Raw genomic sequence first — 144,179 nt, 5'->3', positions numbered from 1 at the left:
CAAGTCACTTGAAATACTGTGTGAATATTAGATTCAAAATTTTTTATCGAAATAGGGTTTCAATATTAAATTCAAAATTTTATACATAAATATCAATGCACAACGGATTATATTTTTTATCACAGTATTTAAAATAATTCCACTACCCAATTAAACCAAAATCGTTGTCATTGTCACTTATTTTCAGACCTATGCACCTACCAGAGCACGATGTCAACATCCACGTTATTCTACAGTAAATTAACTTCGTCACTCCTATAAATTATAGATAGCAGAATGAGAATTACAACTTTATCTTACAACTTCTAATGAGTTGTAAAAGTGCCTTCAGTGTAATAATATTTGAAGATGCAGTTAATGGTTGAATTGACCAGGGACCATACCCCTGCTGACGAGAAATTTCGGATATAAACTGCTGTTTTGCTTTGAAATATGCTCACAACCGAGAAGGACAGGAGTAATATCTCCCTAATGACCACAGCTACACATTGCAGAATCCAGAAGCCGAATCCTATATTGATAAATTAGAGTAAGTGCTACTTTATATTTAATCTTCATAATTGGTGAAATGTCTTGACGGGATAAAGCAGAACTCTGATATATAGAACAAATTGTTTTTCCCTTCATGTCTCCTCGCTGCCATAGATTTTACTCTAAAGTCTGTGAGAGCAAGTGGATTATCAGGAGGGAGGTCACCTTTCGTCACTTCTTTCGCCAACTGATTCACACATTCATTTCCTGGTATACTGAAGTGGCCAATTGTATGTCATTGTGAGAATCTTGAACTGAGATAAGTTGCCTAAAATGACTAGTGCCATAGACCATGAAGTACATATAGGAGTATCTGTTAGGCATTGCAGGGCGCTCCGTGAATCCATAAAAATCCGTATGTGCGCATCTTGGACTTGATGAACAGAAACCAAGGCTTCTTCAACTGTCATTATCAATCAATCAGTCAATCTTTTTAATGTATCCAGCTTTTTGCTGACAACATATAGTCCACTGTAGTCTATTCAGTTGTTTTTCACGAGAAATGAGGGGTATTTTGATCAGTGTCATTATGTAGACTAAAAACTTGTGATTCTCCGATAATCTTATTTTAAAAAAGCCACTCCACCATTTTAGACCCATCTGTATAAATTACCATGACTGAGCCACAACTTGCTAATATAGTCGCCAAGTAAGTAGCATGACTTTTTATTTTCAAAAGTCTGAAGTCTATAATGGTGAGCCACATTGTCCAGTGTAAAAGGTTTTTGGATGGGTAGAAGAAAGAACTGCCAACTGGTGGGAAGACGCAAGCAAAAGCAGTTGTACAGTTCCTTTACAAGGCATTCAAACACCTGAATGGTATACTAGTCGGTAGTAGATGAAACGCATCACACACCAGCTTCAGTCTTCTTTTACGCAGTCATTGATAATGTCCTATTTATTTGACGTGAGTTCATATTCAAATCGACTTTGGTCCGTATTGAACATCGTGTCGGCATCAAATTTGTTAGCAGTAATGGGTCTGTAACTTCTCGTACAAACTTGAATGCTCTGGTCCTCATGATGGTGTCAAGAGTAGCATCCCGCCTAGTAACGAACCTTGTGGTCTTGGGTGATGTTATTTTATGGTAGTATTTGAATCAGTTCAGGAAATATTTGCTGATTTTAAAATTGGGAATGCCGGTCGAGATAGCTGCTTCTTTTGCCAACTTCTTTAAATGCCAGTTGTGAGTTACGTGTCCCATGTCACACATATTGGGTAATTTGGTGCACATATGCTGGCAAATTCGAGCAGTTCTGTGTTACATCATACCACCCCTCTGAAGAGTGATTACTCTTGCTGCACTGTTTCCAATGATATCTTGAATTTTGGGGCAAAGGTTTTCAAAGGTTTTCTTGGCAATTTTGACACTGTCGTGGTTTAATGTTCAAGCTTCTCGCATTGAAACAAAAGTGCTACTGTTCAGAACACCTGCAGCACTTGGACATGTAGTTATAAGAAAATAAACACACATAGTCGAGTTGACTCACTTTTCAGTTATGATTCTTTCTCCAATGATAAAAAAAGAGACATAATGTTGCGTTTTATATAAGGCAGGCACGACAATTGATATATTTAGAATTTACAAGTTTTTTTAATATCCCAGCAATGAAGAAAATGATTTCGAAATGTGTCAGATTTTAACTTCAGAAGCATGTGGTGTGAATCAATCTCCAGTGTTCTGAATAAGTTCGAAAGCAAAACAGTTCAGTCCAGAGGCTCCAGTTTTTCTCTCACCCAGAAAACCTATAAATGTACCTACCAAAGAGGACTGCAAATTTATAGACAATTTCGAGAATGATATAGCGAATAGAACTTTTTTTTAATTTTATGACTTGGCAAATTTCCATTTGCCAAAAAGCTTACTTAAGGGACAAAATTTCTCGCACAGGTCCTCCACATCACCTTGAGAATATTGAAAAGTTCAGGCTCTGAATACTTGTACAGTAAAACTAATGACGAATGGAAAATACTAATGGAGAGGTGTGTAGAATTTCTTCAAACAATGCATAAAATTCGAATTTATAATGACAAAGAGACCAATATTTTACTTAGTCGAGACCTGGATAAATCAAAACCACACATTAAAATATATTTGGCAAGACTCCTCAAGAAATAGTCAAAGGTTCGACAAAAACCGGATTTTTACCAGAAAATAAGTGGATATTTGATCTAAATTGGCATCAGATTATCATGATGAAATGACAGCTGTTACATGTTTCAAAGACTGGTTTTTGAACTGATGCATTAATTATTTTGAATTCCAAATACCTCAGCTAGAAAAAACTAAACTCAACAGTAGTTATAACAAAAATGTATTTATTTCTCACAAACGGAAACTAAATTTGAATTATTACATGTACTGTCGTTCAAAAGTCAGCAAAGAATATATAAGCTATACCAACTTACTAAAGAAAGAGTTCATCAAGTAATATACCTGCATACCATTGTCAATACAGCGCCATTAAGACTTGTGTGGGCTCAAGTAAAGCATCATGTTGCCAGGAGAAACTACATTTAAAATTGTTGAAGGAATTGTTCACGAAGAATTTGACATGTAAAGCAAAAACAATGGGCTGCTTGCATAAAACACGCAGAAAAACTACAGGAAGACGATTTCATAACAGAGATAGTACAGGGAAATATTTTAGAACCAATCTACACTAATAATAAATCTGTAACCAAAATGTTTCTGGTGATTTTTGCTTTTTCAAAAATAATTGGTGTCCACGTGTATAATTAACCATCCTGAGACAAAAAAGAGTTTTTTTTTTTTTTTTTTTTTTTAAATTTTTGTTTGCATATCTGTCTGGATGTTTGTTACCTTTTCACGTGATAATGGCTGAACCAATTTATATGAAAACTGGACCTTGGTAGAGGTAAGACCTGTTTTCTAATTGCTACGGGACAATGGGTTGTGACCTGGGTATGTACAGAGCGAAGATTGGAATCTGGGCTGCGTGAGGACGAGGAAAGTTAAGCCAAGGGCTGGCAAGTGGACAGGACAAGCAACAGAAGGTGAATATCTACTTTGCCATTGTAATCGCCACAATGCTGGTAATAGGAGGCGTGGAGCTGAACCCAGGACCCATAAACGACACCGAGAAGACCAGCATTAAATGTGGAAGTTGCAAGAAGAATGTAAGGTTAGGTGTTTTGTGTAACGGCTGCGAGGTATGGTTTCACCTGGGATGTCAGAAAATCAAGAGGGACCAGATCATCGAAGAAACGTGGGTGTGCAGAGACTGCGGGACTAACAGCGCGAAGAACGAACTGGACACACTTCGGGATGAGAACAAGATATTGCGTGAGAAACTGGAGCGGGCAGAACGAGTGAAGGACCTAGAAGAAGAAAATGTACAACTACGACAAAGGAAGGAAAATAGAAGTGCGGAGTGCGTCGTCATAGGGGACTCGATGGTTATATATGTGACAGAACAAAATCCGGAAATGGAAGTGGAATGCTACCTGACAAAACGAGTGGACAAAATGAAGGACGTAATTAAGCAGCAGGAGAGAGGAGATCCTAAGAAAATCATATTACATGTGGAGACGAATGACTTGAGAAGGAGAAGCGTGGACTACATCATGGCGGACTTGTATGATCTGGTGTCATCTACGAAGCAACGGTACCTGACGGTGGACATCATCATCAGCGGGATTGTCAGGCGTCGCGACATCAACTGGAGGAAAGTGGAACAGGCGAACAAGCCATTCAAGTGGGTTGCAGAGCAGCTGGGAACACGGTACGTGGACGGCAACTCATAGCTGGATGACAGAGACTTCGGAAGGGACGGGGTGCACCTGAACTGGAGAGGGACGGAGGCGATGGGAGCTCTCTTCGCTACGGTGGCGGCAACAACGAGAGAGGACAGGAGTCAACAATGAAGATGGGTCAACGCGGAGTCGAACAGCAAACAGGTGAGGACCAATCTGTTAAGGTTGCTACAGGTTAACTGTAGAAGTGTAGTAAATAAAATAACTGAATTTTGGAATTTAGTTGATATCTACAATCCGGAGATAATTATAGGTACGGAGTCATGGCTTCACAGTAACATATATGATGCGGAAATATGCAGTAATGATTATAGGATTTACAGAAGAGATAGAGATGCCAGTGGGGGAGGAGTATTTGTTTGTATTAAAACAGGTATAGACAGCAGCTTGTTATGGTCACATGCAGAAGCAGAAATTATAGCAGTACAAATCAATAATAAATACAATGGTGAAAAGTGGGATATAATAGCATGCTATAGGCCTCCGAACGAAACAAACTTATTTACTTTGAGTAAGCTACAAGAAAAGATTTCCTCAATATCGTTAGAAAGGAAGGTCGTGTTAGCAGAAGATTTAAATCTACCCGCAGTGAACTGGAATGGTCAGGTAGAGACAAACACCCTTTCACAAACCTTTGTTAATTACCTAGTATGGGAACAAGGATTTACACAAGTCACAAATAAACCTTCAAGGAACAATAACCTTTTAGATGTCTTCTTGATACGACCCTGGGATAGTTTTCATTTTTCACAAGTATTACCTGGAATCATTGATCATAACAGTGTTCAACTTGAACTAAACTGGCTTCAAACAAATGTCCGAATAGATATCACTAGAAAAATATGGCAGTATAACAAAGCAGACATGAACGGTTTGCAAGGTTACCTTATAGATCAGTAGGCCTATAACAAATTCTTAGAGGAGAGCAAAAACATGGCTCAAGTATGGGAAAATTTTAAATGTATATTAACCGAGACCACCTCCAAATATGTTGTGCCATACAAAATAATAAAATGTAATTCAGACCTGGAATATTATACAAAATGTCAGACAACTTAAGAAAAAGGCTAGGTGAGTGTACAACAAAAGAAATGTGAGCCCTGAAAATTACCGGAAATTCAAGGACCTTACGAAACAATTAGAAAGGGAAAAGAAAAAGGCAGAAGAGAACTACCTGCAAAATTTATTGAAAGAAGGCGAAAATAACTGGGGTAGGTTTTATAATTACATGCGCAGAAGAAGGAGAAATCGGGAATCAATACCAGTTTTGAGAGACACTAATGACCAAATAATTACAGGGGACAAACAAAAAGAAGATTTACTGAACTCAAAATTTATTTCTATTTTCAATAAAAAGGAGAGAGAGATTACAATCGATGAGATGTTTGGAACAGAATAAAAAGACTACAAAACCGAAAATCGCGCAGTCCAGACAATATTCCCACAGAAATGATAAAGTTAGGAGGTGAAGCCATGATCCCGTACTTAATGCGAATTTTTAATATATCAATAAATAATTGTAATATCCCAGACTACTGGAAATCGGCTATCATAATCCCCATATATAAAGCAGGAGACAAATGCGATGCGAACAATTACAGACCTGTCAGTCTCACATCAGTTATATGCAAAGTAATGGAACATCTAATAACACAATATATTCGCAACATTTTAGAAAATAATGAGTTGCTGAACAAAAATCAACACAGATTCAGACCAGGATACTCTTGCGAAAGTAAAATCACATCCTTAATACAAGATTTATCTGATGAAATTGATAGGGGGGGGGGAAAGAATAGATGGAGTTGTGATCGATTTTGCTAAAGCTTTCGGCATAGTGCCTCACGAAAAATGTTTAGAGAAACTAAGCCGGCTTCCAATAGATAATCTAATAGTATGATGGATAAATAAATTCTTAGAGAACAGGACCCAAAAGGTCAGACTAGGAAAAGAAATATCGGAACTAGGAAATGTAACATCAGGTGTGCCTCAAGGGGCAGTTCTTGCACCTCTATTGTTTCTTATATATAACAGAAACACTACGTCTCAGGTAAGGTTATTCGCGGACGACTGTATAATATATAGACGAATTAATGATGAATCTTATATCACCGCCTTACAAAACGATCTTAACATTATTGAAACCTGGACAACAGAAAATAAAATGAAAATCAATGTCAGTAAAAGTAAGTCAATATCCTTCTGTAGAACTCATAAAGAAATTTGTCTTAGTTATCAGATGAATGGTACATCGGTGCCACAAGTGAATACTTGTAAATACCTAGGTATATATTTAAGTAACAAACTGGGTTGGGAGGAACAAGTTACTAATTCCACAAGGAAAGCCTGGAAAGCACTACATTTCTCTATGCATATTCTGAAGAAATCTAACCGAAGGTCAAAAGAATTAGCGTACAAAACCCTTGTTCGCCCAATTATGGAACATGGAGCAGTAGGTTGGGATCTGTACAGACAAAACCAAATCGATTCAATAGAAAAGGTCCAACGCAAGGCAGCAAAATATGTCAAAATGGAAAAGGGACATGGTGAAGAGATAGTAAAAGACTTAGGGTGGGAATTTCTCAAATCAAGGCGATAAAAAACCAGACTGACCTCATTGTTTAAGGCACAAATGGGACACAAAGCATGGACTGACATCAATGCTAGATTAGCAACACCAAATTTTCCTTTGTTAACCGCACAATAGTAGACTGGAACAGCTTACCTGCAGCAATCTTTCAGGGTGATCCTCTCAAAATCAGTATATTTAAGGAAAGTTGAGAAGATTAGACTGAAAATGTATTTGTAAGTGCAGTGTAATTATCTAAGTTGTGTCATGTAATTAACTAAGTTGATATGTAAATAAATTAAGGTGATATGTAATTAATTAAGATGATATGTAATTAATTACGGTGATATGCAATTACTTAAATTGGTAATAGTTGGGTGAAATAGAAGTACTTATAAGTTAGGTTTACTTTTGCTTATTGTAGGCATTATTATAGAATAGTTTTTATTTATAGCCCTAGATTTATTGCATCTATTTATTTATAATATTTATGTTTATTTTATTTTTTGTATTGCTGTAATTATTGTATTATTGTAATGGTACTGTTCTATATTATAAATCATTGCCACCGGGTGTATACCCAGTTGTAGTGTTAATAAAGAAATACATACATACAAAGGATTGTCAGTGATGTGCGCTACATGGGAAGCGGGAAGCCTATCTGCAGCAACTCAACATCAATACCAAGCTAGAAAACCTAAATGACCAGCACGTTAATGCTGTACGAGACTACGAAACTATAAGAACCCATTGCTTGTCGGAATTGCAAGTGAGCATAGATGAGGCTACAGGATCTGTGAAGCAATTAAGGTAACATCTTCGGTACCGTGAATTTAAAACCTGGTGTGCATATCCCCAGAAAGGAAAAGGAGTTGTATTGTTTGAAGAAGTACCTGCAGCCAACTCGTGGATCATCAAGTATGACGGATTATCAAGTTCTGAATGGAGAGAAATGCTAAAAATGACTGCGATGGTGGCACCAGTACGTTCTCTCCCTGGTCGCTCTACAGGCACAACCCACTGCAGTGAGTATGAAACTTTACCACATGTGCTTGGGAGTTGCCCACAGGGAGAAGTACTCAGAATAAAACGTCACAACACCATACGTTCTATGATCGCAGAGATGCACTTCGATCCAAAATCTAGATGTTCACGAGGAAGTTCATTGTATTGCTGATGGTGGAAGCAATCGTAGGATCGATATCATAGCTATAAATAGGAATAAACAGACAGCCGAAATAATTGATCCTACTATCAGATTTGAAATCTCAGCCACTCAACCATCTGAAGTGAATGAAGAGAAAAAGAAAATCTACGAGCCCACGATTCAGTACCTATCGGCAAAATACAACATAGAAAAAATCAAAGTTACCGGTCTCTTCTTCGGAGCGAGAGGTACCATCCCGAAAGCCTTTGTAAAGTGGAGGGAAAAATACAAGCTGACGAGAGATCTTCAAGATGCCATCGTCACCACCATAATAAAATTTTCTGTAGTGATATTTCGTCAGTATCTTTATGGTGTACATTCAATTTAAATTACACTTGGTCCTATTTTTTTTCTTATGTCTTGTTCACTTTTGTCTGAAACCTGTTTATATAATTTTTCATTTTAAATTTTATTGTGAGCTATTCTGTGTCGCAGGACAAACCCAAAATATTGGGTCAGACTACTAAATTAAATTAAATAAATGAAGTTCGTTCTAACTTAGATTTTAGACCATATGACATTTAAAAGGGAGATTATAAGGGGGCCTGAAATAAGTACATCGAAATATCTCGCATATTATTGATTTTTATGAAAAATATTACATAACAAAAGTTTCTTTAAAAATGATTTCTGATACGTTTAATTCCATGAAAAATTTTGATAGGACTGATATTTAATGAGATACACGAGTTTTAAAATACACTGTGTTTCATCACCACCTGAGACTGATAGGTTATAATGAAATGAAGACAAATGACTTCGGAAGGCAAAGTGGGAGGTTTACGAAGAAGTGCACTGCTTGGCTGAGAATGGATCAATGAGAAGAGCAGACATTATAGCCATCGATCGCCGGAATCAAAGAAGCCTCATTCTTGACCCCACTGTCCGTTTCGAGAAGGATGATCAACATGCCAACAATGTTAACAATGAATAGAAGTCTATTTACAACCCATGTATTCCTCACTTCAGTGAGAGGTACAAAATTAATATTAATACATGGGAAGTGAAAGGACTTCTTTTTGGTGCTAGGGGAACTTCATTTAAGTTAACCAAAACCATTCTTCTTTCTCTTAAATTTTCTAATGAAGACATTAACAAAATTTATCTAATGGTATTGAGAGATTCATTATCCATTTTACACAATCACTTGTATAATAGTATGTCATTTTTTTTTTTCACTTCATCTCATTACTCTTCAATGTATTTTCATCTCATGTTTCTCCAAACTCAAATTGTACTTTATTTTTAAATTTATCATTGTTCCATATTCTGTCCGCAATCATATTGTATTTTTCATTTAACCTCTGCTTTGTATTCTGGATCCTAGTGGTCAGCAGTAGATTTCGGCCAGATGTCCCAAATTGTAGAATTTGTTGTAGGGGACTTGCACAACAACAAACGGAAGCTATTCATTTAACACTACTTTATAGGAATATAATTGTATGATGGGAATATATAAATGTTTATCAATATTAACATACAAAAAATGTTTGTGTGTTTGTATGAAGTAATCTCAGAAGCTACTTAACTGATTTGTATAATTATTATTGCACCATTGGAAAGTATGATGTCTAGATGGACATAATGCTATATGCTATTATGGTAACTCCTGAGTGAATTGAGGACAGGTAAGATTAAAATATCGTCGACCTGGTTGGCAAGTTGGTATAGCGCTGGCCTTCTATGCCCAAGGTCGCGGGTTCGATCCTGGGCCAGGTCGATGGCATTTAAGTGTGCTTAAATGCGACAGGCTCATGTCAGTAGATTTACTGGCATGTAAAAGAACTCCTGCGGGACAAAATTCCGGCACATCCGGCGATGCTGATATAACCTCTGCAGTTGCGAGCGTCGTTAAATAAAACATAACTTTTAACTTTTAAGATTAAAATAGATTCTTATGCACAGAAAACTTGATATCCTGTCGCAATATTATATTACTTGATTATTTGAACTTTATTTGGTCCACATAAAATACTCTAATTTTATATACTTTAGTTTCTTTTTGTTCACAGAACATAACAGTATTTTTTAAGAGTTTTGTCGTAAAGAAGAGTATTTTCCTGGGACCTAAATTATAACACATGTCATATAGAGTAACAATTAGTATTTTACCATTGAGCTAGCTGGGGCCGAGTTATTTTATAAAGTGTTACGAAATAGTGTTTCTGGGCTTATAATTTACCCATATTCGTTTCCTGTGTTTCTTAAAATAATATTTATGTACCAAATTCATTTTCATCTCAGAGAATTAACGAACGAGATTTAATATGCAGTAATAGTACTTAGTTTAGCATTCCATTATTTTATAATCCAAATATTAACTATGATCATTTGAATTGTGTTAAAATAGATAAAATGAATAAACTATGCAATAAATGCAATGCAAATAAATGGGGCAATGAGCCAAAAGGATTATGTTGCACTGTTGTCAAAGTTGTTCCTCCTGAGATTCAAGAGCCTCCATAACCAACTAAAACCTTACTTATCGTAGTACAACCATTATCAACACACTTTTTAAATATAAGACAGTACAACACCTTATTTCAAGTAACATCGTTCGGTGCAAAAGAAATACATAAAGTTAATTCTACGCCATCGTTAAAAGTTGAAGCATAGGCTTATAATTTAATTGGAAATCTTCTTCCAGCTGAGAGTAAGAGCCTTCAGTTCTTACAAGTATATTTCATTTCAGATGCTGACCAATTGTCTATTAGGTCTAATACAGTATCAGTCTTAAAGTAGAATAGACTGAACAACTCCAGGAAGTATTGCTTGATAATAACAGTTAAATTCATAGTTTTAAATACAACTTTGAAAATGATTCAGGAGCAAACGACTTACAATATATAAAAGGCTATTATTCACTAAGTAATTACAAAACTGTATTTAGATTGAAGTCAGTAATATTTATTTATAACAAGTACTGACACAGTTTTTGACTGGGCATGGAAAATTCGGGGAATACTTAAATAGATTCCATATTAAAGACCATGCAACTTGCATTTGTGGGGAGGAACTCAAGATGTCAAACATGTATTATATGATTGTCCAGTCTTTTGCCGTGAAAGATACGAGCTTGAGTTGTTACCGAACACTTTAAATTATACGTTTACCAAACCGTTAACCAATATACTTACCAACTCTAAATCATATAATTATTTCATGTCCTTCTTGAATAGAATATTCGTGAAAGTGTAAAATGTTAAATTATTCCGGGGAAAAAAAATCATATTAGTTCTAATCAATTATTGTGAAACTGTAAGTCTTCAATTTCGCATACTATAATTTTGTACTATTCGTTTTAATTTTTTTTTTAAATTAGGTATTTTATTTCTAATTTTGAGCCATTTCTTGTAATACCTCCTTATTGCCAATTGTTGTTACTAAATAATGTATTTAATTCGTAAATTTTAAATCCCAGAAGAAAGATGTAACATTAGTATTTCTCCACATAAGTAAAGCTTTTGACAATGTGGGTTACAAACACCTCCAGAACACTTTGCTAGGACTTGGATTGCCTTCCAAATTATGAAACCTAATACTAGAGCTGCAGAGAGATAATAAAACTCAAATAGAAACGAGAAAGTACAAAACCAAACAAATCACTATCAAGAGAGGAGTTATGCAGGGTTCACCTCTCTCTCCCTCCCTTTATAACATATCAACTGACCATATTCTTGAACTTTCTACTCATGAATTGCAAGAAGAGCATGGATTTTCAGTTTCTCCAGGACTACCAAAGATAACATCATTAGGTTTTGCAGATGACACCGTGATTTTTGCTAGAAATGAAGACTCAGCACAAGTACTGGTTGAACTTGCCATAACTAGATTTAACGAAATTGGTCTCAACATAAACATAGATAAATGCAAATGCATTTCTGTAACCAAAGGATTTCTTAATTACAAATCACTTGACTTAATTTTTGGCCAAATAATTCCGTCAATTGTCCCAGAAGAAAATATAAAATATCTCGGTGTAAGCTACCACACTTCTACTGTATTTGATACAGTCAAGTGCATGGAAAAGTTAAAGAACAAACTAGATATCCTTGCATCAACTCCTCTATTACAACATCATCAGAAATATTCTGTGTTATGCAGCTACATCTGCCCTACTTTGATTTATCAGTTTCAGACAACACCACTGCATAAAATACCAGCCAAATTTCTTTCTGATGCCGATGTTCTCATTAAAACCACATTGAAGGAAATACTCCAGCTTCCCACCGACACACCAGACAACATGCTTTATGCTGACAGAAAATACAAGGGATTGGGACTATTTAAATCTAGCTGGGAAGCTTTTTTGCAGCATATCAATGCATGTCAGAGCTTACAATGATCCTAAAATATCCATGTAAACGCCTGTCGCAACTTGTCTAATGAAATTGGGGTTTGTTTAAATAAACTTGGACTTCAAAACATCTCTTCTGATTCACTTCAAGTGAAAAAATTGAGACAAGAGCTCAGGGAGTGAGCATTTCAATCTTGGTACTCTTTAAATCAGAAAGGGAAAGGCGGCATCCTCTATAAGGAGTTCACTCCCGCCAATAAATGGATCCGACAACCTGATCGCCTCACTAGCAGTGAATGGAGACAAGCTCTTAAAATGACAGCTAATGTTTGTCCGCTGTGTGCTATACCAGGAAGGTCCCGAGACGGAAACCACTGTCGTCGTTGCGTCAGTGAGATTGAAACTCTTGGCCACGTTTTGGGTGCCTGTTCTTTCAGCGAGACACTGCAGAACTCTAGACATCACAGAATCAGGTCCATGATTGCCGAAGCCTTGAGGAAGAAAGGTCTCACTGTGCACGAAGAAGTCCATGGCATCTCTCAAGAGGGATCCTGTCGGCGAATTGACATGCTTGCCATTCCACCAGGCTCTACATCCGCCTACATTATCGACCCGACAGTCAGGTTCGAGGCACAGGAACAACAGCCTGCTGAAGTCCACGCAGAAAAATGCAGAATTTATGAGCCCACAGTTCCATTCTATTTGGAGAAATATCACCTCACCTCCATTGAAGTAGTTGGGCTAATGGTCGGCGCTAGGGGCACAATACCTCGCCTCTTTGCCAGTTTCTGCAAGAAGTTCCAGCTGAACAACGACTTCATTCGTGATGTTTCCCTTGTCGCAATAAGAGGATCACTTGCCATTTTAAAATACCATCTGTACTTTGTTTCTTAAAAAGGGAGAATTTTGCTCGAATATCTAATCTGTTTGTTTACTATGTTTAGGCCTGTTATGCATGCTATTATCTTTCCTGTACTTACTTTTCCCTTTTGTTCGTTCCCCTCCTTTCTCTTTTACGGTCTTTTTTTTGTTTTCACTCAATATGTTTATTATGCTTTGTCCAATGAGGCAGTCCCGTCATTGGGAAAGCTGTTTATAAAATTATAAATATTTCTTCCTAAAACCATTACAGGTTGCCATTGACAAAGAGTACCATGATACAATAAATATAGAGAAATGCCTTGAGGCTTTATGAAACATATTTTTGTTGTTACAGTGAAAAAATAACAAATTGAAATAGATTGAAACACAAAATAATATACGAAGTAATGTCAAGAAGATGTGAATTAAAGTCATGGTCCATGTACTGTATATAATGCCTGAAAATAGCTATTGATCCTTTGCGTGCTTGTTTTTAAAATAATGTGTTTAGTTTGTAACTACAGTCAGTGTATTGTTATTAGTATCTCTTTGTTAAATATTGCTTAAAAAATGTGTTTAACTTTTAATTTTTAAGCCAATTTTTCTACTATGCCTTTAAGTCACTGTTTACATTTGTTTTTAAATCTTTTGTATTGCCCTCCATGAATTTCGTTATTCGTTAGTCGTAAGTCATTACTTGTCTTATTATTTTAATTATTGTACTTGTTCCTGAATCACGTATGTAACTTGTAACCGTAAATCATTGCTTGTAATATCCCTTTATTACTCTTAACTGTTCCATTGTTTGTGAATTAAGTATTAATTTGAAAGTGAAAGTCAAACTTTGTTATATTAATCTACTACTGTATTGATTATCTTTTTAGGACGTGTATTTACTCTGAAACGGTTAGATATTCTTGTATATCTTTTGCATTGATTATTCCTCAAACATCTTAATAATCTTTAACAGGATCCATTTTTCATTAAGGTGCATTCTTCTACATAATTCATATGAATTGTAACTGTGACCACTATTTTATATTATCACTTTACTATTGTTTATTGGTTATAAAATATATATTTTGATGCCAACTATAACCCTAATATACCTCAGGGTGAAATAGGGTTTATTAAATTGGATAATAAAAAATAACAAGTGCAGCGAAGCGCACGGGTATGGCTAATATTATAATAAATTTAAAAGATGGTGACACAGAGAACAGTTACAATGACAAGCAACGAGATTGATATCCCTCTCCCTTGTATCTGCACAAGACAGTGATATTACAATCTGCTATTGCTGCTCGCTATATGCAGGAGATTTGCAGCTGTTAATAGAAAAGCCACAAATGTATTTCAAAATGTATACATATCTTCAGGCGTTAGCAATTCAAAATTATAATTGTCAGGGCATTATTTTCTGAATGTGCACCTCAATCCTTAGAACAGGTTAAATTCAATGAAAGCATCATGCCAGAAGGGTGTATTAACAAACTAAGTTTACATTAGAGCCATATAAAGCAATGAATCAGCAGACCAACTTGCTAAGAAAGGCTGTTCCCAATTACAACCCAACCTTTTATTTCTGTAAAATCAAATATACATTCAGTATATAGACAAAAGTTTATGGATACAAAGAAGAATCTTGCATGGGAACAACTTCTACTCAATCCTTATCTCATACCAGATAATCCAAGGAATTCTGAATTCTGCTGTACCTGATTTTCGTCTCCTTACTGGACATAAGGCCGGGAATACACGGACGCGCTGCGGCAGTAACGCGGCATTACATGTAATGTGCGGAGGAAATTGTGCACTCTCGAACAAGTGGTGCGCATGATATGAACCATCTGAGCAGCGCGCAAGCCTCGAACACCTTTCTAGTTCCATTCTATCTAGCATGATGCACGACCATGGAAAACGAGGAAGTTTTGTTAACTGTTATTTGCGCTTTGGTAGTAATAGGATACATTTTCAACAGAAAGAAATGTAGACCTACGGAGCTGTACAAGAAGCGGCTAGGGAGTAATTTGTTAAATGCAATAAACTTTCAATAAGCGGCCAGTATAAAAACCTTAGGACTACTCGGCTGATTTCCACAAATTCTGGAGAATTACTGATAAAAATTGGGCCAAATTAAAAAATCTGCTACCAATGTGCAAGAACCAGTCTGAAGTTAACATAGGACTGTAGGCCTATTTATTGTACTAAACTCAATTCATCCTTTGAAGAATGTTATTGTGTAATTAACAAAGCATGTAAAACAGTATTTTTGGTTCATTGTCTGTATATGTCAATATTCCAGGTTCGCACTGACTTACGATTTTTTGTGACAGGGGATTTGTTTACAAGCCTTCAATACCTTTTGCGAATTTCAAAACAGATTATCGGAGAAATAATTCCAGAAGTTTGCCCAGCAATTGTCAGTGCATTAAAGAAAAATATCAAGATGAGTTAAATCATAGTACCAACATAATGTGCTTTTTACTGGGGATATTTTAATTACAATACAAATAATGAGACATTGAGAGAATTACAGTTAAAAAATTCGAAATATCACACAAAGAAAAATCAATAATATTTCGAAGTCGCATTGTAATAAAGAAACACATACAGTGAAACTACAAACATTTTCTTTTTCGAGTAATCAAAATTTGATTGCCAAATAAAAAGAAATTATGGTTTATTTAACAATGCTTGCAAACTGCAGAGGTCATATCAGCATCGCCGGTGTGCCGGAATTCTGTCCCGCAGGAGTTCTTTCACATGCCAGTAAATCTACTGACATGAATCTGTCGCATTTAAACACTTAAATGTCATCGCCCTGGGCCAGGATCGAACCCGCAACCTTAAGCATAGAAGGTCAGCACTATACCAACTATGCTACTCAGGCCGACTTTGCCAAATGATGTTTTTAATTTAAGTGTAGTCAAAACGAGTATTTTAAATCAGCCAAAGAAAATGATTTTAAAATAAAACATACGAATGCAAAATATGTACAACAAATACTACAAAAATTGTTATTCAATTCATTAAAAATAATAAGAAAAAACAGAAGACATTAAAATGTGCTGGTTTGACTATCGGAGTAGCCTATGTGATTAACATTCTGGGGACGGAGTTTTGACTGGATAATGTTGGGGAGAGCCAAGAGAGTTTGATTCAAATCCGAAAGTGACAGGGTGTAGTGTAGTAAGAATGGGATTGGAGATTTTGTCATTAAAGTCGGCTTGAGAAGACTTGAGTCAGAGGACGTTGCGGTGGTTCGGGAGCTGAAGCATAGTAAGTTGAGGGAGTAATTGATTGAGTAGATTGTCTAGGGTAACCCATTTGGGAATAAGACATAAAATGAAGGTGCAGATGAATGAAAACGTTTTTGTCCAAAGTAAGTTGGTATTTCAAAGAAGTTTCGTTTTGATTTCACCTGAATGTCATAAATAGCTTGCTGAATTCCTTTCCTAGTAGTCGCATGATATGCTATTATTTTCGATAAAAGAAAGTACAAAATGATTTGACTTCACACTGTTCAACAGTGATCTTTAACCTCCCGGTGTGGTTCAGGTAGTAACGTGTTTGCCTGCTGATCCGAAATTGCGCTCAAGCATGGGTTCGATTCCCGCTTGGGCTGATTACCTAATTGTGTTTTTCTGAGGTTTTCCTCAATCGTAAGACGAATGTCAAGTAATCTATGGCGAATCCTCGGCCTCATCTCGTCAATTGCCAATTCGCTAGCACAAATTTCATCGACGCTAAATAGAACCTAACCTAGTAGTTGACTGAACGTCGTAAAATAACTAATTAAAAAAATTAACGTCCCAGCAGCGGCTTGCATAATTTCAACAGCGTCTGTCAGTACTATCATCCTGCTTTTTCGCTCGTTTTGGAGCCCTGTCTCATCTTGCATATTCCCGGGCACATTCCGTTGTTTTTATTATAATAGTCAATATCACCAGGTTTCCACAAGACAGGGCATAAATTATGAGGTCCAGTCTGCTTCAGACCACTCCATGCTTGGGGTGTGCACGCTTCACGAGACAAACGGCAACGAATCCCTTTGTGTTCGTGAGAAAAACTGACAAGAAATGGATCGCTGCATGGCATTTGAGGTGTGCGCGTTCTGGCCGCAGCGCGTGCTTGAAATCGCGTACAAACGAGCAAACGAGGCCTCGAATTCTGTTCGACCCTTGTTGCATTACTGCCGCAGTGCGCCCGTGTGTTCCCGGCCTAAGATGGGCATTATTCCATGACTAATTGTGTTCTTTGTGGGAGAGATGAAGCCATCTAGTTAACTGCAAGTCTCTGCACTTCTAATATTGGACTGCAAGATAAGTGATACTTCATTGCTAAGATAGCTGTGGATTGGATAATAACATTACAGTCATATAAGTATGGAATGATTTTCCCTATCCTTGTGTATATAACAAGGTTCTTTCTTCGATTCTTCCTCATGTCCATTGTAATTCTCAAATGATTGTTTTCAAACAAAAAGGTTCCATTAAAATATTTCAGTAAAGCAAATTTGTTGATATGTCCTTGTGGTATGATGCCCTCAATATTATTATTTGTATCATTGACCATAATATTGTCCTTTTCCCAGTCTTAGCAGTTTATTCTTTGAAATTGGCTCTGCAGTATATATTGACTACACCCCAACTCTGGCTACTAGCAACAGGCATCTATAATGAACACTGATCAAAATACCCCTCATTTCTCATGAAAAACAAGAAATGAAAAGACTATAGTGGACTTTATGTTGTCACCAACAGCTGGATACATTATGAAGATTGATCGATTCTTTGAAATTGCTGCAGAAACTTACTCAGTCACACAAATTGCTGCAATTGTCGAGTGTAGTAATTGCAGTTTTTTCAGTTACATAATTTGTGCGCTCAAATGCACCGAGATCACTCAATGGAAGGACAAGAAAACATGATACTGTGGTCAGACAATCGCAAATGAAAATCTCAAGTATTTTTGAGTCTGGCAGTGCAATCTATTTAGCACCTTTTTTCTCATAGTTTTGTCATACAAACCTCTTTTATCCTACAGACAAAATATCATTACTGTCTTGTTCGTAAGTTCGTTCATTTTAACTACATATAATGCTGTGACAGATTGTCTTAACACCATTACATATGAAAAATAAGACTGAGTAAAGTCTCTTGGTGATCCATTTCTGAGTTCACACCATTCATCTGTGAAGTTCCAATTTTGTAAATGAGAGAATTTTCCAAGAAGTTACTTATATTCTGCTAAATATACAGTTATTAATCAGCCTCTTGAACTGATACTATTCTGGATTCTTAATTAATTTTTTTCAGCACTTTCCACAAGTTAAACTAAGCTATCAGTCTAAGATTAGTCAAAATAGATTTTTCGCCTTTAATTGCTGTGTTTGTGTCAGCAAGCCATTATAAGAGGTTTTCCTGTTGGAATTTGATATTTTCCCCACCTACAATATTTCCTATGTTGATTTCTTTAATTAAATGAAACAGCATCACCCCATAAAATCAATCTTTGCATATTGCTATGCACAATGCATACATAAAAAATCACAATATATTCAGGCCCTGCTTTCCTTTTTGCTACAATGAAAAGGGCAATACTTTCACCTCGTTTATTGATTTTCTTACCTTTACATGACTTTTTTAATAAAGACACTTAACACTTCAATGTAACATGGCTTGCTTAAATGGAAACATAGAACATTTGTTGCATGCTTCCTCATTGCACTTTTTAATGTCACTGCTGACGATACTATAAGCTTTGGAATGCAGTTTTACTTCATATATCTTGCTGCACCTCCCATATAAAAGTCTTTGTGTAAACTCATCCTATAGCCGGCATACCTTTGCTTGTTACCAGTAACTGTAAACATGCTCATCTCTTATTTAATATTTTTTATGTTCATCTCTCTTCTTGGCATAATTTCTTCTCCTCCTCACTTCACCTCACAAGGCTTCAGAGCTGACACATGACAGTACAACGATGGAAAGTATTGAGAAACTGAAATTTTTTCTGTTGAGTTACCCGTACCACGTGAGCAAAGGAAAATTAAGTTTTGTTGGAAATAGAGAATGTACGTGGAAGTACAATATGTGGTGTAGTATTCTTTATTGTAACATGTTCTGATGACGTGATAACAAGTGACAAACTCTGCAGAGTCCATTTGTATTGCAAAGTCTATGTTGTGCACAGTTTCAGCACATTCAGAACATTCCACTCCTATCAATAAATGCATTCATAAATCAGTTACTTTTTAAATATTTCCATATTCTTAAGATTTTGCTTATTTACATCAAAATATAATGAAGGCCTGGTGGACGTAAACAAATTGAAATTTTAATTTGAACAACTTTAATGATTCACACCTCTCCAAAGACGATAATGGTGTTCTTTATTTAAAAGCCCTGAACTACGAAGGTTATTCAAAGATATGACCATAATGACAGAACGTGAGTGGCAAGGGAATGAAATGTGTGGAAATATCCGACATATTGCAATTTTTCGCACTCTGTTAGGCCTATATATTCCAAATACTCTCTACACACAGAGGCTAGGTTTAAGAAAACAAGAAACAGCAGATTTAATTTATAATTTTCATGGATATTCCACGAGTGTCCAGACAACTGAACCTCACCAACTGTGCAATCTGCACATTCTATGAGATGTGTTGTATACAGGACTCTTTCCTCTAATTATGATTTGAGATCCCTCTGCCATTCCCATTCTTGTCACCAGGTATCATCTCATCGCTTCTTTAATAGTTTCTGTAGTTCTAAGAATGTGTGTATAATGAATTACTTACATACTCTGCTGATATTATTTCTGAACTGTTCCCAAACAACCCTACCACAAAAAGAAAATCTTATCAGTGACAGATGACTGGCGCATTTGCATGTTTATCTCCTCTTCAGTCATGTATTTTACCTATACAACTGAGTACAATCCAATGTTTATTAGTAACAGTCCTTAGCAATCCAATCTGTGAGATAAATATATATCTGAATGGTACTGTTTTAATGTTCGTGTGTGTTCTGCAGACACTAAATTAAGCAAGTCACCAGTATTCTCAAAATTATTGTCTAAAACTACACACAGAGCCGAGAAATTGTTGATAATTTGAATAGTTGCATGAAAAGAGAGACAGATGGAAATGACATATTTATTTCCCTGGCATATTTAAAGACTGAAAATGAGCATAAAAAAAGAGTTCGAAGCAAAAGGAATATCCAAACGATGAATTCATAGATTAGAGAAGTACATGAGATGTAGGATATGTCACTGAGAACTCCCAGAAAGAACCAAACGGAATGTATGTCATGTGATTGAATTAGTTTTAAACAATTGAAGAGCGTGATCCTGAAATGCATTCGGTCCATTTTTATGAAAGGACTGGGCTAGTTTTTTTTTATCCATCGGTATATGGACTGAATGAGTTTTCGAGTGGCATGAACAATAACACAAACTTTTAGAAAGAACTGGCGTTGTTTTGGAAGAAAACAAACTTAAAATATAATGATAAAGGTCTCAAACGTAATCATATAATAGTGTAAATCATAAAAATAGCCAAATGGACTGAGCGAGTTTTGGGATCACACTCTTCAATGTTTGTCCTACAGATTACATGGTCTAGTCTTACTTCTAAGCTTGCATTAACATTTTTCACTAGGCAAAGAAATTATGTCAGTAGAACAGCAAAGAAAGAAAGAAAGAAAGAGTACAAGAAGTTTTCACGTAATAAAGAATTAAAGTTGTTAGATTAATGTTCAAGTTTAGTAAAATTCGAGATATTTTAAAGCTTCATAATAAGTCCACTGCGCTAACATAAAATATTAAATGTACAGTTATTTAAATAAAATTTACATAAATCCAGCATTCAGATATTCGTCATATTATGTTGTGTAATTTTACTGGTACTGACTTTCTTTTTTAATTAAAACAGAGTGGAACATCATGAACTATTTCTTTATGGGAACAACTGCAGTAATGTGTCTTGTATGAAATTTATAAGACAATGTGAAAAGTGTTTACACTGAGCAGGGATGGCAAAACCAATGTCAGACTCTCCACAGCTCCAACTAACAACAGGAATTATATAAAACAAAACACGAGGCATTCTCTTTACTTCAATGATACGGGGTTAGAACAACTGTAAAGTTTGTCCAACCCTGTACTATGTACAAAACTAGTTTTAACAATTCGAGACGTACAGCATACATATTTATGAAATAACTATTACTATTACATAGTTCGAATGCATATGTGCAGCTTGTATTAATCTCTAGTTTGTAATGTTTTAAGTATTAAAATCCTAGCAGAACACCTCTTGTCTCCCTCAGTGACATCACAAATTGTATGTGCAACTCAATTTCTGATTTGTGAAAGACTTTTCTCAAGGAGTGGAAGGGGGAAACAAATGGCCAAAGCTCAGAAACATAAACTGAACATGCTAGCTTCAAAAAGAAATTTACACATACATGGTAAAGTTCTAATTAATATAAATATTTTATAGGTGAATTTTTTTTTTCTCTTTTTAAATTTTGATGTTAAACATGAAGACAAAACAACAACAATACATTCGAAACAAACGTGAAAAATCGCTCTCCTTTTCCTTCTGCTAAATTGTATATATGAGTGAAAGGAGTGGATTTGTGGAGCTCCTGGATATGAAAGATACAGCAGGGATGTTCGTTTTTGTCTGGTGAACAAAGCTGTACAGCAGTGTAATGGATAGCTGGAGAGCCTAAGCTTGCTACACACACTTAGATTTCCTACAAGTGTGGTGTTTACCACCACATCAACTAATGCATAAGTTATAAGTAACCAAGGCAAGCCAAAAGTGACTAGTACTATCATGTTGGAAAATGGGAATTAATATGCCATGCTAATTTACACATCAAAGAAATAACATGTTACCGGTATATAATTTAATTAGTGACTGCAGGCAAATATTTTAACATTGTCGACATACAGAATGTCCCAGAAATGGCGTCCACATTATTCGAATAGGCAACCCAAATCATGCCATCAAAGATGGGTGAACATGTTGGATTAACGATTTTTAATATCTTCATTAATATAATGAGCAGGCCTACATGCTTCAATTACTTCGTACAGATAGACGTACATTAACATCAGAACATATCGCCATCACCATCATCATGGCTGGTCAGGCCATTTTGCTCCCCATAGTAATTTGGAATAACTTACGTGGCCCTAGTTTTGATATATCCATTGAAGTCTTGATCTGCCCATGTTTCTTCGTCCTGTCAGTTTATAGTTTAACATTTTTTTGGAAATCTGATCTTGTATCCTTCTCAGATGTGACCAGTTATTTTTAGTTTCATTTAGATTAAATATTTGTAGATCGTTTTTGATGTCTTGACTTCTAATCTGCTCTTATAGGGACATTCCAGCCACTGATCTCAGAAAATGCATAATCATCAGAACATATGATGAAAATATTACAGTAAAAGAAAAAAAAAAAAACCTTAATTGAATATAACTTTCATCACTCCAAAATGTATCCAACATGGCACATGAGCCATGCGAGTATACTACAGTATAACCTGAAGAAATGTAAAGTCTTTCTGGGACACACTGTTTAACCAATCCATACGAAGTAGGGGCGCACTAGCCAATAAGCAGCTATCTATGCTGAAAAACTAGGATCACATAAAGATCACAGATAAGTTCAAGCAACATTTGTACTGGACAGAGACAGTACTGGAGGTTATCTTGGATTATTCTCATTTCTTAGGCCGAATTTTCTCCAATCCTCCATCACACATGCAACAGTTGAGAGGAAATTAGGGCAAGCACAGTAAGTTTAGAGGCTACAGTGCATACCTTGAAAGAAGGATCAAAAGCAGAAGGAAAAGAGAGAGAAAAAAAGAAAAGATATGCTCCCACAGTTGGAAGTCATCTGTAGCATACAGTAATTAGCATATTTAAATATTTTGCAAAGCTACACAGGAAAAGTTTAAGCTGCCTACCCTTTAAAGAGGAAAATATTATTACATGTGACAGAAGGAGGTCCAAATATAGATGTAAAAGTAGCAGTGAGGGCAGATAAGATGTGTCCTACTATACATCTTATAAATAATCCTGCTGCCTATCAGTTTCCTCAGCACCAGACATAATTATGCTGAACATCAAAGATGTTTGACACTATCATGACCACTCAACCCAGAGCAGAGGGAGCTCTTTTTATCTTCTTCTTTTTTAAAGCTAAGTGATGACAGTTTGGTAACTCTTTATACAACATTACTCATGATGAAATGGTATGGCGACAATGTTGGAATGAAAATGACAGCAAAATCGAAGCACACAGGTAAAACTTGCCCAAAGCCGCTTTTTCCACCACTTTTTAGAGAGAAACTGCCTGGGATTGAACCCCAGTGCACTCCCGTCATTGACTCTGCCATAATGTGACTCAGGCAAATCGCAGCAAGTCATGTGCATATTAATTTCCCACTTTTTATAAAGTACAATTTTGTAAAATATATATATATATATATATATATATTTTTTTTATTAATGTAGTATTGTTTTTAAATAATTCCTCCTTACAGAAGAAAAGTTATGTGTATAAAACAGAGTGGATCCAATTGATTACACAAAAACATGTGTATAATGGAACTTATTATCTGGATATAATAAAATTAGTTACCGGTATTAAGTACAATTTTCATATCTGTTTGCACAACAGACTAAGAGTGTGTAAATTTAACAAACTACGCAAAATTAACCTTTTGGTGACATTTCTTCAAGGGTATTTGGTAAGACATCTCTTTACATTTAATTTTAGTGACAATTTCGTATATCCTATCTTATCCTTACTTTGTTTGGGATTTGCAACTACTCAGTTCTCTGCTCTGGGTTTCCTGTTGCTCAGGCAATGTGATGTTTCCTAGACTAATACTTAATCCATTTTACATAGTACCAGCAGGTATATGCTTATGAACCAACAACAAGGTACGTCCACACCAAGATTACTGCCTTTTCTTTGTCAAACTTATTACATGACCTGTATTAATTCCAAACATACTATGTAACACTGAAGTTAATACAAGATGACTACAATATTGTCACATATGGAACAAGAATATTTCAGATGAGAAAGAGAGACAGAAATTCGTCCCTGTTATTAAAGTAACAGAATTAATTTATACAGAAATAACAGTTTTAATTTATATATCCAACTACCTTGGACAAAATAAATGTTTTGAGTGAAAAGGCTCGAAGCAAAATGCAACAGTCCAGAGAGATGTTTCTGTAAGCTGACTAACGATTCTTAAGACTTCAGTGGTCTCTGTAAGACGAGGAATGGAACATAAATAGAATATGAGGGCTGGAAAAGTAAGTCAGAAGACTGAAATGGATTCACAGCTCGATAGCCAGTGGTCCAGGAGAACAAATGAAGATGGTCCTCTTACACTATTTTATGCATAGAGTTATTGTATATTTTACGAAAATCTAACCCATTATTGGAAATTTTGAAGAACGAGTGACTGATTCGTATTGGTTTATTAATTTAATTCCCTTGTCCCAGTGTAATGATTCTTTTAAGACTATCTTACTTAGAACATAATTGCAAACAAGTGCACATTAAATTTAAGTTTGGTTTCCTTTTTAATTCAAAATACAATTTCTATAATTTTACTCACTCAGCAACTTGTTAAAATACTAAAACGCCAAAAAGCGAATAGATGTAATTATAATGATTATTACATGCTGTGATATAAGGCTATAAAAACAGTATTTCTAAAACAAAAAATTAAGAAAAAACGAACGAATAAAAAATATGTGGAATGAAATGTTAGTGTATCACTGCGAAGACTGGAGACAGTGAACTGTTGTAATGAATGCAAAGCAGAAATCAGCGAAATTAAATTTTTAAGACTAGTAGTTTGATACAGAATGATAGATCACATTCTTAACACAGTTATTTGTACATAATTAAACATGTAGTAACTTGAAACAGATTGGTTCTAACAAGGGTTTAAGCTGGAAAATTAAAATTTCATCCTCATTATAGCTGCTGTTATCAGTGACATTGTGGGGATAAAATATAGTGTTAAAAATTGTAACCTTATCTAAACCCTCAATCTCTTATTTATGTTGTCAATTAAAGTATTTAGGAACTTTGAAATTGTTACTTTTACATCATTTCTTTGTATCAGTGAATCAGTAAGCATTACCAAATTCTATTCTAAGTCACAGCCATTAAATTCTTCAGGGTTTTTTTGACAAAAACTTGTGTAATTTGGGCCAAATTTAGATTTGAGCCCAAGCTACATATAATAAATGAAAAATCAATTAATAAACCAACAATTTCCGTTTAGTATTTTTGCACAAATGCATTAACTTCTTGCTGCATTATTTTAGCACTAATGCGACTGCAGCTTAACCTCTGGTTCTAACCATTTTATGAATTGAAGAAAAATAATGACTTAGTGCTGAAACAAATATTAAACAATATAGTCATAAGGAACTAAGAAATGTCGAACAACCCAAAACAGGATGGGCACTTATGATGGTGACAAGTGGCATAGAACTACTGTTCAGTAGAACAGTAAGCTATAGGCATATTCTGAAGTAGAATTTTTGTTCCATATATACGACTGACATATGAATTCGTGACATGGTGGTGAAGAAATTTCGTCATAATACATGGATGTGGACATACCTAAAATCTTGTAGTGAAGACAACCTTTGTAGACCTTCTATATATTAGATGTAGTTTGTCATGGACGTGTCAAGAAGTTGATATAGGTTCACTACATTTAACACAAACACATGTAATTCGTTGCAATTATAAGAATCCTTCTATGCCCCTGAATTACATTTACATGCCTGCCAACTTTAAGTAAGAGGTTATTGTTGCTTTTGTAAACATCTGAAAAAGATCAAAATTAATAAAAACAGTCTAATTTCAAACTAAAAAGAGCAAAGTACAGTATTTCATAGGAAAATATTACATACTATACAGTTTTATGGCATACTTGTAGTTAAGAGTAACTATACACCGATTTAGTGTAGTAATATTAGTTTGTTCACATAACTGAAAAACAAGCCATTATAAAATAATTCGTTTAAAAATCTTTACGGACATGCAAGACTTTTGCAAATTTTTAGGTGGTCTTTCTATACTCGAATTATTTGTTTAATTTTATTTTAAGGTATTTAACAGTAGAAATACTGTTTTGGTTTATTATAAGTTTAATGTTACGATTATGGCAAAGTGCATTCATAATTATGAACATGACATGAGAAGAGAATTGTGGAAAATCAAAGCATAAAATCCTTTTTGAACCCCTCCCCCTGCACTCCTCTGAGTAGGTTGAGAAATCAATGTAACAATATTTATTAACTGTATGTAAAAATTATCACTATATTTCATCATCTTTAAATAAATAAATTTCATGAGAAACATGTCATAATATAAAATATACTAAAATACAATTTTATTATTAAAATATCTATGAGCCACTCACATGTGAATAACGACAAGTTAAGAGCTCTGCCATTGGATAAAAAAAAATATATATATATATTAAAACTAACGTCACAAAAAATTTCTGTATTAGTTATATAAGTTAAAGCCTCGATTTAAAGTTGACAGGCTTGGTAGGCTCCAATATTCCTTTAAACATCTTCAGCATTAAACAATCCTAATGCCACTCAATTTACAACTTCAGGTACAATTAAAGAGGCTGTTTCCTGTAATTTAATTTATGTAACTTTTATGATTACATGAACTCCTTTTAAAACTGTGTTTAAAATTATATTCACATTTGATGATGTTTTCTATTTAACACAAGACCAGGCTAGGCAAAAGTAATTTAGTGCCATCACATATTGAGCAAGAGGATTATAGGGAGAAAGAACAATGCCTACATTCATTGATTTGGAAATACTGTACTTAAATATTCTCTTAAGTGAATGATAAATTTTCAGTATAAGAGTATAACTTCTCTTTCCATTGCAATGAAAATATGTTATGAAAATGGCTATCTGGTTCTTAAGCATTTAGGACTTTGAACTCTAATGTCAAGGTAATGCAGCCTAATAAAAGGAAAATTCAAAACTGGCAATGAGTTAACATTTTCAAGCGTTACTCATATTCTGATGTGTGAAGATATATAATACACGAGTCTTTCCAATGCTATTATGGAATAAGATTGGATTGAGTGACATTTTCACATCGACAGAGTGTTAACAATTTCGAAATTAAAACGCACACCTTTTGAACTCTCTATTTCGTTCTATTTGTATGTATACATAAATAAAAGTTTTTCCTGCACAAAAAACATCTGACCTCTTCAATTTTCGTAACACTCCAGATGCTACTTGATTTAAAAATATCCAATTTCTTACATTCGTAAAATAGATTCTCTCATTTCCAAGGCACTACAAGGCATCAGCACTGCACTCCATTCTTGACTCCTGCCCGGTGCACCTGCCTCTTCATACAATAAATGAATTGTGATACACATATATTAATCTTATATATAATAATTGTTATTTGTATAAAAATGATCAACTTAATATCGCTACATCAGGAGATGAAAAGAATAACATTACTATTATGTGCATGAAACCATCTGAATCTAACACAACAATATGTCAGAGATGTCCGACTGTCACGTCATCCAACACAACTAACAACTCGACATTTGCTAAACTATACACTGTACAATAAAAAAAAGTCTTGACTCAACAGCACCCACTAGGTGGGAGAGCGAATACACATACTCTGTATTCAATTTACAATTAAATTAATAAATGCTTTGTTATATTTAAATTATTCGCCTTCTTCTAAACAATGAGATTACTATCCCTTACTGAGCACCAACACAATTTCTGTATATCATTCCGGCATCCTTTTATAAGTGGTGCCAACTTAAAAGCTTGTACACTCAGAACTGGCCTCTTGTACCATTACAAATGTCTGATACGCAAGGAGTTGGGAACACTCAAACAGCAAACAAAAGAAACACGGAAACAATGGAATATGTAAACTGTATGTACATGAAGGCTTTTGATGCAAATATACCTCATTCATACCACGCATGTCAACCATCATATATTCTGATATGCAAATTGCAATTCAATGCACACAGATCCTTTCAACTTGGACTCATCACTTGCCTTCAACAAAATGGTTACAGTCAATTGTTTAAAGTTGGCGAAATGAAGTGATGTCTATGATTCTGAAGTGATGTAATATCCAAGGAACTAATAAATTATATTGAAACTAAGGTTGCTTGATTTGATGTACATAAATAACTGATTAATGACAATGAATATAAAAAAGAAGTACTAGTACTATTTAAAAGTATTCAATAATTCTCCTTAGTTATTCACTACAGTATTCCAAAATCTTACCATTAATAACTGAGTCTTATATTAAATCAGGACAGATCGCAACTCAGGAAATGATTGTTATAAGTGCAGAAAATTATTGTCAGATCTTTTCAGTTTGCTTTTGCTTGTTTATATATCAAATTTAAAAGGATATTGCAGAAGTCTCCAAAATTTACAATCATAATTACACTCATATAAATTAGATGTAATCAAAGATAGCACAGCATTGGTGAGCGCAATATTGGTGATTGAATAAATCACGAACTATTAATGTAAAATACTAAGTATGAGCAATTAACATATTATCTATTCATCAAAATTAAGAAAGATTCTGGTGAGTTAATGGAGAAGAAGCATACATTTGTCTTTTTCCAACAGTATTCTGCAACAGCACATACAGCTGACTATTCTGTGGACGAATATCATACAAGTTTAAAGGTAAGAATTAACAGTAGGAATGTATGACCCCCTACAATTCCCTGTAAGAAACTTTGATAGAGTGTATAAAAATACCCTGAAAGAACTTAAAAATAACATTCATGAAAACATCACCACCATTTTTAGAGGAACTGTAGCAAGAAATGTGTCATATCTTAAACAGGCCAAAAAAAAAAAGTTTGGAACCAAAAATCAGACAGTTTCAGAATCTCCTTTCTTAATTTGAAAGTTGTATTACCAATACTGTGCTGCTTTCATAACCAGTGTATGGTAGTGGACCTCCTAATAGCCAAAGTTGCCAGTTTCCGGCTGGGAGATAATATGCTCACCCAGTACACACATAAATATACCCGTAACTCTAAAATTTTAATGTTCTTAAAGCAGTCCATATATAAAGCAAGACGTAATCAAAACAAATGACTGTTAAGACTGACCAGGTGGACGTAATAACACGAATTATCATGGAAACTGATTCCAGGAAGAAGCACCTACGAGTGCAATACGGATTTGGAAGACAGAAATCTAGACTAGAATGAATGGTCCAGGATAGTTTATGCAACTGTGAAAGCTTCACTCTGAGCTAATGCAATGTGTGTGTGAATGCTACAGGAAAACCAGTACAGATTAGCAAAATCTCGAGTAGATACTTAACAAAGATTTTAAAGGTTTTACAGAAACAAACTAAGGAAAGATCAATATGCTTTTTACTTTGCTGAGAGACAGGAGTGGAGACGAATTTCTCAAGTAAGTAAAAAATCTTAACGAAGATTGCGAAGGCAAAAACACTGCTACGAATTTACAAAAATTACAAGCATTTGTGAATGTATACATAAACATACGCATATGACAGTTCTGCAGTAAAAAATAAACACATTTCCATATCTGGAAAATTATTATTACATTACTGACTGTTTAGAAAATAACTTTCAATTTTCTATTTCACTATACAATTTTGATTATGAAATCAAGCAACTTTAGATCTCTCTTTTTTTTTTTTTAAATTCATCGATGAAGCAAATGAGTTTCCAGCTCCAGCTGCAGAAGCTCAGAATGTTCCCCACTCCACTGTAATAAATGCTACATGAATGTTGGCACGATTTCACTCGTCACATCACCACTGCACAGTCCATGCCTTGTCCAGCAGTGAGCGCAGTGTGGAGCAGGCAAGGTTCAAGGAAGACCCTACTCTGTGGAGCCACTGTCAGTTGGGCAGACTGTATGTCTTCCTCAGCATGCTGTTGTCCAGACGTCCTACCCTTGCTGCCAGCAGCAGGTAGTTGTCATCTCCAATTGGAGCTTGCCTAATGAAGACAATAATTAACATTTCAAGAAATATCACCTACTCTAAATTACAACATATTAAATTATTATTATTACATCCATCCACAACATCACTACCACCACTATTGCTACTGCCACCTGGGGCAATATTAAGGGGCCCCCTGTTATAAAAAGAGTTGCAGCCCATGGCCTGGGTTCCTGTCCTGAACATTATTTTTTTAAGCCTTAGCCAAGGTAAAACCTATTTCATATAAATGTTAAGGACACTACTTGTAGATCCTGAACTTGCACATTGATATGTTGCTGTTTTGTTGTCATTAAGTCAAATGATGTCATTATTCAGTAACCATTGGAAGAGTCCACTGCAAGAATGATGGATGTCACTTTCTTGTCGAAAATGAACCAAGACTGTCAATGCATAGCTTAAGACATATAGGGTGTACATAGAGAGTTATGTGGCATTAACACTGATAGTCATTGTCCAGTAATGATCGGAAAATCACAGTTAAGCTTTGAGCGCTAAGCATTTCAAACTTTCAATTGCTTCTCCTGCAAAATGTATTCCAAATGACATCCATCATTCTTGCAGTGGACTCTTCATTTGCAGATTATGTTTCCATATTGATTTGAAGGTCCATTATTCCATAATGGAATAACGGAATACGGAATAATGGAATACGGAAATAACATTTCAATGGATACCTAGTCATTATGGTATACCTGGAAACGAGAAACTCGATAATACTGCAAAACAGGCAACATATTTGCAACCAAGACCTCTTCAAGTGATATCTCTATCCAATGCTTTTGCTTCAGTAAAGTCTCATTTTACAAACCTATGGATCAACAATTGGCTCTCTTCTGACAAAGGAAAAATTTTACATTCTGTACAAAAGAAACCAAATGACCTGGAAATGTACAAAAACTTGCGCAGACATGTTCAAACATTTTTAACAAGAGCCAGAACAGATCACATTGTCACTCAATTGTACCTACACCGATTTCACATTTCTGATAATCCTACTTGTCTCTGGTGTAATAGTCATGATGAAGATCTGGAACACATTCTTCTATACTTTCCATCCATAAACCACAAAAGAAGTAAATTAAAATCATCAGTACCAGTTGCAGAAGACACAGTCCTGCAGTATATACTGACTACACCCCAACTCTGGCTACTAGCAACAGGCACCTATAATGAACACCGATCAAAATACCCCTCATTTCCCGTGAAAAACAACAACTGAATAGACTACAGTGGACTATAGTGGACTTCATGTTGTCAGCAAACCGCTGGATACATTAAGAAGATTGATTAAGTACACTACTTCAAAAAAGTTTTCCACCACCCATATATCTTGTGTGTTTTATGTTTGTTTTCTTGATCAGTAGACATTCTGATTGTCACAGTAGATCTGTACATATCGTCACCTGCCCATTTACAATCTAAGTATGACTCGTGGCCTCAGTATATCCCAGTAGGGCGTGCTGCTTCTGTAATCCTGAACAGCATTAAGTTGTGTGTGTGTGTGTGTGTGCTCTATTCAGCTAGTCAACATGCCTGGAAGTATCATCAACACGTTTACGCATGCATGCACAGTTACTTTGTGACAGGAAGAGTTGTCAGTGAGGGACGTTGCTCGTCGGGCCAGCATACACCATAACGACGTCATTAGAACATAGCAACGTTACCATGTTACACAAAATGTTGCAGACATGTCTCGTAGTGGTCACCCACAGTTAACAACACCAGCTGATGAACACTGTCTACGAATTATGGCTCATAGAAATCGAGAGGAGAACAACTCAGAACTACTGAAGCAACTGGAGAGCTGTGTCGACCCAGTCTGTAAGAAACTGCCTCTACATAGACAATTTAGCCTTCAGAGCCCAACACGAACACCACTATTAAGACCCCAACAGCATGGCGCCTGGAACAGATGGGCAAGGAAGCACCTGGAAAGGCATAAGGTCCTCTTTGCCGATAAGTGTATGATTTGTCTGATGCCTGACAATCGTCAGAGGAGTGTGGAAGGAGCCAGGTACCAATGCACGATCAGGCACACTGTCCATCAGGACGAGAAAGGTAGTGGATCAGTCCCAGCTGTATTATGGTAGGCATCATGTAAGGATGTCGGATGCTGCTCATTGTCATCGAGGGCTGCATAGTACCGGAACAGGACTCTTCAGTCCATTGTTCAACCCTGAACCAACATAAAGGCAGTGAGTTAACCCTACAACACGACAATTCGAGAGTGCACAGCACACGTCTCGTGAACACCTTCCTCCAGGAAGCTGACATTTACAGAATGGAATGACTTACGATATCTTCAGACATAAACCCGTTGAGCATGGTTGGGACTTTTTGAAACATGCAGTATGATGCTGCGGAAATCCATTTCGCACTCTACACAACCTCTACACTGTAGAAGAGTGTAACAGACTAGACCAGCAACGCCTCAGCCACCTTGTGGACAGCATGCCGATGAAGGTCCAAGCATGCTCTAATACGAAACACAGACTAGAGTCCCCCAGGAAAAGACTTTGATTTGATCTGAATTGAAAGATTTACAGAGAGATACACTTTCCAGTTGACTGCCTTTGTTTTTGTTATTTTTTATATACTAAAATGTTTGTTTTGGTTTCATAAGGTCTGTACTTTCATTTACTGCTCTCAGTAAACTGTGGGTCACATGCTTACACCGAAATCCAGGTGGTGCAAAACTTTTTTTGAGTGCAAATTAAGTTAGGAAATATGTTTTTAAATACTTGAGTAATAATAATTTTTACAGAACTGTATTTGTTACTGGGTCTAGGTTCGATATCAATATCATGTAGCCTAAATTGCGATAAATCACCCAATATGGTAACCTTGGCTACAGAGGCTCATCTACTCATTCTATGTCCACCCAGTGACCACTAAAATCTACCTTCAAGCTGAGGTTTCACTTTCTAGTGGCAGCTCTCTTTATGTTCTTGTTGCTGTGAAGTGTTTGTTGTTTCTCAGAATCGGTTGAGATAAGAGGTCAGGTCTAAGCATTACAAATAATCATGTGGCTAAAAAGTTTACTTCCACCTGTCTTATCATATGACAATGCTGAAAGTATTTATCTTGTGTGTAAACAGGATTTTTATTACTCTCTGATTACTAAGCTGCATGTGTCACTCAATCCAACGGACTGCCACCACAAAATGATAGATCTATACTTGCAGCAACATATGTGTTCTTTGCCATTAAATTTTGGAAAGGTTTGATTAATTTAGTCATAGTATACAGAAACCAACCCTAGAGTTGTTAACAGATTGTAAATTTCTTAAGTCAACTAAATTCAGAGCCAATGAAAAATATGACGAGAAAACTAAAAGATTTAGTAAAAAATATCTCAGTAGTTTGATGTCTTATGTGAAAGAGAAAACAAGCAGATGGCAATGCCTATAATGATGACACTGTCAGAGAGATAGAAAAATTTTGCAGTAGAAACATTTTATGTGATAAATGATAATTTATTTAATGAACTTAGTAATTCTTTACAGTCTTACAAAAATTTCATTCACCGTTTCAATTACTAGTTAACTGCAAAGGTTCCAATGCTGTGGCCGAAACTTCATTTAATAACTGTTTATGCTTTCATAATGAAGATCTTAATGGATTCTTGGAACTACAAATTAAACATTTCTATGATTTGTTAATGTGAGTCCTACATCCATGCTTACTGCAGGTTTTCCTTCTGCTGATCCTGGTTATTGGCCTGAATGCGTTAGTAACAGCTTTAGACAGTAATACATTTAGTCTGGACCTCAGTATTTCCAAAACAGTTCCAATTCGGAAAGTAACTGCATCCAAACAAGTGCAAAAGTCACAAAACTGGTATTTGTCAGATAGTTGTTCATTAGAAAACTTCGAAATGGAGATTGTGTTGAAAGAATTTGGCTTATATATTTACAATCTACTGGGAAAGTGTATTGTCACCATTGCAAATTATTTTCAATTAAGAAAATGAACTCCATATTTGCTGTGATATGGTTTTGTAACTGAAAGAATGTAGACAAAGCTGCTGGAACTATTAAAATAGCACAGAACATAGAAATGCTATTAATTCTGGGTTGCTTAGGAAAAATATTTCCTCGCGAGTTGACAGTGAGTTAGTTCAACACAATATTGATGCGAACTATTGAATAATTTCTAGTTAATTGCAAAGATCCAATGCTGTGGCCGAAATTTTGTAATGAAGATCTTAATGAATTTTGGAACTAGAAATTAAACATTTCTATGATTTATCAAGAATGTACCTGCATTTTTTTGTCGAGATATTGCAAAATATAATTTTCCATTTTCACTGATTAATACTACACTGTTCTATGAATCAATCGCAGGTCATTCCCATCACTATCTTCTTCTCACTGCCAGAGCTCTCCACATGCAACTGTACTCTTTCAACTCGTGTTGCTGACTGACTTCATTATGTTATATATCTGATATGTCTTTTCCGTCTGCAGTGATAAGAGAATCAGAACAAAGTTATTTCTTGGATGGATGGGCAAAGTCAACATAATAAAATTAATTTGATATACTTCGCTAGTATTAAACAATATACGGAAAATATAAAAAAAATCGTTGTATTAATCCACCAAACAAAACTTTTGAACTTTTTCGTCACAAAGTACAAATAGGTCAAGTTTTGTATATTAGAGAAGTGTATTTTTTTTAGTGCCATTATGTCAATAGATATTACATTAGTATTTTTCTTTACTATCCATCATATCATTTTGTCTGTCTACAGCTCACATTCCAATATACCGCAGTTAAACTATATTGTGGGGGTGAATTATGTCCCTCGACAACTGTGTTGTAATGGGCTTCTACTGTACTGCAGCTTTTACACGACAACACAAAGCAATTGCATGTACCAGGAGATAGCACACAATCACAGATTAAGACAATGGTTAAAACAAGACAAGGAAGATGAATCTCCACTTCTCTGCCAGGAATCGAATGCAGATCCCCCAAAATTAGTCAGAAATATTATCACAACTTGAGCCACAGCAATACATTGTTATGATGACAATGCAAGTGATGTGGGATCAATATAGGTTAACACAATGTCTGTCTGACACACTTACTTGCTGCCATACTTTGTTTCTCGAGCCAAAGATCTCAGGTAGCTGCGGTGTTCCTGCTCCAAGATGTACGCTGTCTCCCTCAACTGGGTCAGTGTCTTGAAGCATGACTGCACATCCTCAATGATAAAGTTGGGCATGAAGCAGATATCGCCAGTGTACACTGCTTGACACTCACAAGCATCTGCAAGTAGGAAACAATATAATGTGTTAATTTACACAAGAAAGTTTCGTTAAGTGATAAGTACTGACCCAATTGTTACCTTTAGCAATAGAGTATTACTTTTTCATGTGGCAGTGGATCATGTTACAGTAGAAATTATCATCGGCATAATCATTTACTGAGAATGGCACATAGTCTATGCAGTTAATTTTTCTTGAGGTGGAACCATAAATGATGGCATTATGTAATCCAATATATTATACTATTATGAGTGATCAGGGGTAGGCAGTATTTGAAATACATGTATTTAAAATACAGTTGTATTTTGTAATTTGAAAGGATTATCTAACGTATTTCGTATTTGTTATTTAAAACTTACTTACTTACTTACTTCTTACTATTATTTATGCGTTCAGAGTTATGCCTATTGTGCAGTTAATAAATCTACTTTCTACAAATGGTAAATATATCACCTTTCAATGGATACCAGGCCACTGTTGAGTGCAAGGTAACAAGATAGCAGATGAAATAGCAAAAACTGCATCAAACCTTTTACCAATACCAAAACCTACATATTTCCATGACAGAATAATAAATAATATTCATAACATGATAAATAAGCAATGGATAGAATATTGGATAAGTGGGCAAACAGGAAGAGCACTATGGAAAATTTTGAAACAACCCAACAATATTAAAATCTACTGTGATATTCCCAGACAGATACAAACTTTTGCTGCAGGGGCTACAACTGGACACCTTGTTACAGAAGCTTACCTGCACTGCTTTAAATTATCAGAGTCACCACTATGTAAAGAATGTTTAACAGGAGATTTTTTTTATTTTTTACTTTATTGGGTTATTTTACGATACTGTATCAACATCTAGGTTATTTAGTGTCTGAATGAAATGAAGGTGATAATTCTGGTGAAATGAGTCAGGGGTCCAGCACCGAAAGTTGCCCAGCATTTGCTCGTATTGGGTTGAACCAGGTAACTTTCCCCAACCGGGATTCGAACCCGGGCCACTTGGTTTTGCGGCCAGACGCGCTGATCATTACTTCACCTGGACCTTTAACAGAAGAAGAAGCAATAGAACATATCCTATTTCAATGTAATAACACCAACCATAAACTGCAGGAAATAATGAAAAACCACTCATTATATAAAATTCTCACCAATCCACAGCTCTGGAAAATTGCATATTTGATTTACAGTGGACATTGTGTAATCAGCTTATAGCTTGACACAAGTATTAAGAAGTAAGTACGTTATTTAAAAACATAACACTAATGTATAACTAAAATACTCTAAATACTTTTTATGTTTTCAACTCAACCACAAGTTCAACAGACACTGAAAAGCAAAGAGAAAAGCAACTGTCTACTGTTGAGTATGAGCTCATAAACTTTTTCAGACAATGAAAAGCAAAGGAAAAAGCAACTGTCAACTAAGGAGTACGAGCTCATAAATTTTTCCAATAAGTATCCAATACTGAAACAAACCCTCATCGAATATAACACAAATGTGTGTTCCTCTGTGTCTGTAGAAAGACTGTTCTCTTTTGCAGGATTTATACATTCATTAGGAAGGGGATCTTTATCAGATGAACTTTTTGAGAATATTTTTTGAAGGGAAAAGTACGTATCTCACCTTTAAGATAATTTAATTGGTGACTAGAAAAAGGAAGAATGTCCACGTACCCTGTTTGAATAAAATGTTAAGAAACTTGTTAGTGAATAATATTCTGTTGCAATTTTTTCAATAATCCAGCAGGTATACATTTTATGTTAATATTTTAGATTTTCAATACCTGTATAAAAAGCAAATTGTCTCACACGAACTTCAAACATTTTATTTCACGTGTTCGAAAATACTGCACAAATTGTAGATTGTAATAATGTATCTAATTCCTAGTTTTCATTGGCCACTCAGGTTGCGAACAAAAGAGATGGTCTCCAGATATGGATGGTAGCTGCGAATATATTGAATAAGCAGTCGTGTTCAGCCGATAAGGGGTGGTCCACCAGTTTGGGGTTGGGCAAAGGGCTAATAATCCATCACATTAAAAAACAGTTTGTTACGAAACCACACAATAAGCCTCAGAATGGGACTGATTTTCTGGCACGACCACAGCAAAGGAATAAAGTTATGAGATTTAGTACGTGGAACGTAACTAGTCTTTATAGAACAGGAGGGGAACATTAGTAGCAAAAGAACTTGCTAGATATAGAATAGACTTTGTGGGAGTACAAGAGGTTAGGTTAGATGGGAACAGTATATCACAAATAGGAGATTACTTGTTGTATTATGGGGAAGGAAACAAAGATCAGCAATTAGGAACATGTCCAGACCTGTGGAGTAATGGTCAGAGCGTCTGGCCGCGAAACCAGGTGGCCCAGGTTCGAATCCCGGTCGGGGCAAGTTACCTGGTTGAGGTTTCTTCCAGGGTTTTCCCTCAACCCAATACGAGCAAATGCTAGGTAACTTTCGGTGCTGGACCCCGGATTCATTTCACCGGCATTATCACCTTCATTTCATTCAGACGCTAAATAACCTAGATGTTGATACAGCGTTTTAAAATAACCCAAAAAAAATTAGGAACATGATTCTTTGTTCATAAAAGAATAAAATCAGCAGTAAAACAGGTCAAATTTATCAGTGAAAGGTTATCATATTTAGTACTTAAGGCTAGATGGTGCGATATCACAGTTATAAATGCTCACGCCCCTACAGGAGAGAAAGATGACCATATAAAGGTTAGTCAACTTTGCCACATCAAAAAATTTAATTGTCAAAAGTACATTCCCCCATAAGGATATATATAAATATACTTGAAATTCTCCAGATGGATTGACACACAACCAAATAGGTCACATCTCGATAGATAAACAAAGACATACTAGTATAGTAGACATTCGAATCTTTTGGAGGGCAGACTGTAATTCTGACCATTATTTGGTAATTGCAGAATTAAGAGAAAGACTATCAGTTGCCAAGTGAGTAGTGCAACATGTTAATATTAGTAATATTAAAGGACGAGGAAACTAAGCCACATTATCAAGTCGAAATTTCAAATAGATTTGCCGCTTTAGCAACTTCTAATGAAGTTGAGGAAGAGTTAGATGTTAATAGCGTGTGAGGAAAATATCAGAAATAATATCAAAATTACAGCTGAGCAGAGCATAGGTTATTATGAAACTAAGAAAAAGAAACTATGGTTTGATGAAAATTGTTCCATGGTAGTAGAAAGAAGGAAACAGGCAAAATTGAAATTCTTATTGGATCCAGTTGAGGTGAATAGAGATAATTATTTCAATAAAAGATGGGAAGCAAGTCGTACACTTAGGAATAAAAAGAGAGATTACTTGAAGGAAAAACTGAATGACATAGAAACAAATAGTAAGAATAAAAACATTCGAGATTTATGTAAGGGTATAAAGGAATTTAAGAACGGATATCAGGCAAGAGTAAACATGATCAAGGATGAGAATGGTGACTTGCTTGCAGCCTCTTATTCAATCCTGAACAGGTGGAAAAACTATTTTGGACAACTACTATGTATATTGGCCAAATAGAAATGACTGGTACGAAATTCAAATACAAACTACTGAGCCATTTATACCCGAACCTACACTTTCTGAAGTCGAAATTGTGATAGAAAATCTAAAAAAGTATAAGTCTCCAGGTATCAATCAAATTCCAGCAGAATTAATACAAGAAGGTGGAAGCACATTATCTAGCAAAATTTATAAGCTTGTACTTGCTATTTGGGAAAGAAAATTGTACCAGAAAATGAAAGGAGTTCATAATATTATTGTACCTATCTTTAAGAAGGAGGACAAGACTAACTGTAGTAACTTTCGAGGAATATCACTTTTGTTCACGTCTTACAAAATTTTGTTCAATATTCTTTTGAGAAGATTAACTCCATATGTAGATGAAATTATTGGGGATCATCAGTGTGGTTTTAGGCGTAATAGATCAACTATTGCTCAGATTTTTGTATTCGACAGATATTGGAGAAAAAATGGGAATATAAGGGTACAGTACATCAGTTATTCATAGATTTCAAAAAGGCATATGACTCGGTTAAGAGAGAAGTTTCATATGATATTCTTATTGAATTTGGTATTCCCAAGAAACTAGTTAGATTAATTAAAATGTGTCTCAGTGAAACATACAGCAGAGTCCGTATAGGTCAGCTTCTGTCTGATGCTTTTCCAATTCACTGTGGGCTAAAGCAAGGGGAATGCACTATCACCTTTACTTTTAAACTTTGCTCTAGAATTATGCCATTAGGAGAGACCAGGATAACAGAGACGTTTTGGAATTGAATGGCTTACATCAGATTCTTATCTATCCAGAAGACGTGAATATGTTAGGAGAAAATCCACAAACAATTAGGGAAAACACGAAAATTTTACTTGAAGCAAGTAATGCGATAGGTTTGGAAATAAATCCCGAACAGTAACAAATATAAATGACACTCGGTAGGAAATTAAATACAGAATAAATATGGGAAATGCCTGTTATTATTCGGCCGAGAAGCTTTTGTTATCTAGTCTGCTGTCAAAAAATCTGAAAGTTAGAATTTATAAAACAGTTATATTACCAGTTGTTGTTTATGGTTGTGAAACTTAGACTCTCACTTTGAGAGAGGAACAGAGATTAAGGGTGTTTGAGAATAAGGCTCTTAGGAAAATATATGGGGCTAAGAGGGATGAAGTTATAGGATAATGGAGGAAGTTACACAACGCAGAACTGCACGCATTGTATTCTTCACCTGATATAATTAGGGACATTAAATCCAGATGTTTGAGATGGGCAGGGCATGTAGCATGTATCGGTGAATCCAGAAATGCATATAGAGTGATAGCTGGGAGTCTGGAGGGAAAAAGACCTTTGGGGAGGCTGAGATGTAGATAGGGGATAATATTAAAATGGATTTGAGGGAGGTGGGATATGATGATAGAGACTGGATTAATCTTGCTCAGGATAGGGAACGATGGTGGGCTTATATGAGGGCGGCAATGAACCTGCGGATACCTTAAAAGCCATAAATAAGGTAGTTTTCACTATTTCAAAGACGAAACATCTAAATCTGAATGTACAGCACTGCTTGATGGCCACCAAATAATATCATCATCATTTATTATTATTATTATTATTATTATTATTATTATTATTATTATTATAAAGCCTTATGAGTTATGAAAGATCTTGTCTGCTGAATTTACAATATAATACCACTGCACTCTGTCCTGACAAACAATTTTTCGGTTATCATAGATTTCTAAAATGTGACTAGTTGCAGGAAATGGGACCTAAAGTCGGATTTTTTTTTTTTTTGTGGGTTCAAAAAGAGGATGAAATATTGAGGATTAAAAAAAAATTCATAATTCTGGGTGCTTTAGTTTTTAATATACTAGCCTACTTATTGAATGTTGATATTACATTATGTACTTTTCGAGAAAAATGCAATTAAAGTTTTCACTTGTTTTCTTAGCAACTCTAAGAAAGATTTAAGTATTTAAGAAGCACCGTGTAAAACTACGTCCGAGATTAGTATGTAATAAAAAAAAACCTACAGGTAGTGCAGGATGTCAAAACATAGAAATGCAGTTTTTACACCACAAATTCGTTATTTTGTTCTCCTGTAAAATTTCCTTCCACGACTTTAGGTCCCTTTTCGCGCAATGGGTCACAAATGTTGAAGTCCTCTTTCAGATTCTCCAAATATCTAAGCCCAGGTCTTCCCAGTGGTCTTTTCCCTAAAGACGTTTCTGCAAACACCCTTTTTATTCTTCTTTCTTTCTGTGATGATGTTATTCACATTTAAATTATTAGTAAGCCACATGTTCTTATGATTTATAATATATAGTTAAATACAGTATTAATTATCATGAGCGAGAAATCCTCTCATCACAGAACAGGATTCTTTAATGTGCTGTGATTAAAATTATAATAGGATACTACTGGATTCTTAAATCGTAAGATGATGGTGACTAGCAGAGTTAATTTCGACCCATGGGTGAAATATGCAGTAAATCATGTTTGAAATCTTCTGAGGAAAAATTGTTTGCTGTGCCTTAAGGAAGTCACACTTTGAAATTTTATTGTCCTTTATGTATCAGTCCTTTATTGGGTTCGAACATGCATCTTGGGATCCAATGGCAACTTTATTTGTTTATTGTTTCAACACAGTATGAGCTATGCTTGTGACACTAACACCCACAAGGGAATGCACACAAACCACAGGATGCTGTGGTCTTGCATTCATTCCCGAGAGGGGAAATACAAAGACTGGCACACAGTGTTCAAGGTTGGTGATGTCAGGAGTTGGTGTAATCAGACACTGACATCCTTCAGATTTAATGGAAAACATGAAATTATCAACCTCATCCAGTCACTTCCTTTTCTGCTTAGAAATTATGCCACTGTCTCACATATAATAATTTTAAGAATTAGAATCTTCTGCCGAAACTGAAATACAGTGAACTTGGGTTGGATTCCTGAAAGAGAAGTAGCGATTTGTTTTTCTTTCATATGCAATGGGTATGTTTTTCTTATTTTAGGTAATGACCTTGTCTAATGTCTATGACAGGACCAGAATTTCACTGTTAATGGACGTCTAATGCTGGTCCATTATCCTCATGGGAATGAGGGCACAATAGTGATAATGATCATATAAGGAAAAACGATTTAAAAAATAGCCCCTTCTTCTCCAGGAAGTGATACTAAAATCTACTTGCTGGTTTGTTTCTAACATCTACTGATGCAATTAGGAAGATCGTATTGGACATTGATGGTCTGGCAGTGTGAATGGTATCATTTCTGAATTGAGGAATGTATGTGGTAGAATTGGTACTTTTAACGTTGACAAGGAGAATGTTAAAATGTTAACAAGTTGAGGTTAATTATGAGATAGGCGAAAGATAAGTTTCGTATTATTTTATATATTATAATGCTTGCAACAGATATATACTGCAATACTTGACTTAGTCATCTTATTTAATGGATGATGATGATGATTATAAATAGCTACCTGGTGGAATAGAAACAGGACAAATGGGAGTAGTGCGAGAAAATCTGCCTCAAGTCACTGTTGGGAACTTAATCTAGGTCATCAGCAGTCTACAAAAAGCTAGCTCAGCAGTTCACAAAGAGTGTGCTGAGAAAAACAACAAAAATATTTTTATTAAAATGGGAACATATAAACATATACAAAACAGGCACAAGTATTCCATATTTTAATGATGTTACAGTATTTATTAAACTTAGATAACTATAAAATTGTAATATAAACTGCAATAGTTAAAAATTTTTTGTCATTAATTGAACTATTTAGAAATATGGACTCTTTTACTTAACAATTATTCAATATAGAAACGAATTGCAGACCAACAGACACCTTATTTCTTGGTCCACAGAAACAAGTCACTCTCGTATCTTATTTTTAATGTTGGCCAATACGGAAAATCCCTGTCCATGCAAGGAGGTTGTTCAAAACTCAGTAGTGTGGAAGGGATATATAGTAGTAGTAGTAGTAGTAATAATAAATAATGATAATAATAATAGTAATAATAATAAAAGAACTTATAAATAATAATGATAATAATTTATTTACTTATTTACTAATATTTCCCTATCACCAAGGCATTGTGTGTCCTCAGGTTGCAGATAGAGGAGATGGCCTCCAGATATGGAGGGTAGCTGTGATTATATTGAATAAGCAGTCGTGGACAGCCGATAAGGGGTGGTCCTCCAGCTTGGGGGTTGGGCGAAGGGCTAACAACCCATCACCGCAAAAAACAGTTTGTTACGAAACCTTACAATAAGACTCAGAATGGGACTGATTCTATGACATGACCACAACAAAGGAATAAGGATATGAGATCTGGTACATGGAACGTAACTAATCTTTATAGAACAGGAGGGGTAACATTGGTAGCAAAAGAACTAGCTAGATATAGAATAGACTTCGTGGGAGTACAGAAGGTTAGGTTAGATGGGAACAGCATATCGCAAATAGGACATTACTTGTTGTATTATGGAGAAGGAATCAACGATCACCAATTAGGAACAGGATTCTTTGTTCACAAAAGAATAAAATTAGCAGTAAAGAAGGTCGAATTTATCAGTGACAGGTTATCGTATTTAGTACTTAAGGGTAGTACTTAGTTACAAATTCTCACGCTCCTACAGAAGAGAAAGACGACCATATAAAGAATAGCTTCTATGAAGAATTGCAACACACTTTTGATCAGTTATCTAGATAACACATGAAAATTTTATTGGGAGATTTCAATACTAAAGTAGGACGGGAGGATATTTTTAAACCGATTATTGGAAAAGAGAACCTACACGTAGCCAGTAATGACAATGGAGTTAGGTTAGTCAACTTTGCCACATCAAAAAAATTTAATTGTCAAAAGTAAAATATTTTCCCATAAGGATATACAGTACATAAATATATATGGACTTCTCCAGACAGATTGACGCACAACCAATAGATCACATCTTGATAGATAAACGGAGACATAATACTATAGCAGGCATTCGAACTTTCATGGGGACAGACTGTAATTCTGACCATTATTTGGTAATTGGAGAATTAAGAGAAAGACTGTTAGTAGCCAAGCGAGTAGAGCAACAAGTTAATATTAGTAGATTCAATATCCTGAAACTAAAGGATGAGGAAACTAAGCAACATTATCAGGTCGAAATTTCAAATAGGTTTGCTGCTTTAGCAACTGCTGACAAAGCTGAGGAAGAGTTAGATGTTAATAGCGTGTGGGATAATATCTGAGATAATATCAAAATTTCAGCTCAGCAGAGCATAGGTTATTATGAAACTAAGAAAAAGAAACCGTGGTTAGATGAAGATTGTTGCACAGAGTAGAAAGAAGGAAACAGGCAAAACTGAAATTCTTACATGATCCAACTGAGGCAAATAGAGATAATTATTTCAATGAAAGACGAGGAGCAAGTTGTATACTTAGAAGTAAAAAGAGAGATTACTGGAAGGAAAAACTGAATGAGGTAGAAACAAATATTAAGAATAAAAACATTCGGGATTTATATAAGGGTATAAAGGAATTTAAGAATGGATATCAGGCAAGAGTAAACATTAACAAGGATGAGACTGGAGACTTGCTTGCAGATTCTCATTCAATCCTGAACACATGGAAAAACTATTTTGGACAACTACTATGTATAATGGCCAAATAGAAATGATTGGGACGAAATTCAAATACAAACTACTGAGCCATTTATACCCGAACCCACACTTTCTGAAGTCGAAATTGCGATAGAAAATCTAAAAAAGTACAAGTCTTCAGGTATCGATCAAATTTCAGCAGAATTAACGCAAGAGGGTGGAAGCACATTATCTAGCGAAATTTATAAGCTTGTACTTGCTATTTGGGGAAAGGAAATTGAACCAGAACAATCGAAGGAATCCATAATTGTACCTAACTTTAAGAAGGAGGACAAGACTAACTGTAGTAACTTTCGAGGAATATCACTTTTGTTGACATTGTACAAAATTTTGTCCAATATTCCTTTGAGAAGATTAACTTCGTGTGTAGTTGAAATTATTGGGGATCATCAGTTTGGTTTTAGGCGTAATAAATCGACTATTGATCAGATTTTTTGTATTCGACAGATATTGGAGAAAAATGTGGGTATAAGGCTACAGTACTTCAGTTATTCATAGATTTCAAAAAGGCATATGACTCGGTTAAGAGAGAAGTTTTATATAACATTCTTATTGAATTTGGTATTCCCAAGAAACTAGTTAGATTAATTAAAATGAAACTTACAGCAGAGTCCATATAGACCAGCTTCTGTCTGATGCTTTTCCAATTCACTGTGGGCTAAAGCAAGGAGATGCACTATCATCTTTACTTTTTAAGTTTGCTCAGAATATGCCATTAGGAAAGTTCAGGATAACAGAGAGGGTTTGGAATTGAACGGGTTACATCAGCTTTATGCAGATGACATGAATATGTTAGGAAAAAATCCACAAATAATTAGAGAAACACAGAAATTTTACTTGAAGCAAGTAAAGAGAGAGGTTTGAAAGTATACTCCAAAAGACGAAGTATATGATTATGTCTCATGACCAGAATATTGTACGAAATAGAAATAGAAAAATTGGAGATTTATCCTTCGAAAATGTGGAAAACTTCAAATATCTTGAATCAACAGTAACAAATATAAATGACACTCACGAGAAAATTAAACACAGAATAAATATGGGAAATGCGTGTTATTATTCGACTGAGAAGCTTTTGTCATCTAGTCTGCTGTCAACAAATCTGAAAGTTAGAATTTATAAAACAGTTATATTACTGGTTGTTCTTTATGGTTGTGAAACTTGGACTCTCACTTTGAGACAGGAACATAGGTTAAGGGTGTCAAGAAGAGATTAAATATAGCCATTTGGGAAAAAAAACAGAAGTATAAAATTCGATAATAAATTATATCCACCAAAAACAACTTGAATTGTATGGACATGTTAAGAGAATGTCAGAATAAAGGTTAATAACCTGGGAACGACAGCCCAAAGAAAGACAAGACAGCTAACTGCTGGTCCCATGTCCATACACTATGAGGGTATGTGGTTAGCACGATGATTCTCCAGCTATTAAGGGAAGACAAGCCTTATGTGGATACATGACATTCAACAAAAAATAAGAAGGGGGATAGAAAAAGGGCAATGGAATTATAGAAATGGCAACAACGGATTAGGAATTGAAAGAATGAATTATTGAGCACTGGAAGATGTTTGATACACTGTAAAACAGAATAGCAGCAGCAATAATAATAATAATAATAATAATAATAATAATAATAATAATAATAATAATAAATATGCCAAACTAAGTCATTTTAAGGTTCTGGATTTAAAGAAACTGCTGGTTGACTGGAAAAGCAAGCATAATATCTCTCTTACAGTACAAGCCACATAAAAAAATTAGTCGCAGAAAGAGAGAAAAAAAATCTCTTCTTGGTCATGGGCAACATAGCATTATATTCTCACATGGAGATGAAACAATGTTAAGACTGTTACTCTCCTCTAATTTAACATCAGTTTGACAGATTCTCGATCAAAGAATTATGACAGCAAACATGGAAATTGACCAAAGAACAGAATTTCAGGCAAGAAGGCATCTACATGGATAGATAATGGATACAGTCATATGGATGATGCATTCAGACAACAGAAGAAAACTTTACATTTTAATGAAATAACAATTTTAGGCCATTTACTGCAATTTGCAGGAAATTCACATATTTTGACAGCTGATTATGTTCAGGTTAGTTCTGAATTAGTGATTAAGAATGGAATCACAGACATAAATATAATGGTAAAGGATCCACACAAAGTAAACTTTGACACAAGAAATATAAGAAAGAAAAATATGAACTAAACAACTGTACTAACAATTTTATTCCTAAACTTCTTAATGAAGATAGCCTACGTGTAGTAACAAGTACAAAGTTGAGACAAGCATTAGGTATTCTTTCAAGTTCAGGATCATGGAGACATCGAAAATACCAATATCTTAAAAGTCGTAAACATTAATTTACTAGGTTTTGAATTTTACTTTTGACTAATACAGTATCATGTCATTGCATAAATTAACTTCAAAGAATCATACTGTCTACAAAACAAACATATCCGTACTACAGACAAGAAACAATTTTCTGTGCATATCCAGCTAAGAGGGATTTTACTGTCCCGATACCAAGGTTTTGTAGTATGCTTACCTTTCAGTTTGTCCAGTCTTTCCATATGTGCGATGAAGAGAGAGTGAATCCTTTGGAGCTCACGGTCTGGATCCAAGTTCATTTGCAATCCCGCCTCTAGGCCCCTCGATACATCACTGCAGCCTGCTGCTAGTTCACTTTGAGCTCGGCAACTGAACAGTCAGCATGACACTTTATTAGTGGCAGTATGGAATCAACACATTCAGGACCAGCAATAAAATATTGTAACAATGGCTGCAAAAGGGTATCTGTCGGATACAGGGGGGAGAGCCATTAATCCTTCCCATTGAGGACTTTAAGGAACCAACCTGGACAAATACCCAATATCCCATCCCTATCTTCCCGTGGTGCAGCTGTTAGTAAGCATAATTTTACAAGCTGAACTAAAGGAAGAGGCTACTCATCAATTAGCACTGGTCAGCTTGATGAATTAATGACTGAATTTGGTATAATTTTCCTCTCTTCAATACCTAATTCCCTCTTTACCCTTTCCTATCCAGTCCTCTGACTGAACTCTTACTTTCTTCGACCCCGACGGCATTAGAGCATTCGAGGCCTAGGGGTTCATTTCACTTTCCTTCCTCCTCTTTCTACTGTTCTGTTCCTAGCGCTGACCTGCTATGGCACTAAAATCGTCCTCTAGTGGCTTTAGGAGGAAAAGCTGGTGATCAACAAGATCTCCCAGCTAGGTCCAATGGACCCATCGACCAACAGCAGGTGTGATCCTCCAGACATTCTGGGGGTTGTGTGTGAATGAAGTAGCCACCAAAATGTTAAAATATGGTGTTCACTTAAATCGACTACAACTTGTCATTTTCATTCCAATATGAAATGAGTACCATTAAGGTAAAATTATCCGGAGATAAAATAGTCCCCCAATCGGATCTCCAGGCGGGGACTACTTTAATGGTACAGAATCAACTAAACATCTTACAATGGAATGCTGGCGGTATAACATCGTCTGTAGATGCATTTAGATTGGCAACAGGCCATGATTGTCTGGCCAAACACCTGCATAGAATTGGAATATATCAGTCCCCTAACTGCCCATTGTGCAATTCAAACCAAGAAATGGATTTGGAACACCTCAAAATCTGTGCTTCAGTGGCTGACCATGATAATATCTTTGAAAAATATTGGAGTGCAAGAGGTCAAATGATTTTATTGTCAAACGCCTGGCATTAGAAAACAATAACATAGCAAACTTCTCGAATGACTAGAAGATGCAACTTTTGGAGGTCATTTAATCTTTTCATCATCAAACGAGGCTTTTCCCACGTTTTTGCGACAGTTCACAAAAACGTTACAAATTATTTATAACACTACCACACAAATTATGCATGTGGTTAGTAACACTATGTAACACAGCACATAGGAAATCAACAACACAACAGCCTTTTGAGTGGGTGCAGCAGCAACTGATAGAAAACACTACATTTTGATTGGTTCAGAAGATTACTGCAGTTCAGATTTTTCATGGGGAGGGTTGTCAACGTGAATAACAACTGTCAAGTGCATAATTACAATGACTTAGGTACAGATCTCGGATTATATCTCTGCTTCTGTACAACATAACGTTTGTGGTAGGGAGGAGGAGGGAAGGAGATAAGTTCGCAATACTTTTAAATGCTGTCGCCAATGGTAATATAAGCCATTTGAAATTTACCAGTCACCCACCGGCAGAGATATAATCCGAGATCTGTATAAATCGTGGTGGTACTACTACTATTAAGTTATTCCACCATGCAATGTGCTTTACTTGAATCTCACTGGTTCTGCAAATGTATTTGCTAGTTAAGTAATAATATAGACTTGTTATTGTAACTTCTATCTGATTGTAAATAAAAACATGGCCAACTTCAACTAGCTGTTTTACTATGTTGTTGTTGTTGTTTTCTAATGCCAGGCGTTTGACAATAAAGTCATTTGACCTCTTGCACTTCAATATTTTTCAAAGATATTATCATGGGTGTTCCGAATCCATTGCTTGGTTTGAGTTGCACAATGGGCAGTTAGGGGACTGATATGTTCCAATTCTATGCAGGTGTTTGGCCAAACAGTCATGGCCTGTTGCCAATCTAAATACAGCTACAGACGATTTTCGTGGTAAATCGGGAACTAACTGTGGATTATGATGCAGAGCGTTCCATTTTTTCCCTTGAGATTGTGTTATCAAATTTTGTTTGTTGAAGTCTAAGTATGTAGCTTTAATGAATCTTTTCACAGAGTAATACGTAGATTTAGTAACAGATCTGTAAGTAGCAGTGCTGCCCTTCTTTGCTAAAGCATCCGCATTCTTGTTTCCCAGGATTCCACAATGGGATGGTATCCATTGGAATACAATTCTTTTATTGAGTGATATTAATTAAGAGAGCATTTTAGTTATTTCTGCTGTTTGAGATGAAGGTGTGTGTTCAGAGACTATTGACAGAATAGCTGCTTTGGAGTCTGACAATATAACTGCATTCTTAAATTTATCGATGTGGCATAGAAGATTCCTGAGACTTTCACTTATTGCAATGATTTCTCTATCAAAACTTATTGTTCCATATCCAAAAGATCTATAAAGTGAGAAGAGATAACATGTAACACCTGCACCGGCACCTTGTTCTCTGGAGATCAAGGATCTGTCGGTCTATAAATGAAGCCAGTTTTGTGGAGAGTACCTAATATTAATTGTCTCTAAAGACAATTGTTTCATTATTTCTGTGTTTACTTCTGTTTTCAGTATTTCTTGTGTTAAATTTAGATTATACTCTATATTTAATAGAGTTAAAGGGTTTGGTTTAATTTGTAAGTTTTCTTTTAAATTCGGGATATTGATTTTCTGTTTTAATTCTTGAACCATGGATATGAAACTTTTTTGAGTTTTCAATCTATAGTGAGGACTGTATGAATGCCAATTGTTTCCTGGTAATCTGATAAGTTTTTCATATTGAATCAGTGCTTTTTCTTCTATTGTTAATATTAGTGCTGTTAGTATTAGTGAGGAATCTCATAAAATCTATTGGAGTTGTTTTGATTCCACCAGTAATGAGCCTGAGAGCTTGGTTTTGAACATATTCTATTTCATTTATGAAAGGTGAAGTAATTAAAATTTCTCCGTAGTATGTCAGCACTGACTGTATAAACATTTTGTATGTAGTGTTCAAAGTATTCTGTTTTACTATTGGTGGGCAGAAGTTGTTGCATTGTGGGAAAAGTCTTATTTGTGACAGAATAGTCAAGCACTATGTGGCACAACATCTAGGTCAAAGTGTTCTATGCTATTTTCTGGGTATGTCCTGTTTACCTCACAATATGTTAAGCACTACGTACTAATACACTCACTACTGATCATTGGTCATCTGTAAGGAAGGGATCAACACTAGCTTCATGACTTCATAAAGCTATGAACATCTGGAATTATACTACAGACAGAGTCTTTTGAATCAGTTAAGGGAGAGGATCGAGGTCAACATTTAGGTCTTATTTTCACCTTACAAGTGTGTTGTGTATCGAATGACTTCTAGTAAACAAAACAAATCAGCCAGTGTTGTAAGCTTTAGTTTATTACTTATTCCAATAAATTAGAGATGTCAAATCACTGCCACAAATGAATATTAGTATTATTATTACATATTACATATGAAAGTCAAGGGAACTATAATTACTAAAAGAGGACAGAAAATATCAACACTATTTAGATTTAGGCTTAGACCTATATTATACTTAAAATTATGCCAATATCTATTTTACTACAGTATACTTATATTAAAACTTAATAATATAAAATGATTTTACAGTTAACTACATATGAAAGCCAAAGGAACTATAATTATTATCAAAATAAATAAAAGGACTGCATAAAATGTGAATTTAGTATTATTTTGTATACAAAGAGAGTTATGATCATTGGCAAACTGTGCGTTTTTTTTAAGCAAAACGTAAAGTGCTGCAGCAAGACCATTCTTTCTTTACATTTGCTTCACTGTTCTGCAGCAACCGTGCAGCAAATCAAAACACTTCTTTACGAGTTTGCTGCATGATCCATCATGGCAGAATGCGTGTTTTGGTCTTTTGCAACGTTTATTATTGTTAAAATCATCTAGTAATAATAATTCCATGTAATTATCATGGAAGTCGAAACTATTTAACATGTTCGGTTCTTTTAAGGTTAAATTTCTTACTACAGTAATAGAAGCCAATATTAATTGTCCATCATTTTGCAGTTAGCTGACCTAATTGCGTTTTTTTCGACCCTCATTTTTCTGCAGCAAAGGCATGAAGTGCTTTACTGAAGCGCTTAAAAAAAAAACGCACGGAAAGGGTATATTCTGTCGATGCTGCTGCTACCTACAGGAAAATTACTTGAAAAAGGCGTCAAATCAGATAATTTCAAAATATCAGACATACAAGTTACGAAAAGGAGGACATTTCTTGATTTTTTAAAATCCGCCCAGACCTGGACAAAGGCCTAAAAAGGAGGACATGTCCGGACAAAAGAGGATGTCTGGTCACCCTAAGTCAGACGTCTCAGTAGGGCCTCCTCGGAGCACTTCCTCCTCTCTCTCTTTTTTTATGTAAGAGTGGAACAAGATGCGGGAGCAGTTCGTGTGTCTCCGGATGACGTCATTGACCGCGACGTTTGAATAGACATCTGTAACCGCTACGATTTTGTCTCCATCTCCGAAGAAAGAATGTCCTTATTACCGCAAATGTATGAACAAATAAAAGCTTTCACAGGGAAAGCGAAATTGTGGGAGTTGCAAGTTTCAGTGGATAACTGTTACCACTTAATTAATCTAAAATTATTACCTAATTTTAATCAAGACCAGTGTAACAAATATAATGAAGTATTGAAGGACTTGAGAAAAGAATTTGAGAGGATATATCATAAGAATACGTACTTTAACAATCAACAAGTTTAATTCTAATTTTATTATTATTATTATTATTATTATTATTATTATTATTATTATTATTATTATTATTTAATTGAATTTTATTTTATTCAACATAGTATGAACTTAAAAAAAAGAGAGATACCAAAAACCATTTACTAGAAATTAAGTATTTTGTTGTTTAGTCAACTGTCCGAAGACAGGTCTGAACCTCACATGTGATATCAACAAGGCACCACTTATGAGGCAACTAGGCCAGGAGATAATGGGATAGGGTAGCCAGTTCCTTGTACTTAAATAATTACGTAACGTATGGTTCTTCATGCTTCAGATGTCTTCTTTTTTACTCATAATATATAATTAGAAAATACATTTATTATTATTATTATTATTATTATTACTGCAAACGACTTACGAAATTTTATTCCTTCCGAAAACAACCGTCTATTGTGACAGTACAACTCAAAAGTGAAGCTTTGTGGAATTTCTCCTGCGACAGTTACAACTTAGCTCGCTCGTGCTTGTAATATGAATCAACGATCGGCTATCTTCGGGTACTGCGCTTATCTCTTCAGCTGACTACGCTATCTATATCTGCTCTGTGTAACAACTTTTATGCGTTGGCCTTGAGACGCCTGCCCTAAGTGATAGTAGCAAGAAGAAAAATGAAGAGCATAAGATTAACTGATGATATGGCATTGTTAGCAGAAGAGGAGACGATACTAAAGGATATGCTACTGGAGCTAAATGACAGCTGTGAGCAGTATGGGATGAAACTAAATGCAAACAAGGCGAAGACCATGGTTATCAGAAGAAAACTGAAGAAGGTATACTTGCGAATTGTACATGATGCAGTGGAACAAGTAGACAGCTTCAAATACTTAGGTATACTATAAGTGGTAACATGAGCTGATGTCAGGAAGTCAAAGAGGATAGCAATGACAAAGGAAGCTTTTAATAGAAAAAGGAGCATCTAATGCGGACCTCTAGAAAAAGAACAAAGGAAAATACTAGTGAAGTGCTTTGTGTGGCATTGTATGGTGCTGAAACATGGACATTACAACGAAGTGAAGAGAAACAACTGAAAGCATTTGAAATGTGAATATGGAAAGAATGGAGCATATGAAAAGGACAGATACAATAAGCAATGAAGCTGTGCTAGGAAGAGTGAGTGAAGAAAGAATAATGCTGAAATTAATCAGGAAGAGAAAAAGAAATTGGCTGGACCATTGGCTAAGAAGGAACTGTGTACTGAAGGGTGACTGAAAGGAATGGTGAATGAAAGAGAAGTTCGGGGCAGAAGATATTAGATGATAGACAACATTAAGATACATGGAGGAGATTGGAGAATGCTGGGTTTGAAGTGAAAGACCTGTCCTTGTGTACTATGAATGAGTAAAGTTTGCAACACTGGCTGATTTGTTTCTAAGGTGAAGATAAGACCTGAATGCTGACCTCTATTCTCTACCTCCAATGACCCAAAGATTCTTTCTCCAGTTTACTTTACGTGTTTGACCAGTAGTTACTTTTCCATAATCTTAAATTAACAACAACAACAATAATAATAATAATAATAATAATAATAATAATAATAATAATAATAACAACAATAACAATAACAACAATAAAAGACTTAACAAAATCACAATCAGTCAGGGGAGCAAAATTCAGATCCAAACAAACTTTATAGCTTTAACATTTAAAAATAAAGAATACGCTTACAGGTTACAAAGAGGTGGTGCAATTAGCTACAAAGAAAAGAATAATAATGTGTAAGATTAGATTCGTAATTTCCAAACAACTGGTGGGCCTAAACTTTTACAGAATTACAAGAATAGGAGCTGAGATAGGCTATAATTTAGTGAATAATCATGAACACTAGAGCTTGTTTATAGATGAAACTGGTCTGAGCCAATAGGCTATGTGGAACTCGAGTTCGAGAGGAACAGCAAGTGTTTATTTCAATTTCTGAAAATAAATCACGTTGCTCTTGGATGAGAGATTCAGTCATTGCTATCTTAAGTACCAATGCCTTTAATCGAACTATTCACATCAATGTCAGTAGTAAGCACATACAGTTTAGCTACGAGTAAATAATGCAGTTGAGGTTTCTGGTCTGGTTGCAGGTTTAGACAACCACCAGTTTTACCATCACTTTTATTATATCCTTTTAATTAAATTATTCTACATATTCTACTGAAAAACCAGAAATTGTGTACGAGTATGAAATATGCAGACATATAAAAATATACCCATAACACATTCTCAATACACAACTCAATTTCAAAACACACACCCTATTTGACTCCACACTACTACCAAACACAAATGCGACCCCAGCAAAACAACTGAAGAAACTGGGAGAAACAAGGACCTCATTAGTTTTGAGAATGACTGACACAAAGTCGAAATTAGTCAACTAGGTAATTTACCACTTTTTTTTTTTTTTTTTTTCATTTTAACACTAGAAAGTTGTTATTATAACTAGATTCTTAAGTGATACAGAGTGTTAAAAGTGTGTAATTACGATGTATAAGAAATTTTGATAGAGAACTAGAAGCTATCTATGTATCACTCCAACACTTACTATATTGAATTAAATGCAGTAATACTATCTGATTCCTAAGCAGCATATACATGAATAAAATCCACAAGAATCACAGAATGCACCAAAATATTGTAATTGCTTGCAAGATTAAATAAAATAATAGTCTTATAATGGATACCTACTCATTGCAGAATACAAGGAAATGAGGCAGCAGATGCACTAGCCAGAAAAGGTAGCACATCCATCCACAGGCCCACAAAAAAAAAAAACTACTCGGACACAAGTTCGCTCATATGGGTATTCCTAATTTTTTAATGTTTTATATACTTAATTTAATATAAATAAATATGTATTATTTTATTTTAAGATATGTATTGCTTTTATGATAAAAATAATTGTATTTCATTTCGTCAAAAGATTCATAATGCTATTGTACAAACAGAAACAAAAAAACACAAAGTAGAGGCCTTCAAAGAGAAGAGATGGAAAAAGATATGCCACAACCCCAACAAAATATGAGATGCACCCAGGAAATCAGTAGTAGCAGCCTTCAGATTAATTAGAGGGTATAACTGCATGACAAAATATCTACACAGAATAGGAATCCTCTAGTCACTTATACGTCCATTGTGCAGACTAAATGAAGAGATGGATTGGGAGTACCTCGCCAGATGTCCAAACCTCCAGAAAGAAACCATTTACGAAAAATATTGCTGTGCAAGAGGTCGAATGGCTTCATCGCCAAGTGTCAGGCATTAGAAAACAACATTATTCTCACATAGCTATCACTCGAAGCAATGTCGAAAAGAGTATATCATAATATAAGAATTAATATGACAAAGACAGAAAGTTCCCTTTTCGTAATTAAATTGTTGTTTATGGTAATATTAGTGTGGCAAAGGTGTTCATAAGACGTGTACAATACACACTTGATAATAAGCTGTTAAGAAATAAAATAGAAGCTTGTAGAGTTCAATAAGTGTGTAATTTATTTTCATATGATTGACTGCACTTATAAGCTAGTATGAACACAGTACTATCTGCAGCAGTGTTGAAAGAAGATGACTATGGTACATGCTAACTTGAAACTTCACGATAATGGGCTAACAGATCTACTCTCTAGTGATCAGCATTATTCACTGGTGACTATCCTGTCATAATGCAAGTGCTCTGACAGTGTAAAGAATTCGTGTTCGAGAGAGGGAAGTGCAATTTTTTTATTCATTTTCATTTATAACGGAACAGAGGAAGATGATGGCTAGAGAAAGTGCATCTTGATGTGGACGAAAAATGGCCGATTTTGCCTGGAGACATTCATACAGAGACATGGTTTCTTTAACTTTTTGTACATTTATGACATGGCACCAATTGCTTCGCCTAAATATCCACTGTCTACACTAGCTGGACCCAATCTAAGATCTACCTACTGTACTTATGTATCTACCTTATGACTGAAGTTAACAGTATCACTCAGTAGAGGCTTATAACATAGAGTCCGAATGATTAAGCAATTATAATATGTATGGTACTTAGAATAGGTATTCTAAAGACATAATATATTTTATCAGTTACATTGCAATTTCGTTCTTTAGACATGCATCCTGATAATGTTGTATCTTCACAATTGCCTCATGATAATTTCTTTCTATTATCTAACATTATTTGAAATACAGTATATTAACATTCTATGTATATTAGTTTAATTCTGCTACAGTTTGTACACCTGTGGAGTAATGGCTAGAGGGACTGGCCGCGATACCCGGTCAGGGCAAGTTACCTGGTTGAGGTTGTTTCCGGGGTTTTCCCTCAACCCAATATGAGCAAATGCTGGGTAACTTTCGGTGCTGGACCCCAGACTCATTTCACTGGCATTATCATCGCCATTTCATTCAGACGCTAAATAACCTGAGATGTTGATACAGCGTCATAAAATAACCTACTAAAAAAAGTTTGTATCTCACTGTTTAATTATTATTTCATAGTAGTTCACTGTTTAATTCATAAGTAACTCTTGTATACACGTAACTTTTATCTAGCTCAATTTATGGTGATCTTTGTAGCTTGTAAGTTCATTCAAATGTATGTATACTTTTTGTTGGTTGAGAGGAAGAGAAGGCCTTAAGGCCTTAACTCTGCCAACTAAAATAAATAAATAAATAAATAATAATAATAATAATAATAATAATAATAATAATAATAATAACAACAATAATAATAATTATTATTATTACTATAATATTAATGCAACACACCCTATTAATGATTGCACATTTCCAAAGGTACCCACATAGCTCAGGTAGCCGAGTTGTGCTCATGCATGGGTTCAATTCCCTCTTGAGCTGATTACATGGTTAGGTTTTATCAAAGGCTTTCCCCAATCGTTTGGCAAATGTCCAGTAATCTATAGCAAACCTCTGGCCTCATCTAGCCAAATATTTTGCTATCACCACCAATCTCATTAATACTTTAATGATCTAGTAGTTGATACAGTGTCATTAAATAAAAAAAACAACATTAAGCAAGCTAGTATAGACAGAGTTCTGTCTACCAAAACTGTAGTATCACCTTTCATTATTTTATTTCCTGTAAGCCAATATTTACAGATTGCTCTTTTCATTAATTGCACTCTTCGCTTTACCACGAACTGCTTCAAGCAGGCACACAGTTTCTTCAACAATAAATCCACTAATGTTTCCTCCCCTTCTTTTTCCAAGTTTTGTTTCAGACTACTATGCATAATAGACTGCTATGAAAGACAAGCTATTACAGACACTTGCATTACTGAGTCACGAATTAAAGTAGCGTCATCTTCAGTCATTTTCAGAGTGTGCAGCAACCACGTTATGTAATTTGTCAGCATAGTTCTCAGAAGCAGGAATAAAAGTAAATAATAAAAACTTTCAATTTATTTTAAAATGCAAAAATAGACACTCACTGATAGAATAGGCACCAAGAATTTAAAAAGGCAAAATAAAAATTGGCCGTATCACTTCTAAAAACATCGAAACACATTTAAACCTATTATAGATTTATTAATTTGTCCTACAGAATAATATCTGTAATTAATTGTCAATATTACAGATATTACTCTGTAGGACAAATTAATAAATCTGTTGTTGTTGTTTTCTAATGCCAGGCGTTTGACAATAAAGTCATTTGACCTCTTGCACTCCAATATTTTTCAAAGATATTATCATGACCAGCCACTGAAGCACAGATTTTGAGTTTGAGGTGTTCCGAATCCATTTCTAGGTTTGAGTTGCACAATGGGCAGTTAGGGGACTGATATATTCCAATTCTATGCAGGTGTTTGGCCAAACAATCATGGCCTGTTGCCAATCTAAATGCAGCTACAGACGATTTTCGTGGTAAATCAGGAATTAACTGTGGATTTTGATGCAGAGAGTTCCATTTTTTCCCTTGGGATTGTGTTATCAAATTTTGTTTGTTGAAGTCTAAGTATGTAGATTTAATAAATCTTTTCACAGAGTAATACGTAGATTTAGTAACAGGTCTGTAAGTAGCAGTGCTGCCCTTCTTTGCTAAAGCATTCGCATTCTCGTTTCCCAGGATTCCACAATGGGATGGTATCCATTGGAATACAATTCTTTTATTGAGTGATATTAATTGAGAGAGCATTTTAGTTATTTCTGCTGTTTGAGATGAAGGTGTGTGTTTAGAGACTATTGATAGAATCTATAATAAATATTAACATTTAAACCTACCAAATTTCACAAATTATTTCAACACAGTAATAAAAAGCATTAAAACATCTGAGCTCTACATTATAAGCCATCAAACTGATATGCTTAGAGAGTTAACATCAAGCAATGTAGTAGATGCTCCATTTTACATAAATGTACACTTGATAATAAAGATAACTACTGACTTTCCTACTCACCACAGCCAGTGTCCATTGATATAGGCTGATGGATGGTAACGCTTCAGTCTGTTGGCATTTCTCTGACAGATCTTTGTTAGTATGTCTATCCACTCTTTCTCTTCTACACAGTTATGTGCCTGTAATATATAAAGTATGCATACCTGTATTACAATTAAGACAAAAATATACCGAAGATACAGATTTCTGTAATGCACATTGAAACATTTGTCAACAAAAGATACAGAAAAGTTGAATTATTTGAAAATATACTGTACATATAACAGAATCCTAGATATGTTACCTGGATGTAAAGAGCTCTTTCAGGTTGAACTATTTGGAACATGTTCTTCATCTTGAAAGAGTCCTCCTGGAGCCTTTCGACAGCAAGAATCTGGTCTAGTGGAATGCAGCACAGGGGCTCCTTACCTGTTGATACCAAGCACATGGACACTGCGCAGTGTTAGAGAACCCCGGTTCAAATCATAGCATTCCAATCACAAATATCACAATGAACACATACCTTTAGTCTTGGAGTATGTGAGATCTTGTGTTGTGAGCCTAAAGTAACGCTGCTTAAAGTTCTTCCGACCAAACCTCTTCCTGCCCTGTGCCCTCTTTATCATTACCCTGCAGCAAATAGAAAAACATAACCTTAACATTTCTAGTAAACTGAACTAATTTGCTGAATAATTCTCACATAATTTCAAAATAATGAGCTTCAGTAACTGTGAAACATGTACAGTTCCTATTTTCATTATGAACGTTGAATATGTCTTAAACAGTGGCAAAGGTCTTAAGAGGCTTAAAAAATTTTAGTTACATCTAGTAACAGCAGGCTTATAAGTCCGTAATAACAATGTATTGTAACACTTGGTTTCACTCTGATTCTTCCATATATTAAGTTCACTGTTGACAGTCATTCCAGGATGGAGAATTCAGTGGGAGACTTGTAGCAGAAGCCTCTAAAGGCATGGCTACAAACCTTAACTTACAAGCTTGAGGGGGACGGGGAGGGGTTATTGTTTCACTACAGCTTGGTACGAAACACGACTAGCCTCACCTTCAAAATAATATGTTGTACTATATTGGTGTTCTGTGAATGTGCTGCATTGTTTAGTATTAGTTTACTCAAAAGTACATGCATGTATGTGTGTTACATATTAATTTTGTGTAAAATGGCTAATACTGAGGTCATTATTTGTAGAATTAAAAGAGAAACCGTTTTCCAGTTGGACGTATAAAACAAAATGTGCTTACAAAGATAGGAGCTCGACACCTTATTTAGATATTAAAATAGTGGATGGAGAAAGAAAAAAAAAATGTTATGTTTTATTTAACGACGCTCGCAACTGCAGTGGTTATATCAGCGTCGCCGGATGTGCCGGAATTTTGTCCCGCAGGAGTTCTTTTACATGCCAGTAAATCTACTGACATGAACCTGTCGCATTTAAGCACACTTAAATGCCATCGACCTGGCCCGGGATCGAACCCGCAACCTTGGGCATAGAAGGCCAGCGCTATACCAACTTGCCAACCAGGTCGACTGGAGAAAGATAAAATAGAAATTTGCAATTATCATGGTATAAGAAATATCCTTGGCTAACAGGGTGCTCTGAAACAAATAAATTATATTGTTATATCTGTATTGTTTGGGGGTGAAAATGAGTAGTCATCATCTTCTTGTGGGGCTGTGTCACAAAAAATTTTGATAGAAAACCGAGAAACATCTGCTCCATAAAAAAATATAAAGTAAACCAATTTTTTCAGCCTACTCAATATTTACACCTTAGCTTCATCACTGGTATTAAAATGTATTAATGTAAACAAATAAAAACAAAACGTAGGAGGCACTGCAAGTCTGCACTGGCAAACAAGAAGAAAATAACATAAATTAAATACATATCACAGAAGACAAACGTAGACATATCAAGTAATGTCATATTTGAATTTAATATACCTTATAATATACCAGTGATAAGAATTAACAAACTAAATCTAGCACATATAACAAACCATACATTGGGCTTTTGAAAACAAAACACTCAAAAGATATTCACTTCAGATAAAATTATCTATATGATTCTTTTGTGCAAGCATTTATACAGTATGTCAGTAGAATCATAATTTATGGTAAATTTTAATTAATTAATTCACTTATAATGTATTGTTTAATAACACATTAAGAATTTATTTACATTCATAAAACTAATTACACTCACTTGTCTGAATAGAGAACTAAAATTGCCTGAACTATGAAAAATGCAAAGTGTGAAGCTGAAGAAAAACATGACATAAAATAAACAACAATTTTCTAAAAATTGTTTTTTTTTTTTTAAATTGATAATAATTGCACCATGTTTTCTTTTTTTTTTTTTTAATAGCTACTTTATGTCCTGCAAACAGAATTGAAAATAGCTGACATACCTTCTCCTGCATCCACATGCGAATGATGGAAGGAAAAACAAAACATTAGAAAATTGTAAATATAACACACATTCCCTTGAGTTTCAATAAATGATACAACAGTTATCAACCTTTACAATCCCGATTTTCAGACAAAAGGGGACACCCTCTCTTGAGTATGAAAACTCTGCCTGAAGAATCAGTCCATGACACCTACCTGACTTCATAATGAAAGCAGTGACGAGATTTAAGAAAAATACTCAAGTTTTAAGCAAGAGAGAATGTCCTGTCTTGAGTCAATGTTCCCACTCTAGCACAAAAAAAAAATGCTGTTTGGGTAGTCAGTCTGTAATTCGTATAACATTTCACACTGAATGTAATAACAAGATTTCAGAATACATATTATAGTTGAGATATCACCATAACTAATGGCATTTACACGAACAATGATTCCCAGCACTAAATGCTTTTTGCAATAAATATAATAATGAAAACTATTTATATCTAAATTTGACTGACATCGAAATCCTGATAGATCTAATAACACACAGTTATGCTCTTCTTCTATTAATTAATAGTACAAAGTAAATGTGTTTCTGGTTTCATAAATTGTGTAAAACCAACAACTTGTAAGATAGTTACATCAAGGAAGCTTTAATAGTCTATAGCTTTAACGATAGGTTTATAAATATCTGAGTCTCTTTCAAGTTTACGTGAAATCAGCACTTTAATATCTGTATATATGAAATTCAATTTTGATAGAACTTTGTAAATGTCCTTATTATGAAACAGATCATGTAATAACATGTCACATTTTTTACATGTAATTTTTCAAACTACATGTCTAAAAAACACAAGTTCATACTTGCAAACATCCAATATCAGCATAGAACAAAATCTATAATTCCTTTACTGCAATAATAATGATATTCAAAAGATTAAGCTAAGGTATAATATATTATCTATGTAAAAATATTTACATACGTGCTTTTCACTTGTACATAAAACATGTTCATATAAATACTTGTTATATTAACTGAAATATGAGCGGAAAAACTAGGATATTTCACGTTCCTCCAATGCTTGCAGATATGATCAACTAAGATTTCTATGAAATTCTCCTAGTCTGGCAGAGTCGAATTCAATTTCTATATTGGAGCATATGTTAGACGGAAACCATTACTCATAATAATAAGGTGATAGGTGAGAATGATGATTAGAAAAGCTCAATTCTGATGGGGGCAAGAAATAACCAGTAAATTTTATTTTGAGTCTTCTCAGTCAGGGACAGAGTTCTTTTGTGTATTGTAAATGCAAACACAAACCTCTCGCATTATTTTCTTCAATTTAAATCACTGCAAGAACTCTTATTACTAAATTCAATACTGTACTCTCAAATGGATTTGAACTTGCAAGCATTGTAATATTCAAACACTAAAAGGGGTCTATCTCTCTTCTATGTTTTTAAGTTGCAGTACATTGAAGAATGTATGGATGCTGTCTCATAAATATTGTCGGTTTTGGTGCGAAATTTTAGTTGGATCGGGTTGTGACAAGAAATTAATTTAATGTTCAAAGTAAACGCTATTAGATTCTATGGTCTTGAGATATCTTTCACCAAGATTTGCTATCCTGCGACAGTACCAGTTTCTGGTTTTTGATGCGAAGAATTCAGAGATACCCATTTCAACAGCTTCCAGGTTTCGGAAATTTCCTCCACGCAGAAAGTGGACCATGATTCGAAACAGATGGTAATCTGAAGGACCAAGATCAGGGCTATATGCCAGGTATGGTAGCAGTTCAATTTCCCCCAATTCCTGGATTTTTTTCATGGTTGTTCGAGTAGTATGGTGTCTTGCATTGTCCTGTTGCAAAAGCATTCTATTTTGATTAACTAATATCAGGTATCTTTGTCTCGAAACTTCTTCATGAACTCATTCTGGCTGTTGAGAATGAAGATCCACATCGACAGCATGTCCGTTTGCAACAAACAAATCACACCTTTAAAATTTCACCAGACACATAACATTACTATGGGGCCGAACCATTGTTTTGAGGTGTCAGGGTTGTGCTAATATACCCATTTTTTATCATATGACAATTCTGAAAAATCTAACATTGATGGGATTAGCAATAAGCTGACAACAGATATACAATCTGTGTTGAGCCTGTGCAAGTGTCAATTCATAAGGTACAGATCTACAACTTCTATATGATTTTCTGAGAGTCTTAATGTAATGATGTTTTGTAATCTTTGAAGCACCAAACTCCTCTGGCAACCTATAAGTACTTTTTTTTATGGATTTTCTTTCAAAAGTCTGCATGTATTCTCAATAATCTGTACCTTAGGTCTTCCAGGACATTGTAAATCTTTACTGTCTCCTTCTCCGTTACTGAAATGCAGGAAGCATTGTTGTGTTACATGCTCGCTACTTCACATATCAATGGATTGAACAGCAACCTCTTATGTCAAAAAATTCAATTTCACAGGAGAAAAAAAAATCTTAATATCTTGAAAACGAACAAATTTCCGATGTAAGAGGACATTTAAATCTCTTCTTGTGAAGTATGTGTCCATGCTTTAAGGTTTAATATGTGTTTTCAGAGGATTCTGGAAAATTTCTTTCATTTATATTTTTGACATACGAGGTTGCTGTTCAATTCCATCAATATTCTTTGAGTCATGGCAACCAGGGCTTGATTTACAGTTTCAGACACCACCTTAATGAAGCACTGTCTGTGCGGGTGGGGGAGTTTGCAAGCTCTAATGATTATTTGGCTATGCTGGGTAGGGCACCCATACCAGACAGGCCAAAGATGAAGAATCAGATGAAAAGTGTCCTGCAATGACCTACCTTCCTATCTCCATTTTTCTCTATCCTTAATAATTCTAAAGTCCAATCCCAAGGTATGGTGCGACCTATGCTGAGGGGGTGAATGGCACAGGGCAAATGTGTCTTAAATAGGGTATCTGGATATCAGGCGACCTCCAGAGTATCAGTCTTACCCGGACAAGCAGGGCTCTACCCAGGCGGACTCTATACATCCCTAGCTACTCGTGGGACTAACCATGAATAATAAAGGAAAACCTGTTTCTGAAGACCACATCCATGAGCCCTCAGCAACCACAATAACAACCTCCTCTGACGAAGCAGCTCTTTGTATTGACAATTGACGACTGTCACATGCTCACAATACGCTTTAATAACCACAGTGTCATGTAAATTGCATTTTCCAACTAAAGAAAATCATTAAAATCTTACAAAACACCAAAGTTAGAAACCCAACATTACTTACGAGACGACCTAATATATCAGATGAATAATATACAGTGTAAGTAATGAAGAGTGTACAATATTCTAGATTATGATGGGAGTATTCCAATAAAAAATACGAATTATTTGATTCTTGTAAGCTCTCGAGATATCTATATATATAAAATTTGAACTGGTAATGAAAATTACGGGAAAATGGCTGAACGGATTTTAATGAATGACCCGTCATTTTGAAGCTTGGCATCCAAGAATTTTCAGAAAAATAGTAACTTTCAGTGAAGCGTCAGTTTTCCTACATAATTTTCCTATTTTCCAAAATCCATCTTTCGTCAGTTTTGAGAACTAATTGCAATTCAGTATAAAACAAAACACATTCTACAATAAACAATAGGCTATTACATGAAGGCCATGATCTGCAGGATTGCCGACATATTTAGAACTCAAATTCAATTCATTATTAAAAACTTCAAGATTTATTAAAAATAATTTTCAGGTCTGATTCTGTGGTGTATAATTTTCTCAATACAGCTGTGTATTGAATATTAAAATCTACAAAACTTAAGGTAGTTTGATGACATTATTACCATTAGAAATGAAATATTATTATAGTTAATGCCATGATGTACTATTTTTCATTAATTATACAAATTAATGCTATATTGATATTATGAAAGTGAACCGTTTTGGGGTTATGTAAGTAGATGTAGAGAATATCTTAAATTAGATCTTCATTTCTATAATTTACTGAGTGGAGGCTATATAGTATATAACTACAAAACTTATGTAAGATAATAATATTGTTATTAAAAATACATTTTTATAGTTATTAATCAAGTGGGGTTGGGTTCTTTTCATATACTTAATGGCGATGTGGTGTAGATATTTATAAGCGTCATTCTCTTCAGTATTGGCTCGAGAGAGCTCAAAAATTACAGATATTACTTACTGATAAAATAAGAAGCCTACAAAATTATGTAATCTCCTGATCATTTCAGCAAGATCTCTTAGCAGGATAAAATGATTTTACCCTCTACATTTCAAGCTCTACATGCAGCAGCTATTCCAAGATGCTATGTCTATTGTTCGAAAGCATAGCAAACCTGACTTTTGTTTTAACTTTAACCTACAACCCACACTGACCTGAAATAGCTATTGCTTTACTCCCATATGAAAACCCATTGATCGTCCTGACATTGTTACTTGAGTTTTCGCATTGAAACTAAAAAACTGAAGGTGGATAGGTTCAAGAAAAGTATTTGACATAAAAAACCATTCAGAGGGAGTATTTTCATTATTATGGAAGCAAATAATTTACAAAATGTCTGATATTCATTGAAAATAAATCTGAAAATTTTTTATTTGAATGTCTAATGAACTTAGTTTGCAGCATTTGCTGCACAAGCCACTAGTATGTATATGTATATGTATATGTGTATATATATATATATATATATATATATATATATCTCGAATTGTGAACAAATATTCAAATATTTTGATGGTAGACACTGTGAGAGGTAAAGAATGAGAGCAGAAAGAAACAGCATACAGAAGGAAGTTCTCAAGAATGATTGTTCATCAATCGTATATATTCGGCTGACTTCACCTACAAAGATGGGGTGGTTGCATGCAATAAAGACTTGCTCGAGATCATCTCTCTCTGTCACACCTCCTTCCTCTTTCTTTCTCTCGTCTAATTACGAAATACAGAAATACAACATCTTTATCGGAAGTTGCAGATGGCTACAGTATGTGATTAGAATAATAAAAAAGTATAAACTCCTGTGCTTGCACAATTCACCGCTATCATTATCGCCGTCATGCTGAATGTTGGATAAGAAAATCAAGACCTACTTGAGAACAATCGAGGTGAATAATCAAATCGTTATTCGAATTATAAAAGTATTCGAGAATTTTTAATCGAATACATGTTTTGATTCTTAATATTATTTGAGAACAGATCATTCGATTTGTAAAATTATTCGATTCTGCCCATCACTAATTCTAGAAACTCATTCCTGATATTATTGTGAAGAAAAAAGTTCATTACATGCATGTGTCCGATTTTGAATAGTTTTGGAAATAATCATGGTTCTTGCTTTCGAAAAACACAATCTCGTGAACTTCGCTCGAGGTTTAGAATCACACTGTACTGCAAATAACTCCCACTGCTTGGAAGAATGGACAGAGAATTTCATAAAAATTCACAACGAATTGCCAATTGGATCCATTGTTGGCAATATTGTTTGATTTATTAGTAGTATAGGCCTATGTACTATGTTGACGAGCAAAGTTCACTCTCAGGTGAATATTTGCACTACTATAGAAGATGGGAACTTTGAAAATTAATTTTAATACAAATGTTTCTAATGAGTAATAATGTAAACGTACATTTATAATACATTCATTACCATTTTCCTAGATATTTAAATGCTTATACCTTCAAAACTTCCACATTCGGAAGTGTGTAACTTAAAAATATTGCATATAGTATGTTTGTTTATATGAACTTTTTTCATCACAAATATCAGAAATCAGTTCCTAGAGTATTACAATCAATCTGTATGTATGGTCTTCAGATATTATCTTCTATGCAAAAAGATATACAGTCTTAGGAAAAAGTTTTGTCACACAGATACTTTACAAGTCCCAGAAAGGAGGCAGTGCGCATGATCAGAGGACGAGCGACCTGGTTCACAAAAGAACAACTAGTTGAGGTAATAAAATTAGTTTTGTTTCGTTGTATGTCTGATCATGCGTACTGCCTCCTTTCTGGGACTCAAAGTATCTGTGCAACAAAACTTTTTTCTATGACTGTACACTTATTGTCCTATTAGGAATGATGTATTAATGTGTCAAAGCAATGTCTTACCCCTCTTTGAGCACAACAGGAGAATCTAAAGTACGATCTCCTGGATTGGACGAGGCAGAGATGATGTCAAGAAACTGGCGCATAGCCTGCAGGTACTTCTCAGTCCAGAAATCTTTGTACAGAGCTGACATGTATTCCTCTTTACACGTCTGCTGTGCAGATTTGCAGCTTACCAGATTACCGAGACTCTGGATTGTCTTTGAGATAAGCGTGAGTGTGCGATTTGTTTGCGAGTCCTGCAAATTTCAGAAACAAAAGCAAAATGTTAACAATTGGTTCTCTATATATAGTAGTACTGAAGATCTTTTAACTTATGGTAATGCAGTCATTCAAAATGCAATGATCTTGGATATTTCTGACTAACAACTTAAATCTTTAGGTTCCTTGATCTCGGTCACTTATCATGGCCAGCTGAACAAATTATGGCAGTGATTAAAAAAAATATGGTTATGTGCAAACAGAGTTTAAGGGGTAACTTCATTAATATTCCAAAAACTGGAGGCATTTCTGAAGATCACCGACAAAGAATTATTAACCGAAATGAAACATGATATCACTAAGCACATGTGTAATTTATTATCTTCAAAGATTACTTCCCTGCAATAAAGCCTGAAAACTCTTACATACAGAATGTTTTTGAGTGTGGTGATATACAACAACTCTATCTGAGAAAGAGCACATTCCAATTGTTGACATTACTTGTGATGGTTCTTAACAGTAAGGAGTTAGACGAAAAAGCTTTGAAACAGCTGCTTTCCTTTCGTTCCACATGCTGTACCTTTGTGAACAAATATTTTCAATATTTTGCTATATGAAGGACAAGCATAAAAACAGACCGCATTCTGATCCAGATTTGAGACTAAGAGTATAAATTACTGAACTGGGTTTGGAAAGGATTTTTCAGGACAAAATTTAACTAGGATTTTTTCCATCACATTTAGGCTGAGTAGTTGCTCCAAGTCACATTTTGCTCCCTCGAAATGCAAGTTAGTAAAATAATTAAATTACTATTTTTTTCCCCTTAAATCATTTTCATTTTATAGTTTGCTATTTTCTGTTTTACTAATTATCCAATTACTAAGGCTGATCCCACACACTGCAATCTAGTAAATACACAGTAGAACCTTGCTAGTCCGAACTAACTGGGACTAGGGTCTGTTCGGATTATCGGATTCGGAAATTTCGGATTAAGCAAGGGACAAGAATGCACATTCCAATTGTTGACACACAACTTGACTCTCCACTGTTCAAGGAAAACCCTGTGGAGTAAAAATATATATCGTATTTTTCTTTTTACCTTAACAAACATTTTTTCTTAAAAACACTGTGTCTTATGCTATCACTGCATGCCAATGAGACAGCTATCATCTTGTTCTCAGCCCAAAGCAAGACTACAAATAAGGATGAATCCTCTTTAAGGAATGCAGTGGATAAGGACGTCTGTTTTCCACACCCTCAGTTCACACTTGTACATTGATCCCATCAAGTGAAAGTTATTCTTTATTTACCTATCTTTTGTTGCATCTACTCCCTACCCCAAGAACTGAAGAATTGATAAAGCTGAATAAGAGGTGACAACTGATTCCGAATGTATTCACTTCTGTGATGCTGTAGGTGTTAAGCATTTTTTAGTGCATATTGTGTTAAATTATTTTCAAGTGTGTGCTTTTACAATGTCAACAAAACATAAATCTAGGGTTATAACCATCAAACAAAAACTTGGAGCTTTGAGAATAGTAGAAAATGACGCAATATTACGAAATGTCTCAGTAAATTATGGATTTGGTACCTCAACTGTCTCGGACTGGATAAGATAAATAACATACGGCAGGATTATGAAAGAAGCTCAGTTGGAAAAATTTAACAAAGCTGTATTTATCTAGTTTAACATTTTATGCCATTGAAATTCATATAATTAATCTGAACTATTTAAAATTATAACAATACAATTACAAACCAAAATAAAAAAAACACTGCTTACAGCATAAATTAGATGTGCAAAATGTTGATTATGTGCACTATATAATTCATATACAGTATGCAAATTTAAAATAATAGTTATTACTGCTTCTTCTGCCATTTCCTTTGGGCATTACTAATAATGTATTGAAATGTGAGTAAAAATACAATGTTTTTTCCATTAAAATTTAGAAACACTTCATTAATTTTCTGTTTCTACACAAACATTTCGATACATTTATACTTACAATTTGTTCGGTGGTCAGATCAAACAATTTTGGTCCTAAAATTGCCGGTGCAAAGAACCTCAGGAAGATGAAGCCAGATATCACAGAATATCTTACTTCATTGTTGTCTGTAAAAAAATAAAGTTGCATAAGAATAAAAGGTTTTCATGTAAAAATTGCTTTGTGAAGATGTTCAGGACATCTGCAGCTCTATTTAGTAACTTGAACAGAAATGCATTATGCTTTACTTTGGGTAACCTGTCTATGGCAAACCATTTCGCACAATTCACGTTAAGTTCAGGTCCTAATAGGAGTAATTTTGCTGCCTGCCTATGTAAGCAAGGAAACTAAGACCTGGAAAATATTCTGTACAATTCCAGTAAACTTTTTCTCTGTCTTGCAATTCACTGTCACACTTCAAATCAATCCACCTAAGGCTGTGGTCACATGGCATCCGAGATTTGGCAGATTATTTATTTTGCCGTGAGCAGCAGAATGCATTCATCCAATCACTGAGATCACACTGCATCAGTTTCCATCCAAATACAGAAGAGTGAAGTGCTTTCTTTGTATCGAAATAGATTTTTGAACATCTACACATACTGGAAACCAGTCCTTTGATACAAATGTTACTGTTTGAAGATGAAAGAGATATCTGGATCAATTCAATTTATGAACAAAAAGAAAGAATTTTTGTGCACATTTTTCTAGTTTGCTAGAACAGCCTGAAAAGTTTTATCAATATTTTAGGATGATGCTTGAAATATTGATCATATTAGATTTCAAATAGAGAAGCACTCAGATTTCTGAAAGAACATACTTCCTGAGAAATGATTAGCAATGACACTGCAGTAAGTTAAATGATACAACATTTCATTAACAACATGTGTATTCATCATTATCATTATCACCATTATTAATTTTACTATAAATTAACACTTCAAATTTAATGTTTTAAATTAATGTAATCACTAAGCTCAGCAGATAGCGACAGAGGTGCATGTGTTGCCAATGAGAAGCATTTGAATATTCTTCACCTTATAACTCGTAATGCTTTTGAAATTGCACCTGCCATGATGGCGAAGGAATTGAAGAGTGGAAAAAGATGCCTTGGAAATATGATCTGTACTAAACGCCTCCCTTATTTCTTCTTCCACTACAACTTGTTGCAATTTTAGTTCCACAGACAGTTTTAATTTTAGAATGTAGGCATTTCATCGAGAGACTCAAGATACTGCTGGTTGTCGAACCACAGAACATTCTAGTAAGCTTTGATGTGGTATCACAGTTCATTAGGGTACTAAGTAACATCTTTTCTGAAGACATCATGGCTCTCTTCCGACAAGTTTTGACTACCATATATTTTCAGTGGTCACAGGCTTTTTATGAACAGACAGATGGAGTGGCTATGGGGAATCCCCTCAGTCCTGTAGTTGCTAATTTCTACACGGAATCCTTTGAAGAGGCGACCTTGGAGTCTGTGGTACTTAAGCCTGCCTGTTGGTTCAGATACGTGGACGATATATTCGTCATCTGGAATCACAGAAACAAGCCCTCGAGGACTTCCTAATCCCCCTGAACAGCCACAACACACAGATCCAGTTCACCATGGAGACAGAGAAGGATGATCAGTTACCCTCCCTTGATGTGATGGTCTACAGGAAGGAGAATGGTTTCCTCAGCCCAAAGTCTACAGGAAACCCACCCACACTGATCGATATCTATACGACGACTCAAACCACCACCCCAGACAGAAGAGGGCAATGATGAAAACTCTGTTCAACCAAGCCAAATGGGTCTCCGATCCATAACATCTGGAACAAGAAATCGGCCACCTTATGTCTACACTGGAGGTCAATGGCTACTCCACACGGGAAATTAGAGACAATGCGAAATAGTACCGGCACAGTCTATTGTTCCTAGTACCCTTAACAATTCAAGCTTTGTGACTGTATATACTAGACTGTGGTAATATTACCTCTGTTGTCAAGTGAAGAACTAGCTGTCAATGGTGTCAATATTGCACCATTTATAGCTAATGTTGCTAAGTCAGTGATATTTATTTGTAATAAGAGCAGTGAAGCGCACAGGTATGTTTATTTATTTATACAAATAGTTCTGTGTTATGCAACAAATATTTATTACTGAAAAAGAAACAATTTAAGGGTATTTAACACTAAAAGATAATGTATTTCCACTGTAATTATTGCCTTCATGAAATCATTATTTTTTTTGTTTTACTTAACTATAAAATTATTGATATACATTACCTGGAAATCGCGTACTGGCTAACTCCTTGAGATCATGGAACATTTGGCACATGAGTGAGGGGCAGTGGAGAGCAGACGTTGTGATGGCCTTGAAGATCTTTTCAACGTATTCCTTGAGATTTGCAAGGTTTGTTTCTATTACTGTCAGATCTCTGACTCTTGTAGGATCTATCTCACATGGTTTTCGTTCTTGAAACACTAACTCCAAAGACGGTCGCAATGTATTGTGAAGATAATGCAGACCTGCCAACCTCATCACCTCATCCATCATCTTGGATACAAGTGTGTTACCTCGGAATATTGTATTGGCATCCCTGTGTGACAAAAAAAACTAATATTTGTTTCGGAATATAAAGTATATATATGGTTTCACATGTTAATTAACTAGGTTACCTTTGTTGACTAGTTTCAGCCAGTGGCCATCATCAGAACTGGGTGGTCTTCGCGTCTTCTGATTGCGTTTCCTGTGGGGGTGTGTTTGTGTAGTGTAATGCGGAGTCAAAAAGTGTGTGTGTTCTGAAATTGAGTTGTGTGTTGAGGATTTCATGCGCACCTGCCTGGGTCTGCTAGTTTTATACTCAGACAGAATGACTACTCCATAGTAGTAGACTGCTCACAGGGTTACTTAAAGATAAATGGAGCTTCATAATCACAGTTAATACAATCCATAATGAGACGAAAACCCCGAAAATAAAAATTCACAAATGATACACTGGCAACTCCTTGGAGTTATAAAATTACATAACAGTAATGAAGGGATAAAATACATGATGACTGATCCAAAAAGTGCTCAAGACATGAATTTCAACTAACATTTAAAACTTATATTAATAATCTTGTGAAAATGGAACAGCTCATAATGATTATTCTATGCTCTAAATTTCATTATGTAAAATCATAATTATCTCCTTTGAAATCCTTTAAATACTATAGTCTTTACATATCTACTGGGGGGTTAAAATCGTAATACAGCGAACGCTAAGCTCTGCCCACGACCCCTTTCCACTTTTCCCCTACAAGCTCACCACACACTCTAGTGGGAAAGAGTGGAAATAGGGGTTTAGGGGGGGGTGACATCTAGTGGAGGAAAGTGGAACAAAAAGAGTGAATGCGGCATCTACGAAGCAAAAGAGGAACTTCGTCCTGTCTCCCTCTGTCTCTCTCTCCAGCCTCTCCTTCTCTCTTCCTTGCTTCATGTCTCTCTCTCTCTTTTTTTTTTTTTCTTATGGCTTTGCGGAGGGCAGTATTCGATCCGTTGATCTTCTTAACAAAATGCACGCATACTTTGTGGTCAAGCTTTAGACCTGTCGGCTATCGAGACGAATTGGTGGTAGAAGGGAAAATGAATCTATTTATGTTCAAGGGCACTGCCATAACGTATTGCAGAACTGCAATGTGTGTCGTTGGATATGTCTTAGTACGTATTTTTTGCCTATTGTGTTACTTCGAGGACAGTGCAAAGTTAACAGGTGAGTGTTGTTTTATTCAAAGTATGTGTTAGTTCGAGGAAAAAAGGTAATGTCGAATGCATATTACATGTGGTTGTTGTCTAATGCACATAAATTTGGTTGTATTGTGTTGTCATTACATGTGGTTGTTGTCTAATGCACATTAATTTGGTTGTATTGTGTTGTGTTGTAAAATATGAAATACGTGCGAGGCGGTAGGCAGTGATCCACCAAAGCGGGGCAGATAGTAGAGAGAGAGCAGGCAAGCGAGGTGCCAAGCAGCGAAGGTGTGGATAACTTCCCCTACTGGCGTTCGCTGTATTACGATTTATCCCTATTGGGTTCTTTTTTTTACAATATTTGTTTCCTACTTTGTCTGTTAAAGGCCTTTCCAATATCAAATGGTCTTCTAGAGACTTTTTTTCATGGCGGGTACTTAACTCTCCATCATTCACCCCAGTGTCCCCATCTAGAAGTGACACTCTGAAGTGGTAGTTCTTTTCGGAGTTACTTTCACCATTGCTTATGGGAGATGCACTACCCAGAATCACATAATGATCATGATTACTCGAGCAACAGTGGAACATAAGAAGGGAAATGGAATGCCTTTGCAAATTACCTATCACTAAGCACCATCTTTGTCCACCATAAATTCCATTTGAACCCAATGCCAAGTGTGGTAACCACTAAACCATGAACTCTAATTCATTTATATAATTCTACGAACTAACGAAGAAAAAACAAAACATTTCCAATTGGAAATAAATGTGAAATCTGACGTACGTGACTTTGGAGATTTCCAGGCGAGCCAGTGCACGGATCATTGGCACAATCTGTCCATGGTGCATGAAGACTCTGACGAGAGGCTGTGCAGCATCCAGCTTGCTCGGCACTATCTCGCCCAAGATGTATGCTGCACTTGACGTAACTGGCTGATAAACAAATGACACAGGTTAATGGATTAGCAACCATTTTAGAATACATAGATATATAGAGAAAATCAAACTCAAGTAAACAAACATCACAGAAATAATCATACATATACTGTACCTATGTGCACTTATGATACTTTGACACATTCATTACAGCCAATGCATTTATTGTGCTTAAGTATTGATATGATGATGACTTACCTCAGTTTGTGTACTCTGCAGAATGAGGTGTCGGAGTCGATCGTATACGTGACTAGAGAAAACATGGTCAGCCGTGTAGTGGATTTTGAGTCGCAGGGAACCCAGGCTGTCCTGATGTGTGCCAGGAGGGGTACCAGAATTTCCAGGGGACTTGGTGACAGGACGGTTTTTGGACAACCTTGGCTGCAGGAAATACCTGCAATGTAAGTAATATTTTTAAAATCTTCTTATAATCCAAATGAGACACTTAAACCAGGTACCACTGAAAATATAGAAACAAACCAGATGTTGATGTGGTTGGTAAATACAAATACAGTATTATAAAACAAAGATGATAGTTTTACGTGGTACAATACAGTATACATAAAAAGCCAAAGATAATACATTTATATTAACAGTGATATTTTTATTTTGTCTTATGTTATACTTCTATAACTACAAAGCAATTTTAGTTCATTTTACAGTGGACTAAGTACGCCAATGAAACTGGATTTGCAGTAAACAATAAAATACTAAAGACAGTTATTAAATTGAAGTCCATTAATAATAAAAGTAAAGTAAAAAAGTGAAGTTGTGCCCATTACAGGCCACGAAGACCTACAGGGTAGCAGGATGTTAAAGCTTCTGCCTATACAGACAATCTACATTAATGGCAATACCTCAAAATCTGTGCTTCAGTGGCTGACCATGATAATATCTTTGAAAAATACTGAAGACAGTTATTAAATTTAAGCCCATTAATAATAAAAGTAAAGTAAAAAAGTGAAGTCATGCCTACTACAGGCCATGAAGACCTACAGGGTAGCAGGATGTTAAAGCTTCTGCCTATACAGGCAATCTACGTTAATGACAATACCTCAAAATCTGTGCTTCAGTGGCTGACCATGATAATATCTTTGAAAAATATTGGAGTACAAGAGGTCAAATGACTTTATTGTCAAATGCCTGGCATTAGAAAACAACAACAACAACAGCAGCAACAACAACAGCAACAACAACAACAACAACATTAATGGCAATAAGGATGTCAGTCCTATGTGCCCAAAACCTTTACCCCCATGGAAATAACCCTACTGAGTAAAAACTAGGGTTATAGTGAGACCTAAGGATTTAGATCAATAGAAAAACTCCATGACCCCATCAGGAGTCGAACATGCGATCTTCCAGCTTACAGTGTTATACCATAACTGCAATGCTACCACGTACCCCCATTAATGATAGAATATATTATTAAAGACTCAAAGAAAAATTAAATTAAATTAAATTAACAATTCAGCCTTATTATCAATGTAAGCATCTAATGAAGAGAAATCTGATACAATCTACAGCTTGTTTGATGAAATACTGTATATGAAAATCTTCTACAATTTGAATATATATATATATTGGGTGACACTAATGCCAAAATTGAAAACAAGAAATTTTGGATTTCTGCCTGTGGTGTTAATAGCTTGCATGACTTTTTAAATGATTGTGGAACAAAACTTTTGAGCTTCACAACATCATACAACTTAAAAATAATGACCACAGCATTTCCTCACAAAAACATACACAAAGATACCTGGACTTTTCCCACTGAATTGATTTATAATCAGGGAGATCATAATATATTAATTGATAAAAGATACTACAGGGATATTGTTGAAGTCAAAGTTTCAAAAGGGCAGAACACGTATCTAATCATAACTTAGTCTGCAAAATTAAGACAAGTTCTATATTCAGGTTGCAAAGAGTGAACAATCAGAATACTAATATAAATCATATTCAAAGTGAGGTTATTAAGAATGAATATAAAATTAAACTGGACAAATTTAGTGCCTTAGATAATGAATCAACACATGAAAAGATTTCAGACAACTGTCCTCAATTTACAAGCGAAAAAGAAGTTAGTTTAAGGAGTCTAAAACAAAATTACTTCACATTAACACCCCTCAAAAAAAGAAATAGCATACAATCTCGCAAGTAACCAAGTCAGGAAAACTTTGAGAAAAGCTAAAAGGAATTTTCTCCAAAATAAGTTAAAGAAAGCACAAAGTAATTGACTGAACAACAACATTAAAGATGTCTACAAAACAATAACGATATTTAATAAGAAATATAAGCCTTCAAGCAATGCCATAAAAGATAAGAATGAAAAAACATAAATGTCTTTAAAAATAGCAAACACATTTTGATAATTTACTAAGTTGTCACAAAAACCACCATCTCTCAAACAGAAATTTATAATTTACAACCCTTAAAAGAAAATCCTGGTTTAATTGATGTTAAAATAGTCATTCAGGATTTAAAATTTGGAAAAGTTCTAGGAAAAGATGAAATCATTTCTGAACAAATTAAATTTAGTGAAAATAACATAACCTGCATACTCTAACTTTACCACCACCACCATAACCATTTCACATATTAGACCTAAGGGTCTGTTACGGTCTCTATCCAGTGCTTTTTAGGTCTTCCCAAGTTCCTTCGTCCTCTTGGAGTATAGTGTAAGATCAGTTTTGGCAAGCGATTGGAGGGCATCCTGGTAACATGTTCTTTCCAGTTCAGTCTGTATTGTTCTATGTACTGGGCAATGGAATCTACTTTTAATTCTTTAAGAATGTCTAATTTTAGAAATCTGGAAACAAATCTCTCATGATTTGGGAGGAACAGTCAAGTGATCTACAGAATGCCAAGCCATCAGAACACCTTATTAAGAGCAAATAATGACGCTTTCAAACTTTTTAAACCTCCCCTCAGCTCATTTCTCTTTTGCACAGTTCAGGAGGAATACATTTCTTGCAGACATAATAGTCGTTGGAAAAAGACAGAAGTACACTTCCTTTCCAACAGAGTTCTGTGACAGCACAAACAGTTGACTATTCTATGGACGAACTTCATACAGTATTCAAGGATAAGAATTGCCATTAAGAATGTGTAGGCCCTTGATTCCTCGACCTAAACCCTTGCGACTTTTATCTATGGGGAACTCTAAAGCAAGCATTCGGCATCTCCTTTCTTAATTTTGATGGGTGAATGATGTTTTAGCTTATATTAATTAGTACCGTAATATTTTACATTAATAGTTTGTGGTGTGTTGAATTAGCAATACATATTGTGTATCACAGATAGAATGACATGAATATGAAAGTAGGCAGGATGGATGAAGATGATGGTGATAATGAGGATGAAATGAACCCAGGGCCCGGCATCGAAAGTTACCCAGCATTTGTTGAGGGTAAAACCCCAGAAAACAGACAAATTGTCCCAACCAGGATTCGATCCGGCACCCATTCGTTTCACAGTCAGACACGTTGGCCACTACTCCAAAGCAGTGAACTCTTATCAACAGATATTGTCAATAAAACAATGACAGTGACAGTAATGATTATAATGATGACAAAAATAAATTGACACTGTAAAACCTGATAATAAATAAATAAAAAATAAACTGTGAAAAATATTAAATGTTCTAAGGAAAATACATACCATTTATTGCTGGCTGCAAACTTCTGTTCTTGAGGTCCTCTCAGAGGGATCTTCACTTCACCCAGGAAAACATTGTCTGCCATCCCTGGAGAGTCATGCCACAGTGTCACCCTCAGCTCACTGAACTCCACATCTCGTTCATGATGCAGATTGTAAGTAGTGTCCCGGTCGTGGTTCTGTCCACGACTATTTGGAAGCTGCTCAAACCACCACAAACACATGAGTACAGAAACAAATGCAGTTATGATAAAGTTTTAAAGTCAGTAGAAGCAACTACGATTCTTCTCTACTATTGGACACAAAGTTATTTCTTGTAACAACAGAGAAGAATTTCAATCCAAAAAGCAATGACGGAAGTATCTGGAAATTGGTATTTCATTTGATGTAACCTTTTAAACTACAGGGGTTTTTCACAGTTGATTAACTTACATCATAAATTACGTCTCTACGGTAATTGTATTTAACTTCTCTTTTCAACTGTACAGATTATTATATATTTATTCTGTTAATCTCTACTAATAATAAAGCTAACATAAATTTTTCTGGTAATTTTCACTTTTACAAAAATGTGTAATGAACTATCCTGAGACAAAAAATAGTATTTTTGACATTTTTCTTTGTATGTCTGTCGTCCACTACTGTAGAGTAACAGCTAGCTTGCCTGATGATGAAATGAGCAGACCCGGGTTCAAATCCTGTTGGGACAAATTACCTGGTTGGGGTTTTTACCGAAGTTTTCCCTCAACTTAAAGCAGAATTGCTCGGTAACTTTCGGCATTGAATCTTGGAATCATTTCACCTTCATTAGCTTTAATTCATGGATCATCTTAATAGTTTCAGGTCGACCAGATTGTGGGAGATGTGATTCTGAGATTCGCCTACAGGTGACATCTGTCTGGGGGATCTGTACAGATCCTTGGAAGCCATAGGGGCCACTACAATGAGCTATGGCAGACCAGGAGTGCACCTCCCTCAGATAATTGGGGCCTTGGTGAGTCACAGAATCTGCAGTGTCACAATCTTTGGATCAAAGGATGTAGCAGAATGCAAGCACGTGAATTGCGAACAGATGCCATCGATATGTGGAGGAGGGAGCGTTTACTGACTTATAAAGTGAAAACAACTTAAGGTGGTCTTGCAGAACAAGCTGGAGATAATCATTCAACACCCTTTTATACGAATATCATTGTATTCTATGATATGCATATAAATATTTATACAGTATATCGATGGGCCAGTTCAAAAGCGAAACTCAACATTTAAAGTTTTGAGAAACCTGCATTTTAAAGCTACATGTTGCTGTGAATTATCCAAGGATCACTGAAATTGCTTCAAATTCTATTAATGATGTTTTATATCTACAATAAGTTTCAAATAAAACTATATTAATTGGATTAAAATGTAACTTTTCGTTCTGCAATGGAATTTTAAAATGTTACATTTGTTCAGACCAAATTTATGCATATTTAAAGGAAAAAACTAAAAGTCTTTATATAATTTATTACCATAGTATACCCCTCTTTTAAATTGACTGAGCATATTGGGAATTAAATAAATGACTTTCCCAAAACACGCTATGAAATTTTTCTTATAAAATAATTCTTATCTCGAAAAGGAAGCAAAAACGAGCAAAATCGTATGAAACTTTTTTGTTTGAAATATCTCAAAGAATAATCCCCTGAAATTAATGACATCACTTATGATTCACCATATATATCTGTGTGTGTGTGTGTGTGTTAATACAAAAGTGCAGAGAAAATAGTAAAGAATAGTAGGAAGTGAGAAGAAATGCAGAAAAAGAGAAGAAAAGGGTAGATTAAAGAGAAGAGCTTTTATTCCCCACCCCTTTGCTTCCACAATCCCATAAGACACTTGAGTTGATGCATAACTGGCATATGTGAAAACCTGATGACTTCGGTATTGTGCACTTGTTTCAGAAGATCAATAAGTGAAACTAACTCTGAGTTTGTTCCCATGATTTCGAAAGGGAAAATCCGCCATTACACCACACTAGTACTGACATCACAAAACAAAACATTACCAGCCTTTGCCTAGTGTATATGCAGGGCATAATAAAAACCTAAATTAACCAAACCTAACCTGTCACAGATTCGTATATGCAAGGCATAACAAAAGACTAACTAACCTAACCTGTCACAGATTCGTATATGCATGGCATAACAAAAGACTAACTAACCTAACCTATCACAGATTCGTATATGCAAAGCACAGCGTTGAGTGTACACTAGTGTGAAATTTTCGTAATGTTACCAAAATTATGTTGGTATTACTAAGGAGATGGCTCTAAACTCTTGAAGGTGTTTGCAAAAAACAAACTCAGCTCTAGTTTAGTCGATCAATACTGTGTGATCGATGTGGAAATACTGTGAATTTATCATATTTATATACACATGTGTATATTTATATACACATTTACACGAACCTTCGTAATGTATTTAATATAATAAACCACTGTAAGCTAATTAAAAAAAAAACTACCTCCGGCCACTTAACTATTCCCTCAACTAATCCAATATAATGTTGTCACAGTCATCACCTCCTGTTATTGGTGAAGGGAAATACTCGTCTTCATTTACATGAACCTTCTTTATACTTTTGGTCCAGGAATAATACTCCTTTTTATTTACATGGACCTTCATTATATTTTTCTCGTGTATAACTTATATTAAACCTACGTAATCCAGTTCAAAACCTCGCCTTCTGTCACTTAACTATCCCTTCATCTAACCCAATCTAAACTTATCACAGTCCTCACATCCTGTCCCTTTCGTCTTTATATACACGAACCTTCATTATACTTTTGGTCCAAGGAAAATACTCGTTTTTATTTACAGAAACTTTCATTGTACTTTTCGTACAGGGAAAATAATCGTTTTTATTTACGCAAACCTTCAATAAAAATATCAAATGAATAATATATTAAACATATTGTAACCTAATTAAAACCTCGTTTCCTGTCACTTAACTATCCCCTCATCTAATCCAGTTTCATCTTGTCACAGTCCTTGCCTCATGTTCTTTTGTTCCAGGGAAATATTCGTTTTTATTACACGAACGTTCATAGTACTTTTGGTCCAGGGAAAATACTAGTTTTTATTTACATGAGCCTTCAGATGCATAATATATTTAACCTACTGTAAGTTAAAAACCTCGCGCCTCCTGTCACTTGGCTATCCAATCATATAACCCAATCTAATAACCTTGCCAGTCCTCGCCTCATGTCTTGTTGCTCGAGGGGAAAATATTCGTCTTTATTTATACGAGCCTGCATTACATTTTTCGTTGTCTTTATTACTTGTAATACATATATCTTGCATTTTGTTTTCTTCCATCTTAATGAAGCAAGCCAATATCCAAGCGTAGAATTCACGTAATGTTGCCATTGGTAGGTTGAAAGACTATAAAAGGAAATGTCTGTGGTGAATATTGCCAGCACTGAGTGCTGGCTTATCATTGGATGCTCTAGCAGATGACTATTTCTCACGGCAAAGCATTCATGGCCATATACTGACAGAAAATAAGAATAACGAAGATCATAATTAGGCTTTTGGGTAATCCACAGTGTCCTGAAACTTGATATTTCCAACGTTTCAGAAAATATAATAGATTCAAGTCAATGATATTTATTTGTAAGAAGTGCAAGAAAATGCATGGGTATGGCAAGTATTCAATATAAATTCAAACTATATTATATTTTTCTTAAAATATTGATGTAATGGCAAAGTTCTCGATATATTATTTGGGCCCCTTTCCCCCTCAAGATCTCTCTCTCACACGAACACGCTAATTAGAGAGATTAATTGTAATTCTTTATTTAACATCTATCTGAATTATAGAGGCTACTGAGAAACATTAAGGATTTAATTATAACTGGAATTCTTTATTTAACGTCCTTTTAAACTACAGAGGCCATTCAGAGACGATAAAATGATATCTATACTTGTAATTTTTTTAACATTTTTAAATCTGATGGTATACTGGTATGCTCGGAACTTAAATCACCAAGAACCTGGCAATAGTACTATTCCCAACAGAATGTGCAAATTTGAAATTTTTTGTCGAGAAAATCAATTGTAATAACAATGTGAATTCTTAACTTTTGACACTCCATTTAATCTCATATTCATAGTAGAAACTAAATGTTCCTATGTCAAAATATTACCTTATGCTGTCACCTCACGAAAATTTGTCATAGCAGAGGACTGGGGTATGCTGGATATTTAAATACCTCCGGACTTAAATTTTGAGTAATGTTTTTTTTTCTCATAGTAAAACAAATAAGCCGTCACTTAATTTTTTTTTTTTTACATAGTGTTTCCTTTCCAAAGTTTAATAGTTGAGTATTCAAAATTATGTTATTGTATTCAGCAATAGTACTAATCAAATGTTTTAGCATTACACAGTAGATAGTTTGTGTTATGTTTTATGTATACAAGGAAATGTAAGCTATGTTTGTCTGAAGACAATACTCATATTTATTATGTTAGGGTTTATCTGATTAAAAGAGCATATGAATTAGGTCACTGAACATAGTGTAGTGTAACATGCTTTCCATACTCTTATCTAGCATTTCTCGAAATCTCATTCCATTATCAAGCAAGTGTCCTTGTGTACTCTGACAGATAAGACGAACAATAAAATAACTTTATGAATGGAGGATCAGTAAGGAAAATATAGAGATTATATATGACGAACATAAAACAGTGAAGTTGTATGGCCATATGTATGATTATTCTTCTTAAAAATATTAATATAACACTGTAATCATTTCGATAGGGTGGGCCATAATGAACATAAACATCACATGCATGCACAACACAGACACAAAAACAATATACTCTTAAAAAAAAAAAAAAAAGTAGACAAAAAAGGGAAATACAGGGACAAAATCTGAAAGAGCATGAGGAAGAAAAGAATACTTATGGTACAGGTTAAGGATGAAAGATGAGACAAGCACACATGGACTTTGGTCATTGAATGGGCACACTTTCACATGGGTGAGAAGTAGCCAGTAAATTTTACCTGGAACCCTCTATCAGAGACAAGGTTCTGTACATGCTGTAAATCCAGCTTTACTTTTTTAGGGAAGCCATGCTAAGAATTTGATCGCTCTTGACTTGTTTGAACCTATAACCTTGGATCCATTAACAAGCATAATATTCACTTGACCATCTAGAAAGACGAAGAGGCTTAGGAGGGGGAGGGTAAGAAAGAGAAGGCGAGGAAGAAAAATACAATAGATCAACAAAAGAAATTAACATACCTCAAACACTAATACTTCATCAAAATGTGGAGACACGGTTTTTTTTTTCACTTTTGTTCGTTTAGATTCCTGCTTGCTGTTAGAGTAGCACATTGTTACAGTTGCAAAAGGATCACAGCTTCCATTCTTTATAGTAAGATCACTGCATTCAATCAACCTGAAACCACAATAAAAACAATACCAGTAATAAATATGACACACATTTAAGTTCTGCACAGTTATTACTAAGCTACTAAATTCCTCATTTCCAAATACCTACGAACAATGGCTTATCAGATACAACCCTGGAACAATTTTGTTGATTATGCCATCATGCATTTTCTCATAATATTTTCTTTTTTATTCTGTTAAATTTATTTATACATGCTTTAACATCTGTGGTCACATCACATGTTTAGAATCTTTGGGTATATCAGTAGGCGACTTTTACTATTGTTGAGTTCCTGTTTCTATTGTCGTGTGTTGTAGATGGCTTGTGTTCATGTAACTGAATTAGATTTTGATTAATGTTTATGATATTAGTGAGTAAGGTGATAATGAATAATGATATGTAAATTTGCAATCTGGCATTTGTCTTTGTGACTGAGGGAAATCATGAAAAATCCAGTCACATTGGATGGCTACGGGGTTTGAATTCAGGACCTCTCGAATGTAAGTGTCAAATGTTACTGACTGAGTCAACTCCCTCGGTTTTTCTCTTTATTATTCAGAATATATTGTAGAGAAAATATTATGTTATGTAAAATTGATATCAAGATTTTGACAGAAATGTACATTTAGCAACATCTCGAAAATGTGGTTTGTAGCAAGAGTCTGTCTTCCTCCCTATGTGTAAGGTTATTCAAATGTAAGTTCCCATTTTGAAATGGTAATAACTTTGTCAAATTTTTAGATTTCATAAAAATAAATACACCAATTTGTTCGTAAAGAAATGAGATTTTATTAAAACACGAAAAAATTAAATATGACCACCACATTGTTGTTCAATAAGAAACAGTCTTTCTTCTATGCTATAAACGACATTAATAAGCACATTCCAGGGCATTTTCAATGGCATCCGATATTGACTGTTTCAGTTCCTCACGTGTAGTAGGTCTACTAAGAAATTCCTTTTCTATTAGATAACCCCATAAACAGTAGTCAGCTGGATTTATGTCTGGTGATCTAGAAGGCCAATTGTTTGGAAAATGCCTACTAATTACACGATCACAAAATGTGTTGCACAATAGTGTTTTTACCATCACTGTTTTTGTTTGTCAATTTTCAATTTCTTCGTAGAAATACAGTCCTATTATGAAATGTGACGTAAAACCACACCAAACAGTAACCTTGATATCATGTAATCCTTGCTGAATAATTGTGTTTGGATTATCTTCTGACCATATCCTGCAAATATGAGTGTTAACACCTCAGTTCAATTCGAAATATGCCTCATCTGTCCATTTCTCAATCCATGTAACATTCGATATCTTCTCAATGCATATGCATATTGTCTACTGCATTCGTAATAGCACTGAAGGAGGCCAATTCGAAAATTATTAAAATTACTCTCCTACAATATCCATGTGCACATGCAATCTGGGGAAAATATTGAAAGACGTAGGTTTAAAATTGCATTTAATTAAGAAGCATGCACATTTTGTGTCTATATGGTATGCAGGGTTTAACATCATTTTCACTACGTATATAGGCCTATATAATAAAATATCAATCCAGTACTTAAGCCTACTCAAAATTGTGGTTCAACACTCCATAGGCACTCATGCTTGCCATTATCTTCAATAAAACTAATCCACCACCTGCTTCAACGCATCTGATGGCTGCTTTTCTTGCCTGCTCATAAGACCATTTTAACAGTGCTTTCGCTGAAATGGTAAGTGGAAGCACAAAATATACTATGATCTCGTCAGTTTTTTAAGAACAAAAATAATAACTTAACCTTACAAATTCTACAAAATATCCTATTATAGGTATCCAACAAGGAGAACTCGGTGTGCAGAAACCAGCGGGTGTGACTGTCTCATGCAGATGACGTATGCTCCCGTTCCCAGCATGCTCTCATGCCTACTGCAGGGGAGTAAGAGGGGTATAGCATGCGTGCCACGAGGAGTCCGAGTTGAGTTTTGGTTGTAGGATACCTATAGTAGTTAATTTGCCATTTTAGCTTGGAAATTGTTTTTAATTCTGTCACATAGCAGCTTTTGTAATTGAGCAACTCATTGAATAGAAAAAAATTGTCGCTAGATGGCAGCTCCTAATGGTCAGTGAAGTCACTTGTGGATATAGGCATAATATATAGGTCATGTTACATGTTTGACCATTGAATGAGCAGGCAGTATAAACAGCCATCGGATGTGTGGATGCGTTCAAGCAGGCAGTAAACTAATCATCCCTGCCTCCATTTTCAGGTTAAAAGGACCAACATCACCAAACAAAACAATTTTCAGTTTACTCATGGCCACCTAGAGCAATCAATTGTTTGCTACCTGCTACTGCTTAATGAAATAATGCACAAGATATCCACCAGCGATTGGTAGCTTTCAATTGCTGCATTAGCTCTCACTTTTAGTGAAAAAGGCATGCACATTTGAGTGCATTTTGTGCACTATTGCATAACCACGTAAATACACCTTATTACAAGCAATGTAATCCGAATTACACATCTCATACACAGTAGAACTTCAATTACACATTTTCATAAGAGTTCGAAAAAACTGCATAAGCGAGAAAAACATATAATTAAAATTACATTTAATAACATCTGAAATGAGAACGAGTTGTCAATTTAGTAAAATTTTTGCAAGAGAAATTTAGAACTTCATAGCTGAGCCATCTCTGAGTCTATAATACAGTAGCCTACTCAAATATATAAGATAAATTCTTGAAGAATGTAGGATTATTTGCAGGAAATCTTAATTGCTGAGCCAAAGTTGGTTTCATATAATATTACATTTCGAATTCCAATCCAGAAAATTTTACGAAATTGACTTACCTTGTCTTTACTATGTGTTCTTCATTTAGTGACTATTATATTAAAAAAAAAAAAAAAGTCAGTTGCACCTAAAGAATAAACTATGCCCTCAAATTCTTCACTTGCATCATGATGTGATAAAATGTTTCACTGTTCCTTAGGCAGAAACAGTGTCATTAAATGACACAAGATTGTTGGAGACAAGCATGGGCAGCTACGAATTTCCACGAATTTCAAAGTGGACCGCATCTTAACAATGAACACATACTGTATTTCAGCGTTATTACATTTTCATAGCAAACCTAATTTGGAGAAAAATTAATTTAGAATGTATAAATAACATTTCGTATCTCCTAGGGTTTTAAAATATATTTGTAAAAAAAATAACAGAAATACAAATAAATTAATGTGGAATATATGGGAATTTTGCTGGGACCTCAGAGAGAGAAAAAAAAAGTGTGAAACGCACAAAAGAAATTTTACTATAATATTCTACACAATACAGACACTTGTGTTATTTTCAAACATGTGATGTTACATAAAAAGCTACATTTTCATCATTATTTAAGAGACAAACGTTGATATCATGTCTTCACATCTTCTGTAAGAATATTAAAATTTCTACTTCAGAATCGGACTTAATCATTCCCATCTTCTACATACCCATACTCATATTCATCTCAAGCAACTGTTCAAATGAAGAATGCTATTAGCAAGACAGTACATTTTTCTCTGGAGCAGTAATGAGATGGTGGTGGTGATGATTATGATTATGACGATGATGGAGAATTTGTGAAATGATGGCAGGGGAAAGGATTTTACTTCCTTGCAGCTGCTGCCACTAACCTTACAGTAACCCTGTTGTTCTGTTGCTCGATGTCATTGTGACCCTTCAGAACTGGTTCCAGCTTCACTTCGATATTTGCTTTACCCTGTAAAGTAAATATAAGTGCAGTGATACAGTAACCTATATATCTCCATTAAGAAATTATTAAAATGTGAATACTTTTACTTCTGAAAAGGTAATACATTCAACTGGGCCTGTTATGTCATCCTCCGAAGGTGAGACAATTATTAAGGATTTTAGAACTGTTGAAGACACATCTCTTCAAGTAAAGAGGAAAGTAATGGGAAAGAGAAGAAAGAAGGATGTAATGAATGTACGAAGGAATTAAAACATAAGAAAGGCAGAAACTGAGAAGTAAGAAATAAAAAGAAAACAGAAATAAACAAAAATATAAAGAAAATAACGAAAGAAAGAAACAAGAAAAGAAGGAGTGAAGGAAAAAACTTCGTCATAGTCCAATCACCATTAACTGTCAAATTGTACAAGATTTAATTTTTAGATTGAGATTGAGATTCATTAACCTTTAAATACCGGGATGTTTAAATCCCTGAGCTGGTGACCTATCAGGGCTTTTAATACGGTTTTTAAATGCTGTATGCAATGTTCTCGAAAATAATTATTTTCTTGAAAATTATAAGACATAAAATTCTAGTCATTGTGGTATACCTGGAAACGAGAAAGTCGATAATATTGCAAAACGGCAACATATTTGCAACCAAGACCTCTTCAAGTGATATCCTATCCAGTGCTTTTGCTTCAGTAAAGTCTCATTTTACAAACCTATGGATCAACAATTGGCTCTCTTCTGACAAAGGAAAAATTTTACATTCTGTACAAAAGAAACCAAATGACCTGGAAATGTACAAAAACTTGCCCAGACATGTTCAAACATTTTAACAAGAGCCAGAACAGGTCACATTGTCACACAATTGTACCTACACTGATTTCATTTCTGATAATCGTACTTGTCTGTGGTGTAATAATCATGATGAAGATCTGGAACACATTCTTTTATACTGTCCATCCATAAACCACAAAAGAAGTAAATTAAAATCATCAGTACCAGTTGCAGAAGACACAGCTCTGCAGTATATATAGACTACACCCTACCTCTGGCTACTAGCAACAGGCATCTATAATGAACACCAATCAAAATACCCCTCATTTCTCGTGAAAAACAACAACTGAATAGACTACAGTAGACTATAGTGGACTTTATGTTGTCAGCAAACAGCTGGATACATGAAGAAGATTGAGAAGACGTAAAATTAAGAGATAAATTCTGAAAGCATTATGAATGTTTGCATATTACTACAGTCTGAATTATTTACTTCCATTTATTTTTCTGTCAATTCTCTTGTTTAAAAAATGTTAAGTTACCATTTATTTTATAGTGTATGGGAACATATTTCATCATGTAACCTTGCATTATGCATCGTGTATCCCTGCTTTACTGTGTTCTAAGTTAATTCCTTTTCTGAATGACCCTTTTCCGGTATAGTTTGAGTGAAGACGAAAGGGGCAGTGGCCATTATACTGTAATTTATAGCCTACAGCTGCCTGTTGAACTTGAAACCTGACATGTGTCGTAGTCCCTAAATAAAGAGTCCTTAGCTGCTAACTTGCGGAAGATCGTCGCTATTTTTCCGAAGTCAGACTATTTTACTGTTGAACTGCAGTGCGTGTCTTCGAGAAAGATTTAGTTTTCTGTTGGTCAACCCACTGCAAATACGTACATTCCTTGGTAGCTGTGTGAGTAAATTGAAGCTTTCACTCACAGCAGTCATGGTTTCGAAGAGAGCTTGTGAGCAACAAGTCATGGAAGAATAGTTATCAGTACCACCTCAAAAGAAAAAAAGATGCGTTTTCTGAGCAACAACACGATTGAAGTGGAGGTTGTAGTTGACACTGACTGTGAAGAAGAACAAGACGATACTAAAATTCCAACAGACATGGAAGAACATGACAGTGATACCGGCGGAGATGGAGATGATGATAATGCAGACTGGAGACCATTTCAAGTCTGTGGCAGATACAAGGCTGCCATCAAATTTACTGGAGAGAAGAGGCGTCTGTAAGCATATGCAGCCCCTAATATCAACAGAGAGTCCTCTCCATTTAGAATTTTCATGCTATACTTCACGACAGTTATTCAACTGCTGGGGGTAGAGACAAACTGTTACTACCATCAGCACATGGAGGCAAAGAAGAAATGATGCTCCTTCCTGACTTACTGAGTACGAAATTGATCGATTTTTGGCTATCATCATCCAAATGAGCCATGACATACAGGACTCACTGGGAGACTACTGGTCAACACTTGATCAGTTCCATACCTCATTCTTTACCAACACAATAAAATATGACCAGTTTTTGCATATACTTCGTTTTCTACATTTCATTGACAACACAAAAAGGCCTGACAGGAATGACGAAAACTACGAGACTTGGAAACTGAGAACTATGTTAGACTTATTAAATGACCTCTACTCTAAATTATATAACCCTAGTGAACATTTGGCAATAGATGATTGTACTATTCAAGGGGAAGGTGGTGTTCAAGCAATATATACCTAAAAAGCACAAACGTTTCGAAATCAAAATTTACAAGCTATGTGAAACCACGGGATACACAGATGATATGAGGATTTATCTAGGAAAAAACAGTAAGACTGCGACAGACAGAACGACAGATGTGACAGTTAGAAGTATTACCAGGAAAGCGAAAGACAGCTCGTCATTGTCGTGTGTGTGTGCTGTCCAAGAAAGAAAAGCATAAAAAGTCTACAAGTGTGTGAAGTGTGACATTGGATTGTGTCCCTGTCCTTGTTTCAGAGACTAACACACAAAATTAAATTTATAGATAGGAACATCCGTTGTTTTTTTATATAACATCAGTGTGAATATTTAGTGACAAAACTGTTTCGGAGTTGGAGCTATTAACAGGCACCTGTACAGACAATGACGATGTGAAGAAGATGTCTTACAGTAAAGGAGGACGTCACTCGAATAAGGGCGTACAGAGCAAAATGTAGTTCTGATATAACTAATTTCAATGTTTGTCAGCTGTCAGGTTCATCACAGTCGTGTCGAAAAACTTTTTCTTCACTATTAAATTATACTTTTTCAACCTGACAGCTGACAAATATTGAAATTAGTTTATATCAGAACTAGATTTTGCCCTATACGCACTTATTTGGGTGACGTCCTCAATTGTAGCTGAGTTAACGTAACATATATTATTGTTTATAGTATAAGTTTCCAAGCCATATTTTAGTTTGTTGCAAGAATGTGTGTAGGACAATAACCTCCATAATTATTTCTGCAAGGTGTATTTTGAATCTCAGTCCTATGTTAAATGGTTTGAGATAAACTCACAGCAGTGAGTACTACGTCATGTGTCTGGTGAACCGGACTCACAGCAGTGTAGCACTATAGGTACATCAGGTGTCTGGTAAAGTGGATGCACATGCGATGAAGGTTAATAATAATTATGTAAAATCATGAAAATGAATAACAAAATAAGGCACGGAAACTCTGAGTTATTTTGCAGAACTTTATAATATTGCAACATCTTATATGATAAATGATTGTTCGTTAAATAATCACTTTTAATAGTTTGAGGGGGGAAAAGGAAATGTTAGAAACAAAATAAATGACAGGGGACTTATGAAAAGATGAGTACACTCTATCCATTAATAATTAGATAATGGAGTAAGACAGGTGAGACACATTAAAAAGAGAATGAAGTGAGATTGACTGCATGGAAAACCACGAGGCACGAAGTTCATCTTACACTTGTTTCCATGGTATCACAAGTGATGCCAGAGTAAACTTAATACGTCACAACGTTACAATTTTTCTCTCTTGTAGGTCAGATAGAGACTTTTCACATCAAAATCATAAAAACAGCTGGAAAAAACTTTCAGTTTGCTCTAAAATCACGGAATTCACTTGTATTAGATTTTAAAGTATAGCAAAAGTAGTGGCGTGCCATACATGGAAGCCAAGGGAAGCATCTGCTTCACCTGTTCATAAAGCGAAACAGAAGAAATTTATTGCAGAAGTTATACTTTAATCGTGAGAACTATGAATTCTCTACTCTTAAAATGTCCCAAAATTTTTTCTTTGAGTACCTGTCCTAGTTGAGGCGGATTCATTATTCATATTCTATAGAGAAGAAATTACTGGAAACCATTCACAGTAATGAGGACTACTATGCCCACTAAGCACACTTATATGGCATGGACCTGGGCCAGAATCGAACCTGCAACCTCGGACACAGAAGGCCAGTACTCTAACAATTGCGCCACCAAGGCCAATTCTTTGGTCTTCAAATATATTTAGGTGAGTTGGCTGCTATCAGTTTTATACAATACTTATAAAAATGTGTATTATTGCTTCCCTCACATAAAACTGCACCGCTTGCCACTGAACAAAATAAAAAGTTATAATTTTCATGAAGCTCACAAAATTTGTTTAAATGCTCTCGGTTGCATGATGACTTATATATAGATGGAGTTAAAGTAAAATCGCTTACAGAGTATACAAATATGCACTCATAGAAAAAAGAAGTGAAGGTCGACAATAATCAGAAGAAGAGATCAGTTTTAGCTTATTTGAGAGTTCTATTCCTTGCTTCTTGAAGTCCTTGAAGACAGACAAGACAAGTCTTGTATGGGCTCAAATATGGAAAAGGAGAATTGAGAACGTACAGGAGTGCAGGAGAAAAGAAAGGAAGGTGGCAATGTTTCATAACATTTTTGATATTAGATCTATAGCTTAAGTAACAATTCGGGTATACCTAGGTAAATATTTAACGACAACTAAGTTATAATATCTCACAAGTATTATTTGTTCCACTGTGAAAATTGCCCACAGTCAAGTCATTAACGAGTTAATAGATATAAGTTTATGAAATAATACATAATTCAGTATGAAGAAAACATCAAAATATATTCCCAAATTACCTGCACCTCACTGTCTGCATCAACTGGGAGGATTGGAAACCAATGATCCTTATTATGGTACGTGTGAAGATCTTCTCGTTTTATAGCCACTTTCCCAAGAACTTTGTCTTGCTTTAGGTGTCGATCTCTATCGTACACATATACAGATAGGTAACGAAATCGCCTTGGAACTTCAAACTGGAATTCCTCTCCAAAAAATGGACTGCAAACATTAAAATAAACATTGGAATTTGAACAGTACCTAAGATTGAACTTAAAAAGTACCTAGTTCTCTTAAACAATTAATAAAAAAATGGATGTTTTTAAATGAAATATTCTCCCTTTACATACATCTAGAAGTAAATAAAATAATCATTGCATTATGCAAAGATTTATACATTATCCAGGATCACATTATTACAAATCCTTTTCTATTACAAATTTTCATGAGTACTGCAGGATTTGCTCAAGGTTCTTCATATTGTGCCTCACATTGTCTAAAATCGTGAGAATTTATTTTGTACATCTTTATTACAGTCTTAAGATATCAAATTTCCCAAATATTTGAAATGAAAAGTTTGTTTGTAAAATTGTAGGGGACACACACACAGACACAGACACATTTAATATCTCTTAAATGAATAGATAAAACCGAATGCTTTTCTTCTAAATTTTATTGGAGGGAGGAGTCTTCCAGGGCCACTTTAGGGGGCACAGGAGTGGATCTTCAGATTTTTAAATGAAATCATGGAATCTTTTAAAAATATTCTGTTCCCCTCAATAAACAAAGCAACTTTTATTGAAACATTTTTTTTAAATAAATTGTTGAGCACTTACAATGCGTTTTCAATGAAGTACACAGTAGTAGAAAAGATTACAAAATGAATAAGGAAATTAATAAATACCAAGGTATTTACTTTACATTATGTCATTAAGTGCTCAAAGTAGCCTCCATTAACATCTAAGCACTTGGTGATTCTTGTGGAAAGGTTTTCTCTAACTTTTAACAATATACAGGGGCTAATAGTGTGACAAGCTTCACCTATTCGACATATGATATCCTCTTTTGTTGTAGGTGGTGTAAACACTGTAAACATGACTTTTTATTTTATGTAAGTACTCCCCCAAAAAAATAGTCCAGTGGTGTTATATCAGGTGAGCAAGGTGGCCATGCAACAGATCCAGCATGTCCAATCCACCTATCACCAAATTTCTCATTTAACAGTTCACATGTACATATTGCAAAATGTGATGGTGCGCCATCCTGCTCATACATTTCTCTTCTCGAATTCAAGGGAATGTTTTCCAAGAGGGGAGGTAATTCATGCTTGAGAAAATGGTAATATGAGTCAGCAGTAAATGTGCCTTCAAAGAAGTAAGAACCGATGACAAAGTTACCAAGGATTCCACACTAAACATTCAGTGACCAATGATGTTGAAAAGGCACAATTCTCATCCTCTGGGAGTTTTCAGATGCCCAATAATGCATATTATGCCTATGCGCAATGTTTGAGAATGTCACTTCACCTGAAAATAATATGTGTGCCAAGAACGAACCATTCTCTGCAATAGCATTAAGTAGCCACTCACTAAAGACAACTCGAAGCTGAAATTTCTTTGTGTGAGGTCTTGATGCATACACATATGATAAAGATGGTAACGGTGATGCACTGAAGTGCAGCTAATTCCACTGTCTTTGGCCAATTCGCGTTGACTTATCTGTGGATTTACTTCTACAGCGGCAAGAATATTGATAACATTTTCATCATTCACTTTTGATTTCACCTTCAAGCGATTCTTGTTCTTTATACTTCCATTGTTATGCAACCGTGTTGAAAGTCGTTTGAATTTCATATGAGACATTTGCATCCCATATCTTTCCACTGACCACTACCGCTGCAATTCTATAGTTTCTCCTGCATTCATCTAGCACTAACATCATATTTACTTCAACATCATAAACTGCCATATTTTAGTATCTAGAAGGGTCACACTAAACAATCAACATGGCCAGCCACATATTTTGAGACTTGAGGTGGCTTTGAAATCATAATACTGAAATAAATGGAACTGAAATTGTTTAGAAAATTTACTATGTGTTTAGATGTTAATTAAAGTTATTTTGAGCAATTTACAAAATTATTTAAAGTTAGAGCATGGTTTATTATTATTTATCTGTACTGGATGTGTCTAGTTTCAAATACCACCTTATACCATTTCAGAATATTTCAGTATATAGAAAAAAAATGTTTTAAACAAAAGTTGCTTAATTTGTTTAGGACAATCAAAATATTTAAAAGTTATATCATTGTTCATTTAAAATTCTGAAGTTACTCCACCGGAACCCCATTTTGGGCCATACTGAGACTATCCATGAAACCATCATGAAGGTCCCCTCCTCCGAAAACTGTAGGAATAGTTAGCATTTAGTTATATTGATCCATTTAAGAGATATTAGCTTGTAACACTTTGTGGACCACATTGTATATAGACAGTATATATATTAGTGTCGTGCATTACAGGTGCTATGTTCGATTCAAGTTTGTCGAGTATGACGAAGTTCGATATTTGCTGATGTTCGCTCTAAAGAAGGAGGCCTATCATGATTGTTCCACCCTGTTATGAAAATATTCACTGTCCTTCACTCTCATCTATTCATATTTTAACCAGTTATGGATTTTAACACAGATTTGGGAGTAATTTTCGCATGAAATAAGACGAATTCTGTAATGTCTTGCTTGCCTTTCTCATGTTTGAACATTGCAGGGGGGGGGGGGTCTCTCTCTCTCTCCTCTCCCTCTCTCTCTCTCTCTATATATATATATATATATATGACAGCCACTACTATTTTATTATATAGCCTTAATAAAACATTTATGCTTATACTGCGAGAAATGAACTCAAATAATTTGAAATGCATAAAGAAATGTTGCAAATAAGTGAATTAAAGTCATCGCTCATAATGATGTCAGAAAATAGCTATAAATCCTTAGTTGTATTTGTCCTTACTTACAAATGGATTTTAGAGAACTCAGAGGTTCATTGCCGCCCTCACATAAGCCCGCCATTGGTCCCTATCCTGAGAAAGATTAATCCAGTCTCTACCATCATATCCCACCTCTCTCAAATCTATTTTAATATTATCCTTCCATCTATGTCTCAGCCTCCCCAAAGATCTTTTTTCCTCAGTTCTCCCAACTAACACTCTATATGCATTTCTGAATTCACCCATATCTGCTACATGCCCTACCCATCTCAAACGTTTGGATTTAACTAGAATATTTTTCTAGTATTATTAAAATTAGGGGGATATGGTTTATTACGTGTATTTGTAATTTTAATTGATTTTTCTGTATTTAATTATATTTGAATTTCTATTATTTCCTAATTATATTAAGTGAGGTATACAATTGCATGCAGTTCTGCGTTGTGAGAGTCCAAATTTCATAACCATACAGAAAAACCTAATATAACTGTTTTCTAAATTTTAACTTTCAGTTTTTTTAAAAGCAGACTAGATGACAAAAGCTTCTCAATCGAATAATAGCAGGCATTTCCAATATTTATTCTGCGTTTCATTTCCTCTCGAATGTCGTTTATATTTGTTACTGTTGTCCGGAGGTATTTGAATGTTTCCACCTCTTCAAAGGATAAATTTCAAATTTTTATGTTTCTATTTCGTCTAACAGTTTCTAAGCATGATTTTTCCATCAGTTTTCTATTGTTTCTTCCCAACACATGAAACATTTCTGCATTTTTAATATGTTTTTCTTCCTGCATACTTTATAGCTTTTACTTCAAAGTTTTTTACTGCAGAAATACCAGTACAACTCCTAGATTCTTGACCTGGTCAGAACTACAAAGCCACTTATAATAAGACTGTCAAGTACTTTGACATTTTATAGTCACATTTCTGTCAACCTTGGATAAATTTAATTGAGGACTGTCTATTTATTTTAGACCTAAGTTCAGCTTCTGCTCAATATTAATGACAAGAAAAAATTGTCTTTAATAAATAATAGAATGAAAAGTCACATTTTTCACGCCAATCATCACCTTATCTCTTTCCATGCTTGATACAGATCGTTAAAAACTGCAGTACAAGAAACAACAATCACTCATATTCTGCATTGTACAAACAGGGGTAGACATGTCGAGCTCATGCGAGCAGGCTGTATCATGTTCTGTATGTGAGAGAAGAAGGTGGTCCTGCATGCTCATGTTTTTGAAGAGCAGTCAGAGTGGGTACACTGGCGCAGATATGAGAGACTGAAGTAGACGGGAGAGACAAATCGTGTTTTGTCTACTCCATATAAAGTATCCACCATGGCTGCAGGAAACTTATTTCTGAGGCATCGAATATAGATTACGCAGAACTTTATTAACTTTATCAGAAGTTAAAGGAAATCTGTTTGGAAACTTAAAAAGATGATATAAGACAAATATGATACTTGCAGTATGAATTATTTCGTGACTTTTGAGTAGACGAAGTCTACCCTGTTTCCCCTGATGCTACGCCACTGGCTATATGTCTTTTTGAAATCTATGAATAACTGATGTACTGTGCTCTTATACTCCCATTTTTTCTCCAATATCTGTCGAATACAAAAAATCTGATCAATAGTCGATCTGTTATTCCTAAAACCGCGTTGATGATCACCAATAATTTCATCTACATATGGAGTTAATCTTCTCAAAAGAATATTGGTCAAAATTTTGTACGATGTCAATAAAAGTGATATTCCTCGAAAGTTACTACAGTTAGTCTTTTCCCCCATTCTTAAAGACAGGTACAATTATGGACTTCTTCCATTGTTCTGGTACAATTTCCTTTTCCCAAATAGCATGTACAAGCTTATAAATTTCACTAGATAATGCGTTTCCATCTTCTTGTATTAATTCTGCTGGAATTTGATCAGTATCTGGAGACTTGTATTTGCCCTTATAAAAATTAATTGTATGTTCATATATAGTCCTTTTTTCCTCATGTACTTCTTCTAGTTGATGTTCATGTGATTCAACTATGATGTAACCTTCAATTGCTGCAAGTATGCTTTGTATGTAAACAGAAAGAAGAGAAGGGAGTCTACACACAGTGACTATTACAACTGTATGCTAGCAATGGACTCTCTATTTACAGAGAAGTTAAATTAATAAAGCTATCAATTTTGTCTCAAACACTTTTTCGGTTTCTTCTTATCTTTTGGTTAATTAAAGTGTTATTTCCTAATTCTAATATAATATAGCGTAATGCATTATGGATATGAGGGTGGACCCAAAAGTAACCGGAACTGTTGCGCATGCATGTTTTATAGTTACAAGTTGTGCTGTTAGATGGTGTTAGTTTGGGGTCTCCCGCGACCGTTAGTGAGCTGGCATCAGTCTGAGTTAAGTGATTTGTTTGTGGTGCTGTGTTGTTTGCGTCCCTGTTTCAACAGTTTGGCGATTAGTGAGATGGCCGACCACAAGGAACAAAGACTGTGTGTGAAATTTTGTTTTCTGTTAGGTAAAATTGCAGACGAGACCGCTAATGATGATGCTTTGGGGAAATCACAGGTCTGCGAGTGGTTTTCCCATTTCGAATCTGGCAACATGTCAACTGAAGACATGCCATGCCCTGGGCATCCTTCGACAGGAAGAAATGACGAAAACATTGCCAAAATCAAACGTGCAATTGATGAAGACCGTCGAAAGACCATTGACGAAGTTTCTGTGCAAACGAACCTGTCATGGAGCACGGTCCAGCGAATTTTGACCGAAGATTTGCACATGAGACCGGTGTCTGCAAAATTTGTTCCTCGCTTGCTCACAGATGACCAAAGAGAAAAGCGCGTGAGAGTTTGCTGCGACTTAAGAGTGAAGTGCAGAACGATACAAATTTTCTTAAAAGAATTGTGACTGGGGATGAGTCTTGGTGCTATGGGTACGATCCAGAATCAAAGCAAGCATCGAGCCAGTGGAAAACTCCAAATTCACCAGACCCAAGAAAGCACGTCAAGTGAGATCCAATGTGAAAACAATGTTGATTTGTTTTTTTTTTTATATGAATGGCATTGTCCACAAAGAGTTCGTTCTGCCAGAACAAACAGTGAACCAACATTTCTATTTGGATGTGTGATGAAGATTACGAGAGAGTGTGTGATGAAAACGGCCCGAAATGTGAAGAAATGGGAACTGGTTGCTTCACCACGACAATGCTCTAGCCCACACAGCTCTGATGGTCCGACAGTTTTTGAAAAACAACAACATGGTGCTTGTGCCTCATCCACCCTACTCACCTATCTGGTTCTATCGGACTTTTTTTTATTTCCACAGATGAAGAAATGTCTGAAAGGAAAGCAATTCAGTGATGTGGATGATGTCAAAGAAAACACGCTAACGACTTTAAACAGTATCCTGCCTCAAGAGTTCCAGCACTGTTTTCTGCAGTGGCAAAAGCGTTGGGACAAGTATATTAATGCACATGGACAATACTTTGAAGGGGACTAAAGTACTGTGAATGTGGAGTTAAAAAAAAAAAAAAAAGATTATTTTTGGGTCCCCCCTCGTATACACGACAATATAGTAACAAAGGTAGTGAGCCGTGCCTACTACCACGGCCGTTCATCTAGTACGTCACTTCATCCGTCAGAGCGCTCTCAGACGTCACAGTATAGATAGCGCTATCAATCCCTTCATTTGTTCTTTCCAAATAACCCTATTGGCCGGTTCATTACGAGGATAGAGGGGGAGAGAGTTTACCTGTTTTAACGGAGATACACAGAACGACACTTGGGTTCCGGTACACGGCAGATACACTTAGCAAGACTTAGGCTCTCGTACGCGACATAAACATTTAATAAGACTTAGCATTTTAGTACGTGGCAGATATAGACAACGTGATTCGGGCTTGGTACGTGCTGGAGATAGATCAATGGAGTAGTTAAATTGCGTCGTGTGTGTTTGGGATTTAGTGGATCGTAGTTTGAAACATCGCTTGCTAGTGATACGTCTTGGGGGCAAGTTTTGTATTTGCATCGAGTAATATATTTGTGAGATATATATGTGTTTGAGGTAAATTGTATTTGGGGATTATGTAAGGAGATTTGATTTGAAACGTGAGTTCATGTTCCGAGATGGTTAGAGTGATAAGGCAGCGATTACGGTCTCACATATGGTCTTAGTGTAATCCCTGCTCCATTTGATTATTGGATTCCTTCACCGCTATTTTGTTATCATATGCGTCGAGTTCATTGCTATTTAAATGATCGTTGAGGTTGGAATTATCGTCCGTTTACTTATTACGTGTATCTGTCTCCATCCCTCTCTCTCTCCGTTGGGTATTCATTTTGTAAAGTGCAGAGATTTGTGTTAGTGCAATGGCACAGGTTATGTGAGCAATATGTGCTATGGGTAATGTATAGTGATCAGTTATGTGATGCCTTATGCTGGGTACAGTTTGTCTGTTATTGAGTTTACATGTACCTTTAGTTTGCTTAATTAGATTGAGTGATATCTATGGTCGAATGGACCATGTATTAAGTTAATGTGCTGGCTGGGTGTTCCGTTTAGATTCATACTCAGATAGTTAAAATGTATATATTTAGAGAGTGGTTCATGAACATATGGCTTATAGGTCAGTTACAGATTATCGAGAGACGGCCATATTAGATGTTCATCACTTATAAGTATGTTGGCCCCAGCCTTGTGATACTTTTATGGTTTACATATTCTGGGGATACCATTTTAGATTAGTTCGTTCTACTTTCATTCACCTATTTCATATTTATTGTTATTTCATTATCCATTTATGTATATTGTTAATTATTATTGTTAATTATATTTGTTTTACAAATTCACACTATTCATTTCTAAAAGTCTTCCACTGCGCACATCCAATCCTTCCAATGTGTCCTCCACCTGGCGAAAGCAGCCAATATAAGAAAGATAAAGAGGAGTGGATGATCGTACCCCTCGCCACCTCCACAGTAGAAATTATGATTTGCATACTTTTTTGTATTAACTACTTTTCTTTAAACCTTCCAAACTCTTTCACCTTTAGCATTCCCACTCACTTCCTGTCTGTTGCAAGCATAAATTTTAAAACCCACCAAAAGTTTATATTGTAAAGAAAAAGTATCAAAAACACTAAAAGTTCCCTTCTTATCTTTTGATAAGGAAACTAGGGCCTATAGTATTTTTGTTAACAATGCATTGCATATAATATGTTTATATTCTGATGAAACAAGTTCGAAAAGAAAGTATTAATCACAGTACACCACAGAATTGAGAACCAATCAATTGCCAGCAGATGAGTCCTTACTTGAGTGTGCGTTCAATTGTGGTAGTTCGGAATATTTCCTCTTGGTCCAGAGAGAGAGTACAATATACATCCCGCTGATTGACAGAACCATGACTCCTGCTCTGCAAGTTCTTTGCTTCACCTGTGAAACATAAAAAATAAAATGATGCATTCTAGCAACATACCATGCCTGCAATTTTAAATGAATGTACAGTAGTATGCAAACACGACATATTTTTACATTTTCTGTCATTGTTGGCCTCACAGCTGCTCATACTGCTTTAATTGACATCTGTAGTACGTGTAATTCCATTGTTCAAGGTCTGTCGTTATTATTTTTTTATAGTATGTGACATTTTGCCTGTCGTTTTGTACTTATAAGCATTTCAGTTGTGTTGAAGACTTAATACTGCAATCCTGTGTACATTCTGTCGTCTTCACAAATGGATACAACTCCACGAAAACGGTCTAAAATTATAACATTAGCAGAGATTCTTCTATGACACAGAGGCAAATTGCTGCAGAATGTCACATCGGTTTGGCTACTGTTAATTCGATCATAAAAGGATACAGGGAGGCTGGATCCATCACACCCCAGAAAAAAGGAAACTGTGGCCGGAAAAGGAAGACTTCACCTGCAGATGATCGTTTAATTGTCAGGAAAAGTAAATTAAATCCTAGACTAACTGCTGTCGACTTAACCCGCGAGTTAATGGCTACCACTGGGGCGAATATTCACGTCACAACAGTGTGGCGTAGGCTTTTGGAAGCTGGACGAAGGGCTCGTAAGCCTATTAAGAAGCAACTGCTAACCCCTGTTATGTGCAAAAAATGCTTAATGTGGGCAAAATTACATCAACACTGGACAGTGAATGACTGGAAGAATGTACTTTTTTCCGATGAGTCTCATTTCGAGGTCCACGGCCACCGTGTTTCTTATGTACGGAAAGGATCCGAAAAAGTAACAGCAGCTCATCTCCAACAAGCACCCAAATACCCCCCTAAAGTAATGTTTTGGGGTTGTTTTACACATGAAGGGCCTGGAGCATTAATACCTATCAAGGGAATGATGAATTCTGACAAATATATTCACTTATTGGAAACCAGAATCGTACCCCAGCTGCAAAAATCATTTTCGGATGGCAGAGGTGTGTTCCAACAAGACCTGGCACCATGCCATACATCTCGAAAAACTACAGAATTCTTCAACAAGAAGAATATTCAGGTACTCCCCTGGCCAGGCAACTCACCCGACATCAACCCCATTGAGAACTTGTGGTCAATTTGCAAAAGAAGAATGCAAAAAATGGATTGTTCTAAAAACTACAGAATTCTTCAACAAGAAGAATATTCAGGTACTCCCCTGGCCAGGCAACTCACCCGACATCAACCCCATTGAGAACTTGTGGTCAATTTGCAAAAGAAGAATGCAAAAAATGGATTGTTCTACAAAGGAGATGATTTCTGCCCTCATTGGTGTATGGTTTCGCGATGAAGAAATGAAGAATATTTGTGGGAAATTAGTGGAATCCATGCCAAATCGTCTCAGAGCTGTTATTAGGAACAAGGGAGGCCACATAGATTACTGAGGTATGTCTTAGATCCTTTTTTTATCCTGTTTGAGTGTTTTTGCATAAGTAAGTACGTTGTTCAGATTAATTTGCACGCTATTGTATGTATAGATTTTATTATTGCTAATGTGTTGGTTGTCATGGAGAGAGTGACTTAAACAATTTTAATTTACTGCTGTGACTTAAAAAACTTTTAATTCACTGCCGTAAAAAAAGTCATGGTATACCAAAGCCATCGTTTAGGTTGATAAGAACAGTGAAATAAAGAGCAGATAAGATAGCAGTTATGGATAATAGTAATTTACGTATTTTAATAAAACTTTAACTTTGTCGATAAACTTGAGTGACTTCGCATTTCTCAAAACAAGTTCTAAACTTTTTTGACATGTTGTTTATAATGTACTGCTTGGAAGGCTGTGACTTCACTTTCTTACACTATTACATAATCTGTTTAGTAGTCATTTACTAACTTCATACTTACTTACTTACTTACTTACAAATGGCTTTTAGAGAACCCAGAGGTTCATTGCCACCCTTACATAAGCCCATCAATCTCTATCCTGAGCAAGATTAATCCAGTTCCTAGCTCATATTCCAACTCTCTCATACCCATTTTAATATTATCCTCACACCTACGTCTCAGCTTCCCCAAAAGTTTTTTCCCTTATGTTTCCCAAGTAACACTCTATACTAGAGTCGGGCAGACTGCCTCATTTTATCGCCCGTTCTCGGTTGCGTAATCACCGTAGTCTCGCTCGGTGCGCGAGTACCTAACCTAGCCAAATGACTCATTGATAGAGAACACGAGATTCTCTTGCTCCCGAGATTACCGATACTAGGTCATTCCCGACAGTCTCGGAGGTCTAGGCGGGACTGATAAGCAAGCAATATCGCTCGGGCCGTGCTCCTATAGGAAGCATTGGCTTATACACTTCCCGGTTCTTTAAATATATATCATGTCGTAGCTCCTATAATACTTAATCAATCACGCTGTAATTTTTTGGATTGATAGCTCAATGTCTAAGGAAAACATAGGAAAAAAATTTAACTGAAAATATTTTTTGGAAAGTGAGAAAAAAAATATTAACTTCGATGGAGTTTGATGTGTTCAGAATAGACATTTGCAACTTCACCTTTGTAGGCTGAAAACTTTTTTGTTTTTCACGTTAGATGGGGGGTCAAAGCGAGAGAAATGTTGAGAAAGGGTGGAAATTATTTTTAAAAGTGATGGCAGCTCAAAATCTTTACTGGTTCTCGAATAACGGCGAGTTAACCAAAGAGCTGTTTGCGAAAGACTCATGACTCAAACGTTTGTTCCGCAAAATTTGTACGGAACCCTTCAACGCATGAAAACCCGTTATTGTACGGATGGTATTAAATGATATTTCAATATAGGTAGTTGAAAATGAGGCTATATAGTACGAGATGGTTTACACTTTACAGTAATTAGGCCATCTTTTATAGCAACTAAATAAAAAAATAGTTTGTAACACAATGATGTGAAACATGAAAATATTAAAAGCTGGTTCACAATAAACCGGGAACGGAAACGGCAACGAGAACTAGAACGGAAATATTGTTAAAATAAATGTATTTAAATGTAAGCATTGACAATTAACTATTCTGAATGCTCACATTTAAATACTGTAGGCTACATTTATTTTAACGTTATTTCCGTTCTCGTTTCTGTTCCCGGTTTATTGTGAACCAGCCTATACTATAGAAAACTACACTTTCTACTGGTGTGCACGTTATAAAATATTGTTACAGAACAATCCTTATTGTATTGCAGCCATGTTGCAATATAAAATGACATAGGCCTATATGGTTTACAATAATTATCCTATATGTTATAGGAACGAGAATAACAAATTAAGAATTAATAAGATTTCTAATTCGTTGTACCTAATGGTAACTTACAAGACAATAATAAATAATAACCATCATAATAATCCTGATAATCATAATCTTGATCATCCTAATGATTACGATAATGATAATGATGATAACAGTGATACTAATAATAATAATAATAATATAATAATAATTAATAACAATTAATAATAAGAATAATAATAATCCATTGCTGTAGAGTAACGGTTAGCACACCTGACTGTGAAACGATCGGGTTCCGGTTCGAATCTTGGTTGGGACAAGTTAACACCAAAGGTCCCGGGTTCGATACCCGGCTCCGGAACAATTTTTCCCTCGAAATTATTCAAATCAACTTTACAGGGAGTTATACCTGAAAATCTTGATTTGCATAATACACGTCACTGTTCGTTAACAGAAAACCACAATTTAAGTCACACGGAGTTAGTGTGCACTCGAAGTTGGTTGCTTGACGGTTGTCAGCCCACTTTGAGGTCTGTGGATATAGAGGGAAAAATTGGATCGGTGTCGGTTAGAGTTCCCGAGTAGCTCAGTGGTAGGGCGTTGGTACGTTAAACCAAAGGTCCCGGGTTCGATACCCGGCTCCGGAACAATTTTTCCCTCGAAATTATTCAAGTTAACACTGGTTCACAATAAACCGGGAAACGGAAACGACAACGATAACGGAAATATTCTTAAAATAAATGCATTTAAATGTGAGCATTCACAATTAGCTTTCACGTTCCCGTTCCCGGGCTCCGGCAATCTTCTCGTTAACTGTGAATGATCACATTTAAATACATTTATTTTAACATTATTTCTCGTTGTCGTTTCCGTTCCCGGTTTGTGAACCAGCCTTTACCTGGCTGAGTCTTCTCGCCTCAACCCATTGAGAATTTGAGAGCAAATGCTGGGTAACTTTCGGCGCTGGACCCTGGACTCATTTCACTGGCATTACCATCATCTCATTCAGATGCTAGATAGCGATAACAGTTGATAAAGCGTCGTAAAGTAACTAATTTAATAATAATAATAATAATAATAATAATAATAATCGTTCCCTCTTTTATTCTCTGTTATGATATAGCAAATATAAGTGACACTCGGGAGGAAACGCAGAATAAATATGGGGAGAAATGCCTGTTATTATTCGGTCGAGAAGCTTTTGTCATCCACCCTGCTCTCAAAAAACTTGAAAGTTAGAATTTATAAAACAGTTATATTACCGATTGTTCTGTATGGTTGTGAAATTTGGACTCTCACTTTGAGAGAGGAACAGAGCTTAAGGCTATTCGAGAATAAGATCCTTAGGAAGATATTTGGGGCTAAGAGGGATAGAGAATGGATGAAGTTGCACAACGTAGAACTACACGCATTGTACTCCTCACTTGACATTATTAGGAATATTAAATTCAGAGGTATGAGATGGGCAGAACATCTAGCAGGTATGGGCGAATCCAGAAATGCATATAGAGTGTTAGTTGGATAGTCGGAGGGAAAATACGTTTGGAGAGGCAGAGACGTAGATGGAAAGATAATATAAACATGGATATGATGGTAGAGATTGGATTAATCTTGCTCAGGGTAGAGACCGATGGCAGGCTTATGTGAGAGCGGCAATGAACCTTCGAGTTCCTTAAAACGCGTTTGTAAGTAATTATGATCAATTTTTGAAAGGATCTACTCTATTTAGTTATTCTGTCCTGCCACTTGCAAAAGTGTTTCCATTTCACATTCAGCATTTTATCAGTTGGGAAACAAAAATATCTTTTGTCAGAGTCTTTGGTCCTTTATAATAATATAAATAAGTATTAATTAATTTATTTCGTCCTTACACAGCGCAATAACAACGAAACATCCAGATGTGAACGCGCAATATAATAATACAGACGTGTGATATCCATTACTATAGCGTATACAAAACACTATCGAATGGTTAAATATGGAATGTCAACAAAATGCTGATAGCGAGAAAGTATATCATAGCTCCAACCATTTAACTTGTTATTGTTTTAGACTAGCTTAGGATTAGGTAACGACTGAAAGTGCTGCATTATTTTGCTTCTCCAGAAAGGCAATAAGTAGTTCATTAAAATAGTGTGACTTCTGTAAGAATGTCGACAATCATAATGTTCTGTATTATTGCATACCACACTGCTGTGCCTTCTTAAATTACTTTATGAACATTAATATTTCAGAAAGAGTCACGAATTGCAGTGATGAGCGGCAATTAAGCCGGCAGTCAGTGTACGCATTTCATAACGATAAGTCGGCCGTGCGATAACAGGCCGGGACCCGGTATTCCTCGTTCCCGAGAGTGCCAATCTCGAGAATACGATTCTCGGAACTGGCATTATCGGCCAGCTAGTCTCGCCTACGAGAACGAGCGGGAGTAAGAGGCTGTTTGCCCGACTCTACTCTATACCCATTTCTGAACTGACTCATACATGCTACATGCCCTGTTCATCTCAAACGTCTGGATTTAACGTTCCTAATTATATTAGGTGAAGAATTCAATATGTGCAGTTCTGTGTTGTGTAACCTCCTCCATTCTCCTGTAACTTCATCCCTCTTGAGTTAGTGAAATGCTTGGGTGAAGACAAGAAGGAAATTCTATCATTATGCAACGAAATATATGAGAAAGGCGAATGACCTGAATATTTTACAGAGATGGTGTTGCTGCCAATATCAAAGAAAAATAATGCCAAAAAATGTAAGAAGTTCAGGACTATCAGTCTGATATCACACTCGGCGAAGATTCTCCTGCGAATACTGAATCTACGTTTATATTTTTAAATGGAAGGACAGTTGGAGATCAGTTTGGCTTCAGAAAAGGAAAAGGTACACGAGATGTAATTGGACTACTACGAACAATCGGCGAAAGATACCTAGAGAAGAATAAAGTGTATATAGTATTTGTGGACTTAGAAAAGGCTTTTAACAGAGTGGATTGGAACAAACTGATGTACATCCTGAAGAAAATAGGTGTGGATTGGAAAGAGAGGAGGCTGTTCAATAACCTTTATATCAGGCCTGCACAAGGTTTGCGCTCTCCAAGCAGGCTCACAGCTCATGAGCGAAATGCAGATATCAGCTGCGCTCTGTACAAGGGTGGACTGGAAGAAGGGATGATCTCGTACAAAATATACACAAAAGGAAGTACTATTACGAGTGTTCGTGAAATGAATTCCCGTTCAGTGTTTGCAAAACTATCTTGGACTATTATTAATTAATAAATATTTATTTTACAGAAATAATAGAAATTCTATAGCTACTTAAATGTACAATATCATTTTGTTATATTTTTATTTATCAGGACATCAAAACGGGGTTTTATGCTGTTGGCAGCTGAAAGGAACAGTAGCCTACTGACCGTAATGAAACATCAGTTACAGAAGTTCGATGTCTGCCTTTATTAAAGTTGATTATAGAAAACAATTGCTCACAAATATAAATGTTGAGCCAAACATAGCAATCATTTTCACAGCCGTCCACACCGCATCTTGCCGCGAAACCAGGTGGCCTGGGTTCGATTCCCAGTCGGGGAAAGTTACCTGGTTGAGGTTTTTCTGGGGTTTTCCCTCAACCCAATATAAGTAAATGCTGGGTAATTTTCGGTGTTGGACCCCGGACTCATTTCACCGGCATTATCACCTTCATCTCATTCAGAGCCTAAATAACCTAAGATGTTGATTAAGCATCGTAAAATAACCTACTAAAAAAATAAAAAAAAAATTCACAGTCAGCCTGTGTAGTCGTGGATATTATTGCTAATGTTTAGTCTTGTAAAACTCAACCAGGCTAGTACTATTATTCAAACGATCTTTAGTCCTTAGGTCACATTGAAGATCAGTAAGTTCGAGCTGTAAATCGTTAAATGTTATGTTCCGTCTTTTAGATTCCTCCATACTGTACTGTAACAGTAGGTAAGCAATGTGAAACAGTTACTGAGAATAGACCTACATGCTGCACTCTACTAGATAATTGAGTGGTCGTTTCTTTCTCCTCTACCTATAGCAAGTCTATGTCATTCTGACGTATCTTCCTCTCCGTTTCGGCGAGCGGTAAACAGGCCTCTCCCGCTCCAAAGGAGCGCGCGCGCTCGTCGAGTGCTGTTTGTGCAGGTATGCTTTATATGAAACAACGAGTCAAAGGAGAAAGGAGATAGGAGAAGAAATGTTTGAAGGAAGTGAAATAGGGAGTGGAGTACGACAAGGATGCCCTTTATCATCTACCCTGTTCAACATCTACTTGGAGGATTTGGTGAAGAACTGTTTTCAGAACATGGGAAGGCTAAAAGTAGGAGGAAGAATAAAGTGTTTAAGATTTGCTGATGATATAGCGTTGTTAGCAGAAGAGGAGGTGATACTAAGGGATATGCTACTGGAGCTAAATGACAGCTGTGAGCAGTATGGGATGAAGATAAATGCAAACAAAAACAAGACGAAAACCATGGTTGTCTCAAAAAGAAAAAATAAAGAAGGTAAACTTGCAAATTCTAAATGAGGCAGTAGAGCAAGTGAACAGCTTCCAAATAGCCTACTTGGGATGTACTATAAGCAGTAACATGAGCAGCTTCCAGGAAGTCAAAAGTAGGATAGCAATGGCCAAGGAAGCTTTTAATAGAAAAGGAGCATCTTCTGTGGACCTCTGGAAAAGGAACTAAGGAAGAGGCTAGTGAAGTTCTTTGTGTGGAGAGTGGCATTGTATGGGGTAGAAACATGGACATTGCGACGAAGTGAAGAGAAACAAATAGAAGCATTTGAAATGTGGATATGGAGAAGAATGGACTGTGTGAAGTGGACCGACAGAATAAGAAATGAAGTTGTGTTGGAAAGAGAGGGTGAAGAAAGAATGATGCTGAAACTAATCAGTAAGAGAAAAAGGAATTAGTTGGGTCACTGGCTGAGAAGAAACTGCCTACAGAAGGATGCGCTGGAAGGAATGGTGAAGGCGAGAAGAGTTTGGGGCGGAAGAAGATATCAGATGATAGACGACATTAAGATATGTAGATCATATGTGGAGACTAGGAGGAAAGCAGAAAATAGGAAAGATTGGAGAATGCTGGGTTTGCAGTCAAAGACCTGCCCCTGGGCAGAACACTTATGTATGTAGGTATGTATGTATGTATGTATGTATGTATGTATGTATGTATGTATGTATGTATGTATGTATGTATGTATGTATGCCTGTATGCATGCATTCATTATTGGGCACCTGAAAACCTCCAATGGATGAGAATTGTGCTTTTTCAACATCGTTGGTCACTGAATGTTTGATGTGGAATCCTTGGTAACTTTGTTATCAGTAGACATCGGATTTTTAGGCACTAAAAATTGCAGTTTTAGGCACCTAAAATAAGCTCAAAATTTGTAAAATTAGGCTCTATTTTAATGAAAATAGGCATTTTAGGCACATCAAGGTATCATACTTATTTCTTTCACTGAAATTTTTAGTTATACACTAAAATACGCACAAAAAAGTATGTTTAAACATTAAAAAAGAATACTATATTATATTTATAAACAGAGCTGCACAAATTTAATATATTGAAACTAATGAAATAATGATTATTGATATCAAGATTACTCATTTTAAGTTATTGAAATTCAGTTCTATGCTCACACTTTATTATAATTATCTGCACAGTACACCACCAGAATTTTTTCTAAATTCTCCACAGCTAACCTTTGCCTTTTGTCACTGAGAATCATTTTGAAAGCAGAAAAACTTCTTTCAACCGAAACTGATGTGAGAGGTGCAAATTTTAAATTAGGTACAATAGAAACATCAATACTTACTGGAACATTTACACTTTCCCCCGATATCACTCTTGATACTTTTTCCTACATTCTTATTTAATACGTTGTCCCACTTATTTTTAACTTTTTTCCCCAGTTTCGCCCAAAGCAGAATGTATGTTTACTTGAGCTTCCTTTACTATTGCTATTTGGCTACAAAGAGATTGTTTTTCACGTTCTAATTGTTCAATGCTTGCAGGTATGAAAGAAAAGTTTGATGTTATGTAGACAATATTATTTTTCACTCGTGAGTCATTCAGACAATCTTTCACTGCTTTCACACACACTGCACTATCAGTTTCAGGTAATTTATCAATAACTGTGACCACTTCTTTAAAACACTTAGAATAATACACCACTGACTGAATCCAGGTTCCCCATCGTGTAACAACCGGCTGAGGTGGGAGTGGGATATCTGGAAAGTTCTCTCCGAATATTGAAATCCTGGATGGGGCTTTACAAAAACATTTTTTTGTGTTAGAAATAAACGAATTGACAAGAGGAAATTCATTCCGGATTGTTTCAGAAACCCTGTGAAGGCCATGTGCTAGACAGGTTACATGCGTGAGGTTAGGATAAAATGTTTTAAGAAGTGGAGCTGCAGCAACCATGTATGAGGCAGCATCAGTACAAAACAACAGAACTTTAGAATCGTCTATATTACCTGAGTATAAAGACTGTAGGCCTTTATTTACAAAATAAGCAATGGCTTGGCTATTCACTTTCGAAAGTTCCTTAACACATACGAGGTGTGGAATCGAAGGTCCATGAGGACTAAGTTTTCCTACTACCATATTTGCTATATACCTATTCATAGGATCTGAGGTTTCATCCACAGAGACCCATATGTAAGAATCACCTATATCCTCCCGAATGGAAGCTAAAGTTTCATTGTATATTCTGTCTAAGTAATTTTTTCTTAGGGTCGACTCAGATGGGATATTTTGTTTGCAGTATTTTTGTAAAAACTGTCTTAAAACCGGATTTTCAATTGCATTCCAGGGAATGTTAGCAGCAACAAACGCTCTGGTTAAATCAGCATAGAAATTGCTGCTGAGATTGGATGAAGTAGGCTGTGTTAGTAAAGTTTGTTGCAGTTGATTTTTCTGCTGAGCTTTAGCCTTATGATCCGCTCCTTGCACATGCTGCTTTAGGTGGCACTTCTTTTCTTGCGAAATCTAAAAATGTAAAGTAAACTGAATTAAAATAAAATCCTAATTGTTGTATTGCCGTATTTCTATCACAAAGTTAGTAGGTTCGAACAATCAAAATTTTAATGACCTGCAAATACTTTAACTATCGGAATTTAAGAGGTTAAAGTGTAGTGGTCTTAAAAAGAATTATACCTCAGGATAGCTCAGTCAATGTATAAATATTATAGGCCTACTCATTAAAATTAATAGAATTTATATATTTCAACTATTGTTACATACCTGTTTGCTACAAATCTTGCAGAATATTATTTTTCCATCATAAGTGAATTCTGAATATTCTGTTAGCCATTGCCGGATCAATGTAGATTTTGCAATTATATTTTTCAGCATTATCGCGTTAAACTTCACAGGAAAACGTCCTACCGCTCAAAACTTCTCAACACAAATAAGGTGAGGGAAAGAGCAACTGTTAACGAGCATTCAAATGAACCGTTGTTATTGAGATTCAATTGGACAAAAATACAAAGTTCCACTTATTGTTGCATTTCCTGGTAGTGTTAACACTAGGAGAGCCATTCTTTTAAATATTAATGGTTTACCCTACTAATTCGCAGTTTTACGACTTTTCATAAATATTTCAAAAACACTCTTTCTCCAAAAATTGTGATTTTATGACACAGCTAATCGGTTTCAGACCGAAAACAGTCATTTTTATAGTATAGTATATCTCTGAATCGGTAGCAGCACATGTTGTGATTGTTGCCTGCTTCAAAACTAAGGTTGGTTCTTTGTCGGCATTTATGCCTCCAAACATGTTAAATTCAGTGAAATCTATTGCGAGTATCGTGAGATTCAAAACATTTTGTTTCCTTTATCAATGGTTTCATGGCCGGTGTGAAGCAAACTTTCCACTTTTTAAATGCCTTACATTTCGCAGTGAATGCATGTATAAATTATAAAAAGTAAGAGTAAAATGCGAAACTTTACAGTGAGTTAGGCATTTTTAGGCGAATATTAACAAATTAGGCTCTAATAACCGTTTTAGGGCATTTTAGGGCACTATAAAACTCTTTGAATACCTTTCAATTTCCATGAAACACAAATATTAATAATTATTTTTACTTTTCTCCTAAAGAAACAAAATAGGCATTTGCCCTAGAATCCGATGTCTGGTTATCAGTCTTTACTTCTTTGAAGGCACAGTTACTGCTGACTCATATTGCCATTTTCTCAACCATGAATTACCTCCCCTCTTGCAAAAAATTCCCTTGAATTCGAGAAAAGAAGTATGGTATCAGCAAGATGGCGCACCACCACATTTTGCAATAAATACACGTGAACTATTAAATGATAAATTTGATGACAGGTAGATTTGACGTGCTGGACCTGTTGCATGGCCACTTTGCTCACCCAATATAACACTATTGGACTATTTTTTTGGGTACCTACATAAAACAAAAAGTCATTTTTACACCACCTAGCCTACAATAAAATAGGAAGCCGATATGAAACGTCGAATATGTGAAGCTTTTATATTGTATGTATGTATTTATTCACACTGCAAATGAGTATATACCCGGTGGCAGTGGTAACTAATTATACTCAGTAATGACAATTAATAATAATACTAATAATAATATAATAATAATAATAATAATAATAATAATAATAATAATAATAATATATACATATATATATATTCAGGATTCTACAGCTACTGTCGTCTTCCTGTGCCAATTCTCCAAAGCTTGTGCGTCTTCAGTCCTCATCAGTCCTCAACCCCCTCTTGTGCAGGACCTCCATTACTTCGTTGTCCCAAGTTCTTTTTGGTCTACCTCTTCCTCTTCTTCCTGGAGGTTTACACTGGTAAATTTGTTTAGGCCATCTATCTTCGCCCATTCTCATCAGATGACCAAACCACTTCAAACTCTTATTTTCTATTCTATTTAACACTGTCTCTTCAGCATCCATTCTATGCCTAATTTTTAATGTGGTCTAAGTGGAGACTCTAGCACTTCGTCTCAAATAATCCATTTCTACGGCCAAAATTCTTTTTCTATAATAGGCCTATGCATTCGTTACCCATATTTCACTTCTGTAGTTTAATACAGATTCAACTAACATTTTGCCAATAATATTTTTTGGTATCCTTCCAAAGATGTTTATCCCACCATATAGAATTTAAACATGTTATAATTTTTTTACTTTGTTCAATTCGATTTTTTATTTCCTCTTCGCCAATACCTTCTGCTTTAGTTATAATTGTACCTAGGTATTTTGCCTGATTAACTTGTTTAATTTCAATTTCATCATTTATAACAATATTATCACTACTTTTAATATTAATGGCCAAATATTCTGTCTTCTTATAATTTATAGAAAGACCCTTTAAATATGCAGAAATTTGATCCAAACAAATGTAACATTGTAAAATTCCTTTGGAGAACGAAAAGTGACATTTGTTTAGATCGTATTTCTGCACATGTAAAGAACAAAACTAAAATCTTTCAATCATTTATTACCATAATACATTGCTCTATTAAATTGACTGAACATATTATTGCGAATTCAATTAATAGCTTTCCCAAAACACGCTATGAAATGTTTCATATGAAACAATTATCTCGAAAAGGAAGCAAATGCAAGCAAAATTGTATTAAAATTTTTTTGTTTGAAATATCTCAAAGAATAAACCCCTGAAATTAATGACATTATTTACGGTTTATCTTGTGTGTGTGTGTGTGTGTGTGTGTGTGTATTTGAATACGAACAAATTCATCCAATAGTTTAGAAGAACTCGCTGCTGTATGGGTGGAGAAATGAAGAGACATATTTTGGAGTAAAAAATATTATATTTGATGTGCATTATTTCCAGTTGAACTGACCTATAAATGCTCAGTATGAGGAGAAATCACTGGACAGAAACAGGTATACTTACAGCAAAATCATGTTTTCGATATCAAGGACACTGAAAATGCGTACTTCTGGGAAAATTCGCAAAGTGATTCGTTGCAGTATCACGATACTTTCTCTTTATCCTTGGTACAAGGAAAAGAGAAATTGTATTGTACATTCTTTGACACGGAAAATGATCACTCCTGTAGCATGAATATGTCTATCATTCGGTTAACGCGAGATTAACACGGGAAAATATTAAGCTTCAAGGTCCAATGATGAAGACATGTAGCAGCAACGTATCTGTATGTCACGAAACAATTACCTAAGAAGCCTTTATGACTTAGCGATGGAGCTATTTATTCTCGTCACAAAAACTGGGCTTCGAATCTCTCTATGTAAAACACATGTACAACAAGTGCACACCATGATTCCCGAGCTATTCCGAGCTGGTACTTACTGTACATATTAGAAACAGACATTTAACAACAAAATAATAATTTTGTGCATAGACACAACGTAGTAGCTCTTACAATTTGGGATACCTACAGTTTTTCGAATAGAGGCGCACCTCACCTAGCCAAACGGCTGCAGCATTGGTTTTCAACTCTGGTAACTCGGATATGAATCCACAAAAATCTAAGTGGAATTGTGTTGTGACAGACAAAGATGGTACTCCTGTTTCCTATACTGGCATTCCACCATTGTTCCATTAATCATCACCTTGCGGTGATATGTAGTTAGCTTCTCATGGTGCATCAAGGACAACACCTATGGCGGCAAAAAGAATTACAGCTTCGGAGCATTGCTCATAGATGAGGACGCTTAAGTGAATGACATAAAGTCAAGTACTCATCATTGGAATAAGAAAAAAGACTTTCCAAAAAAGCTTTCAAAATATTCAACTTTGCAGTTTTCCACGATCTTTTTTCACTGCCTCACTTGCAAAGATAGTAGTAACTGAGCTTGAAATGAAATGTGTTTATTATGGGGAATTCAGGGTAATGCGTCGTCATTAAATTGGAAATATAAAATGAAAAAAATTGTTGGAAAGTTCTAATTTGGATTCACTGTTAGAGATGAGTTCGCTAACTATACTTCTTTCCAACACTTGGGAAAAACGGTTACAGTAAAAATAAAATGTGCTAGGAATTTCAGCAAAGTACTATCACAGTCTAATATATACAGTCACGAAGCTTGAGTTGTGAGGGTGCTAGGAATAGACTGCACCGGTACTATTTCGCATTGTCTGTAATGAGGCGATATTAGCGATCCTAGTGGTTAGCAACTATCTAAGGATGCATATTTACTAAGTATTGAGCTTTGTGACTGTATATACTGGACTGTGGTACTATCGTAACAATTAATAACAATGAGGTGCTCATTTTAACTGAGCTTGATGTTTTATATTTTTAATTATACTAAAGCATAATGTCCATGTATTGTGGGTCCCTATCACCACGGCATGGCGCGTCCTCAGGCTGCAGATAGAGGAGACGGCCTCCAGATATGGAGGGTAGTTGCGAATATATTGAATAAGCAGTCGTGGACAGCCGATAAGGGTTGGACGAAGGGCTAACAACCCATCACCGTAAAAAGACGCTTGTTACGAATCCATACAATAACACATATGGGCGAATCCAGAAATGCATATAGTGTGTTAGTTGGGAGACCGGAGAGAAAAAGACCTTTGGGGAGGTCGAGACGTAGATGGGAAGATAATATTAAAATGGATTTGAGGGAGGTAGGATATGATGATAGAGACTAGATTAATCTTGTACAGGATAGGAACCGATGGTGGACTTATGTGAAAGTGACAATGAACCTGCGGGTTCCTTAAAAGCCATTTGCAAGTATGTAAGTAAAGCATAATGTACCCGTTATATTTCCATACTAGTAAGCCATGTTTTCCTTATATTACTCATGTTATATGCGCTGGCTAACATGAAGGCCTGAGGTAACACCAGGCAAATAGTGTATAAGACAATTGGTTTTATAGTTTCCTAGTACTGGTATATTCTACTAAATCTTGCGGTGCATATATATAAATCTTAATGAGCATATTTCAAACTTCTTTTGTCAATTATCAAGTATACAATGTGAAAGTCTTTGGAACTTCTGGGAACTGAACTAAAATAATAATTATATAGAGGAGTGTGACAAAACAGAGTTTTATTTTTACCAGAGACTGTACGCAAAAACTCACTGAGATGTGAAAGCTGAAAACATAAATTTAAAACTAAATTCTTGCACGACTATAATTTATGACATATCATCTCCTTACATATTCCTTCCTGGTGGCTACATCGTCTATACTAGACCATCACCCTGTCATGCAGGCAGTCAGGGTTCGAGTTCCAGTCAGGCATGGTGTTTTTCATTGACAAATCCATAGTGACACTTGGGGCAGAGAAGGTTACAGTTGGGGTTTTTCACGGGTTTCTCTCATTTCCGCAACATAGGCATCCACATCATTCCATAAACATCTTTGAATTCCACTATCATATTCATCTGCATTTCTCCGACCACTGATTGGTGACATGCAGAGGAGGCTTGTCCAGGGGCATATGAGGTTGTCTACATGCACCCTGGATACACAGTCGAGTGTTGTTGGTAAAGATGCATCTACTTGGGATTAGTTGGACCACAGAATGGCCAAAGTGCTGAGTCGTCATGATCCCCATGTAAATCAATCCACTCACATACATGGTGCTCTAAATTACAACTCTGTACTATAACAGTGATTTGTACATCAGTTTTACATTTAAACAGTAAATCGAGTCAAAACAAGAAAACCCACAGAACATTTTGAAAATACAAGAAATGAGGTAAACGAATATATCAATGAAATAATCTCAGAAAACATACCAGGAAAAATAGTAGAACACAACTGCATGCTAAATCTAGAAATTAGAAAAATAGTATACCCTTAAAGCAAAACAAATGAAATACAAACCATTCTGGACTCCAATTTGACCAACAAAAAGGATTAGAAACCTAACAAGGGAGAAGGCACAATAAATAGGAAACCAGACAGATGTACCTTAATAGTTCAGTAAAGAGAAGTAGCCAAGCTACGCCTCAACATAACTAAAGCAAAACGCAGTTTTTAAGCAACCTAAACTACCAACTTACTCACAAAAACCTATCACTTCGTGAGTAACTTAACAATAAATTCTTATCTATCACCAACAAAATAGATTTAATGATAAATGAAAAAGTAGTATCAGGCAGCAGAATGGTAGAAGAAAAGTGTATATGTATGTATGTATCCAATGCCTACCCACTTGACTTTACGTAATTCGGGTTCCGCATATTGCGGATAGATGACAGGACTGTGACTCATTTTCTAGTTGTACACCACTTCAGCAGGCCACATTGTACATGATCTGTATCTGTGGAGTGTTATGTCGTGTACTAGGGTGGGTGTATGTGTAAGCGTAGTGTCTAGAATGAGTGATGATGAAGAAGATGAGGAAGGGAGAAGGGGAAACTCAGTACTGGCACATAGCCTACTCCGGTAGAATAGCACCAAGGGGGTTGCCAGGCTTAATGTCCCCATCCGAAAGACGAATCACTATCAACAGTGACATATGCCTTCTCTTCATAAGCACTACAGAGAGATTTGGGATTTAACCCAGGCATATTGGTGCACAATCTAGTGATTAGAAGTCGGATAGAAGAAAAGTTTAACACCCATTTTGCAACATAGCAGTAAATTAATTAAACAAGCAAAAAGATGAAACCATAAAATATAAAAATAGGCGAAACACAGAACGAATCAAGCGAAAAAAGGCGCACACCTAAGACTTCTTCGCCAAAAATTTCATATTAGAAGAAATTAACAGAGCAATAGGCGTAACCCCTCTAAAAGTCAAGATGATAAAATATTTCCAGAGTTCCTAAATAACTTAGAAAAGCATACAACAAAATTTTAACACTATTCAAAACAAACTATCTTACTCAAAGAAGGTCATCATTATCCCACTGTGAATCCAGATAAATACAAACAATAGACTTCCTCATACCGACCAAGAGCCCTTACATCAGTACTAACAAAAGTATTAGAAAAATTGATATCAGCTCAGCTGGTTTATCCTCAAGATGTGAACAAATAGATGGAATCTTAGATTCTTTGCTGGGAAGCTGTAGCCTGAGAGATTGAACTCAGAATCGGCTTCTGACATTGTGAAAATTCCATTTATGAATTGGAGTCACTGTAAGGAGAAATTCGTTATATAGCTAAAATAAAATGGTAGTTGAGAGGAGTTTGAGTTTCGAAGTACCACTGAACTGGTAGGGTACTTGAAAACTCAAAACCTAACTGAATCGGGGATTGCAGAAACAGCACATGTCAATACGTCACACATAGTGACAGGTGCTGTTTCTGCAATCCCCGATTCAATTGTAATAAAGCCGAATTTAGATCAACCCATTCTAAGTCACTCCAAACATCCCATAACACTCAGAAAAAAAAAAACAAACAAACAAAGAGCCTACAACACCTTTGGAGAACCAAATTAATGCAATACTTAAAAAAAAGGAAAATTATTATAAAATAAAAGCCTCATTAAAGAAAACGCTGGCCTGCTCAAAACAATCCATCACCAATGGATTGCAATAAGGTATAAGTTAATGATCATGTTTCAAGGTATCCTCTTTACTCCATGAAGGCACATTTAGGACATACAGATCATAACAAGCAAAATGCATTGTCACTTCTTTCCTATGAAGCACAAAAGCACTGACTTCAAGCTTTTTTTTTATTTAGTTCTTGGTTATTTAACAATGCTGTATCAACTATTAGGTTATTTAACACAATGGGAATGATGATAGCGAGATGGTATTTGGCGAGATAAGGCCGAGGATTCGCTATAGATTACCTAACATTTGCCTTATGCTTGGGGAAAACCTCGGAAAAAACTCAACCAGGTAATCAGCCCAAGCAGGAATCGAAGACTTCATGTTTACAATGAAGTATTACAAATTAACTTTCCTTTTAAATTATTGGTTTATTCGCAGATAAGATGACGCAGCAACAATGGAGCAATGATGGAATGAATAACAGAGTAAATTGAAGTATTCAGAAATAATCAGCCCATCCCCCCCAAAACTGTTTTGTCCATAAGATGTGAACATACGGATGGAATCCTAGATTCTTTGCTGAGGAGCAGACACCAGAGAGACTGAACTCACAATCAGCCTCTGGCAATGTGAATATTCCATTTATGAGTTGAAGACACTGCAAGGTGAAATTCGTTACATAGTTAAAATAAAATGACAGTGGAGAGGAATTTGAATTTGGAAGCTGTCATTTTATAATGGTAAAGTTAGTGCAGAGTGCTCTCATTCAAGGAAAAGGTTCTTTAAAATGCCTTAAATCTATGTCAGGATCTATGGTTCTACTTTTCTGGGGGCGGGGGGGGGGGGAATTCATGCTACTCAACGATTTTCATTGATATTCAAAATCAATTATCTCGTGCTAGGTTTGAACCCAAAAACTCAGATCGTATAAAAGAAATAATCAATAGACCACCTAATGTGGAACAAAGTTTTAATTATGTCTGTCATTTGTAACAGTTAAGATTAAGGGAAGATTTGATGGTTTCTTATTTCTTCCTGGAAATTTTTTTACCATTGCTCATCCACTACTGTTGTTGTCATAATAACCATCATTAACAAAACTACAATAAACAATTCACATCACTGCATTCCAGTGCTGGGTAGGTGTGAACCAGGTATGCATACAAAACCTGGAAAATGAGTGGTATGGCATATAGAATGTAAATTTAATATTACCTTTATATAAAGTCACAATCAATACCAAACATTTTATTTTATTTAGGTTACATTTAATTACATAGGCTAGTATGAATACGATGAAAGCTCCTTTATAGCTATATAATATTAAGCTTAATGAAAATCTTATCAAATTTTACTTCTAACAATTTGGAATGGACATGATTCATATAACAAACGACAGCTGTGAGAAAGCAGGCCTCCTATGTTAACAATGTAAGTAGCAGGGTTTTTTCGTTTGAACTCTAATTTCTCAGTACCGGTATTATGTTAATTATTAATGTAAAAAAAATGTTTTATTCTCCAAAGACCTCAGCCTAGTTCAGACTGGTGTGAGACATGTTTGAGATCAGTAAGCTAGCATTATCTGTTTCAAATTTTGTACCAGGGGCGGTTTAACTCTTATGATGGAAGTTTTGTATGCTGCATTGGGTCAGAGTGACGAATGGATAAATCTCACCCTTGGCTCTCTTCATTGCGCATGTGTGGTATGTGACAGGGTTAGTGGGTTAGTTGAGAGGATATCTAACTGACGTGAGGCCATGGATATTAAATCATTGAAATCTTTTCACATATTCCTCGGCCTCACATCACCTAGATATCCCCTCAATTAATCCACCAAGCTTGTCATATATCTTGTTAAAACTTTCAGACAGCTTCAGAGTACACGATAAAGCTCTCGATTTAATGCTTACATCGGTGCACAGACGGTTAGCACATGAAGAGAGCTGAGGGTGAGATTTATTCACTCATATCAGTGTGTGTTAGCTGTGTTCTGATGGGAAGAAATTGGTTATTTGGTAAGTGTTGCTAATCTGACAATTTTAAACAGTTATTATCAATGCCATTATTGACAGAATTTGTCAGTTTTATAATACAGATATTATTAAATAATTGCAGTCTTTCTGTATAGCCGATTTATAATTTCAGTTGGAGACAAAATAGTTATATTAGCCACATTTGTCCAGTTGATTAGTGATTAGATGGTGCCAAACCTGTTACATTTGAGTATTAAAGACACAGTGACACAAACGTTGAAGTGAACAGGTTGGGAAAGCATAATATGAAGAATGCATATTTTGGTTAAGCAGTTTATTTAAACTGACTATTACACTGCTACTACGTCATACTACTTTTGACCAATAAAACGGTATGGAATGACGTGTTTCAACCGATCATGGCTGCTTAACCTACATTTTTTATTATCTCTTTATCATTTGTTTCTTTGTTTGCCAACATTGTACTTTCAATAATCATACGTTTTAAAATGATTTATGTTTATTTCATCATTCTTAATTAAAACTTTTCTATTATTTATCTTGTTTATATTATTTAGGTTATGTTATAGCTTCTGCTGTATGAGATTATGAATAGTCGCGTATCAGAGATTGTTTAATATATTATAGCCTACTGATAATTTAAGTGAAATGAAACTGTTTTAATAAAAATGAAACTGAATCAACAAAGCCTTCTTGACTAGTAATTGAAGCCATGACATGCAGAACAACACAAGTACAGTGACTAACGTTTTGAGATAAAGTTTTTTTTTTTATCTCTGAATTTACTAAAGCTACCAAACAATTTTTTTCACAATAACTGTATATTAGGAATATTTTAAGCCAGAAACAATGTCAGCAAGTTATATAATGCCAGATTTCCTACATTTTTATTCAATTGAAAATCATGTTTTTGTGCTGTTTTGAATGTTACTGACTCAAAAAAGGATTTATTGGGAAAAAATACTGAGTAATAATGTGAAATATTTGTATTTAATATTAGAAATGCATTTTTAACGTATCAATAGTATTTCAAGTTATATAAAATATTATTACATTTTGTTCACTAAGAGTACTTTGCATTAATCATAGGCCCACACTTCACTATGAGATTCATCATTAACACTTTGTTTATTTGCATATTTCTGAATAAGGCCTTCATAGTATGGTCGATGTTGAGGATTAATTGCAGACAGATACTTTTTTATATGAGCAGCCTCTGCAGATTTCAGTTTAATTTCACCTTCATATGCCTTTTTAAGTGAAGCGAGATCAATGTTTCACTTCCCTTTAAATTGATAGTTTTCGGTTACAAAGCCACCTGCTTACAGTCAAGCTATTGGATCTGTATTCTATTGTTTTGTAAGATGTGATCTTCCATTTCCCTGACTTTTTGAAAGTGGCACTGGTGTCTTGATCTTTGAAAATAATGTTTTAAAATCTTTCAACATAGACTGATCAACATTAGCTGCTTTCATGACATCTTTCCACTCTTCTGAAGTGTACACAGAATCTTTTTTCTTATTTTTCAGTTCAATGCGACCAAAATCTCGGTCACATAACGAGTAGGTGTGTCCCTTTGTTGGAACGTCCAGTCTTGATCATATGATGAAAATATTTTACAACAGTATTTGAGAGATGCATGCATCATTGAATAGACATACATATAGCTTTAGTACTGTTTCACTAATATTGTGCCTAATAAAATGGTCTAGCAATGATGAAGTCTCATTTGGTGTCTTTTTGCCCACTAACTCTGTATAAGGAGACATAAATCCTTTGTTATCAGACAATCTGTGTATGCCAAAAACCTACAGCCACAGCTGCCTAGCATAGAACATTTCAGTCACAGGAATATGTGGATATGGTATGTTCTGCATATAATCGAAGACTATGCATTCTGATATACAAAACTCTACCCCTTCATCCTTCACTAGCAACTCACATTCTTTCATAGAGGTATCATGGTAAAACTTCTTAGCTTTGACTTTGTGAAGTTTGTGTTCAATTTTTAGATTGTTTCTTACACATTGAATTAGTTCACAATGATTATCAAGTTTAATACAACATACAATCTCTAAAAAAATATACCATTACACACCAACGCTGCTATGTGGGAGAAAATCAAACTATGAATTTGTGCTGTTCTGAATATCAACTTCAGAAACTTACAGTAGTGTCAGTGATATTCAGAAGAACTTAAATTATGGAACTTGTGATGTTATGAATATCACTGCCACTAAAAGGCTGGTTTTTGTGTCATTTTGATTCTCAACATATAGGTCTGAGTGAGACGAATTCATTGATACCCATAACTCATATAGTGTCAAAAAGTGGATTTGTGCTGTTCTGTATGTCATCGCTTCAATTGTCCATAGAGTTCAATAAAGATTGTATAGTTGGCACAACTGGTAACAAGAGAACAGCTGATCATAACACACTACTGCCATCTAGCAGAATATTTGTAATGATGAGATGGTACAATAATGCATTATCAAGACGGTTTAGTATTTTAGTAAGTCAATTAATATTTTATTATATTAGAGTAACTTACTGTATTTCTTCTAATCTTTAATATTACTTTCTTCTAATCATTTAATAGTAAATTAAATCTCACTCGAGTTTTTGATTTTCTCTAGATAAATCAAAAACTCTAGTGCAGTGCTTCCCAAAGTGGGGGTCGTGTAAAGAGCTAAGGAGTTCCCAAAATCATTTACAAAATGAAACAAAAAACTCTTTATTAATATAAATTATTTGCCTTTCATTTAGAAACATAAATGGGGTTGAATATAAAAATAAAAAAAATTGTTAGTGATTAATTAAAATCTGAAGTAAAAAATAATTAATGTGATAAATGTAGCCTAGCTGTAATTCTCAAATTTCCACTATTATTTTCAATTTTTCACTTTTGTTTTGATGGCAATAATAGACTACTGTTGAAGACTCTAATCTTGGAACCTGACAGGAATGCGACGCGACCCTACAGTTCGCGATAGTGACCCCTATTAGTAATGCTAGCTTGCTACCAGCTGTCAAAAAATTGTGTTACCTACCTCATAGCGGAAGCTGTCCCATGTCAGCGTCACATTCAGGTGCGGTGTCACTGTTCTCACTACCCTTACTGCCATCACTATCATCAGTATTACTATTGTTATCACTATCACTACCACTGCCGTAAACCCCCTTAAATTTATAATAATTAGGCTTGTAATGTTGGGGACTGATAGGATGCGTTACGGTGGTTTCAAGTTAGCTATCCGTTCAGCAGTCAGTACTCTAGCATGCGTAAATAGTGTACCTGCTGAATAATAATGCCCAAGGTTGAAGGTGTTCAGGCGCACATTTTTGCAGCAAAATTTGGTGAGTGTTTTGAAGTGAATGACGGGAATATTATATGTAAATTATGTAATATAAATATACGAGATTACAAGCGATATTATATACGAGATATTGCAGCACAAGAAAATCAAGGAGGAAACTCAAACCCACGAATAATTGTACAGTATGATCACAGTCTACTATATACAGTCGCGAAGCTTGAGGTGATTTTTTGCAAATCTCGCGATAAAGCACTCCAAGCGGTTAGCAACTAGAAACAATAGACTGTCCACGGTCGACTTTGGACTGTGTCGTATTTCCATCGAGTGCTAGCTCGTTGCGTATTTCACATTGATGCTTGTGAAATGTTCGTTATTGGTTGTAATGAAAATGTTAATGGCTAAAGTACAGTAATTGGAATAATAATATTTTACTAGAGACGTAGAAACATTTAGTTTATTTTTTTTTTATTTTAATGTACCGAAGTACATATGGTATTTCCATGCAGATATTCTGCGTCATCATACGATGAAAGAGTAATGGAACGGAGAAAAATTCTCTCCGGCGCCGGGATTTGAACCCGGGTTTTCAGCTCTACTTGCTGATGCTTTATCCACTAAGCCACACCGGATACAACTCTGACGCCGGTTAGAATTGTCTCAGATTAAGCTCCAACTCTTGGGTTCCCTCTAGTGGCCGCCCTCTGCACTACATCATAGATGTCTATGAACGCAGGACCGAAGTCCACACATGTGCTGAGGTGTACTCGATATGAGTGACTAGTTGACCGGGATCCGACGGAATAAGTGCCGTCTTAAATCACGAAGTGATTTACGCATATCATATATATTATTTTAATGTACCGAAGTACATATGGTATTTCCATGCAGATATTCTGCGTCATCATACTATGAAAGAGTAATGGAACGGAGAAAAATTCTCTCCGGCGCCAGGATTTGAACCCGGGTTTTCAGCTCTACGTGCTGATGCTTTATCCACTAAGCCACACCGGATACAACTCCGACGCCGGTTAGAATTGTCTCAGATTAAGCTCCAACTCTTGGGTTCCCTCTAGTGGCCGCCCTCTGCACTACGTCATAGATGTCTATGAACAGTGAAAACCCGGGTTCAAATCCCGGCGCCGGAGAGAATTTTTCTCCGTTCCATTACTCTTTCATCGTATGATGACGCAGAATATCTGCATGGAAATACCATATGTACTTCGGTACATTAAAATAATATATATGATATGCGTAAATCACTTCGTAATTTAAGACGGCGCTTATTCCGTCGGATCCTGGCCAACTAGTCACTCATATCGAGTGCACCTCAGCACATGTGTGGACTTCGGTCCTGCGTTCATAGACATCTATGACGTAGTGCAGAGGGCGGCCACTAGAGGGAACCCAAGAGTTGGAGCTTAATCTGAGACAATTCTAACCGGCGTCGGAGTTGTATCCGGTGTGGCTTAGTGGATAAAGCATCAGCACGTAGAGCTGAAAACCCGGGTTCAAATCCCGGCGCCAGAGAGAATTTTTCTCCGTTCCATTACTCTTTCATCGTATGATGACGCAGAATATCTGCATGGAAATACCATATGTACTTCGGTACATTAAAATAATATATATGATATGCGTAAATCACTTCGTGATTTAAGACGGCGCTTATTCCGTCGGATCCCGGCCAACTAGTCACTCATATCGAGTGCACCTCAGCACATGTGTGGACTTCGGTCCTGCGTTCATAGACATCTATGACGTAGTGCAGAGGGCGGCCACTAGAGGGAACCCAAGAGTTGGAGCTTAATCTGAGACAATTCTAACCGGCGTCGGAGTTGTATCCGGTGTGGCTTAGTGGATAAAGCATCAGCACGTAGAGCTGAAAACCCGGGTTCAAATCCCGGCGCCGGAGAGAATTTTTCTCCATTCCATTACTCTTTCATCGTAACATTAAGTTTGTTTTAATGAAATTTATTGAGCACGTTTTATTTTCAATTCTGGTGGGATTATTATTGCTTAGGCCTAGTTTTTTTTTTTCAAAGGATATGTTTTTAATTATAGCTGTTAATTTTGTTGTTATTTTTATTTGTTACTTTACTAGAGACGTAGAAAAAGTCTGTTACAATAAAATTTATGGTTCACGTTTTATTTCCAATTTTGGTGTGATTATTATTGCTTAACCTCATCCCACTTTGTTAACTACGTAAGCCTACACTACAAGTACCGGTACACGTAAGTTACTCCATTAATTCATATTTCCATTATTATTGTTGTAAAGGGAAATGAAAATTAATATTTATTGGTTTCATAGTTAATTATCACTATAATCTTGAATGAGTGAAGCGATTATAGTAAATTTCAGTTCGTTTTGCACAAACAAAAATAATATTAACCTATTTCTTGCAGGTATCTTCGAGTTTATGGTGGAATTTAATATACTTCATTAAAATAATAAATTAACTTTATGCATTTAATAATGGAAGGAAGGTGTTACTTTTTCCAAAAGAACACAACGAAAGTGTAACATATTTTGTCGTCTACTAGGAGAGAGATCTGCGATGATGAGGCGATAATAGCGATCCTAGTGGTGGGCAACTACCCATGTTTGCATTTTTACTACATATTGAGCTTCGCGACTGTATATAGTAGACTGTGGTATGATAGTACTGCACATAACGAAAAGTGCGTAAAAATATATCTTTGTAATGCTATGTAGCGTATATTTACATACTTTTAGAGTTGTCCAGTTTTGTTTATATTCACCTTCTTATTCGTGTAATTGATAGCAGAACCAAGTCAATGTCCTCGTACTAGCTCACATCCCCGGCCTATGTACCATGCTGCAATCAACTTGTACAATCTGTCCCCAATATTACAAGTCTAATAATAATTTTATTAATCACATATGATAAGAGTTCATCTTTTTCTCAGTATTTTTTTTCTATATTTTCAATGTGTCTACAGAATCCTTCTCAGTTTCATTTGTCACAAGAGAAAGTGCAGTTTTTGTCACGCATTAATTTCTGTAAATTTAAATCGCCCATGACATTATTGTCCCTGACAATACGTTTCACTTTAGTTCAAGCCAATTCAATTGGAATCAACTCGCACATATAAGGCGACAATCTAAGAACTTTGTGGTTACCGGTATGTTGTTCCAAAATGTTGTAAATTCTGTAATTTTTTGCTTTGGCTTCAGAGATAGAATAAGGTTATAGAGGTCGTCCTTTCTCATACTTTCATCACAGTTCACTTCTTTCTTACGAAGCCAAGAGATCATGTCTGTCTTTACTGCATATACAGATGGCGGTTTGTCGATCTGGAGACAGTAATACGGAGCGTTGTTGAGAACAATAACTGATTGAGGAGGAAGATTGGATATCAACTTTTGTATTACCCATCTTTCAAAATTTTCGGCGTTCGTCTGACCGTGGTAATCTCCTGTTGCACTTCCGGCTTTATAATATAAGTTCTGCATTAGGAAGGAAGCCATTAATTCTTCTTGCATGTACCACAATCAATCTTAGTTCATAGTTTACATTCGTGTGGACATTTTGCCAACATTATCGAAATGTCATACTCCTATTCACCCAGGTCTCTTCTATATAAAAAAAACTGAATGTCATTGCTCCGGAATTCATTTATTTGCACCGGATATTTCGATCTCCAATCTACGATGGGTGAAATTATTTTCAGAACGTCTAGTAATATTGAACACGTGCAATGATGATACACAAGCTTCAGTACGTTATCTGTTGTTTTTGATTCCCCGCTTAGCCCCCCTTCATCACACCTCAAGTTCCAAGATTGCAGGATATATATATACAGGCCTCTTGATTGCAGTCTTCAACAGTAGTAGCCCTATGTTAGCAGTACCGTAAATTCTATTCCATTTTGAAGTTCATTTTCTTACATGATTACTATCGATTCTCTTAAAATTATCGCACCTACCCTTTTCTGTATTTTTACTTGCATACAATCACTTCCTTTAAAATCACTCCTGCATTCCAAAATAACTTATCTAACAATACGTAAAAGTCTTTAGCTTATTTATAATGGAAGACTGTTCTGTATTAGCGATAACGCTTCCGTTATCTTTAATTTACCATAATCGCATTACTTAAAAAATACCAGTTATTTGCTTGCCTGAATGCAGGGTACGAATTACTGGAGGGGGGGGGGATTCTCCCCTTGTTGGAAACTTGTTCCCCTCTCATGAATTCATATTAACATCCCTGCCAGGGATAACTTCATCACAGTAATGTCAACAACAGCAATAATAATAATATTAATAATAATCATAATAATAATAATAATTATAATAATAATTTTATGTATGTATTGTCTGTCTAGAATTCTATCCCTTCCTCATCAGAAATCTTAATTCGCACCCTGCCTGAATGTTACAATACTAATTTGTTTTTCTTTTCGTCAAGGTACCTGAATATGTCAGTGCTTGTGTAGCCAGTACCGATACCACGTTGTTTTATATCTCCCTTTGTATATCATGCCATTGTTTTTATTGTTCCATAAATGAAGTGAAATACAGTAGATGATGTATAATTTTTTTTAATCGTGACACTTGTTTCCTACGATAGACCATATTACCAGTGTGAATTTGTACATCCAAAATGTAGGCCTAATTTTTTATGTAATCTATGTTGCATATCTACGTGTGTATTTAAACAGATGCACTTCTAGGATTGTACAAGTAATAATAATAATATACTTTTTTTTTCTTTCTTTCAGTCATCAAATAAACTTGCTGCCATTTGAAATCACGGAAAACGTAAAATCCTTCAATCGTAAAAAGGAGTATGAATTTATCGTAAACAATGATCTGTACAAACTGTAGGTATACTGTACATGTGCTTAATGAAACAGTCAATGTTTTGTTTTAATCAAACAGTTCTATGCAGTGACACTAGTAAAAGCAATTCTAAACATTTCAAAAGGAAAACTTTCCAAGTTAGCAATGCAATTTTTAACATACTTTCGTAAGAAATGTAACGCATTAGGTATTTCACAATTCTTTACGTACGCACGCACTCCAGAAATAATGTGAAAAGAAATGAACCATTTTTCTCATTCTATTCGACTTCCCACTAGGCCTACATTGTACTGAATGTCGAAACTCATTACATGACTAATTTTCATTTCTGGTCAAATAGAAAATCCTGAAGACTCATTGTTCTCCGACATTAGGACTACTTGCATAAACCCATTCATTAAAGAAATTATCTCCCTTATCTTGTATTCGATTTTATGAATGAACGACTCAACGGCATTCGTGTTTTTGTCACGGACTTGTAACTTTTCATGTGTATGTTGATGTGTGAGTCGATCAGTGGGAGGCGTTGTATGACCTTCGCCAAATGTCATAATCACTCCATTGTTAAAATTTGTAACCTCAAGAATACATCAGCATTGATAAATTCACAAACTATTTCAAAATACAAATATTACATCTAATACACTTGGTTTCATACACATTTTCAAGAAAAGACCAAAGACATTTCGTCTAATCAATTTTTCATCACTATTTAAAGGAATGAAAATCGCCCGTTACTTGAACTAGAGCACATAAAATTATGAAAGAGATCGCTGACTGTTACCTATTTCGAGTTCCCCCACTTCATAACACTTCGTACGGAAATAATATCCCATTATCTTGTATATCATATTCACACCACCTGTTCCAGAACGTGTTGACAAACAGGCATTTCATGAGTGTATTCTTGCGATTTAGAAGCGAATTACACTCTGTTCTCCAATATATAACACAATTCTACACTGGAACTTCGTAAAACAAATACATTTATGTTTACGCAACTCACCAATCTTTATTTTCAAGCGCTCTTCGACCCGAACCTTGTTTCTTTCTTCCGCCATATTGACTCCATCCCGTTGTAAGCGACTGACAAACGCTGTGAATGAAGGCTGGCAGGGAGCTGGCTGGCCCCTTCACACTCTCTCTCTCTCGCTCACTCTCTTTCTCTTTTTCTCACTGTTCCTCTCTTCACTCCCCGTCCTGCCACGACAACCTCCCGACTTCCTGAATGTCGCAACTTCCTCTTACCCCGATTTTCGTTGCCGTCAACACGCGAGTGGGGGAAAAAAGGGGCGACCACACCTCTTGTATTACATTTCCGGCCTCTTATAAATGATAAGACTTCGGGATTATATTTACTGAAAAGAAAGAAGCGATTATCACAATTCGAAATCCGTGACTGCCATGCTGCCTACAAAAGCTACCATTATGATTAGCCACAAAAGTACGAGAGGATTCTAAAATTCCCATGACCTAGTAAAATTATTTATTCTTTGAAAAGAAAGAAACAAAAGATATACTAATTACGAGTCTTTGCTCTCTTCTTGTCGTCATGGATACATGATTGTGTATTTTCTCAAGCCAGTGTGAATGTGCTCTCTCTCTCTCTCTCCCTCCCCCTCCCTCCTCTCCCCCACCTAGACCCAGAGGAGATCTATGAATGAAATGTACAGTCACGCAAAACGTTACGAAACACGAACATCACATTGTGGCATGTGACATTTCATGCAACAACTTGAAGCTCTAGTGTCAGAGCAAAAAGTCTTGTAATATTTCATATTTGTCCATATCTGAAGTAGTTCTGGATGTATCGACAGCAATATCCCATTTGAAACTTCCTTTTCCTGATCATGTGTGATGTTTTTATTTCCTACATATGAAGTGGTCACACGCACTTCCTGTATTTACTCCTCTTTCCTCTCTTTCACCCGCTCCACGCCTCATTTTCATCCCCGGGTTTGGGATGTTGAGGTTTTGCTAGCGGAAAAGCATCCCACAAAGCAGAACACTACGTTTAGCAGAAAACAAGTTGTTATTTCAGTTTATAACGAAAAAAATATGATAAATTTGTATATTTCTATTGATTGTGTTACATAGTAGCAAACAAAATTAGGGTGAGCAGGAAGAAACCTGACGCGACATATTATGTTCCCTTATATTAAATATACATCTAATTTATATAAAGATATAACACTAACCTGCGTTATCGATTAAGCCAACCACAGCATACAAGTGCAATTCAACAGACAGTTGATAGAGAGCAGCACATTATGATAATACATTAAAATTGAGTCGATTTAATTGACTAAATAGCAGAACGCGATTGACTTATTCAAATTAAACACTTTCGAATATTCATAATTTATTTTTATTAACGTTAAGAATTAAGATGGAAAAATATCACCGCTTACTCCATTTATAACGATACAGAAACAAGTTACAATAGTTTCAACAGCAGTTTCTCAAACACATTTAACAAAAGCGCAAAGAATTCATATCCCCTGGGTAACTTGCACTAGAAAATCCAAAAAGTAGGCATACGTATTGTTAATAAATGCAGTTCATATAGTAAAACAAATATTTGGCTTTATAACAATACTCTTAAATCTTTATTTACACGACATTAAATTTCTGAATGTATAGAATAAACCTATGTTACCTGCAGGGGAGCAACGTATGTTATACGGACCCGCCTGCAAAAATAAAACTTCGGGACCCCTAAAATAGTGTATAATCTACCAATAACTAACACTAACATAAATATAATTACATCAGGTAGAAGTTCAACTTTAATGCAACATATTTTCACGTTATAAGAACAAAGGTATTAATAACGATTAATACCTTTGCAGTGGTTCCCAACCTTTTTGGACTGACGATACACTTCACTGAACACCCACGATATCGCGACACACTTATTTGTTTTTATTAAAAATAATGATATAATAATAACAACTAAAAAGGTGGTGGAACTCTGTGTAGAATATTTTATAGCGGACGGGGAGATGGTTACTGTTCACTGCAAGTTTTCAGACTCCTTTTTTGTCCAACTAAGACTTTCGAGGTCTAAGCGGAATTCAAAGAAAAATAATATTAAAAACATAGTTACTGACACATATTTCGGTTCCATGATGAAAAATGTAACAAAAAGGTACAAGAATGCCGTTCCAGAGAGTTCCGTTAGAAAAGAGCACTTATAACAATTTCTATATAGTGTCGGACATCCAGTCACAGTCCAATACATACATACATATATATATATATATATATATATATATATATATATATTAGACTGTGCATCCAGTATTGTAAATAGGTCGATGTTAACACGCAATCGAAAATTATAAAAAGAAAACAAGCAGTAACTTGAGTGGCATTAGAAAAAAAAAAAACAAATGTATGTGTCAAAAATCTCAACCTGTCTATGCTGTATGTCCGATAAAAGAATTTTATTTTAGTTTTTGGAAATGCGCCTATTTAAATTAATGTGAATTCTGCGCTTGGTGAGTTGCATAGAGTTTCTCTATACGTGGCCTTAGGATTGACATGCCAAAACGTAAATCATCTTCAAGATGCAGCAGTGTGTTACTTTGTCTAGAGTTCACTATTTTCATGGTAGAAAATCCTGATTCACACAAGTATGACGTTGAAAACGACAGTTCTAAATGTCTTTAGTTTATTCGGCACCATAGAGTGCTTTGACAAAACATTTCCATTTATAAGACACTCGGAATTTTGTTTATATTAATCTCCACGACACGTAAAACCATATTACAAGTAGGCTATTCATCACTATAGGCCCTAATATTTACGAAACGCAGTACGTTTTTGTGAACCCTGAAGGGAACTTTCGCTCATATTATTTGAATTAGCACTGCTGTCACCTAACCCAGAACTTAATTCAGATTGTGTTTTTTGAATTAAAAATTTGTCCATAAAAATCTAAATAAAACACTTTTGATAAGATAATCGCACTATCTGTTCCAACGATTCTAGACTCTGATTATTACTAAATGGGGAGAGTAAATGAATTACTAAGATTTGTTGCAAGTGTTTACTTTCATTCGAATTATCGCCAGGCAGAAAAATTAAACTGAGCATTGTTACAGGTGTTTCACGTTTCATTGGTAAAGTCTGTCTCAAAATAAAATGTATCACATCAAAGATTTCGTTGTAAATAAAAAAATACAAAATACGTTGTAATGAGATTTTCTGGATGGCATAAAATTGATTTTTCAATTCCAAAATTTCGCGACACACTCCATGGGGCTGCGCGACACACTGGTTGCATTATTGTAAGATTATTAAAATAAAAACAATTATTAATCAATTTTATTAAAAAACAAAATGTTTAATATACACTATAGTGATTAAGTAGGCGGGTAGGCGTATCAATAAGCATATACTTCTATCTGCTGTTTGTTATACTTATAAAACTTTACTGTACTCACATTGATCTCTAGTGAAACTGGACCATGCGGCGTGCTTTCTTTGATGCGAAAGTATTGGTGATTTCACTGACATCACATTCGATACTGAAGAGGCTGAGTTCACTAATTGTAAGTCTGTCTTGGGTCATAGGATTCCGCAGATAGTTCTTTATAAGTTATAGCTTCGAAAATGATCGTTCGGCCAAAGAAACAGTAACCGGAATAGTTAGAAATAGGTAAAATGCCGTGCATAAGTCTGGAACTAATAGATTTGTTAGGTCAGCTACAGAGGTTAATGAGGCTGTTTTTTTTCAGAGCGTTTCTGAAACCTATTAGCCTACCTGGTCTCGGAATTCACTGGATAAATCTTCCTGATATTCATTTTGAAGAACCACTGCTGCATTGTGAATCTCTTCGTCGGAGGCAGAATTTAGAAATGTTGGGGAAATAATTTTGAAGAAATGGTTAACATTATGCATACCCTCAAATCTGTTTTTTTTTAATTGGGCTACAATAATGTCCAAATAGCCATTAAAACAGTGGTTCTGAAATATTATATCTTTGAATCTACTAGCCCAGGCCTGCAGAACTGTAGCTTCTCAGAGCGACTGCTATACTCCCCTTTCTTACCCCAGCCACCTTTTCTACCAGTGCGGTCATGACGTTCTAGTTACGCTTGGCTGCATTAACATTCATTCGCGGCAGCAGCTATACAATACGCTATCAAGAATTACAAATGAACAGACAATAAAATCCTTAGGAACATACCTTTAGAAAGTAAGAGAAAAATGAATGAGGGAAATAAATTAAAAGACATGTAAAATAAATTTTAAAATGTATGTGTGCATATAATGTAAGAAGGTCTACCTATGTATATATCGTCCTATTACTAGTAAAGCCGATTAAATCCACTTTTTGTGTAAAATAAGTTAAGTACAGTCCCTGACATATCTTTCCGTGCTCTGTATTCTACTAAAATGTAATAAGTCCGAAATGTTGCTTGCAGGCAACAAACCAATTACTTTATTTGAAGAATTTATTATGATTTTTCGTGCATTCATAAAGTTTTAAATTTATGTTTTTACAAAACTTGTACTACTGGTCTTAACTGGTTTCACTAGTAATAGAACGATAAATAAATTGTACGTTGATAAGTGAGTGATAGCTATATGACCGGATGCCAATGCTGTCATTCAACATTGTAACGCACCCCAGCCAAATAAATAAATAAATAAATAAATAAATAAATAAATAAATAAATAAATAAATAAATAAATAAATAAATAAATAAATAAGTCAGTGAATGAGTGGGTAAATAAATAAATAAATACTTACGTAAATAAGTAAATAAATAAATAAATAGGCCTAAATAAGTAAGTACCTAATAAGTAAACAAACAAACAAATAATACGCGTACTGCAGTTTAAAGAGAACTGGAACATGGCAAAATCTAAACCCGTGAAGGAATACTACTTCCAAAGGAAATGGGAATATTATTATTTTGTGCGAGATCGTGCGTATTTGCTTGTTTTCCGCACAGAACCAATACGCGGTAAGTGTGAAATACCACATTCAGTATTCCCAACGTAACACACATAACAATTTCCCTCTTCTTACCGCTTAAACGCGACATTCATTTTACTGCTTTAGGCTTTTAACATATTATTTTTAGAGACGTTTAACATAGTAATAATTATAAATTGGAAACTTACCACTGCAGTTTCACCTCAATTGCAATGTTAATTATTGTTTTTAAATATTTGCAAAAATTAAGTAAAGTCTACTACTCCACGAAACTTATTGCATTCCTGATACAAGTAACATTAAGGAAGCCGTGAAAAAATCAACGAGATTCCAGATGCCGATGTTATTACTGCAATATGTTATATAAATAATATTGTTAAAATATTAAAATGAAAAATAAATCATTACATAACCTTACCGTTTGTTTTAAGTTCGCATTTATAGACTGGGGGAAAAAAAGACAGACGTATATCACGGCCTGCTGGAGTATAGTAAACACAGAAAACATTTTACAGCAACAATGTTGAAGAAAGATATTTTGGTGTTCCGAAGTTGGCGTCATTAAACAGAAACCAACATGGAGATTTCATTGCAACTAATTAGAAATTCGTCTTTCAGGTATGTAATAAACGATCTTCGCACAAAATAATGTACGATACACGAGCGGTATGTTTGTTTTCATGTTCTCGGAAATTAAAAAAGCTCAACTACGTTTCGCTTTTTCAATCTTTTCCTCGAACATGAAAACGTCAACATACCGCTCTTGTAACGTATATTACTATTGTTGTTGAAGACAAAAGAAGTGCTTGTTTACTGTGTCCCATCAAATTTATTTCCACTCGTCATTTCAATATTAAACCACATTTCAACAAAGTCCATATTAAGAATTATGGAATGCACAAACTTTCGGGTAAGTTCATTATTACGATCTGTATATTGATTATTTATTTATATACTGTAAAATTAAGGACGTCACTCGTTGTGTTCATTTTGAATTGAAATTAATAGTGACTTTCAAGGTTCATTACTTAAATGCTATAAATTTATGTTTCCGTAGGTGATAGGAGGAAAGTTTTCGAAAATCTAAAACAGATTAGGTGCAAAGAAATCTCAAAGAAACTACCGACAGGAAATCTAGCATAATTCTAAACCTTGAAACGAGATAACGCATTATAAAAACAATGAATTTATTACAATCCTTTTTGAAAATTACATGCCGCCACTGATGGACCTTTGACGACAAGAGAAGGTAAATAACTCTACGCGGAAGTCGTTCATCCCCAATAGAAGTGGAGTGAGGCTGACGTCACATTTTCCCTACTTCCGAGTTCTGCAGGCCTGTACTAGCTGCTCGCTCTGACCAATTCATAAAAATGTGTTTTTTTTTTTTTTTTTTTTTTCACCGAAATGTTTCATTTTCAAATTGTGGTGGAATGCTCCAGCTCTTTGCCAAAGATGTAGCTAATGACATTGCTTCTTCAAAATTATTTCGGTAACAAGATAAATTATCAACTGCATTCTGAATAAGAGTACACGCTTTATCAAGCTCTACATTTTCCGATTGTAGGCCTATAATTTGGATGCTAAACTAATACATTCTAGAATCTTTGATTGCAACACTATCTGCAAATGAATTGAAATTTCTCTAATTGGTTTTTCAAAGCAACAGCTTGTTCGCTTTCTACTTTTTTTTTTCTTTTAAGATATCAATATTAATTTTGACAGAGCTTTGAATAGGGGTGAGAGGGACAAAGTGAAAGGGAGAGCAAAGTGAAAAATTTGAAATAACTCTCTAAACTTCAATTTGTGTAGTTGTGTCGTTGGTAAGTGGTGTTTGGATTGTGCCAGAGCAAGAAGATTTTTTTCTACATTGCTGATGAAAGTTTCTAGCTGTTTTATTCTTGTATTAATGATGCACTAGTGACTCATATCTTGTGTTTGTTATACATGTTACTTTAAATTACGTATTTTACTACACAATGAAAGCTGAAATCACGTTTTATATCAAACCAAGATGGCGATACAAACTTTTATTTCTTAATGGTGGCTGTAGGGCAAAGTGAAACAAGGGGCAAAGTGAAATGGAAATGAAATAATCTTTTGAAGCCATGGTTTTCTATAAAATGAATGGAAATTGCAATTTAACTTAATAAGTAATGGTACATTTCATATTCACAATTCATTTTAAATATATTTTTTTACTTGGTTATTTAACGACGCTGTATCAACTGCAGGGTTATTTAGCGTCGATGGAATTGGTGATAGCGAGATGAGGCCGAGGATTAGCCATAGATTACCTGACATTCGCCTCGGAAAAACCCAATCAGATAATCAGCTCAAGAGGGAATCCAACACGCGCCCGAGAGTAACTCCGGATCGGGAGGTAAGCGCCTTAGCCAGCTGAGCTACACTGGTGGCTTAAGAGAAAATGGAATATGTTTTGCAGGTTGTTATTTTTCAATTTTTGACTTTTAGTTTCAGTTTTTGTATTGAGAAATATTGATTCTCAAAAATATAACATGATTAATAGCTATAATAATTTATAATAGGCAGGCTTAGGATCCGGGATACTTTAGTAACCAATGTACACACAACTTGGCTATAGAGTTCCTTGAACATAGACATACTGTGAATGTAAACAACGACGTCAATGCGCTGCGTTATATTCTACTGTTAATAGTACAATCTAGTGACGATGGAAAGCAAAGTAGGATACATACCTCACAAGTTTTCATGTCCCTCGGCGACACTGAAGTCGTTAGCGTTACAATGAACAACCATGTAGTTACATACTTCCAACCAGTTCGAAAAACTGTTCACTATATATTGACAATGTACTGTGATGACCTGAGTTCGTTTCGTAGGAAGAAACGGAAGAATACTGTACCTCTGATCACGAACCGGATTGTACTCTAACGCACAGGTAAACAAAACTTACCCTGCCATCTCACTCCATCTATACTCCGTTGCACTGTTAACAGGCACGGCATGGTTGCGCCCAACGGTCAGGTAAGATGCAGCAGATAAAAAAGGGTCCCTGTTTTGTGGGCATAGTTGCGCCCCGTTTCCAACAGGTAGAGAAAAGGGGCATGGCATAGTTGCGTCCCGTTGAAATAGGTAGAGAAAAAGACATTACGGGAACTCGAGCCTCGTAATCAACCAATATTATTGATTTCTTATTCGATTTAATATTCATTATCGATACCGTTAAAATGAACACCATGAAGTTGGCAGTACTCTATTAACTGTTTTTCTACTGTTTATGCAGTGATTATCGATCAAGGCTTCTAAACTTCACTTTGTCCCTCTCACCCCTACTCAAGGGATATAGACAAACTTCTGTGAGACAAAATTTTTTTCTAAGACTGTACATATGCCCTTTTGTAGGCAACCACGGAGATTTAAAAATATCGATAGCCTACAGTTAAAATGAACACTATGAAGTTGGCAATATTTTATTAGCTGACATATTCAAGTGAGTGAGTCGTTGGAATATGGGGCCTTAGCAATCTTGACATTTTATTAGTGATTTTCACACCGTCTGTGGCGTGTAGTGAGGTTAATTTAAAATGAATGTTAAATTTAGTGAAAAGGGTAAAGAGTTAATAATTCACAATTGTTCTAAGTTTCGATTTGCGAAACTCTGTACCGTAGGGTTAAGATATCGGTGTACAAACAAAAAATGCAGTTCGTTTATTGTGTGTGATCGATAAAATAGCGTTATTTTAAATAGCAAAATTGATCATATGCTACCTGATTTCAGTGCAGCTACCATTATAATATTTTTAAGTAGACCTAATTTATTTATTTTATGACTATCACTTTCGTGTGTACTATGCCCATTGGGGTGCAACAGACTGTGGTGCAACTTTGCCATGTCCATTCTGCTACCTGACTTCTTCGGGGCGCAACTATGCCATGCCTAGGCCTCCTAATTGACAGCGGGACGCAACTAGGCCATACCGCTGTTAACTTCACTTCATTCTTAAGTTGTCTCGGATCCTAAGCTTGTTAACAGGCCTAATAAGTGTCATACTTAATACTGTAACTTTTTTATTTATTTACAAACATAAAAAATCCATTTCCCATAATTTTAATCCACATATATTCTGAAATTATGCCTTCATTTAGACTTTTTCATTTTGTCCTATATAGGTTTTCACTTTGCTCCATACATGGGGCAAAGTGAAAAATAATCAGGAGTTTGGTAAAATAAATATAGCCTACCTAGTCAAGTATATAAGATTTTCCTTCTGTGATCTCTGCAAACTATAAAGAAAGGTTTCCTCTACTAGCCCTACATTCGTAATAGAAATTTACAAAAGTATCATATTATTATTAACAAGCTGTCATTTACGACTTAGTGAAAACTCTCTCGCTTTCCTCCACTCTCCCCTACATCGACATAAGCATAACGCAGGGCTTTAAGAGACTGGTATCTCGAAGACCAATGTGTTGAGCAAAGTTTTTAAGGTATGAAAAGATACCGAATGTTCCCATATGGCATCTTTTAGTACTAAGACTGAAGAAAAGATGCAATATTTCCACTGTGTCATAAAAGGACCTAACTTCTTGAATTCTACATGCAGCATCGTTAAGTACTAGATTTAAATTATGCGCTGCACAATGTATATATTTTGCAGTTCTTCGACTTTGTTCACTTCTCGTTCTGACATCTTTGTATAGGCCTACGCCTGACATATTGGCACAACCGTCATACCCATGACCACGGCATTTAATTAATAAGAGTTCCATTTCGTCTATTGCACTGAGTATTTACTTCTATATTCCCAATCCACTTTGATCTTTTATTTCGCGAAAACCTAAGAAGCTTTCATTTATCTTCACGTCACAAGGCTTTCCAGTTACATCATGTGAAACTGTAACGTATCCAAATATATGATTTAATTGTTCTTTTTTTTGTTATGTCCTGTGTTGTATCTGTAATTAATTTATTGAAAAGAATGGGGTAGCTTTAATGCCATTAATAATTTCTTTTTTCAACTGCATGGGATAAAACATTTATTAACTCATTTTGAATGGAAGGACTTAGGTACTTTTGTGTATATTTTGGTTTATTTATTAGATCGCGTAATACAGAATCGTACTTCGCGAGAAGTTCGATGATTGCTAAAAAGTTTCCACTGTTTGATTTTTCAATTTTTCCCTATATCCCCGAAAAGCTAGATTATTGGATGCCAGTGTTCATGTCACATTCACGATACACTCAAGGACCTGTTTCCATATGTTTTCACTTTTCTTTAGTTCTGAATCCATACCCGCGTCAACTGTATTTTTCTTACGCCACGAACTGAAAACGACGCATGCATTCAAATGTGCGTAACTAGTTTCGTGTCGCATTTTGGTTAACCATTTCCAATCTCGGACCCCTTCCCTCCAAGCTGAAGACGGCTTCTGCTCTCCAAAAAGCCAGCACGGTTTACAATAAACAGAGCCATTTTAATTGAATGACACAACCATTCTCTCCTAATTCTTTGCCCTGTCAATGTGAATTTATCGTAATATTTGGTGGAAAAGAATATGTTATCCTGCTTAAGATCTTTAGGGAAAGGACCCGCAGGCTCTGGCTGATAAGGATTGTCTAACAAAGAACGTTTTAATTTCATTATCTACATCTAACTCATGATCTGCACGATCATTTGAAACTCTGTAACTGCGATATTGGTAGACCTAATTACATTTAAGACGATTTTGTTACAATCTTCTTTTTTGCTAATTCTTTCACAATTGCTGTCTCTACTAACATCTATTTCTATATCACTTTTCACTTCAGACGCGCACTCACTTGTGGCACTGCAAACATCTACAACAGTTACTGTTGAGCTAGCACTACTACTAGGACCAGGAAGAGAAAAAAATTACTAATTTTCACTAATTTGTTTGTTTCTTTTTCTAACTCTCGCTTCTTCTTTCTTTTCTGTGCACCACTTAGATGTTCGTACTTAACTTTAAATGGTTTCATTTTTCAGTACCATACTGTCTATACTCTCTAATAATAATTTACTCGATTAAAACACAGAAAAATTACAAAAAAAAAATTAAATTAAAAATTGTTCAAATAAAGTTAGAAAAATATCACACCGACCATACAACTGACATTATTAACTTCCCGCAAAGCGAACTCTTTCGAAACTGAGTAAAGTTGACTTATCATTACTACGAGTACACAAACATCTTAATGGATACCGGTAATTATTGACATTATAAATTTGAACAAACACCATTCCATTGTTGTCTAATAAATGTATAACAAAAGTTAAATATTCAGAAAAAAAATGTGCATAAAACCATCTCAGGTACACTACACAGCAAGAAAATACAATTTTATAACTCAAATATGATATTTTGGTCTCAATTTTCATTGTTGTCATTATGATAAAATAACTTAGCGCTGCTCCTTTGTGAAGACTGACAAGCCAACATTTTGATGGGGGCAGATAAAAATTTTAATTTTTTCTTCCACCATGTTCATAATGTCAAAAGAAGTGCTTATACAAATTTTGGCCATTCGACCGCAATTACAAGACCGTCCAGAAAGTGATTTTCCCTAAAAAAAAAGCACAATAATTGCATGGAAAGATTTATTGAAACAGATATAGAAATTGTTGCGCTATTTGTTAACATATTTCCCACTGGAATTGAGACATTTGTCATGTCGTGGAATCAATTTTTGTATCCTTGTGTCGTAGAAGTCTGCTGCCTGGGATCGGAACCAGCGTTTGACAGCTGTCTGCACCTCTCTGTTGATCCCATGATATGACAATGTTTCAATTCCGGTGGGGAATATGCTTAAAAATGGCTCAACAATTTCTGCCTCTGTTCGAATACATTTTTCCTGTAAAATTGTGTTTTCTTTCTGTTAACGGCCCCTGGCGAAGTTATTTTTTACGGCCCTCGTAATTGCAGTCGAGTGTCCAAAATTTGTATAAGCACTTCTTTTGACATTATTAACATGATAAAAGAAAAAAAATCAACTATTTTTATCTGCACCTCCCTCCCCCCATCAGAATGTTTGCTTGTGAGAGTGATGCCGCGCACCACATCGTGTTATACGACACGGTAGACGGCAGGGCAAACATTGTTTACAGCTGTGCTGGATTCAACAACAACATCGTAAATAGTAATCTGACCAGTTCCATGCAGGCTGCAATTGATGGGGCTTTTTTTTCCCTCTTTTTTGCCGCCCCACAACTCTCACAAACAGTTTATGAGCAGCTATTACAGAGGTCATGTTAGTTTAAATTAGTTTTAAATGAAATGTTGCAATTCAGAAAACAATAAATTACCGGAATCACAATACATGCATTTTACTTGTGAATTAAAACAATTCTTACTTTCTTCACAGAGAAAGCACATCAGACTCGAAGAAAAGAAATATTCAAACTCAGTCACTGTTGAAACAAAATTGATTTATGAAAGGCGAGCTGTGGTTTATTTTTAAGCATTGGTTTTGTTGGTAATTATTACGAGTATTTCTTACTTCGATAGAAAATATAAAGTAAATTGAAAAATAAACGCCAACTCTTACGGAATAAACTTTTCATATCGAATTCTGTAGCACATAAGCTGAAAAGTGATTTAATAGTATTGTTGACGATATAATATTATATTGGAAAATGTAACTGAGAGTTGTGGTTACTATTCATAGCGACAATAATAAACACACATCCAATTTGATTTTCAATAATGTAAGTTCTTGTTTATACAAGCAGTTAAATTTAAGAGTTTCATAGTATAATAACGTGATACCTGCATTACAATATAATTATGTACCTGCACACTTTCCTTTCACTCTCGCCAGGATCACGACAATGCGATAACAAAACTGTCTAGGTTGCCTAGGCCTAAATCCGGCACTGATTACGCCGCTGGTTCCATGTATTATTTTTTTTAAGCAGTCCACATAGCAATTGTATCTATACTAATAATAAATCTGTAGCCGAAATATTTCTGGTAATTTTCGCTTTTCCAAAAATAATTTGTCCTAACATGTATAATTAACCATTCTGAAACCGAAAATCGCTTTTTTGAAATTTTTGTTTCTACGTCTGTCTGTCTGTCTGGATGTTTGTTACCTTTTCACGTGATAATGGCTGAACCGATTTATATGAAAATTGGAATATAAATTAAGTTCGTTGTAACTTAGATTTTAGGCTATATGACATTCAAAATACTATATTTAAAAGGGGGGTTATAAGGGGGCTTGAATTAAATAAATCGAAATATCTCCCTTATTATTAATTTTCATGAAAACTGTTATATAACAAAAGTTTCTTTAAAAATAATTTCCGGTAAGTTTTATTCTATACAAAATTTTGATAGGACTCATATTTAATGAGATAAATAAGTTTTAAAATTAAGATAACAACACCATCTAAGTCGCTGTCATGAAATAAAAAAAATGACTTCGTCTATAAGGGGCCTTGGACAACAATCGAAAGCTATGAAAGATAGCCTACAGAGAATGTTTCTGTGTTTGTATGAAGTAATATCGAAAGTTAAATTAACCGATTTGTATAATTAATTATTATTTCACCATTGGAAAGTGTAGTTTCTCTAGATGGACATAATGCTATAATGTTATATCAGTAACTTCTGAGTGAATTGAGGACTGGTAAGATTAAAATAGCTTCTTATGCATAGAAAACTGATAAGCTCTGTATATTCATTTCCTGTATTTCTTAAAATAATGTTTATGAACACATTCATTTTCATCTCAGAGAATTAACGATTGGTGTTAACATGTATAATTATTCATCCTGAGACCGAAATCGCTTTTTTGAAATTTTTGATTGTATGTCTCTCTGTCTGTCTGGATATTTGTTGCCTTTTCACGCGATAATGGTTGAACGGATTTTGATAAAAAATTGGAATATAAATTAAGTTCGTTGTAAGTTAGATTTTAGGCTATATGGCATTCAAAATATTTTATTTAAAAGGGAGGTTATAAGGGGGCCTGAATTAAATAAACCAAAATATCTCGTTTATTATTGATTTTTGTGAAAAATATTACATAACAAAAGTTTCTTTAAGAATGATTTCCGATACGTTTCATTCCAAGCAAAATTTTGATGGGACCAAATTGCACCAAAAACTGATGTTCTCTGAACCAAATGATCATATTTTAATTATTTGCATGTAATAACAATTAAGAAACATGTTAAAGGAATTATCATTGCACTAAATGAGTCGTCTCTGTACCATAATGATCGTATTTTAATTATTTAATTAAATTTAAATTAAGTGACATATTAAACGATTTATCCTTCTATCAAACACGAATATTCCCTGGACCAGATGTCCTATTTTAATTATGTAATTACTTTATATTTATTTCTAACAAGTGCAGCGGAGCGCACGGGTACAGCTAGTCATTAATAAATTGTAAACGCACATGGTTTGAGCCGTGGAATTGCTGTAAACCTTCTAAGTGATGAAGATGTTGTTGTTGATGATGAAGATGATGATAATGATGATGATATTATTGTATTCAAACAATCATAATGAAAAGAACATGGGTCGAATTTGTAACGTTTAATATACCGGTAATGGACAGATTCATACTTGCACTTGAATTCTTAATTAGTTTTGTGCGGTACTCTAAATGGGCCAGTATAACCATACCGACACTTCTCTGCACCAGAAAATTTCATATCGGAATTTTTCTTTAAGAAATTTCATACTGTTATGGCATTTAAAAAACATTCCATTAAAATAATAATGTTGCAGCTGAGCTCTCGTCTCCTGCTTAAAGTTCGTTGTTTATCTAACTAGCTGAATGCACTCGGCGTTGTCCTGGTTTTCCTTTTTGCTTCTATTTTTAATTAAACAGGTTGTTAGACTTTTCGAAAATTTCGGAAACTCAACTATAGACAACCAAAACGAATCGTCATTACTAGACTTCATTGAATTGCCACACGCAGCATGCAATCAGGTTGCCGATGTACGGTAGTATAGAGGAGGTGAGCGACCGCCCGGTATCGTAGTAAAAGCAGTTCATATTAAGAGTTGTGACCGGTCCAAATAGATGGAGCAGCTACAGCTAGTGTATACCTATGTAAGCACTTGTTTTTGCATTACTGTGGTTGGAAT

At 35.3% G+C, this 144,179-nt stretch overlaps 1 protein-coding gene across 2 annotated transcripts; it reads right to left on the bottom strand.

Moving 5' to 3' along the window:
- Positions 1-26,613: 26,613 nt before the first annotated feature.
- On the bottom strand, positions 26,614-129,281 carry RasGAP1 (Ras GTPase activating protein 1). Of its 2 annotated transcripts, none has more exons than XM_069833550.1 (17): positions 129,119-129,281; positions 100,118-100,238; positions 91,837-92,038; positions 86,866-86,951; positions 83,049-83,205; positions 77,765-77,961; positions 74,300-74,495; positions 73,950-74,098; positions 71,719-72,032; positions 69,470-69,576; positions 67,263-67,498; positions 59,233-59,339; positions 59,014-59,162; positions 58,731-58,849; positions 47,399-47,550; positions 35,459-35,639; positions 26,614-30,357 (listed from the first exon to the last, which is right to left on the bottom strand). In XM_069833550.1, the coding sequence occupies exons 1-17, from the start codon at positions 129,171-129,173 to the stop codon at positions 30,258-30,260; spliced, it is 2,628 nt and encodes an 875-aa protein (XP_069689651.1). In that variant the 5' UTR covers positions 129,174-129,281; the 3' UTR covers positions 26,614-30,257. The 2 variants fall into 2 exon arrangements, with proteins under 2 accessions (XP_069689651.1, XP_069689652.1); XM_069833551.1 differs by having other exon boundaries at positions 59,014-59,138.
- Positions 129,282-144,179: the final 14,898 nt, after the last annotated feature.

Source organism: Periplaneta americana, chromosome 8, assembly GCF_040183065.1.
Source record: "Periplaneta americana isolate PAMFEO1 chromosome 8, P.americana_PAMFEO1_priV1, whole genome shotgun sequence".
In the NCBI taxonomy this organism is placed as follows: Eukaryota; Metazoa; Arthropoda; class Insecta; order Blattodea; family Blattidae; genus Periplaneta; species Periplaneta americana.
Note: the sequence above shows the minus strand (reverse complement) of the source record. Positions and strands in the feature narration are given on the sequence as shown.

Excerpts from the sequence above, each read along its gene's own strand:
- RasGAP1 (XM_069833550.1), bottom strand. The coding sequence starts at position 129,173 with ATGGCGGAAGAAAGAAACAAGGTTCGGGTCGAAGAGCGCTTGAAAATA. Across the intron at positions 72,033-73,949 it reads CTGGAAATCTCCAAAGTCAC|GGATGCCAATACAATATTCC; the intron begins GTACGTCAGATT and ends TTTGTCACACAG. Across the intron at positions 47,551-58,730 it reads ATCAATGGACACTGGCTGTG|TTGCCGAGCTCAAAGTGAAC; the intron begins GTGAGTAGGAAA and ends CTGACTGTTCAG.